We start from the raw sequence: 121896 nt of genomic DNA, 5'->3' as shown, positions 1-121896 counted from the left end.
GATCTCATTGCATCCATTAGCACTGTGATTAAAAGACAGTTAAAAGTTTTATTAATAAAAGAAAAAGTTTCATTAATGGCTGATGAAACAAGTGACGTCGGTCACCATGGACAATTATCTGTTGTAATTAGATATTTTGATAAATTTAAAAACAGACCAATAGAACAGTTTATATGCATGAAGAGAATGATGATAGTTGATGCCACAAGTATATTTAATGCTTTAAATGAGATAGTTGAAGAGTATGAAATAAAATGGGAAAATGTTATTTCTACTTGTTTTGATGGTTCTGCAACTAGGAGTCCAGACAAAGTTCAAGGAGAAAAATCCCAAATCTTTTTTTGTACATTGCTATGGCCATTGCTTAAATCTAATATTAGTTGATTCTATTGGCAAAGACAATAAAGTGACATTTAACTTTTTCGGGTGCATCCAAATGATATATAACTTTATTGAAGGAAGTTGTACCAGGCATGCAGTTTTTGAAAATGTATCAACGTTGATAAATATTAAATTGAAGACTTTAAAATCATTATCAACCACTAGATGGGCATGTCGGTCTGAAGCAGTCAATGCCGTAAATAATAATTATTCTGATTTGTTGATTGCCATTAAACAAATTACAGATGATACTAAGCAATCAGAAGGGCTAAAGGACTCAGTATCATTAACCAAATGGAAAGTTTTGAGTTTATTTTTGCTATGCAAATGCTAGATCCAATTTTAAATTTAATTTTACATGTAAGTACAGTTTTACAGTCATCGGACACTCGTAAATTTATTAACAGCTATTGACCTTGTTAGGTCATTAAAAAAATCATTAGAATCTATGAGAAATTATGGAAATGATTTTAAAAATATTTACAATAACACAGAACAATTGTGTGAAAAAAACTGTATCACTATTCCTGCTGTTGAAAAAAAGAAAAATATCATCTAAAATAGATATCACGACCAACCAACATTTTATGTTAAGTAAAAAATATGAAATGAGAGTAAATGTATATTATCAAACACTAGATCAGTTGATAGCTGGATTAAATTTAAGATTTAACCAAGAAACGATAAAGATGATAGAAAGTATGGGTCGTTTATTGAAATTAGAAACCAGTAGTGATGATATTTTTCTTCTTTCATCTGTATTCGATTTAGATGCTGCTAACTTAGAAACCCAAATTCGTCTACTTAAACAATCAACAGACTTATCAGAAAGTAACGATTATATTACTGTAATTTTTTTAAACTTTATTATTTTCTTTCGTTAGATTATATTATCTTCAGTTTTTTTAATTCAATTAATATTTTTTAAACAAATTATATTTTTATATCAACCAATATTTTTTAAATTTAATTATTTATTTTTAATTAAATTACATTTTTTATATCAACCAATATTTTTTAATTAAATACTTTTTTGGTAACCAAATTATATTTTTTTCATCAACAGATATATTTATTCAATACAACATGTTTTTTAGTTGGATTATATTTTTTATACTCGGTTTTTTAATTCAATTAATATTTTTTAAACAAATTATATTTTTTAATCTAACCCATCAATATTTTGCGAACGGTTTACTCACAAATCCTGAAATCGGACTCGCAAATTAGAGGCTATCATTTGATACCAATTTCAAAGTTTTAGGACAACATGGGTGGGCTCCGTGAATTTGGCCCACCCATTTTTATTTTGCTTGCTGCTCATAAACGGCTGACTCGCAAATTCTAAAAGTGAACTCGCAAATAACTTGCAAAATATTGGTGAAGATTTTAAGTCGCTATTCCAAAGTGGGTGGGCCAACTTCACGCACGTCCAAGAGGTCCACAATATATGTTTCATCGACTCCAATAAATTTTCAACAAAACGTAACACCAGAGTATACTTCAATGAGTAATACATCAGAAACTCAGTTTATCTTTTTTTTCAAACTATGGTTTAAATGATTAAACTTTTTAACTACTCATTATTTTGATTAAAAGTATTTACTTATAAATATATAATATAAAACTGAAAGTTATTGTTTTTTTTTTTTTCAATTGATTTTGATTGTTTAATATAAAAATATAATACATTTTAAATGACGTTATGTTGACTGTTATTTAATAAATATTTAATTAGTTGTTTCATACTTTATAGTTATAACCAACATCTCTTTTGATGGCACGCACAAACGTAATTGCGTATCTTGACGGCGAATGAGATCTGCTATTTGGTCCAATAATAAGTTGAATGTTCCAAAACTCATGCGAAAATAGTTGAAGAACTTAATTTCGTCTTCTAATAATTTGTTAAAAGTTGTATAAAATGCACCTTCCACATATCTAACTTCTAACATGGGATGAACCCAATACCTCCTTGTTGAGGATTGTTTATTTAATTTACGTTTTTTTCGAAGACGCAACAATGCAAGCAGTGCTAACCTTTTTTTATTGTTATTCATTTTAATTAATTTAAAAGGATACGCATTCAAGTTAGGTACTTAGGTAATAGGAACTACAAACTAGTATTTTAGAGACAGTGTACACGAACGATTTAAGTACGAAAATCAGTGATCAGGTGATATCGTTCCTCACCGCCGACGATAATATCGGTCATAATGTACAAGCAATATCGTCATACACCACCTACGACAATATCGGTCGTAATGTACAAGCAATATCGTCATACACCACCTACGACAATATCGGTCGATAATATCGGCGAGTGTGAATACGCTCTAACACCCACGAGAATGATCGTTACCTATGTAGAAATTCTACTGTAATTATTTTGTTCTTGAACTCACAATTCCAGTTTAGTGCCTAGCAACTAATGACATGTACCATATATACGTTGTTAGTAAACAATATTGGAATTCATTTTCACAGTGTACGTTACGTATTAACATATAATTAACATTCACCATGAAAGAGGATTCGTCAGAAATACATTCTCTTGAACCGAAATACTTCTTTGGGTTAACCATTGGCTTGTCTAACAATTGTTTATTCATAAACGACGAAAAACTCGTTTACCATGCATCCGGCGTTATTGTCATACACGATTACTCAAATAATTCTCAGAAGTTTGTGTACTTGAACGAACCACAAAAAGTCATCACAACAATGGATATTAACAATAACAAGTACACAATTGCACATAAGTCATACAGTATCTACGTTTTTAGTTCTTACCTACCTACCTATATCATTCCTGTGATGTAACATATAACATGTATAGGGATCACAAATGCTAAAAATAGTCAATTTGAGACTATAATAGGTACAGTAGACGTAAAAATAATAAAAAAGAATTAAATATTAAAAAAATATCATTCTTTTTTTCTGGCATGAGCTTATACGCCATTAAAGCCACTCTAGCCACAGCTCTGTCAAATCCCTGGCTAACCATAAAATCTATACTTAGATTTATTAGATTACCCAATAAAGTTTGAGAGATTTTTTCTCCCGTTAAACTAGTTACAGAGACAAATTTAAAAAAAGCTTCACATAATTTCTACATAGCAAACACATTAAAGCTCGGGACACACTATTCACACGCCACGTGTTAACATGCCTTTACACGCCACGCGATAACACGCCGATAATTTTAAATCAGGTGTTACACAGGTTATTTTTAAATATTATTTGTTTATGTGATCATATTTATAACACGCAACGTGTTCCCACTCGATTCCACGCCATGCGTTTCAAACAATTTTGAAAAACGTGTAACGTGTGATAGTATCGTATTATTTAAAATACCATCATTCTACTCCAGACATCGGGTGACGCTGTTTGTTAATCATTTATTTTCAGTTAGTTTCTTAATTAGAATAAATTTATATTTTATAATGTCTTCATTTGAAGAGTCATTAATTGAAAATGTCCGCGAACACAAGTCTTTATACGATGTTTTTTGCGCTGAATATAAAGATCAGAACATTCGTAAAGAGGCATGGGAAGAGATTGGTACAAATTTACAAATGTCAGGTAAGATATTAACTCTTTTTAAAGATTGAATCAATAATCAATAATAATATGTAATACATACTTGTATTTGTATATTGACACATATTGAATTATTGATATATTATAGGTACACGTTATACTTATTTATACTAATTATGCAGTTGTGTATCATATTAAAAATAAATTAATAAGTATTAAATGTTTATTATATTTTTATTTTTTGTATACAAAATATAAAGAATAATTTTTAATTTTACGAGTAAATAATTTTAACAAGGTATACATTTTCTTGATTCTCGTTGATCAAATATTAATTCGTCCTCTCCGAACCATCTCGTACTGCCATGATACTGCCCCAACAGACGATAAAAAAAAAATCTTTATACTTCTCACGTATTTGAAATGATCTCTGGGTGCTATTCCCTCTTAACGGTTCCATATTTCCAAGAACTTCGGTACTTTCATAGCTATTTATTTCTTCCAACTGAAAATCATGACTTTGGCATAACATATTATGAAGACAACATGCAGCAAGTACTATTTTGTCTACGGATTTTGGTTGTACTTGAATATTTGTTCTGAACACTCTCCAACGATTTGAAAGTATTCCAAACGCGTTTTCCACTACACGTCTAGCGCGAGAAAATCGGTAGTTAAAAATTTTGTTTCCTTCATTTCCACCTAAGGTTACCCTGCTATATGGTCGCATAAGATATGATTTCAAGGGAAATGCCTCATCTGCAACAACTACGTATGTCATTGGGTCTCCATTTTCTTCTATCGGTGTATCAGGTGGAACATCTAATGTATCATTTTCTAACGCTTTTTCTAACGCAGATTTAGCAAATACATTTCCATCAGAATTCCGACCATATGAACCCACATCAATAGTTATAAATCTATAGTGTGCATCTACTAAAGCAAGTAAGACGATCGAATTTACCCCTTTATAATTAAAATATGCCGATCCACTATTTATAGGACATTGAATATTAATGTGTTTGCCGTCAAGAGATCCAATACAATTCGGTAAAATTCCATATTTCCTTATATTCCTTGCTAATTTTTTGCCAATCTTCTTTGGTGGGTTTCGGCATGTAGATGGGTCTTAATGTTTTCCAGATAACCTCACAGACCTCTTCAACAATTTCTCTGGTTGTGCTAAATCCCAGACGAAAACTAAAGGCTAAAGACCTATAAGATTCCCCAGTGGCCAAAAATCTGTAAATATTTAAATATCTATAAGTTAAAATAAGAATGTTATACTTAAAATGTAATATTAAAATAATGGGTAATTTATTATAAGATATTTTTTTACCCTAAAAAATTATATACAAAAAAGCGGGTAAGTGAATGTCGCTCTGCTGTACATGGGTATAAGTACATAAGTCGATTACTGTAATGAATGGTATTAATTTGAATTCAATGATATAATATCATTGTATACGAAAAACGATTCTGAGTGGAGACGGTTTGTCAGTCTAGAATATGTTATACTATATTAATTATATTGTTATTATTTTAAAAAAAAATGTAGATACCTATAAAATAAATTCCAAATTAATCAAAGTCATTCATAGTAGGCAAATGTCTATAAATAACTTAAAAAATTTTGAAATATGTTGAACATTTTATCAATTATAGGAATTGTGAAAATAAATATTTGGTGTAAATTTCAAGTTTCTACAATTATTCGTTATTAAATAATAACAAAATAAAAATATCGGTACCTAAAACAGAAATTGAGTGAAAATATCCAATATTGTAATTCAAATGCTCATAAAAATTTAATTTGACTTTCCGGCAGAAATTTTTTATTTGATAAAAGTAGACAAACTCATGAAGATCTTGTATTGAATTTCTAAACCTTAGATTTAAAATGAAAACATTTTATGAATTTCTAACTCAAAATAAATTGCGAATTTTCGTTATTTTTACGTATATTGTCGAAATTCGAACTTTAAATGCTTATTAAAAAAAAATTGTGATTATGTATTTTTATATTTTTTAACAGTCGTTGTAACAATGTATTAGGAATCTTGTATTCAATTTTGAAGCTTTTTTACCCAATGAATAAAATTCTACCGTCATTTATAAAAAAAAAAACTAAAAAGATAATTTTAAAACGAAGAAGAAAATTTCAAATGTCTATAAATAACTTAAAAGGATTCGAAATATTATGAAAATTCATATATATTTAAATATCTAGTGAAAATTTCATGTGCCTATCGTAATTTGTTTTAGAGTTACACAAATATCAAAATTCGATTTTCTCAAAAATTGATTTTGCGTAAAAATTTCCATTTTCCTTATTTTTTTTTTTTTTTTTGTTGTTTCCTGTTATTTTGAAAACTATTGCAAATTTCCAAAAATTACCTTTTCAACGCATCAACTAAATTCACTTTCCAACCGGAAAAGCTACTGAAGTTGTAAATCGAAGCATTATTTCAACAACCTATCGTGCACACACACACACACACACACACAAATCAATACATTCATTGCTCCGCTCAGAATCTAAAATATACTTAAAAAATTTTAACTACCCACGAATACCACGAATAATACTTTTAATTCTTTTAAATTACAAGAAAATAAATTAAATCATTATTTTTGGTTATTTAATATGTAATTTCGTCCAAATTCAAACTTAAAAATCAAGTATGGGAATTTATATGATGTACATAATATAATACAAATTTCAAGTATTTCCAGTTCATAGACAGTTCATAAATCATCAAACAAGTAAAAAAATATTTTTTATAATAGCTGAAAAGTGCAAGTTTGAATGGACTAAATTGCGAAACTGTTTTCTAAATGCTACCAGAAGACGTAGAAATAAGACAAGTGGTCAAGCAGCCAAGAATATTCCACCTTGGAGGTTTTCCCAACAAATGGAATTTATATTGCCCTTTTTGGAAAACCGAGAGTAATATAATATATTATAATAGATAAATATAACATATAGATGTTGTAATACTGTATACTGTATAGGAACACTTGACAAATTAAATAACTTTTTTTCAAATCAATATATCTTAATTTGTTTTGCACCACGCATATAATATACATACTTCGCAATTTTTTTTTTTTTAATACGAGAAATAAAAATTTAAATCTGATATGAAATTGCCAGTTTGTAAATTTTATCTTTAGAAAAATGTTGATTGTAAAAAATATTTATTTAAGCTTATTGTAGTTTGTGGTTTAAATTTTTTTAAATTTTTTTAAAATTTCTTTATTTTTGTTGAGTAAAGTAAAACATACAGTTTTAAATTCAAAAAGTATAAACTTTTTGAAAATATTTTATGAGATTTTTTCAAGTACCTACCTATATATTATCTTTAAACAAATCTTTTTTAGATATCTGTTTTTCTTTCTTTCTTCTTTTAAAGAAAATAAATACTTTACAAATTAATAAGTTACTTCAAAAAAATTAAAGTTTTAAAAACTAACCACTTTACTTGGATAGGTAAAAAATTTTACAGTCAAAAGTTTTTTTAAATCCAAATTTATTTTAATTGCTAATTGGCTATTTAAAAATATCGGAAACATTGTACAATAGATTAAAAAAATAGAAAATTTTATAATGAACCTTGTATTACATTTTCCGGGTTTTTAACCGTGCTAAAAAATTGTTATCAACATAAGCTTAAAAAACGAATAAAAATCGAAAACTTCTGATACCATTAAATAGGACGTAAAAATATTAAAAATATTTTCAAATGTTATGGTACAATAATGCTACCTATATAGAAAATTTAAATATGAAGATTCAGTGTATATTGCATAAAATATAGATACTATAATATACTAGTATAGACTACTAGTCGTATACAGACTATACAGTCATGAAAAAAAAATAATTTCATCCATTCTGAGCTATACGTAATGCACGAGTCAATAAATAATAATAAATATATTTTTTATTATAACTAAAGTAATTTAATTTGTCAGGTCTTCGTGTTTTGCTCTGCATAACAATAGATAAATAAGCATAAAACAGTTTAATATTATTTTATTTTGTTTAAATTTTATTTTATAGAGTACATAGTAATGAAACTGGTTCCTCCCCGAGTAATATTCAGAGACCAAATGATGATGATTTTTCCGAAACAACTGCAGGTAATACTTCCTATAATTTAAGTGCTGAATCACAACCAGAAATGATAAATTCAGATGTAGACAAGAGTTTTGAAAACAAAAAAGAAATTGGCATGAAAAGAAAAAAACCAAATCACGCTGGAGAGTTGGTGGATATATTGAGGGAAACTGCATCTTTAAGAAAAGAAAGATTAGAAAAATAGCAATTTTCTGGGCATGACGATGTAGAGCTTTTTTATTTAAGTATGGCTAAAATAGCAAAGCGACTAGGTACCGAAGGCAAAGGAGGCTAAACTTCGTATGGATGTATGCAATAAGGTTTCGGAAGCAGAATTGGCTCATTTAGTTGAGATTGAAAGAGTCAATCAACCAAACACAATATTAAACCGTCAAACCAATCCAGTATTTTATGGCACTCAACATTTACAACCTCAAAATTTGAGTTTGCAAGAACAAAGTGAAGGTAGTTGGTCTACCTCGTCATCGACACATTCAAACAGCCAGGCTTACGGTTATGACAAGCAAAACTACTGTCGTCCAATCCTCGACGCCAACTTACGTCTTAATAACCAACAGCCTTTCGCGTACATATCAGAAGAAAGTTCTTCTAATCAATACGAGTCCCTTAATTAAGATATATTATTAATAAAATAACACGTTTCATAAAATCTTTTTGTTTTCCCAAGTTAAAATTTTTTTTTCATATAAATGACAATATTTATTGTTATATTTGTTTTACATTCATTTTAAAATCAAGTTAATTTATATAACTACAATTCTTTTATTTTTGAGTGAAGCAATTTCGCTATTCTCTTTTTTATATTATATGAACACACTATTTGTTTCCTTATAATTATTATTTTGAATTTGTTTAAAACATAATTTATTAAAAAATGTATTTTAAATATTTTAATTTATATATTTGCAAATAGATAGTCTTTAGTTTATTACGATACACATTATAAATGCAGGCTGTTGTCAAATTTTTTTTTACGTTCATTTTTAACTTACTGTTTTTATTAAAAGTATGTAAGCAATTTAATGATAAAATACTTAATTTAATGTTCAATTGTTTTGCAAACTTCTTTGTGAAAAATTATTACGTCTTCTTTGCTTAATATTTATATTATATTATATTAGTACCTATACAAACGAAAAAAATATTAAATTGTATTAATTAATTACCTTAAGCAGACAGCTAATCTCTGTTCAGATGGTACTGGTGCTCGAAATTGTGTATTTTGCTTTTTAATATCGTCCTTTATCAAATTATGCAAATAAGTGAATTGATCATACGACATACGAAAGTATCGATGAAACTTTTCCTGGTCATTTATTAACTGAGGAAATAAGTTAACAAATACGCCTTTTTCATTCCTTTCCATGTTGATAGGGTGTACCCATAATCTGCGGTTCTTAACTGTTTGATTTAAAATATATGTTGCTACAACCGTTTCTTCTATTTCTTCTATCCAATCGCTGTCAGAGGAACTTGATGAATAATCCATAATGCGTTGACAAAGTTTACCTTACTTCTTTCGACAACAAAATGGCACTGACTGACAAAAATTTGCTTGTAAAGTGTGTTACCTAATTGTTTTAGTATACGATTCTATCACACGCGTTTTATTAATGTGTACAGTGCCGTATCACACGTCTTACCACGGGGTGGTATGTAAAGGCATGTTAACACGTGGCGTGTGAATAGTGTGTCCCGAGCTTAAGAGACGCTTTTTGAAATACCTATTAATTGTTAAAATATTAAAAATAGTGAATAATTTATACTACAAAAGTTTTTTTTTTATTTAGAAACATCTATTATGAGTTCACAATTGTATAATTGTTAACACCATTTTGGGAATTTTAGGGGGTCAACTTTAGAAATTCAAATGGAAACCTATACTTTTTTTTGCAAACATAATGCGGGGGAATTTTTTTAATACATTTTAGTTGAATGAACTTTATTTTAATAAACGCAAAACTCTATGCTGGAGACCTATTTACAAATTTAAGAAATTGTAATAAATTGACCCCACGCTGATGAGTAGCCAGTGCTTGAATTGGAAATATAAAGAAAGGGGTGCTAAAAGACTTAAGAAATTATTTTTGAATTAATTGGATTAACCATTATGATGTACATATATTGTCTTTAAATTTGTAACAAAATTTAAATTCTTAATCGTAATGAATCACGAAAATTGACGTCATTTCCAATTGGTTCTTTAAAATAATTTAGAAACTCTGTGGCCCGATAACTAATTTTCTATCTCCAACAAAATATTATAGTTTCAATTATGGGAGACAATTTTGAACGATTATCTTACAGTTTTAAAGCAGAATCTAGTTGCAAATCGATCGAAATTTTGTTGTTTTTTTCAGTACTTAGTTACTAATTTAATCTGAGCATGAAGAACAGCCATTATATAATATCTTCTCAGTTATTTAATGATTGCGAAAAATTCATGCAACATCTTTCAATGTTGAAAAATTAATTTTGACGAGAACACTTCCTTCACCAACATGGTGCAAATAAAAAAAAATTATATTTACAATAATCTCGGACTGTTATTTTCGAATAAACTAACTACTTCCATCGAGAAAACAAGTTTAACTTAAATTTTTTAATTTCGTTTTCCTGTAGTGGAAAATTTATACGATTTATTTAGATACTATAGTGTTATAAACATAGATAAATTTTACTAAACTGACATATGATTTATTTTATAATAATTACTAGGGCTTGGACTAAAAACTACTGGTAATATTCATGCATTTATCCACTAAAAAATTACAAAATATGCATTGTTGGCCTATAAAAACACAAAAATATGCACAACTAATTATTATAATTTATAAAATATAAATATTTTATTTTTATTTATTATTTTGTTTTTTGTAGCTTCTATAGCCCATTTAGGGCCTTCACTGCTTCTACTATTTGACGCCATCTATCTCTATCCACACACTCTTCTAATTTTAATCCTGGAGCACATTTATCAAGATCTGATTTGACTAAGTCCATCCACCTCTGTCTTGGACGCCTTCTGGGTCTTTTCCCGTTCATAGTGCCAATCAATACATCTGTTATTATCTTAGTAGATCTCCAGGCATGTCCCGCCCATTCAAGCTGTTTGCCTCTTATAAAGGATTTAATGTTGTGCTTTGAGTATATTTGGTAGACTTCTCTATTGGTTCTTCTACTGTATTCATCATTTTCTATGATAGGGCCATAAATACGTCTCAGTACTTCCCCTTCAAAAGTCAGAAGTTTCTCTTCATCTCCCTTAGTGACCGACCACGTTTCGCATCCATAAGATAGTACTGGACGTAGATAGCTTGAGTAAAGGGTGGAATTTGATTTTATAGATAATAACTTTGATTTGAACAGTTTGTCCAGTGCAAAGTAACCTTTGTTAGCCGCAGCAACTTTTAGCTTTATCTCGTTGTGCATATTATTTGCATTATTTATATTGGTTCCTAAATATTTAAAGTCGATTACGGCCTGAAAAGTGTAATTGCTAACTATAAAGTCCCGTGTATTTCCAGAATTTCTGACTATGACCATGTACTTGGTTTTATCTTGGCTAATTTCGAGTCCCATTGGTTTAGCTGCCGCGATGAGGTCAGCCATTTTAGTAAAAATTTCTTCAAGTGAACACCCAATCACTATGATGTCATCCGCATAAGCAAGTATCGTTTTGTTTTCAAGTAATTCCATTCCCTGATAAGCTGATATAGATTTTATTACTTTCTCTAGAGCAACACAAGGTTGGTGACAGTGCACCACCTTGGCTAAGTCCTGTACCTACTTCAAAACTTTCTGATATTTTTTCCCCAAATTTAACTTTGCAACAACTGTTAGCTACATTCTTTCACCAGTTAAATTAATTTAGCCGATACTTCAAATTATTTTGTTTTAATACAATTTAAAGTACATTCGACCGACACAACAATTGAAGAACTCAGTGGAATAACCGGGCAAGTCCATTTAATCAAATTGTTCAAAAAAAAAAACGTTAAAAAAAAATTTTAAAAATTGTTTCATCAATAAAAGTTATTTTATTTTAAAGTATTTCAGAGAGTAACTTTAATAAAATAATGTCAATAATTTATTAAATTTATTAAAATGCCAATTTTATTTAAGCATAATGTAATAAAAATAAGGACTTGCCCTTATTTTTGTTAATGAGATTTTATTTAATTAATTTAAAATAAATTGTTTATTCTATACATGAATTAATATAATAAATACCAATAATAGTTATATTATTACCAAGTGTCACCAGAGAGTATACCTTTTAAAGACAGCGCTTTGAATATTTTAATCTTAGTAAATTATAATTTAAGTGAAGTATAAAAGATAATGTGCATACCACTTTTTTTCTAATAATATTTTTTTTTAAGTTTTTAATAATAATATAAGTAATATAATATGTTTATAGAATATAAGAATATTAATAATTGACATAACAAATAAAACAAAATATTGAAAATATTAAAAGCATAACCATTTTCAGTCTTTGAAAATCTATAATAATATACCTAAATAGCAACAGTAATAAATTAATATTATTTAAATAAAATATATTAAATGAACCTAGTCATATATAGCTGTAGTATTTTTATTTTCTATCTTTAAATTTAAATAGAATCATTGATGTTCTTTTGGAACATATCTGGTAGCTGCTTTCATCAATTTTTTTTTTTTAATTTTTATTGGTTCTTTATACAATTTTGGAATGTCATTCCCCAAAGCTAGCTTTTGTCCATTTTTTTCTAATATATAATGTTATTTTGATATGTCATTTGCTGAAACACTGCAAAAAAGTCTTGTATCTCTGTATTCAAAATAATGATAAACCATCACTGTAAATTTTATTTTATTTGTATTTTTTATTACGTTTTTGCATAGTGGTGATAAATAAGCATTTAAGCTATATATCACGTCTTGAGTGACTTGTATGATGTCAAAGCTGCTGTTGGTATTTTTTACAAGGTCTTCATATTCTTGAGGTAAATATACTCTTTCAACCTACGCCTTTTTTTTCAATGTGTCCAAAACAACGGTGACATGGTAAATAACTGTGTCTTGGTTCTAGATACATATGTTTTATGTTTATTAATTTATTAGTTGGTGTACTCATTACAGCTGAAAGATATTGAAATAAGACTATTTTCGTTTTGTGCACTACAGTTATCTGAGAATAAATATAATTGTGTGATAGACTTGCTTAGTTTATTATTAATAAAATAATTCAATAAGCTGATGACTTAATTTTGATATTTTTTTGCATCAGTTTCGTCATACACAAAATAGTAAGACTTACCAGTTTTTGATGAGTATATTTAGAAGTTATATAACCACAATCACCTTTTATAAAACACCTCACCCGCTGGGATAATTTTGCTGGTAATCAAATGAGATTACTTCAACAGTATCATTGGTTTTAGCCTCTGCAGTTAATTTTTTTAAATCTGTATAAAATACCTCAACCTTTCGAATATGTATATCTCGTTCTAATTGAATTTGGTTTTTTCTTCATTTAATTTAGCATCAATAACATTTTTTAGTTTGTCCCAAATTTGGCATTTATCAAATCTTGGGTTAGCAAGAGAAATTTTAAAATATGTAGCAAAGTAATTAGCAAAATAACAATACTTGACTATTGATTTTGACATTCCGGCTTCATCCTTAGAGTAAGCTGCCCAATAATAGGCTCATATTTTTGTAAACATAATCTGTACTGCAATGATGATAGATATTTAGAATCCCCATTTTTAAGTCTACCGTAATGTAATTGTCTAGCAAAGATGTGAGTGTAAATTTCAGAGCGAATCAATTATGAATGTACATTTGAAGGGTTATTGTGTTTCCCTTTACCATCCTCAGGACTAAGATCATTGTTTTTTACTTGCTGAACAATTTTATCAGTAACATGTTTACTTACACACAAATTGGAATTGCCTGGTTGTTCCACTAAGCGCTTCAATTTAAGTCGTATCTACTAATATGTTGTCCAGTCGTTGCCGTATACACAATAATTCTATTATTGCTATTTACGTTCCTTAGGTATCTAATAAAGTACCACAGTCCCAAACAAACACAATGAAACATTTATATTTTACGTCAATGCACAGAGGATCGTAGTTACCATCTATTAAGCTTATATAGATATAATATATACAAATTGTGGAATTAATTTTATAATTTAAATTGTCTTAGAAAAAATGAATTTAAATATGAATTTTTATTTTTAAAATCTCAAAATATGCAGTTAACACGTTGAACACCAACATCGATTCGACGTGTGCGCGTCCGTCGCCGCCGTCGATCGACATGTGGGTGCCTGTAGCCGCGCGTATAAATATTATAATTTGCGCGTGTCAACACCACGATGACACCGGCCATGGGCGCCCGTTTTCAGTCATTTATGAAAATAAGCTATTTCTAATTTTTTTTTTTTTCAAATAACTACTAATCAAACTTATAATTTATAATTATATGTTATTATCATACTTTAAAATTGTTAAAAAAATAAAACAAAACATATCTTTTAGTTTGAAATTATACACTTTGTAAAACACTGTATACATAAATATAAAATAACAAAACTATAAAAATATTTAAAAAATTAAAAAAAAAACATCTTTTACTTTGTATAATAATAAAGACGAATACGTAAAATAATAATGAAACTTATTATGTTTTATAAAATAAATCAAAACTAACTAGATTATGCGTGATAAATTTCAAAACTGTTTTCTAGACATAAACCAGGTTGACAACTGGAACAGTAGAATATTGTTGTTTTTCATATGCCTTTTGAATGGCACACCTTGCATCTTTTTCTATAAACATTTTTTTTTTCGTTTTTTTGCCACTTTTGCAGGAAAGTGCGAGTTTGTTATTTTTGGAAGAAGAGCAGGAGGAACATTTATGTTTATTTGACTTTTTACTAATGCTGTAATTACAGAGAGTCTAAAATCATATAGGCTACATTTTTTTACGTTTTCTAGTAGGAATTTAGCAACAATAATTGAAAAAAATGAATTCCAATTTGTTTGTACCACCTTAATATTTTCGTCTCGCATGGATTGTATGATAACATCTGGTCTTGTCTATCAATTCCCGACATATATTTATTGTACATAGAAATTGACATCGGTTTCAATTTTTGTTCACCTCTTCTGTTAGTTACTTCAACTAAATCATTTGTGTGTTCAGAGCTTATTGCTAAAACTTCTCGTCTGTCTCAGGTACGTCGTCGTGGCTCCCGTAAATCGTCAAAACCTCCCCCAACATATCTCATTTTTTTGTACCCGATTTGTATCCATTTGTACCCTCCTTAAAAAAATTTGTACCCCTCTCCTTTAAACTCAAAACCAAATTCCCTTTCCGGGTGCTGAAACGACATCGTCCTGGCACCCGGAACCACCAGGAGTCAACCGATCGTTTTCGAATTTATCTCATTTTTTTGTACCCGATTTGTATCCATTTGTACCCTCCTTAAAAAAATTTGTATCCCTCTCCTTTTAACCCAAAACCAAATCTCCCGTCCGGGTGCTGTAATAACGTCATACTGGCATACAACGTCTTTATTGAATACGCAGACACGCAGTGCTCGGTGTTTGTAAAAACTTTGTTTTTCAGATTACCTAAATGTAATAACTCATCGATGGTAGTAATCATGTTATATTTCTGTTGTATATACAAGTACATTTTTATTTGAAAAAATCACTCTGTTGTATTTTACTAAATACAATTTTAAATTCTCAAGTTTTCAAACAAAACCATGCTTTTGATATAGCAACATCCGCTTATTGAACTCGATAGAGCTATAATTTTACTAAAACTACTGACCAAATATGAACATAAGTTCAAGTTATTTTATTATTTTTGTCTGTCATCAATTCCACCAAAATAAAATGATATGGTTTTGATACCAACAAAATTAACAATAACGTCTTCAAACGAATCAAACGTATACGTAGGTTATGTAAGTGGAATCGATTAGAGTATGTTATTCACTGATAAAGAACAATGTCTCTGTTTCACATTAATTTGAATAGAAGTTTAATTGATGTACTTTTTTCAAAATACAAAATTAGTTTTTTAATTTATGATTTTGGTTCATTTTTTGGTAGATAGATTCCTTAGAATAAGAATTAGTTAGTAATAATCCTGTGATCAAATTAATTAGTTTACAAACAAGTATCGTTGATTTCTAAAAAATACGGAAAAATCCAAATTTGGTCAATAGTTTGTTCTACCTATGTGCTAACATGACGTATTCACGTTAGATATTGTGTACATTGTACAACTTACAGTTTATTTAAACTATTTTATAACTAATATAACTTATACTGTAATAATAAATTAATAATTAAATTAAATTTTCGAATTTGCTTATGACTCATGAGTGAAATGTCGATTACTAATTCAATAATTCAGTATAATATTACAATTTATAATTTGAAGAAATATTGTGTATAATAATAAAATCATAAAAATAAATATTTTTTTGTCTATATTTTGTTATCAATTTTGAATACCGGTATTGTATTGTATTGTATTTTTGCGGTTTCGATTTCGATATTAATAACCGGTATTATTTTTTTTCGATTTTGTTTTTAATTTTGAATAAAGCAAGAGCCGTGATTTTGTTTTTAACAGTATACAATTGTTTAGAAATACAGCTTTGGGGGGGGGGGGTGAGGCTAGAGCCACCCCTGATAGTTCAACGGATAACGGTCTGTAGGGTTTGGTCAGCGTAGACAAATTCCCTACTATGACACAACAGTGGGAATAAGTTTGTGCAGTCAGAAAAAATCATTAAAAAAAACCCTGATAGGTAAATACTTTTTTTTCGATATTATTTTATTTCCTATACATTTTATTTATGCTGAATTATATTTTATGCTAAGTTCAATTACCTGTAGTCTGGCGGGTACCTAAGAAAAGCTTCTCATTTTTAATAATAATGTAACATTAGTCTTCTAGAGAACCATACCTACATTTATTGGCTTACATATTATATGTGTTTAAGCCATAATATAAATGTACCACTAATTTAAAAGATATAAATAAATAACACTCAATTTCTGAAAAAATTATTTTTATTATCAATCACGTATACTAATTTTTTATATTGTATATATTAAAAATTCAACATTTATCAAACTTTAAAAAAAGTTTTTTCACTAACTTTTATAATTTTTTCTTTAGTATCATAATATACATCCCAATCACCATTTGATCTGTGAGCATATCCTATGTAATGCCCAGAGCTTATCCTAGGACTACTTTTTTCTGGAGTGTTAAATGCTATTACTCCTCGAAGAATGAAATCATGGTTACTTAAACATACATTTTTTGGCAAATTTTTATTCGGGTTCAAAATTATATCATGGATTTCTTCATAATGAGCACTAGTAATACAGTTGTTTTCAATACTATAATTTGAATCTTCATTGATATGTTCATTATTTGCTACATTGACAGATTCTGGATTCTGAGAGGTTTCATGTACATCATTCGTCTTTTGGGACATCATTTGATGTAATAAATTATCAGCTCTATAATAGATTAGTATTTCTTGCATAAAACTGTCCACTCTTATTGGCATAACTTGTTGTTTGAAAAGTCTATTTTTCAACTGGTTAAAATTACTTTCAACTCTGGAACTAGAAACAATTAGATCCCCATAACCGAACGATGAAACCATAATTGACCACCAACAAGGAAAGAGCTTCATTGCATTGACTATGTATGTTTCAAGTTCAATTTCAAATTGAGCGTTGTCACCAATACCTTGAATGCCTCCAATGTTTATTTTACATCTATTTGATATTGACTTTGTCCATTCCTTGAATGATCTGATACAGTTTAATTCTTCAATTTCCTTTTCATAAATACCAATATCAAATGTATTTAATCGTTCAATATTTTTTTCATTTAACTGACTATTGAATAATGCCTTCCAATAATCTTCCAATCGATTGAGTCGTATAGATCCTGTATGAAATAGTAAACCTATAAACAGTTTCATTTCTTGTATATTTGTATCTTTCCACGCAGTAATTCGAGATGATGAACTACCAGATCCAGATAAAAAAACTTGAACTGCATTTTTATTGGTTTCATTAACTATTAACTCGAAAAGTCTGTAGTCGAATAATAGATTAAAATAATCAATCGGCTCATTCCTTGTGGAAAAACCTTCAATCCTTCGGATTTTGAAAAAGGGATACGTGTCACTATAGGTTATTACTCCATGTACCTGATGTATGAATAATAGGTACATCTGATATTATCTGATTATCCTCTTCGGGTTTTACTATTGGAAGTGACCATTCTGGATCGGCATCATCATCGCCAGAATCACCTTCCCCTAAATCAGTACCAGAACTTAAGCCGAAATCATCATCTGAATTTTCCAACATACGTAATAATTCTTGGTCGGTCATTGAGTTGCCCATTTTTCTTTAAAAAAAATATTCATAATTTATTTATAAATAAAAAAAAAGTTAGATAATATTTTACATTTTATGTAACTAATACGTAAAATATGTAATTATTTACGTAACTATACGACTAAAGAAGATCATAAGTATTTATCGATAATATATAATTATTTATTATTGTAAATAGACTCCAAAAATTGCGAAAAATTAATTTTTTTAAAAATATATATAAATTTGTATATAATATTATAGCTGGTGGCCACACTGATAACCACCACTGCCGGTTCTCCAGTACACGACCCTGACTCGGTACGCCTGCCTCTTTCTGTTTTATCGCGACTGCGGTGCGCGACGTGAGTGTTCCGCCAACGGCGTAAACTGCCGCTATTCGTTAATGTTTTACTGTTGTAAGTTGTATTATTAAATAAACGCCCTTAGATTACCAAAAGCCAATGTACTGATAATTGTTAATTATCTAATATCCTGATATCGAGACGCTAACAATATTATGATTTATGATTATATATATCTATTGTATGAAGATTATTATAATATAACTATCCAAATGTGAAAATAATGTATGAACTTATATAAAATAAAAATAAAACTTACCTTTTATTCATTTTTATTTCATATAACAGTATAAATTGTAAATAAAATATAAAAATGACGAAAAATTGAAACCGCGTAATAAACAACACGCTATTGAATGGCCGACCAAAATTTCAAATGTGTACGGATATAGCCTGCTTCACAAAGTTACAATAACGGACAGGTTACCACGTGTCAATGACGTATTGACGTTGGCGTTCAACGTGTTTTAAAATACAAAACCATTAAATATACAAAAATAGTATTATTTGATTCAGTTGAACATGAATTAAATTTGTTCCTAGGTTAGCATTAAATTGAATAAATAGAAAAAAATATGCAATTTTATAAACATCCGAGCCCTAATAATTATCTACCATTATAATTTATACTTACTAAACTGGGCTTTCTTTTTTATTGTTTTTGACGGGTGTTAAAACTTGAAGTATTAGATTCGTCATCGTCTTCATTAACCTTTTTTTTTTTTTTTGAAAAATATGTTAGAGTAGGGCTTTTTAATTTTTTTTCCGATCACTCATATTGAATAAAAATTAATTATGTTTCAAATAATATATCATTTTATAGATAAAAAAAATTTTATAATAAGAGTTCAAAAAAAAAAAAATGAAATTGAGTAGGTAATCACTTTGATTAGTCGATTAGTAATCGTTGTTCGGTTATTACTTATTAGTAGATTATCTGGTATCTATATAATATTATAACAGTGGTTATTCAAAACCAATATTTACTTACTAACGATAAAATACGATCGTATTATTAAAATTTTAAAACTTATTTTTATCATTTTAGATCTTAATAACATAGTATTTATTCATGTGGCTATATAGGTAACATTTATTTTTATATTGAATCGCATTATTCAAATTAGATAGCAACGATATTATTATTACGTCCCTATTATACACGCACACGCAAATCTGAGTATAAAGTTTGTAATTTACCCGTATGTCATATACAAGCATGTAATAAAATGTAACATAAATTATTTTTGTGCATAAATGATTATTACTTTTACTATGTAATATTCCATAAAACAAATCATTATATATGTTTTAATTATGACGAAGATAAACGGTAAACGCCTACCCTCCCGCCAATAGTATGCCACTGATACACTACTTGTACTTTACACTGACACGTAGTTTATGGTTGCCAACTCTCATTTACGAATAAGCGGGACTCGACATAAAAAAGCGGGACATACCAAAAAATTATGAAAAATAGTGCGTACTAGCTACACAGTGACACGGCGACACAGCAATTTGCGCGAGCCTCGAGACAATGAAAAAATAAAATGATAAAAATGTCTTATTATTCCACTCGGCTCGAACAAAACACGTATTACACACGCGTCGCCACTTAATGTTTCTCCTTCTGAGTGGATATTCAGTATAGTAAACGTTTGATCATAATATTATTAAGATAACGCACCAAAAATAATATTGATTGTATGTACAAATATCGATAAGTGTCCGACATAAATATTGTTGGAAATGAATCTATAAATACTACTGATATTTGACAAAACCGGCACGCAAAATAAGAACGTAATAGTTATTTTTAATAGGACTATGACAGGTTTACCAAGAAGCGGGACAGTCAGCGTCCCGCGAACACGTATCGCGGGACACATTATTTGAGCCCTGGATACGGGACGTCCCGCCTCACGCGGGACGGTTGGCAACCCTAGTCGTAGTTTATCGAAAGTGGCTTATTCGGAACACTCTTGAAATAATTATTTTGTTTTTTATTCTGATCCGCCGGGTAGGTATACTACATTACTAAACAGGACTTCATACGATCAGTTTGATGCTTTCAGTTCCATTAATATTTTTACAGTACCTATATTATATACTAGTTGTACTTTAATTAGACGTCAACAATAAATTAGAAGCTATTATAAGCTAGAAATCAAAAGTTCACTTAAAACACCTCAAAAATAATTATGCAATTATGAACCACGACGCTAGGATTTAAATAAGTCGTTTATTATTATCGTTAGTTAGGTTATTATTATTGTTGTAACATGGCATTATTGTATGCAAATTACAAATTATATTGCACTTTTAAATGTTTAAAGACCCGGGGCAAATTGCACAATTGCAGGTGTATTATTACTAATGTAACTCTCGTAATTAATTGCAAAGTTTATTACACACATCATTGCATCAAAGACCAAACATAATACACACATATGGATGCATCTCATATTGTACCCATTAGAATCGATATAATATGAATGAACTGTGTACTACTAATTTATTGTATTATAATGTTTAAAATATAGAAATATTTTGGCCGTAGCCGAGAAGGGCAAAAAACCGTCAATTAGCTTATATGATTTAGACAAATTCAAGCATTTAAGGCAGCTGACCATACCATATGAATCGAAATCCAACAGTTTCATTAAAATTAAATTTTCATATGATGACGTATATGTGGCTGCGCTTTCAGGAGATCCCGATTACATAATGTATTATTACAATTGGAGACAATCAAAAGTTGAAAGTCACTTGCAAGTCGTAACCTCTGCGAACTCCGCTGGACCTGTATCAGATGTAATTAATAAAGAATCGATTATTAGATAATTAGTTATCAGATAATAAGCTAGGTAATACAATCCAGTGATGAACATAACTTGCTAACTTATGACACAGACTATCTATTAAAAAAACAACTGACCAATAAATAACTAATACAATAGTTAACATTTTTTTCTGAAATTAATTTAAGAAAGAGGAACAGGCAATATTTTTCTTTTTGAGTTAAAGGTAAAAAGGTTTAAGCACAAATGTAGCACTACCGAATGCCATTTGTTTAAATCTAAAATTCGGAAATTAAAGTACAAAGGAAATGCACCTATTAAAATATAGACATATAGGGAATTTCTTAAGTGCGTATCTATTGTGAAAATGTAGTAGATGATCATTAAGGGTGTGTTTTCAAGTGTAAAAGAAATAGAACAGTTCCCCCATACGTACATTGTATACATTTTAACAATTCATCGTAGTAATTATTGTGTCGTTTTGAAGCATGAATATTTCTCAGTTAAGTTGACTAACTTAGTAATTCAATAAAATATATAAATTAAATTTTAAATATGTTATCGTGGTACTTGAAAACGACTTTTAAATGTTTTTATATTAGGTTTGTTAAGTAAAATATTATTAACATTTTAAATCACTTTGTATTAGTACAGCGTTTTACCTCGAAGTGTTAATACGTCAATTGTGTTTATCAGGGCCGTTCATAGGGGGGGGGGGGCAACGGGGCCATTTTGCCCCAGGCCCCATTGTTGTAATATTTTTAGGGAGCCCCCAAAAAGTCTTGATGTATAATAATTAAAAACAAAGAACTATCACCGACCACCGTTATTGAGACAAAAATTATCTGCTTTGCGTCATCCACATAATATTAATACTTAAAATATAATTTAACACTTATACAATCATACAATGCGCGAGTCCAGTCACGTAGTCAAAACAATTTCCTCCACTGTACCGCTTGTCTATGACGCCGTTTCTACTTAAGTGGACGTCGCACCCTCATGTGTTGTTTCCGTCTTACACACGTACGAAATAGGAAATGTTCGTTCGCTAGTTTCAATAGGGTATTGTCAGTTTTGATATTAGTGTGAATCCACCTATTATCAAACTTTTAGGTAGTAACATTATCTGTGTTCTCTCGTTGGTTTTTTACGATATTTAAATTTTAAGTGAGTTATGGGTATGTAAATTATGAATATTTTAAAATGTTCATAACTCACTTAAAAATTTAAATATCGTAAAAAACCAACGAAAGAACACAGATAATAATATTGCAAACCTAAAAGTTTGACAATAGGTGGATTCACTTTAATATCAAAACTGACAATACCCTATTGAAACTAGCAAACGATAATTTGCTAGGTCGTACGTGTGTAAGACGGAGACAACACATGCGGGTTAGACGTTGGGACGGCCCTGGTGTTTATAGTGTAAAAATGTAAATAAAAGTGTCTACTATTAATTATAGGTAAATTATTGAAACTGTAAACTAAGATCTAAGAAGCAAAAATCAAATGTATTTGATATAAATTTACATCCCTAGTTATAAATATTGAGTAATAACTTAAAAATTAAATTTTCGTGATAATAATAACTATAAGGTATTAATAAGCAGGTACTTTTTAGATGGCGTTGAATCCCGTCAATAGCGGTTTGTGCTGTTTTGTTGGCAGAGGATTATTCCGTTCAATGGCCATGGGAGAATTGGTCTGGAAACAGTATGGATTTCATAAAGCCAACAAATTTAATTTTACTACTGTATGTTGGTTAAACAGCGAGAGGTAGGTGTTGATATTGCTGATTGTTGTATGTTCAAAAACATTTTTTTGTCACAAAAATCTTTTCAAAAATTATAAATATGTATGATTATAGGTGAATACAAGATTTAATTGCACTATCATAACGATAATTGCGTAATGACATTCGAAATGCACAAAAAATTATAGACCTAGCGAGTGCATATTTAACATACCAATATAATTTTTCTAAAATATCCATAAGTTGCAATTATTACTGTGCATGCGAATTTTTCATTTATCTTTAATACATATTTGAGAATGCAATTTCATTAACCTTGGGTACATACATAGAAGTTATCTCATAAAGCAGTTATGAGTTAATTATTGGACTTTGAAACTTTTTACGACACCAAAAGTGTTTACCTACGAGAAGTTATTTTGTGAAGTGTAAAAAAAAGTCCTATATGCTGTATCACAATGACCTTAAAATTACCAACTAGATTCAATTTTCCATAAGAAACCACTCTATATATTTTGATAATCAGAGCATTTTTTTAAAAGAAAATGTGTCTTCAGGAAATAATCAATATTACTATTTAGTATTTATAAAGAAGAAAAATAGTCCAATTTTTCAGGGAAGTCTCTGGAATTACTTAACCGTTTTAAAATTGCTTTTTCTATGAAAGTTAAACTATCCCTAGGATCTGTAAGTTATGTAGCGTCCCAGCATACAGGAGGATGAACGACTGGTGTTGAGGTAGATAATATATTGAGCGAAATAAGTTTAACAACTTGATTTTTGATTAATTATTATATATTTATTTGATTGCGATGTGAATAAAACACTATTATTGAATAAGAATGATTTAATTGAAAAATATTCTAAGTCCAAATGATTAATTTAAAATTGACTGGCGTGAAGGTTCTTGCACTGACTGGTGGCTCACGTCTGATTTGGGTCTAATCGGGGCTCTTCTATATAGTCCTACTCTCTGCGTTTCCTCTCCTATCGATAATATAAATATGTATCCATGGTGGAGTCGCGCAAAAGCGTACGCGTGTATTATATGATATCGCAGCTTCCCACGGTCGTGCGACCGGTGACATCCTGATTATTCGCGATACGTAATTTCAATAACCCGATGACATTAATCATCTCTCTAGGTATGCCTGTCAATACCACGATTTTCGAAACGGTAGTCGAAAATTAAGGCGGTTAAAGGAGAAAAAACATACAATTTCACGATTTCACTATTTTATAATATTTATTTATTATATATTTTACGCCAATTGGCAGTTAACAATAACTATTACATATTATGTAGGTAATAACAATTAAATAAAAAAATTAACAGTCATAAATAGGGCCCGGATTTAAATGCACTTAAAACCATACACTGATATGCTCTAAAAAATAGCCAAAAATGCCCTTAAAAATGCATTTTACCTCAAAAATGACCTTAAAAATGCCATATATATTTTTTTATACAAATTGTAATTTATAAATGAGACATAATTATTATTTTATTAAAAAAAAAACTGAAAATTTGAAATATTGACTGATATGATGCTGACTTACTAAATTTTGAGCATTGCATTGAACAATAATATAATGTTTAATATTTTCAAACACCAATGATCTTCTATTGTCCGAAAGAATATTTTTGTAAGTGGAAAAGCTCCTTTCGATGTCCACGGATGTAATAGGAGCAAATTTCATGTGACAAATATTGTCTGAAGTTAATTCTTCTGATATTTTTGTACGAGAAGTTTCTTTGCCTTCTAAAATGTTTGCAATTATTTCCATTGTAGTATAACCACCATTTTTTTCTAAAACGGTTTCAAATTTTTTCTTTATTGCTTTGCCTTGACTACTTGTATTTGTATTATTTAAAATATAAGTTTTCGCATTATTTACAATACCAATTGCCTCAGTTAAGGATATTCCTGATGCTTCAAGGCGTGTTATACTACTTGGTATATTTCCATAGTTTGGTTTTATAAATATCAAGTTTGTTTCAATTTCTTTGTCTGCTATTAAACGTTGTGCTTTTTTGATAGCTATGGCATCGTTTTCTTCAACTGCATCAATGACTGTTTTAATGAATTGAAAATAGTCACAGTAGTATACTGAAGCTTCTATCCAAGTACCCCAACGTGTCAGTATTGGTTGAGGTGGTAAAGGAATAGTCGGGCCCATGCATTTAAACTTTAAAACTCTTGAAGGTGCTTTAAAAAAAAAAAATTTTACATTTGATATCAGCTCATCTACTTAAGGAAAATGTTCACGCACTTCTTCAGCTACTCTACGTAGACCATGTGCGAGACAAGTGACGTGTTCCATTTTCGAGTATAAAGCTTTTATGTTCTTACCTGCTTTAACTATGTACGGAGCTGCATCACTGACGAACAATAAAACATTATCGTGTTTCACTTCGTTTGGCCATACAATAGCCATCGATCTGTCAAATAATTTCGTAATAGTGCTATTATTAGCTTTTTCCAGTACTTCGCAATTTAATAAAAAAGATTTTCCTGGTTTAGATATTTCCAATGTACCGACTATTACATTGGCGACATAACGGCCTTCGACGTCAGAGGTCTCATCAATACTGACCCATAGTTTTTTATTTTCAATGTACTTTCGAATAGAATCAATAGTTTCATTAAAAAAACATCGACCCACGGAATTCTTTCGTAATGCAGACTCATCTGGTATATTTTTGGCTGTATATTTTTCTAAAAAGTTGCAAAATAATTTGTTCTTCAATTTATTGAATGGAATATTCGCAGATAGCATAGCCATACAAAGATATTTATTAAACGAATAATTATCATTGCTTAACACATCACTTAAAAGTTGTTGTGGTTTTTCATTTTTTTATTTTTCATCGACGTTAATGCATTAATATGTTTTTCTCTTGATATAGGTTGCTGAATTGAAAATTTTTTTTCAGCCGCGACTTTAATATTGCAAATTTTACAAAGTAAAATAGTCCCATCTGTTGTAAAGACGTCCCTTCCGAATTCGTTCACGTAGTCACGCAAGCGAGAAGAAGTAGATGATTTTATTTTGGGCATTATTGAACACACTATTTAACACATTAAAATCACAAACACACGTAATACGAGCAACGACTGCGATATAACACGAACTGACTGATTATTTGTTATTTGACCGAATACGGGTGACGATCTACAGTCAATAATAAAGTAAGATAAGATAAAAACTAAATCGAAAAAAAAATGACAATTTGTATGGAAAAATCCGATAAACCTTCTTAAGTATCAAGAAAATAATTTATCTTTAGATCATTTTTTGAATAGTCCAAGTTTTATATCTATATTGAACAAATATGCATTAAAAACCAATAAAATGACCCAATAATGCTAAAAATGCTCTAAAAATGAAAAAACGTCGAAATATGCAAAAAAATGCAAAATAAAATTTGTAGCTTTCAAACCCTCGTTACATGAAACGAATTATGTACTTAGAAAGCATTGTATAATCTGATCAACCAATCAACCAAAAAAATATGCACTTTGCATTGAAATCCGGGCTCTAGTAATTAAGTATAAGAACTCTATAACAAAAACTAGAGCGTACAAATAACAAAAGTAGCCTGAGAGCGCAAACAAAACAACTAGGGAACATTTAGATTAGTAACTCTGAGCATTCTGTGAAGTGGATGATTGTAACCATAGGCAATAGAGTGATGGGGAACATAAAACTGGTCTAGGTTTCGTATTCCATGGGTAGGAACTTTGAATGGAATTACAGGAAGTAAATTAGGAGTGTCTAAAGTACCATTTAGAAAGGAAGTTAAAAAGTGTACATCTATATCGTTGCGGCGAGAAGAAAGAGATGGGATATTAAACGTATTACGTAGTTGGTCATAGTCACGGGGGGGGACACGTCAGTTTTACTCGCAAATGCTAAGTAGCTTAGTAATCGATTTTGTACCTGATCTAGCTTATGCTGGTGTCGTGCAAGGTATGGGTGTCATACCACAACTCCATACTCGAGAATTGATCGTACCAACGTAATGTAGAGGGAACGAAGACAGTTCACTGATGTGAAATGTTTTGTGTTGCGTTTAATAGATCTGAGAACTTTAAGAGCACGTGCTACTATGGTATCAATATGTTGGTTAAATGATAGATAGGTACGATGTATAGAAGATACCGAGGTCTTTAATTTGGAATACTTGTTTAAGTGGAAAGCCATTGATGGAATATGTTCCATTTGTAGACGAACGTGATTTAGTGAAGGTAATTGAGTAACATTTGTCAAGATTAAGTACCAGTCCAAGACAATCTACTCAGATAGAAAATAAATTAAGCTCACTCTGTGAACAGCCTAATCAGCCGTAGAGTCAACTTTCAAAAATAGTTTGATGTCATCAGCAAAGAGAAGACACTTAGCCCAGTTAAAGTGTGGGACAGAGAATTTATAAAAAGAGAGAACAGCAGCGGACTTAAGTGCCCCCCTTGAGGGACACTTGACGGAATATTGATTTCGCAGGATGATACCCCAGCCACTCTTACAAATTGCTTCCTACCTGTAATGTAAGATTTGAACCATCCAAGCAGCTGGTATCCAAGGCCTAGACTAATTCGTAAATAAGCTGTTCATGGTGGACCGTATCGAATGCTTTTTTGAAATCAGTGATTATGACGTCTATTTGAGAACCAGAATCAATATTCTCAATAATGTATGATAGAAAGGAAACACCATTTGTACAAGTAGGTTTACTTGGCCTGAAACCATGCTGTTCATCAATTAATATATAATTAAGGCTACGTTTAATACAATGATAAACAACAGATTCAAATACCTTGGCAATATGTGAGATTATTGATATTGGTCTGTAATTAGTGACGTCCGAAGCATCACCAGATTTCAAAACAGGAGTTGCAGAACAGATTTTCCAGATATTAGGGAACGTACATTCATCCAGAGACCTTCTAAACAAAAGGAACAACGGAATATAGATAGACAAACGACAATTGAAAAGAAAAATGGCCGGAATTACATCCGGATCTGTGGAGGTTTTATTGCACAGGGTAGATAGCGTTGAAAAAATATTCTCCGGTGAGAATTTGAAATCTGATAGGAGATCAAATGGCAGGCTATAAGGGCTATTTGAATGGGACTGGTTTGGGGTAGAAGTACCAAAGAATGATTTAAAGTAGTCAGAGAAAAGGTTAGCAGATTCGGAAGGATTGTTTGACGAATGATTGCCAAAGCATTCTGAAACTGGAATTTCAGGATGCTGTTTAAGATCACGTGCATATTTCCAGAAACTATGTGGATAGCTGGACAATGCTTTTTCAATATACGCGTGGTAAATCGACTTCGAGAGATACTTACAATTTGCCTGTAGTTCAGAGAAAACATTATAGTCTAACATTATAGACCTGATTTTTTTAAAGTAAGATGGGCTCGCTTTTTTTGAAAAATTAATATTTTAAGTTCAAGGGATACCCAGAGAGGAAATTTATGTTCGTGAAATGTTTTGAAAGGTATGATAAAATAAATATATGATAATATAAAGGCCTCCGATAGCTTACTATTAAAGAAAGAGACAGCGTCGTTGGCGCTACGGTTAGAAAGTTCTGATACCCAGTCTGTACGTAATAAATATTCATTTATAGGTTCATAGTCTACATTCTTAAAATTCCGAAACGTTCTAGGTGTATCGATACCCCACGGAGGTTCTAACATTCTAACTATTGACAAATAATATTATCATATCAGAAATTGTTAATTACGAGTTAGGGCATTCTTGCTTTTGAATAAAGTACTAAAAGTTTATACCAATTAATTTAATCATTAATTGTTTCATTCCATCTGTTGGTTAAAATTACATAGGAAAACATATATTATATTTAAATAATTAGAATGTACAAGGTGTTTTAATCTTATGGAAATACAAAATACAAAAATGCGTTTTTCTCAAAATCGTTCTCCGGTGACTAACGGCGTTTTCGTTTATGACGGCAGTACAAATAAAAATAAAATTTCACATTTTCAATTAAATAAAATTGATGTTTTTTTTTATGCCATAAGTAATCTGAACAAATCGCTTATCCGAACGACCCCTTTCCCCAATCTCGTTCGGATTATCGAGACCCTACTGTATTGAAAAAACAGTAGAAATATTTGGACTAGTTGATGTAATTTTTTTAGGTCAAATATTTGAAGAGCTTACACTTATCAAGCTTTCTTTATCTGTTGTTAGCTTTAATTAAATTTATAATGTATGTAAAATGCTTATAAATTCTGAGATTAAAAAAAATTGGAATATTATTAGAATTTTTTTAAAGTATACCACGATCTGATTCTCAAGTTGAGATGGTTTTTTCGTAAATGAAACTAAAATGGACTGATTTTAAAAACTCTTGTTCAGTAGACTTGATAAAAAGTAAATTAATAATAACATTAAATATAACGCCTTCTAACAGTAGTTCCCCACGTGGCAGCGAGCGAACGCAAAACAGTGCGTGGGGCTCGATCACCATGAAATAAAATTAGTGTAACAAAATAAGCATACAACAGCCGGCAGCACGTCCTAAGGCTTGTACCCAACAGTTCGTTGCTGGTCATCATTGGAGGAGATAAGCTGCCTCTCGAATATTCTGCATCCGATGCGCTGCTGGTAATATGGAAGCTTCTATGGAAGCTTCGGGGACGCAAAAACGCTCCCGTGTTCGAACAATTTCTTTATTAATTATTTGATAAGTATAAAATAACAATATTAGAATATCTATTTTTTAGTAGCATATATGCAATACTTAAACTGACAAAACCATACAAAAAAAAACTTTCAATAAATAAATACGGGTGTCATCCTTAGTCAATAGATTGTTTCTGTTATCATAATTTCGTAGCAAAGAGGGATCACATTGCCAATATCATCAAATTACAGATACGGTTCCAACTTTTAGAGTTCAACACTTCATACTCTAATGTCCAATTAGCTAATCGAGTATCGATTCTGTATTGTTTTAAGTTTTCATAGGCCCAAAATCAGACTACGAAATATTGATATAGTTAAGACTAGCTAAGTTAAGAACTATTTAACAATTAGCCATCTGCCCAATAAAAAAAAAAATAATAATTCTGATTGCAAACTGAATTGACATTTTTAACGCATAATGAATTGCAAGTTATCAGCTAGATATAGAAATACGTATATAAAAATATAGATGTAAACAGATTATCAGAGCTCTTTACATTAACTTAATTCTAATTTTGTAAGCTATCCACATTCATCGTTGTAATTTTAACAGGGTTTTAGCGGGTACCATCGACGGGCGATTGTTTTTGATTGAAAATGGTGAATTGAAGTCCGTCTACAATATTCAGACTCTCTCAGAGTTCGACCCGAATGTGACAGGCCCAAATCCGTTGTACGTACGGCCAATATTAGATGGCCAGGACGTGAAAATTCAATATTTTACGCCAGTTAAAAATGGACTAATGTTTGTAGTGAACGGTTACCAAGTTTACTACTACAAAATGAAGGCGAATCGGTAGTCTGTGTAGCTAAATTAAACCATGAATTTTCGTATTTTCTTTATGCGTTTCATTATGGGCTTAGATACAAGCAAAGCATCGTATTTCATGTACCCAGGAACAGCGAACGTCAAGTAAATATCGGTGAAGGCAGTGATAATGCTTATGGTAACAGTAACGGTGATGGTGATGGTGATGGTGATACCGATGATGGTGACTGTGGTGATGGTAGAGAGTCAGATACTATAAATACATTGAGCGTTAGCCCAAAAAACAAGAGACTTGTGTGCGTCACTGGCAATTCTCGGTTGTATTGGTCGTCGACGGAAGGGAAATCCGGAATGATGGACGTGAGCATTTCGGGTGATATTGGGTGAATAGTCGTCAATTCCTCAGTCGGTTGATGGATATAGAGGATGTGTCATCCAGACCTAGACACGGATAAACTAGGAGATGGGGCTAAAGATTTTTTGCTCAGTCATCAAATTGATTTTAATTGTCATACTTGTTATTACCTGGGAACTGTTCTATTTTTGTCAATCTATTATAAGATTAATTACATTTTTTAACTGGTATGTTACTCAATCAACTTGAAATTAATATTTTAATAGGTAATTTGTTTCAAACTCTGTTCTTTTAAAAATTACAAAAATGCTTTATTGTTTCAATATAATGACTTACGAGAAATGAGATATATTTTTTTCATACTAAAACAACTTAATTTGATATAAGAGTGAATATGTTTTTACGTATTACATAATACATAATTTTTTTTCTACTGGAAGATTTTGAAGGGTTTACATTTAAAACACAGGGCGTACCTTATTTCAAAAAAAAAAAAAATTATTTACATCTGCCACTTTGAGTTGTTACCTATAAATATATGCTTTTTTTTCTGACGACAGGTAGAGCTTGAACCATTTGGTGAGACGTTGCACCGTGGTGGTGTTTTGGGTCTGTCGGTAAGTGACTGGAAACCCATCTTTATGACTTGCGGCAAGATTGACCGGACAGTGAAATTGTGGGACTACATGAGACGTACGTTGGTGCTGTCTCAGTGCTACGACGAGGATGTGCACGACGTGTCGTTGCACCCAACGGGGTCTTACGCTATAGTAGCTTTTCAGGATCGAGTCATGTTCAACGTTATATATGACTCGGTTGCGTTAAAACCACGCCAGGAGTTCGTCGCAGCCAATTGCCATTTAGTGCGGTTCAGCTTATCCGGTCACATGTTTGCGGTCGTCAACGACCTGATCATTGACATATATTGTTCGGTGACATTCCATAGACGTTTTACGTTAATTGGTCACAAAAACAAGGTAAGTAGCCGAGTAAGTTTAGAAGTATAGGAATCATGACCGATGACATACTTATTAAGATATGGAATATGCATAGAGAGAAAAATAGTTTTATCATTGACTGAAAGAGAAAGACTATTTGATTAATTATTGCATACGAGGTGTGGCAATAAAATAACGAGACTTTTTTAATAAGTTATTTATTTTTAAAATTACAAAATTTTATAATTTAATGATTATCACCTCCAAAGTACCTTCCCTCAGCATCAAAACACTGTTGTATACGTCGCGTTGCTGCCATTCTTGAAAACAGTGTTGCCAATCGCATTCATTCATGTCATATATATTTTATTCTATAGCACATAATTATATTATTCTTGTGGTAAAACTTATGGCTAAATATATATATATATTTAGCCATGGTAAAACTAATTTTATAGATTGTGTACTTATTAATCGGAAAAAAATATCTTCTATATATTTCCTGTGTATCTTAATTCGTGGTAAAAATTGAATTCTCATATTCAAGTTCAAATTTGATAAGAATGTTCGTATTAAACCGTAGCTACGCGTAGTACCGTACGAATGTTCGCTGTCATTTATATTTTATATTGCGTAGTACGTACCCGTGCGTTCTTTTAGAAAAATGTAGTATGGGAACGCTAATTAAAATCAAAAGCTAGTATAGGAGCTCAGTTCCCATGCGTTCCCGCCCAAGTCGATCCTACCGTAGGACGTCCAGAACGATCATCATCTTCGACGTTCTCTCTTCCACCACAAAACCGTTTGTGCCATTCAAAAACACGAGCTCTTGGTGAACATTCTTCACCATAAGCTTCGCATAACATACAAAACGATTCAGCGGCAGTATTTTTTAATTTAACACAAGAAATTTAATGTTAACACGTTGTTCGATTTTTATATCTAACATTTTTCGGCAGTACCTATAGTCGAACAGTATTTATATCAAGGCTACTAACGTATAAGAAAATAAATGGATTTCATCAGAGTTAATAGTCATTTTAGATTAGTGTTTTCTAATCATATTTCAATAAATGGTTTATATAATATAACGTTAATAGTTTAGATTATATTTAGAAAGTCTCATTATTTTATTGTCACACCTCGCATTTAAAAAATTCTTTGATGAGTAATTAATGTAAATAATTTTCATAACACGATTGCTGTTATACTTTACTCCGATAGCCATATCATGTAAATCATTATAACTAAGGGTTTGAACTACGGTGATTTCAAATGTTACTTAATAGATCTTAATATTAGATCACGGATCTAGTTTGGGCCAACAACGACTGGAAGTTAGTGTCGTGTGACATCGATGCTCGAGTGTGTATCTTTAATTTGTACACAAATGAACACGTGATAGATATCAAATTTTGGAATAAGACGTTTGTAAGTCTGGCTGTATCAAACGATATGAAAAAGATTTATACAGCCGCGCCAGATGGAAGGGTCAGGGAGTTGTATCATCGAACGGTATGTACTTAATATTCACATTACAATATTTTATTTATGGGCAAATAATTTAAGTACCTACTATCCGATGTTATTAAATTCACGTTTTCGTTATTTTTCCAATTATCTGATGATATTCGTTATTTAAAGCATAAATAGTGATATAACTTAATTTTTTTGATAACAAAAAATATTAACTGTTATGTCTTTATTTATTTATTTAAAACATTATGGGCAGAGCCCAACATATTTTATGAGTACATTAATTATTCATTTACATTTAAATAGATCGATTTCTAATCTAATAGACAAAAAAAAAAAATAAATAACAATAAGATTAAGATCAATATGTTCAAACAAGAAATGATGGTGTTTATTAGCTATGCACATCAAAAGAAATATTGGATTATAACGAGCATATTTTTTTGAACGATTCTGTATTTATAAGGTTGTATGAGATCGGAGGAAACGCTGTGGTGCTTTAAATTTGATATTGAAAAGAAGAGTAGAGGCGTTTATTGAACCATCCAAGAGTTAATGTAAAAAAGATAAATTTACAGTTGATCATCTATCGAAGAGTGAAGTTAGGTTTAGTTTTCTGAACACAAGGAAATAGTTGTGGAGGGGTATTACCAATCTTTAGTACATAGGCAACCAAAGACAAAAAACAAAAAAACGCCCCTCTCTAGTTTGAGGGAGCTATAAACTGTATGAGGTCCCATATGACGAAGCCATATTCTACAATAGATCGAACTAAGAGAATAGCTAACATATTCAATCTAAAAAACTCGCCCAGGTTCTTTTATTGTGCTCTAGTATCAACCCGAACTTGATTATGACTCAACTGTTTGAGATTTGTATGGTTTTAGACCACAGCCATCAACTCGAATGACCTTAAAGAAAGTATATAGGTACGTTTTAAAAACCATAAATGAAAAATTAACTTTTATCCCCCTACCATCTCCTAATACTTAATAAATTTGTGATAACCAACAATATTGATAATTTGAAAGGATATCGATATCGTGGGTATTTTCTTAGAAACATCGATATCGATATCTAAAAATAATTATTGGAAATATCGTGATATCAGAACAATTAAGTTCACGGATTTACACTTTAATTATAATATACACTTTAATTACTTACTTCTGTTGACTAAATCAAATATTGCATATTAAGAGGACGCCACACCGAAAGTATAACGTATGCAACGGCCGATAGAACGCGCTTTTAGGTGTTTTCGCGATCCGCAAGCGCGCGACGTTTAAGCCACGCCCACTAGTAGTAGCCGGCGGTCGGCCGACAATTGTGTTCATACGAGAGCGACGTTTATTATTATCTAAACCTTTGTCTCTGACGGATCGCGTAAATATACACGTAAAATGTAAATGCAACTGTATTATATTTAATATCCGCGGGTACATATACGATTTGTATTTATTACATTATTAGATACTTCATAAAATATTTTTAATACAGTAAATAATTTATAACAATAACCAAAACTAATATTACCCTTATCAAAGTATTAGTTTTTTAGTAGGTGAATATATTGCGTACATTTTACGTTATACTTTTATACGCGTACCTACTAACACTTATATATTTTAGGTAATTCAAAAAAAAATAGAATATTGAGCATAATAACCTGACCCTACTTAACACACTTAAGAATATACAATTAAATCATTTTATAATCTAATGTTTAATTATAAAAAATATTTAAAAAAAAATTATTTCTTTTTCGTTTTAAATAAAACCTAAAAAAAAAAATATGATTTTATAAACACTTCAGCATCGGTAATTTTTAAATGTCGTTGAACTTATATGCTTATAATTTTAATTAGTTTTCCATTTTATTGTTCCAAAATAATTCGTCATATTTTATAGTCAAATGCGAGTCCATGATTCAGTGTGAAATGTGAATGATAAAATAACATACATTTTTACTTACTAACACGCGGCGCGATCTGTTTTAACGCAAGTTACCACCATTTCTTTATTAAAGTCCTGTTTATTTAAATATTTAAGTATATTTATAATATACCTATTTTATAATGATAAGCGAAAAATTATGATTTTTCGTAAATTATACTATTAAATAAAAATGCCTACCGCTGTTTTATGATTTTCCATAAAACCAAATCTAAATATTATAGTTGAAACAAAAAACAATAGTTGGTTAATCATGTAGTTATTAAAAATTCTTTTAAAATTCAATAAATCACGTATTCACGTGACTTACAAGTTTATTTTGCACTGCTTTAGTGGCGCTCAATGTATCTTTAGCCACGAATGGACATTTAATTTCCAAAATACCGTCTTCACCAACAAGACCATCTAAAAGTAAAAATAAAAATTGTAATTAATATATTAGGTAGAAATGCAGGTCCCTAGATTATAACCAATAATAAATTATAATTTATAATGTATTACCAGGACTTGCTGCTAAATAAGGAAATTCGTTGTCTGTAAAGAGTCCACAAAACTGCACTGTTTTACTAGTTAATTCTTCAAATTAATTTCTTGCTAAAGATTCCATCTCAACTCCGTGCATCATTTCTTTTGATAAAAAGTTTGGTCTGTATAATAACGAGTATACTTTTTTCCGACAACTCGTATTTGCTCTCATTTTGCAAATGTCACCAAAATTAGATGCCGTCAGTCTTTTTTTTCTTTCATTATGCCATTATTGGTTATGGCTTTGTTCTACAGTACGTAGTTGTAACTCATTTCTATCAACTTTGCTTAATTTTTTCAAAAATTCAGTTTTTTTTTCATTTAAATCATCCAAATCGTCTTCAATTGGCTCTGCCATTCCATAATCCTCGTCGGGTCAATTAAAACGATTTACATTGGGTTTACTTCATCTTATGCCATTTTCAAAAAGTTTTCTTCGTCGCATTATTGTTTTTTTTCGTATTCTATTCAAATTATTAGAATATCGTTTAGCTTGCATACCTAAAATTAAAAAGATAACAATTTGTAATACGAGATTTGTGAATATTATGCATTAAAATAATATTCACATTTCACGTGCAGTAATTTAAATGCATTAAAGTAAGTATTATATTTACCTGGACTAGAGGATATAATTTGTTTTTGTATTGTCCGTAAATAATTGTTGGAGTTGAAAACTACTACTGCAGCCTCAACTCTAGTCTTATAATTATTTTTTTGAATGAAGTTTATTCTTTTCCCCCCTACATGCTTATTTATCGAACTATTAAATTGCTCGCAAGGGTTGTTATCTGCATTTTCAATAAGACTGTCAGCGTTTACAATCAACCGATATATTACATTGTTAATTTCTACCATCATCCCACTTTTTTCAGCTTCGAGAACCAAATTTCGTTCTTCTGTTTTAGGTCCAAAAATAGGTAGCGCAGTTATTATGCTAACCCAATCTATGATACGGACAATTTACTATATCTTTTATCAAATCTAAAAATAAAAATATGTTTACAATAAATTATACAATTTAATTGTAATTCAATAAAATAAAATTACCTTTCACTTTTTGCTCAACGGATGAATTATTTTTTAAATGATATTTAATCGCTTTAGTAATGTCGGATCAAAAACGTAAAATATCGGTAGTTATAAACATTCTTATAGATATGGGATAGTCTGTTCGTTTAGCAAATGCTGTCAATTTGTGCAAAAGTTGTCAGTAGATGGTTTCTGCATTCGATTTTTTTAATAATGAAATCGTTACCATATGGTTGAACATCATTTAATCGTCTTGACACACTACTGTCACCATCGCCTTTTGTATATATATTTATTAATATGCAGCGCCGGATAAGGAATGAAAATATATACATAATATATAAGTACAGATATTATTTTAATAATGATTTGGTCTTATTACCGATTAATTTATTGTATTTTAAACCATGCATGTATAAACTACTAGAAAATCCTTCCACGACAGCATCGGCCTCCATGGCAGTCGAAGTTTTCTTCCAGTTTAAAAAACACCTGTGGGTAGATGGATTTTGTTTTTTTGTGAATGATTGCTGACACACTGAACAATATATATTCCTAATCCCAATGAATAAAACTTTTTTTGTATTTTTCCCTATAATTGTAGTCTACAGAATACATAAAATATAAAACAATTTTACACATACGACATACAAAAATATTCTTTTTTATTAGAATATCAAAAAATAAAATTTATGTTACATACAACTCCAGAAAATGCATTAAACATGGTTTTATAGGACCGTTTTGACCACTGCCCGTCTGCGATTACTGTATACATAGGTACTCCATCTTTATCCACATTGTCGTTTTCTAATGCTATCATTCGTTCTTCGTCGCCGGCTTTTGCCATTTCAATTGACTCATTTTTAACCCATAAGCTATGTGCCATAACACTTGATATATTATTTTTATTTAAAAAACTAGAGTCACTAATTACTCTAGCTTGTGTACTATGTGCAATTAACAGCAAATTACCATCAAAACATGTGCTATTTAAATTATTTAAACTCAAATCCGAGTTCATATCATTCAAATTATTTTCATTCGTCAAAATGTCATTATTATCAATGGTATTAATATTTAAATTAACATTTATAGACGGCTGATAATTATCATGTTCAGATAAATTAGTTTCCAAATTGTTCACATGAGTTCCAGAACTAAAAATGAAAAATAAGTCAGCTATAAGCAGTACCTAAAAATGTGTCGATAAAAAATTTTTGGGTGCTCAAAAAAACTTGAGAATTTAATACAAGGCTTCACATAAGTCGTTTTAATTTTAGTTAAAAAAAAAATAAAAATCACATTTTTTTTATAAGCGTTCAAAGTTCAAATTTTTACGAAATAGTCAAAATCACGAAAATGTACAAGTAATTTTGAAGTTGAAAATTAATAAAAATGTTTGTATATTTAAGGTTGAAAAATTAAACTCTATGTATTCATTAAGTTTTCCTTCAAATATCTATAGAGAAAATTCGAAGTGTCATTATAGGAAAAATGTTATGAGCGCTTGAATTTGAAATTAAGAAATCAAGTAACGATAACGATTTATCCTCAAATGATTTTCAATGATTGATATTATTCAAAAAGTGTAATTTGTAGATACTACAATTTCACCTGTTTTTAGATTTGCATTTTATAAACATGATTTAATTTTCAAAATAATTCGCTTATTTTAAGGCTATTTATTGGCATTTAAAATATTCGTTTTTGTTTAGTATTTTTTTTATAAATATAGATGAAATTTTTTTGATTGGAGTCAAAATATTTGAAAATGTAATACGAAGTTTCTTATAAGTTAGTTTTATAATTATTCAAAAATTATAAGAATAGGTACATAGGGACAATATTTTTTTATTAGCGTTTGAAGTTCAAATATTGATAAAACCATGAATATTTGCAAATTATTTTGTAGTTAAAATGTATAAAAAAGGTTTTATAAGTAGCTATAAGAGTTGAAAATGTAATACAAGATTTTCCATAAGTTTGGTTTACAATTATTATATTAGTGTCTTCTTACATTATTTTCATTATTATAATGAATAAGTCCAAGTCCATGAAATAATGTATTTTTATTTTGAAGCTAATATTTATTTTAAAAGTACTTATCTCACATTCTTGCGAACCCCGTTACGAACTTCTTTCAATTTTTTTTTTTTTAAAGAAGTCTTACCCGATCGGATTCCTTTCTTTGCGACGGCGCGAATTTTTTTTTTGGTGACATATTGATAAAACAATTTTGTCACAAAAAAAAATAGATATGGTTATGTTCAAGAGTATACAAATTAAATAGGTACAATGTATTTATGTATAAAATAGAAAGGCCACTCTGATCTTGATTAATTAAAATTAGGTATAAATTAGACAAGTATCGTAATATGTAGTTATAGATAAGTATACAAGTATGTAGTAATCCCACAGCGTATCCTGTCATAAGGTGACCAAGATGAGACTGTCGATTGCACCAAGTGTAGCTTATAAAGTTGTAAAATATAAATAGTTAATTTGTAATAGCCATTGATTATGTATACTATATTATAGACTATAGCATGCTAGTAGGCGATAGTCTATATTCATTATTCAAGATAATAATATTATGTCAATCGAATTTTGATTATCGGAATTTTTATTTCTGTGTTCTGTCACAATAATTCGTCAAGACGCCAGACGGTCGTCCGGTGCGGGCCGATAACGAAAAACGCGAGTGCTTGAATGGAGTAGGGGAAGCCGCGTTGTGCCGTTTTACACCACCATCCCTATAAAGAAGAAATTTATCTGTGTCGTAGCGTCGTTATTTTTTTGATAACACTACTCAATAATTTTTAATAATTAATTGAAAAATACAAAAAAAACCTAATGTTCTCAAACCAATAACTTTAATCGTATTTATGTTATCCAAAAAATAAAAACGCTACGACATATACTCTATTCCAAATAAGAACAGGCTTCGGCGGTGACCAGTTTTCGTCGTGCGGCGGTCAGGCTCCGCCTATTTTATTCCCCACTAAATCAACCACCTGTTAGTCTACCGGTGGTGACGGCGACAGCGGCCGATGTTCGGCGGAGGCGACCAATGTTTGATGCCGCCGGTATGTGTGTGTGACGTGTACATGTCTGCATCATAACGCGAGTATACAATGCACATGATTAACTAACTAGGTATGACAGCAACTCAGTGATACGCATCATACTTACGTCATCTGCCAAGGATTTCTTATCAGTATTTAAGAATTGCTTATCAAGAATACACAATAATAGTATAATAATACAATATGAATTATTTACACTTACAAATCCACATAATAATTAATTACTTTACATATGTAAAATGTATTTAACTATTTAATTCTATAATAGTAGTAAGTACTTACCTATTTTAGTTGTTAGTATTTTACTATTCTCGTTAACTATGAAATAAATATACTAATTTTACCTATCTATTTTCAGTGTACTAAAAATCTATTTAAATAGTCAAACTTAGTTATTTTTTAAGACATTAATTTCTTCAAAATTTTGAAGTTTCTATTTGCCTTAGTCAGTAACTTGTCTATTTGCATCTATTTTAATTGGCCTATTACCTATAAATAAGAAAATAAGCAGACAATAAAAAAAAAAAAAAATTATGTGAGGAAATATTGAAGATTCCCAAGGAGGTGTGCTAACTACTAATGAAAATAAATATATTTGATTAATTCAATGCATAGGTAATTAATATCAATATCTAAAAATTACAAAACAAATTTTTTAATTTTGCTTTTTGTAGAAATAACTTTGTCCATTAGTTGTTTATTCATACCATTTAACCGTATGAATGTCCTCGTGCGTACCATATATATTCTAAGACTTCTACTGGAATCTCAATTATGTTATGCAACTTACTTAGTAAAAATAACTAATAAACAGGCTGTTTGATACAGCCAATTCATATTGTGTTATGAAAATACACCCACAATAGTACATAGCTCTCTTAATTCTTGTTTATTTTGTCAATTTGGTTATTTATAGGATAAAGAAATAAAAACAAATGTGTTTTGATAATTTATTATACATATATATATATTACATATTTTACATTAGCTGTGTTTGTATGTGTGTTTTATACAACAGTTCAGTTTTTAAGTAAGTTATGAGTATTTTTAATTCACACGGTATTATATAATATGTATAATTGCTAAAAAATGAACTATTGTAAAAAACAGATTACGTAATTGTAAGACAGAGAAAACAAATACCAGTGTTACGTCCAGTGCAATTTATTTAAATATAAATAGGTTTTAAATCATCTGATGTGGATTCAATAACATATAACCATATAAGTATATTCCAGACTTCCGCCAAAAGTTTTGAAAAAATCCTTGGCAGCTGACGTCACATTCCATTAGAATAATCAAGTTCTTACTGTTTCTTCCATGGCTGCGCGTATTAATACTAGAATCGGTAAAGTTGCTGACATACCTAGTTAGTTAATCATGACAATGCATTTTAAGTTATTAGTTCAGGTCACTGGTCTATGATAGACTAATTACGTCGCTCCCGTCGTCGCGCGACAGCGGCAGTGTTAGAAGTCCGTACTTGTAGTGAAGCCACGCCCATGCGTAAAAGTTGGCCGCCGAAGCCTGTTCTTATTTGGAATAGAGTATAGATACAATTCTTCTCTATGTGTTGTAAAATGTTGGTTATTCTGTTATAGTTATGATGCGAGAAAAGTTGTCCCGCGTGAAACAGTTATACAACCGAATTACGAGTGGTGTGGCGTCCTCTTAAGACTTAAGATATATTTTGAAGAGATATTTCACTAAACCAAACAATTTAATATTAATTCAGTTTCGATTGTTTACTCATGGTGAGAGGTCAAAATCATTTCATATAATTTCGTGAATTTTCAATTAGTAGTGTTGACTGGAGCTAGAACTAATGCATATTTGATTTTAAAATTAACAAAAATTGAATAACATAAAATAAAATAAAAGTTTTTTTGTTAAATGATCAAATCTGTTTAAAGTGGAAATACGACTAATCTCAAATATTACTTTTTCAGTTATACTGAAGTATAAAATCAAGTATGTCAAACAGTTTAATTTCATAATTTAATCAAATTCCTTCCAAATTGTCTAATAAGACACCTTAATATAAAATCAAAATTTATTGATATACAATTTTATGTAATCGAAACTACAATATCTTAATCATGGGTATTCTCAAATATTTCTTAGATGCATAGGCGTGCACACGCTCAGTGAGTTCAGCTTTAAAATAGATACTTTAATAAAAAATGAAATAATACTTTTTAAGTTATGATTTTTTTCAAACCCGTGGTCACACGATGAGTGCTACTAGTGCTTATATGAAGGTACGAATAAACATTTTACGAAACACCATTAAAATCGACAATCGTTTTCTGTTATCGAAGTGTTTTAGTCGATAGATTGTAGCTATATACACGTCATCTTGAATTATAATTTAAAATTATTATTAATATAGGTAACTAGCATTAACATTAACATTGACTTTTAAGAGAAATACAATTATTAAAATTATTATTATTTTTTTTTTTTTAAATTAATCCTGGCCTGACTTGTTATGTGGCTAGGTAACATACTAAAATGTGCATTCTGTTTGTACTATGCACCCTCAGCAAATATGTTCTACGTACGCCTATGATTAGATCTATTTACTTATATGCATGTTCCTATAATTATGCTATTCAATCGACTTTGATATAAATTATTTATGTGTATGTATATATATATTTATACATTATACATAAGTACTAATTAGCGAGACTATAGTATTGTAAAAGGTAAAGGTTTTCTTGAATTTATGGAAATAGCCTTACCTCAGATTAATAGAAATCAATATTTGGAATTCCTGACTCCCGTACTTCAATAAATACCTATCGTCAATAATTTAAAATCTACACTCAAATGTAGGAACATACAAATATAGTTTGAAAAGTTATATGCAATAACTCTGCAAATATGGTCAAAGCTTTTAATTCCACGGACCAAATATATTTAGTTGGATGTAGGTACCACTCACTGTATAGTAATGCAGGGATCCAAAATATAGAGTAAAAGAAACACTAAATAAGTTTTAAAAAACTTAAAATAGTAAGATTGCGTACTTGTTGGAACTATAAGCGTGATATGATCGATAGTTTTCTTAAAAAATAAAAATCCAACTCATAATATTAATTCTAAAACCAAAAAAAAATATGAAATTATATATCAAAGATGTATTACGTAGTAGTAAGTGGAATCAAAAATCCAATTTCTCTGGATACAGCCTTCGTCAACGAACCAAAATTTCAATAACATTTTTTCGATAACCTTTGTTTTAAAATCATGTCGTGCTATTTATTTTGATCTCAAATCAATTAATTAATCTCTAACGGGTATAAATCAAAACGAAAAAAGGATTTCATAACTAAATTTCTGTTTTTGAAAACTTAGAATTGTAAAAATGTTCAAAAATTTGAATTTGTATAGAACTGGACAAATAATTGTTATTGTTATCTTGAGAAAATTATCGAATATCATACAGAAATATGATCAACCATTCGTGTATACAATAATAATAGTTAATTAATGCACATTTAATAAAGTTCACTTTTACAATTTACGTCGTATATTATAAATGCACAGTCTCTACTTTAAAGGTTCATAAAATAATATTATTATTTATTTCAAACAATTTTTGTTTTTTTTTAAGGGGTTATTTCAAATAAAATTCTAACCAATCCGTGGACCCTCGGTTAAGAACCTTTGCTGTATAAAAAATGTACTAAAATAAGTTATAAAACGTATACATATGTCAAATGTTGTTTCCTAGCTATTCCTTGCATAAATCATAAGTAATATTGTTGTGTTTTAATATTTGGCTTTGCGATACCCGGTAATTCGTGATATATATGTTGAAGAATTATTACAAATAATTTGATTCAACTTTTTATTTTTTAGAAATCAATACAACGAACAAATATTATTGTTTTTCTGCATATTGTTTTTAGATTATTTTAATATAATAAATATTTTTAGGTGATTCGTGATAAAAATTTAGACCATGGTCCGTTAAACACCATAGTGCTATCCAAATCAGATTTAATGTTATTCGTGGCGTGTCAATTCGGCGTCATATTGTCGCTGGCATTGCCTATCAAATCTCAAATCAAATACAAAGAATTTTGCATCCACAACAAAACTATATCAAAGGTGTGTAGTCTCATTTGATAAATAATTACATGAACAATTTAATGATTACAGATGCGACTGACAATAAATGACTCAACATTGATCACGTGTTCTGTAGATGGTAGTATTTGTATATGGCATGTGAAAAATTCCAAAGGAAAGATTACCCACGCTACACCAAAATTTTCAGAAGACATTCTTGTTTCTTCTAACTATTTGAAGAATAAATTCGAGACAGTTTCTATTTTAAATTTAAGGTTAATAGAATTAGAAAGAAACAGTGAAAATGATATTGTTCAACTAGAAAAATCTCACGAAAAACAGTTGCGAGGAATAAAAAATCAACATTTTATGAAAATGAAACTATTAAAACAAAAACAAAACGTAAGATTGACTTAACTTAAGTAATAAATGAATCAGTCTCTCCGTTCTATGACAGTGTAAGACTGACTAATTTTAGGACAGTCATTGTTAATGGAACATAAACAAAATCTCGATTTTTAAACTTCTATAAAATTAAAAGAAATCATTGCCATTATATTTGTTTTAAGAACTGGTGAAAGTTTAACTTCAGTGACCATACATAACTGTCATATCTAGAGCCCATGACTTGATGTTAGATCTTTAAAAATTAGTAAAAAGAAAGAAAGAGCTGGTTTAGAATTTTCCAATAGGTAGTAAAAAATATAAATTTTTTTGTTCACTCTTAAAATTTTGTTAGTTCTTATCCTTTGCACGCCATTAATATAATACGTTGACAGAAAATCATTTAAAAAAAAAAATTGTGTTATCTTACAGTAAAATTACACATAAAAAAGGTATTGGGAAAATATTTCTAATAGTAAAGATGTTGATTTCTTTAAATATTATCTCAAACATTTTAATATCCATTAAAGTTAATAACATTTTATTTTTAAAGTTTAATGTAAATCAATTAATAATAGAATAAAAAATGATAAGTATAACCCTAAAAATATGTATTATTTATAATTTTTGTTTAAGGTGATTTTAATCTTAGATCATGGGAAAATCATAAACATCTTTCTTCCGTCTAAGCGATTTACTCACTCAGATCAATGGTCTATGCGATAAAATAAACATTTCCGAGATATTCTAAGTTTTAATAGCTTTCAATGCGTATATATCATGACAAAATAAATAGGTATGTCCAGGACCGTATTTAGGGGGGAGCTACAGGGTTGCCCCGGGGGGTTGAGTAGGAGAGGACTGCTAATTTTTTTATAATTTAAATTTGTATTTCGTATAATGATTAATGAGGCGTATTTTATTTTTGTTGCCCCTAGGTGTCAAATTCCTAAAACGGTCCTGGGTATGTCAGCAATATGCTAGTTTGCAACTATTTCCGCGCAAATATGGCTGCCGACGTTTGCCTCTTCTCATTTGACTAAATACTACTTGTGATAACGTAATAGCGCGATACTTTCGTACTGATACCATAGACCTTATACTCATAGACGGAGCATCACATATTGGCGGGGTTGGGTGGTGCGGTCACAGCTATCCTCTTAGCAGTGTTGTCATTTTTGACGACATAAAATATGTTTATTTATTTATTTTATTATAGTAATGTTATAACATAATTATTAGGGCTCGGGACTATGCATTTGAAATTTTAAAATAATGAAATTTAAAGAAACAAACCATTTTGATATTTTATTTTAAAATATATACAAAGTGAATAGTGATACAAATTTATTTTACAACTTACAAGTGAACGTAATATAAATAATTATTGCACTAAAGTCAATGCCTATTACTAATATTAATATATTGCATAGGTATATTGGTAAAAATAAAAATACAATTATTAGCAAGTACATACATTATAAAATTGCTCATTACGCCATAATATCATTTTTGTATATTTTTTTTAACATAATCATAAATCATTGACAAAACAAAGAATACTTACGCATGAAATTTTATTTCGCTCTCAGGTTCATATTTCACACCACACACTATACACTTTCTAACCATTTTTGAAAAAAAGATGATTGTAAAAAAAAGACAAAAAGACTGTAAAATTACTAATTATCGTAAATTCGCGTATATTTTGACTGTTGAGTGTTGATGTTTTAAATAATTGTTATCAGTCAACAGTTATTATCATACAATAAATTTTTAAAACACACAACCTGGAACTCTACTGCGCATGTGCACCGGGTCTCTTGAGCAGCGCAGCCTGGCAAGACCACACGAACTACACTCTTGCTCCGTCTATTAGTATAAGGTCTATGATATAGATGTATATGCATGAGATCACATGATTTGATGTGATTATGACTGATACAATAATAATTGATAATAGGCGAACGACGTACGCCATTTTGTGCGTATCACTAAGTTGCTGACATACCTATTTATTTTGTCATGGTATATATAATACTTTTAGCCTTCTGGTCTAGTAAATGAAACAAGGATCAACTTTTACTTTACCCGTTGATATTAGTGGTATTTACACTTCAAAGTATAATATACTTCATATACTATACTATCTTATGGCCGATGACGATTACGTGTCGTTATGTTTCGTAAATTTCATAAAAACTAATAAAATATTATACAATATTATAATAATACTTTATTCACTTTTAAAATATTTTATTATATAAAAACAACTATCTCCGAAACTTTGAAAACTTTAATAATATAATAATAACACAATAGTATTGTAATTTCAATACATAAAAAATAAAAAATCTTTCAAAAAAAAAAATCATAATAATAATTAAAATATTAAAGAAATAATTAAAACAATTGAACAAATAAACTTAAATTGACTTGTGAAAATCTTCAAAACAACTATCTAAACATAATCCAGGCTGGTCTTGACACTCATTGAAAAAATAGATTGTATCCTTTCGAATTCCCTGTAAATAACAATATTTGCACCTTTTGTACATATACCTAACTTTTTTTATTATTTTTTGGAACTTTTTTTGGTAAATGAGTTTCAGAATTTCCTTTTTTAGTATTTATTTGAACATTTTGTTGTTTAGGTAATAGCCCTTGTATAACTGAAAGCCTGTAGTCATACAATTATGTTTGTTATACAAAAAATATGAGTTTATCAGTTTATAAGTGCATAAAATGTAAATCAATTTTCTTATACCATCTTAATGTTTTTCTCTAAAAGGATAATATGCGGACATTTGATCTTGCCTATCTATGCCGGACATGTTTTCGTTATATTTTTTTACTGAAATAGGCCTTTATCTTTACTTCTTTTTTTTTTTTGTAGTAATTTCATTCATTTCATGTGGAAACTCTGAACTTATCATTAATACGTCTTGTTTGTCCCTCCATTTCGCTACACAAATACCATCATTTGTATATCTACATAAACTTTCACCTTTTTTTAGTTTTTTTCAATGACATCTTTAAGATTATTTTTTCGATTGGACCGTAAAGTCCTATTACGTATATTTTCTTAGTCAATAATTTCCTAGATAATTACACACTATTATAAAAGTTGTCCATGAATAATGATCTACCTTTATACAATAAGCCATCCATAAGTTTTTCTACCTCAACAATTATGATTTATTTCATAGAAAAATAACAATTGTCTATCAGTTTTATCATATCATATTGATAACACGTTTTATAAGCATAAAAATGCCGGGAAACCGAAACCCCAGCTGTTTGTTGTTGCTCTAATACTTATACTGAATGACTGTGCTAAATATAATAATCGTTCGCCATCAGCCGACGATTTTATAGGAGACACAGAAATAATTGTGATCTGACGACTACGGGTCGTCATCGGCTGGGCGCGCCCAACATCGTATGATGTCTGTCGTCACCGGCGTTGTACGTGTTAAAATATACTTAAGAACTCAAGGAAAAAATTATAATACAAAATAAAAACTAAATTTAATTGGTTTTAATGATTTAATTGTAGGAAAATTATTTTGAAGAATTTACTTGTATTAATTGTATACTATTTATAAATGTTTAAGGAAATGTTTGCGTTTCATGTTTGTGATAGAAAACGTTTAGAAAATAAAACCACTGATATAAAAGAACAGCAAGAGACCAATATGCAAATTTTGAAAGAAAGTTACAAAGAACAACTGAAATATGAAGATGAGAAATATGTTAGGACAGAAAAAGATTTATTTAATATAAATAATGATTTAAAAACGTGAATATTAATATTTAAAAATATATTAAGAAATTAATTGATGCTAATTACGATTTAGACGAACAGAAATAATTTTAATGACACATGAGAAAAATATGCAGGAATTAGCCAGAAAATTCAAAAAAGATCTGAAAGAAGAAGAGTACATATTCCAAAAAGTATGTTATGTTAAAAATAAACACCACCACAGGACTAGTTTATCATATTACAAATACTATTAATAGTTCAAAGATGAGTTGAGCAAAGAAATGAATCGGTATGATATAGAGATAGATGAATTTGACTATCAAGGAGATCGGGAAGTTTATGGGTTATTTAACAATACTGTACCTGAATATCAAAAGTTGTCAAGGCAAATTAAAAAAATAAAAGAAGAAGTTAGTGTTCTAAAGGTTAGGATTAAAAAGTAAGTGTCTCTTAAATGATATGATTAAAGAATGGTAAAACATATTTAACTTTATAGTGCTAAAAAAGAAGAAGAGGATCTAAAGTTTTTAATCGATAAATTTGAAGAGGACATTGGGAAAATGATAGCAAATGAGAAAACGTTAGAAGAAAAAATCGAAGTGATGGAAAAAACCATGCAGGAGTGCAATGCGATTATACAAGGCAAAGATAAATGGATGGACAATGAGAAATTGAGTATGAAAGACGTGGAAATACAAATATTAGTTTTGAGGTTTAATAAAGAAGAACAAATTAAAGTTATCAATCCATTGAAAATGAAACTTGATGATTTAAAAGCATTCGAAGAATCAGTGAGTACATTGGAAAAATAAATTAAATTTTTTTTATACCTATTTTTACGGTTAAAACAATATTTACCGTAGATGTTGTTTTATGCATACGAAATTATTAACTCAATGAAATCTATGCACTTGAAATGTGATACGCTAAAACAAAAGATAAAATCTAAAAGAAAAGAAACAAAACAAATTGTCGCAGGGATCAGTATTCAAGAAGCGTTTATTAAATCCATACAATTTGAAGCATACTACATCTATATGAACGTGGATGACGGAGTCAAATTAAGAGATTCCATTAGAGTAAATTAAACATTAAAATACCTATACTGTTTTGACTAAACAGGCACAGATGATTCATACCTATTAGATTTCTAATGCTGGGATAGTTGTACAGTTTTAGATATGATTAATGTTTTTGATATTTTAATGTGTTTATTTCAGAATTTACATCTTAAATTTACAAATATAAATTGGTTGGAAGGAACGAAATCAAATGATTTGTTAAGGCAGAGACAGTTTCTAGAAAGAGCCGTGTTTAACCTCGAACGCCGCAAAACTGCAGCTGCTGAACGACAGAACCCTTTGCAATTCAATATTATTGAAGAAAATCAATCTCTTCTACTAATAGTAAACAAGTTGAGGAAAGAAACAAAGACGAACCAGTCTAAGTACAAAGAGTTACAGTGTACAAAAGAGAAAAAATATCCATCAGTATTGGTCGAAAATGTCAATGAGGAAGATGATTCATTTAAAAAACTATGAACAATGGTTGTTTATACAACAAAAATAAAATCTGTATCACATATTGATTGAATAAAACCTTTAGCCTTAGATGTAGTCATGCATGATTTCTTCTATTTAGTAATTTCAGTAAGTAAAATAACCAGCTGTGGAACTATTTTTTTAAATTGTAATATACCATCATGAATTTAAACCCGTCTTGTTGACTTAGGCCAATTTTATGGCCGATTTTATGAATTATTAATTAATGTTTTTTGGCAAATATTTTATGTTGAAAAGATCAATAATAGCTTTTAAAATACCAATTGTGTTTCTTATAGGTAGTATAGTTGAAGCCTGAGCCAATGAATTATTTAGAGCATGATTGAAACAATGTGATTTTTACATTCAACTTTTTTCTTTTTGTATTTCCGATACTGTACCACAAGATTCTGACACTCTTGAATCAGTTTCACCAAACTGATCTCCTTCAGACTCTACTACTATGTCATCAGTATTGTAATATTCTTCCTGGTTCTCACTACTAGAACTAGTAGAACTACAAGCCTGATAACTACAGGAAGGCTCATCATCGTCATTGTTAACGGTTAAAGATTCTTGGTTTGTTTGTACACTTTTTACCGGTTTTGACACTTCCAGGTCTCGATTATTTATATGTTCATAAATAAATAGTAACTTTTTGGCTGTTAAATTTGTGAGGCGATTTCTCCTTTTAGTATGGATGAGTGAATAAGAGCTAAAAGAACGCTCTGTAGCTGCTGAGGATGCAGGCAAGGAAAGAATAGCAGATGCTACTTTTGATAGACTTGTGTTTGAACCAGGGCTTGGAACCTTTATGATTTTTTCGGTTTCGGTTCCAATTCGGTTCTTCAAAAAAATAAAAATTCGGTACCGGTTTCGGTTCCGGTTCTTAAAATTACAGAATTAAGGTTTCGGTTCTGGTACCGGTTAATACCGGTATTTAGAGGTTAATTTTTTTTTTCAAAAAGTAAAAAAAACCAAGTATAAACTTAATTCATATACCCATATGCGCAAACTAGGGGGAGGGGGCTACAGCCCCCCCAAAATCCTATGACATACAATTTTAAAATGCTATATTGCAATGGTCAGCTTGCCTTTAATATATTCAGCCCCCCAAGTCAAAAGTTGAAATTGTGCCTACGCATTTAGGTATAATTATCGAAAATGATAAAATCAAATTATAGTAGGCTTATTGGGTTAAAACTTAAAGGACTTAGTAAGTTTACTATTTTGTTTTAAAAACATCCAAAATAAATTTTAAAAATAGGGTTGACTCATGTTGTAAGAAGTGGAAGTCAGTTAATTGAATAATTTGATACAGTCATGAATCAAACACTCAATGGTCTCTGTAAAAAGTGTTTTCATTTAAATAATACCCTAGCATTTTGTATGATATTCATGTGGCCAAGCCTAACAATACATTTACAATACAAACAGTTATAATGTTATGTACTAATATATTGTATACTAATTAGTAATTACAAATAAAACATAATATAAATTTTTATCATTTTCTTTTCTGTTTTTTAGACAACACAACATTTTGTTGTTCTTGTTCTTGTTCCAGTTCAACTATTCTATCTCTAACTATAAACGAATTTTGAATACTTGTTTTTCTGTAAAAAATGTATTTTACAATTTTAAATTACTAGGATATACCAAATGGCAAATACATAAAAATATTTATACATACTCATTTTTATTTTGAAACAGCCTGTTAGTCCTAACCAGTAACTGATCTTCCAAATTTTTAGATGACACACTGGTTCGATAAGGAGACAATATGAATTTGAGTCCAGAAAACAATCTCTCCACACTTACTTGTGTAGAAGGAACGGAATAAATTGTTTTTGCTAATTCAGCAAGCTCTGGGTATGAGGTTTCCATTTGCTTCCAAAACTTCAAAATATCTAATTTATGGCTCAGCCTTTTCTGATCAACGTAATACGATTTAAGAACTGCTTCCATTCTAGTAGCTATGGAACCTTGAGATGGCGAGTTGAAGCTTAAAGAGGACTCATTATCTTTTTCTTGAAGAAAAGTTTCAAGTTCATCTGAATCATCCATTGAAGTCAAATTATTATCATTGCCTTCTATAGTTTGACTTTTCGTAGAACCAACAAACTCAATTTCTTTTTGTTCTAATTCTTTTATATGAACCCAGACATTAATTAAGTGCTCAATAGCAATAGTGGACTGTTCTTGAGTCAACATATTTTTAAAACGGGGATCCAGATATATAGCGGATAATAAAACTTTGTTGTTCATTATATGTTGTTCTCTTATAATTAAACACTGCGCTAAGTTATTTGAAAAATTTGTATTTAATGATTGTGTTTGAATTTTACAAGTTAGCCACGCTCCATAAAAATCTGTTAATATCAACTTTTCAGATTGCAACTTTTTTGTACATATCTTGGCAGGTAGTAAAGCTTTGCACAAGGCATCTACTTGTTGCCATTCAAAATTACTCATGCACAATTTGTTCAATTTCGAATCATTAGCTGACATGTTTAAAATAAAAGGTTTTAAATATTGTACTCTTTCAAGCATGTCCAAGGTAGAATGCCATCTAGTCAAGCAGTCCAGAACTGGTGACTTTAATTTTTCTTTTTTAATAAGATATAAGTAAGTTTGGTTTCTTAGCTTCTTAACTAAGATTCTCACCTTGTTTAATAGTTTTTCAACAGTACTACCTTTGAGACTATCAATTACTGCTAATTGAAGCGTATGAGCTACACAGCGTATACCTGCAATAAAATGATAAAACATAAAACTATTAATTCTAAATATTCTATAATGGATAAATATTATAAAACAAATATCAATATTCATGTAAACTTATATTTATAACAATCCATTTGCAAATATACCAACTTAGTAAATAGGTATAGGGGAAATGTTCACACAGTATAATAACAAAGAGAAAATAATATGAGCTACAGCCTCACTATAAAAAATTTTTGTCTAGTTGTGCTTATGCAACATATCACAAGAGATATTAAAATATAATAATATTATTTATTTATTTAATTTAAATATTTTTAAATGAGCTAAAATATGTGTTTGTAATTATGTATAAACTATGAATTATATTTAATGAATTATTTGTGAGTTTCAATAACTATAGTTAACATTTAAAAAGTTACTGCTATTATTTTATTTATAGCCTCTGAAGAGTAATCTATTAACAGACTTACCAGTAAAAATCTCACCACCAATATTTTGGGCAACAATATCAGTTACAATTTTTTCTGTTTTTTCATATTGTTCATCAACATCATCAAAGTTTTCATTTAATAAATCAGATATTTCTCCATCATCAAGACCCGGGTTAAAGGTTGACACATTTTCAAGATCACTAAAAAAAATGTATCATATTTTTTATAATTTTGTTCAAAACATATGAGTAAAAGTATTACCTGTTATTATCATTATTGTCATCTGATGTAGATGACAATAACTACTCTCACTATCATCATTTATTAACTCATATACAGGTTCATCGACTTCTAATTCTAAGTCATTATTTTTAGAAATCTGTGTTTCACACTCATTTTCAAATAAATCAATAGCTTTAAGCATATTTGCTCCGTTATCTGATGTAATAGTATATACTTGATTTATGTCAATTTTAAATTTTTTTAAGATATTTAAAATTGTATCTTTCAAATATATACCTAAAAGAAAAAATGTAAAGCGTTTGAAATTAATTTTGAAAAACTGAAAATAATCCATTACCAACGTCCAAAACTAAATGTATACTTTACCTGTATGTGACTCGGTAAGTTCTATTAAGCCAATCGTCTTCAGTATAATACTATCATCGACAATGTATTGAATGTTTATTCCTAAGAAAGCTCTGTTCAGCCTCGTAACTGCATCTAATTTTAAGCTTATCAGCTTAAAATGTATGTCTTTCATTATTGTTTTTTTTATCTGATCACATTCTTCGTGTAAATATTTTCTATGAAATAAGGACAGAATTTAAAATTATTAGAAGTTAAAAAATATTTACTGAGTTACAATGTTCTTACCTAATGGACTCTGAATTTATAACAACACTATTTTTTACACCATTCAAAACTGGATCCAATATCCTGCGCAGTCCCGAATCATTCAACATACTAAATGGACGCCCATTTACCGTGACAAGTTCAACACAAGCATCTATTATATCTTTCATAGTACGTTTGGTTTTGAAAAGTTAAAAAGTCTATGATGTGCTTCACTTTTCAAATTGGGCTTTAACTTGTTTTTTTGAAGGCTTTTTTCTGATTCTAGTTGTTTGAACTTTTCAAACAAATCAACATGTATACTCAAATGCTTTTTTAAATTGGTCCCATGCTTTCCCTATTAATTTTAAATTTGAATTATTATCAATATAATGTAATGTAGGTAGTAGGTACTATGTAATCAATCAAATAAACAAAATTTTAACATTTAAGATTAAAAAGTACCTACATTTTAACTTTCTAATCAAATGAGTAGCAGTAAGTACAGAACATTTTTTCAACAAAATATAGGTATTAGGTAGATACTAGATAGGTAGGTACTTTTCAAACTTCAAACAATCATTTTTTTAAATTTAAACGGCCACAACACTATAAGATGAAATAGATAAAGTATATTATACTATATTATAATATTATATACTTCGATAGTTAAAAGATGAAATTGAAGGTAGTAAGGTAGCATAACCGTATAATGTACTTATGTATTAATGACTACCTACCAAAAAAATGACAAATTAATAAACTTACTTTTACTTTTCCACTGCAGTCTTTACATACAGATAATTTACTGTTTTTATCGTATGAAAAATACTCATAAATTGTCGATTCTGATAACCGACCCATTTCACAGGTTTCAGTTCTCACTTCTCACGTTGTACTGACGTCTGACCGCAACTGCATATACTAGTCAGTAGTCACAAATCACAATTCACAACACAAATAGAAAATTGTATAACTTATGTCAACAACCAACAATTAATTACTAGATAGAAGCAGTCTGTGGCCTGTGCTCAACATTACACTATTACCACATTAATTGATTGGTTGTTACTTTGTTTTGTATGATAGGTACTATGATATGCTATTTTTAGTGGTGGACACTGCCAAATAACGACTATCGAATAATTCGATAGTGTTATTCGAATGGTCAATAAAAATAAAGGTATTCAAAATTCAAATATTCAATTGTACACTTTAATCGATAGCTTATAATAATTAATAAGAATAAACGAACATTGCATATTGCGATATTAAAAATTATTGGTTATCCGCCCATCAGTCCTATTTTATTATTATAAGAAACTGTTAAGAAATTATATTTAATATGTATGTACCTATATTCCATTATATAATATTAATATTAGTCCTTGTCACAATCTGATAACAATTTATACGGGTGTGTATTTTGATCGTTTTAATAATCATTTTATATTTTTAGACATCATTCATCAACTTACATTACAAGAAATTGTATACAAAACTATTTATAAGTTATAAAATATATGGAAATAATCATAACTACATGGTTTACAAACCAACGGGCAAATAACAATATTAATTATATATTTATTTTAGTAAATGCTCATATTTTATTATTTCCTGAAACTGTTAGATTATAGAAATGTACAATTATAATTACCCGTATACCCGTATAAAGTATAACCAAATTTTAAGAATCAACTATTATTTAATAATGTATTGTATTACCTGCCTAAATATATTAAATAATTAAATAAAACTAGAACCGAAATTATCCGAAAAATTCTCTTCCGATTAATATCGGTTCCGGTTCCAGTTTAGGTTCCTAGGAAAATCGAAAAAGGGTTCCGGTAAGGTTCCGGTTCCAATATTTTCAATGGGTTCCGGTTAAAATACCGGTATTTTTAATTTCGGTTCCAAGCCCTGGTTTGAACAAAGGCCATTCCACCAGATACGTGCTTCAATATCATCAATATTGTTCCATAGAATATCTTTGGCCCATAATCCTTCGTGTGAACGATACTCGGCTAGTTCAATTATTATCTGTGAAATAAAATGAAAATTAAATACACAAAAAACCAATCCAAAAATATTAAATTTACAAACAGTTAATTTTTAGTCAAAACAATAGGTTACAATTCAATAATATTTTAATATGATCTCATTGATAGTACCCATTAATTGTATAATTTATTTAACAAAGTAATATTATTATTTAATAAAACACTGACAAGTATGAAATAAGTAGTTATTTGATGAAAAAACATAATACAGAAATATTTATAAGAATTGTATATTTACCTTGTTATATTCATTTGGTGTTAATAATTTATCAGCAACTTTTTGTATATAAACAATTCCCTCTACATCACATCCTTGAGGTAAATCTTTCCCTTGATATTTTGGGTCTAAGACGTTTGCTGCATAATGAATCGGATGAATAGCCATATCATAACGTTTATCAAATGCTTCATTTAAAATATTTTGTTTTTCTAAGAGTAAAGGAGAAGTAGACATTTGCAACATAACATTGTTTTTTATATCATTCAAAGCAGCCGGAACATCAGACAACCTTGGTATATCAGACTCTAATTTTGTTATCCAAAGAGTGATTGGACTAATTAGAGTAATAATACTTTCAACAAGCTCCCAGAATTCATCTGATAAAATGCTTTGTTTTACACTTTTGTCAAGTCTTTCAATTACCTACAAAATAATTTGATCAATAATATTTCTTGTTAGTTTTTGTTTTTATCATTTATTGAATATATTATGTAAATATTATAACATTTATATAGGTATATCTAAATATCACTTACACTTAAATCTTCAGAGACAGCTAGCTGTTGTAGTACATTTTTATTTTTACGAAGACTCTTTAAGCATATACAAAGTGAACCCCATCTTGTTGTAACTGGTAGTTTTAAGGAACAGTCAATTTTTTTTGTTTTTTGAATGTTCGTAAAGTTGGCTATTAAAAAGTCATACAATAATACATTACTATATCAGGTACAGTGTATTATTTTAAATAGCTACTATAATATAATTATATATTATATTATATATAATTTATTGTTAAATACATTACCTTTAAGAATATGACTGCTAATTATATTTTTGACTATGTTTTTAGATTTTTTTTCAATTTCCATACATGATTTTAATTTAATTATATCAGCTATCAAAAGATTTAAAGTGTGGCAAATACATGAATAAAATGCAATTGGTAAATTTTTGTAACGGTCATCTTTTTGTAAAAGTATCCATGCTTTTTTCATGGATGATGCATTATCTGTAACAACTCCAAGACTAGGGGTGCGCGATTATGACAATCGATTATATCTAAAAATTATAAATAATCGATTAATCGCAAGATCGATAAATCGTAAAAAAATATCGATTAATCGATTAATTGTTTCGATTAATCGATTAATCAGCCAATCGATTAACAATTAAAAAATCGATTGTTGTATGGTATCACAGATTAATGAAACACCATAGATATTAAACATGTTTATAGTGAAACACGATAAAATATCTGTTATCATAATAAAACATTGGAAAACGTTGACTATTGAGCTATTTATATCTTCTGTAGATACAAAATTTGTTACATTTATTAATAACGTCATTACAATTATTATTATAAGTTATAATAACCATTCTATTTCCATACTATTCTTTAATCTATGATTATAACGTCATTATTAAAGTAACATTTAGTTTACGATTTACGAATTTTCAATTACCTATTACCTCAATTTACATCATGAGTGAAGTGTGGCAAGTTTTTATTAAAACTGACTGTGGTTTACGTGCCCAATGTCAAATCTGTAAAAAGACGTACGCCAATTCAGGTACAAATACAACGAATTTATGGAATCACCTTCAGTCCAAGCACAAGCCAAAATTTAAAGAGTTGGATGATCAGCGCAAAGGCCTTTCAGGATCGCCATCCTCGTTGTTAGTTAACATTGATGAATGTGATGATGAGTAAGTTTTATTTATATGTATTATTTGTAACAAATATTGTCCATCTATGGACTATGATATTATATTAAGAAGTAATCTATTAAGTATTAATTATTTAAGTAGGGTAAAGTTGGGTACCGACTACTGAGTACTGACAACTGGGTACTGCATACTGAATACTGATTAGTGATAGGTCGATTGTTAACGTAATAATGTCACATCTATAACACAAATAATAATAAACTACCTATTGGGACTTGGGACATTAAATAAGAATAAATAATGATTGACAATGTTTTATTCATTTTTTCATAATCTATAACTATTTTTTTAAGTTTTATGTTAAGTAATAAGTTTAAGTTTTTTATTCAATATAAATATCGGTAGGTACCTATACAAAAATGTTTATATGTAAGGTACTAAGGTATAGGTGCCAACGACTAGCGAGTAGCGGCTACTAGCTAGTATGACATTCCTACTCTAATATATTGTTTAAATTTATTAACTATCCAATATTATAAATAAACAATAGTACAATATTAAATATAATATTCAAGAGTTCAAGACTGAGTAACTATTTTCATTATAACTAGCAATAGATATAACTAAAAGTTTTGTTTTTATAATTATTTAATTAATATTTTTAAAGAATAGGACCTAGCCACCTAGCCACCTAGGTACTTTGTTCATTTTCATATTCGTGTTGCATTTTTTAACTACCTATCCTTAAAGGAATTAACTAAATATAGCCATATATAAATATGAATACCTACTTTTTTACTTTTTAAAATTAAAATTTTTAAATAACTGATTTTCAACAAATTATTAGTAGGTACCTACCTATTATATATATTAGATAAGTTGGATCATACAATTTTTATTTATATTATAGGCTAACACTTAAATTTTTAAAATATAATACACAAACGTTTAGGTTAGGTAAATTATAATTTAGTTTAATAATGTCAAAAATGTTTACTGTAATAATTTACTTATAAATATAATGTGAACTTAAATTGGTTTAATGTCTCAAGTTTTATTTTTAGGGGTTCATTTTCATCAACAGCAACAACAATTCCATGTTCAGTAAACAGTACCAGCTCAAAAATGAAAAATGAAAAAAAAATGAACCAATTACCAATTACATCCTATACACTTACTGCAACTGCTCAGGCAAGAATTGACAATGTGCTAGCTTATTTCATTTCTACAGATATGATGCTGTATAGTATTGTCACAAAAGATGGATTTAAAATGTATACAAATGCCCTTAATGCTAGCTATAAAATTCCAAGCCGCAAAACAATGACTGAATCAAGGATACCTTATCTCTACAAGGTGACTAAGGACAATGTTGAAACTATCGCAAAAAATACATTGTTCATGTCATTCACTACTGACTGTTGGACATCAGTAGCAAATCAGCCATTTATGGCTTTGACAGGTCATTATATTGACAATGATTTTAATTTAGGTATGTACAAAAACCAAAATACTCCCTCATTATTTTAATCATAGTTTAAAAATTTCGTTAAATATTTTATCAGTTTTTTTTATTTAATTTTGTTGTCGTTGAAGAAAAAAAAAATAATAATCAAACATTCAATGTAATTTTTATATCTGTAGCCTCTATGTCATTAATTTATTGCCCTAATATTATTAACTGATTTAAATTATTTAATTTTAACTTTACAGGTTGTATATGTTTGGGATGTATTGAACTTATTGAAGATCATACTGGTGACAATATAGCTGATGCATTGATTATGTTACTCTTGGAATATAATATTGAAATTCCAAGCAAAAAAATATGTTCATTTACAACTGACCATGGATCTAATGTATTAAAAGCAGTTAAAAATTTGAATATTACTCATACTCCATGTTTTGGGCATGCTTTTTACATAGCTGTCGGAAGAATATTTCTTCTTCAACAAGTGAATGTAATTGTCGTAAAAGTAAAAAAAATTCAAAATATTTTTGCACATAGCTGGCATAAAAGACGATTTTAGGCGGCCAAAAGTATTATTTTTAAAACTAAAAAATTATTGTTTTTTTTTATCAATAATTTATCTTTACAATATTCTGTGGTTAAATATAAAATTTCAAATTAATTAATTAACATACACCCGACTTATAGTACTGTTTGTATAAAATATATACATTTTTTGATTGACATTTTATAACTTTCACATATTTCATATTATTTTATTCTCTCACTTAAAACGATAAACAATATTTTTTTTTTTATGTAGTTATTATGTTGTCTTAAATGCTATAATAACAGATTTTTATTTTTTTATATTATTTTTTTTTTTTTGGTATTTGCTTATTATTGTGTTGAAATATTGAGTATTTTAATGGTTTTTTAACTTCGGCGTAATGGTACTTAAATTTACGCACTTTTACCAATTATTCACTATATACATATTGTATAGAAAATTGATAGCTATTTAGAAGTATAAACATTTTTTGCATTCAGTTGCAACAGTAATTTACAAAAATGGATTTCTTTAAATAAATATGATATACCTACTATTGTAAAAACCATGATTTTAGTACTTAATCAACTTTTAATGTTAAATTAAATGTTTTTGCTATAAATATAGGTATACATTTTAAGAAATAAAAAAAGTAATGAACTAAATTAACCATCAAATTTAAATAATTGTGTATAATATAATCTTCCGAGATAAATCACTGATTAATCAGTCAGCGTGATTTCTGAAAAAGATTGATTTATGTCACTTTCTTCGTCTTCATCTGATTCTGGTATTATCAATAATTTTTTCACATCATCTGATAACTCATGTTCATATTGTTTTGACACATTTCGAATGGACGAAATATACGGGTCTGACGAAATCAACAATATATGTAACAAATCCTCGTTTGTATTTAGCCTAGAGTTTTTACGAGTATTATGCTCTCTGTATTGTTTGTAGTCTTTGTTTCAACTCTCCTGCGCTTCTTCAGATAGTTTACCTAAAATGTATAATATTAATTTTTTATAAAACTTACTCTTAAATGAATATTACCAATAGGAAGTGGTGCAAATCTTATAACATCTGCACCGTGTAATAACACTTTATGCACACTCGCGGGCATGTAGTACCATGGATATAACGTGACAAACATCTTTGCTGTTTTTAAACAATACTCTTCAAAGTAATCTATATTAATTGTCATTCCGCTGGCCATAGCTGATAAAATATTTCCACATTGCTGGATCAATTCCACATTTAAGCCTGTACAATTTGCAGATATTTCAGCGTTTCTAAAAAATTTTCGTGCTGTATTACCATCATTTGTAGTGACATGTCCTGAGTTTTTAAAAAAATCGTTAGTATAAATATATATATTATATATAGTTGTGTTTACCTTGTAATACCACGTCGACTAAAAGTCCCAGTTCAGATCGAATTTTATTTTGTATTAATTGTTTTCTATCATTAAATGCTTTTTTGTTGATAGCTCTGACCTGTACAATTTTAATAATATATATAAATATTAATTTAACTTAATTATGAAAATAATTTTAATATTTAAGTTGTTTACCTGCCAAGTTTTGAACTCTAAACTTTATGCCAAATGTAAACAATATTCAAAAAACCGTATCCACGCGTGTAGAGTAGATAATCCAAATCTATAATTTTCAGTTTTATTTGGCATGTTTTTAACGCTATCGATGTCATTAAAACGTTTCGGCTTACACCCACAAATGTAACACGTTTGGCTAGATGTTCCAGTCATAGAATTGCAAACCTAAAGTAAATTTAATTATAATCATAATTTTGGAGTTAAATTTTACTAATATATACGTACCTTTCCATCGACCATTGAAAATATGAGAGTATGTTTGACATGAACGATTGATTCGTTAAAAATTACATCTGTGTTTACAAGCTTAAGTATTTGTGTTTCAATATCTTTAACTTCTTCTTTAGTACTCTCGATAGTTTCTTTTTTAAATATATATTTGATTGGACGACAAAATTTAGTGGATGACGGAGAAGGATTAGTCCAAATAACTTCATAATTATTTTCGACATCATTAACTTCAGAATGAGATCGAAGTTCTAGCGGCACAATTGAAAACATAAACATTGTTTCATCAGTTATCAAAGAATCATCATTAAAATTTTGCCTATATTGAGACTGACCACTACTGCCATCACACCCCCATTTATACAACATTTCAAGTTTTGTCGAATTTAAACTAATTTTACATACTTCTGGTACTTGAAATATTCTATTAGTAGTGTGATCTAATAGATCTTGAAGTGGTATTTTGCAACTTGATTCCCCTATGTCCATATTATTAGGATAACAGTTTGTTTTAGCTATAATTATATTTTCATACGCTGGGTATATATTACAATTTCTTTTTTTTGAACCCAGACGAATATTTATGTACTGTTGTTTCGTGAGTTTATTATCTATAATAAACGCTAAAGCTTCATCGGCTGTATAGGGAATTGGATAGTTCGAATAATTATATTTAGTTTTAATTTTTTTAGCTCTACTTGGAGATGCTTGCGTTTTCTCAAATAAGTGAGCAGCAGTTCTTTGGCCAGACAAAACCATTTTATTTTTTGCAGCGCATAAAATTTCCGGCGAGTTCATATTTGAATTTGAAATTGCTATTTTTATTTTTTGTCTCTGTGTTCTTTTAGAACACAATGCAAATGGAATAACTGGTCGACCAGGAATAGAGAAATTTGATTTTTTATTCGAAGGCATTTTGAATTTAGTGTTAAGCCATTCGGTGTTAGTTTTTGTAAATTTCTTATAATTTCTATTAACTTTAGACCACTTCCTAGAAGTTGTCAAACTAAATTTCAAAATTTCTTTTTCTAACAATTCTTTATACGAACTAGAACAGTTTGAAATATTTGAATATGTAGCTTGAATAAATTCATATAAAAATGTTCTACATCCAATACTAGTTATACATTGCATAAATCCTTTTTGAAATATAACTTCAATCAAATCGCGATAATATAGTATATTATTTGCATTTCGAGAGATAGAATTAACTGAAAAAAAATATCTATACGTACATTTTTTGTGTAGATAATAACGAAAAATATCAAGTGATAGTACCTAACTAGGTACCGAAACATCAGTAAATAAGACGTAATTAAAACGAAAAATTATAATCCTAATTAAATAAATATAAACGTAAATAGAAGATACTTACCAATTATTTGATTATCCATGCTTCAAAATGAATAATTTTTAAATTTAAAAACAAAGACGTATTATAAACAAAAAAAAATAACGATTTAAAGTAAATAGCGCACTTGTCTTACCAACAGTCGATAGGTAATATGAGCCTGTGAAAATAATTAATTGAACAAATTTTTCACTAGTGCAATATTTTATAATGGTGTTCATATCTTATCTTTACAACCGTCAGTAATAAATTATTTGATTGTATTGATTGTATACCTTTTGTTACATTTATACGTTAAAAGTTAATAAAGTACCAAAATCATGGTTTTTACAATAGTATATCATATTTATTTAAAGAAATCCATTTTTGTAAATTACTGTTGCAACTGAATGCAAAAAATGTTTATACTTCTAAATAGCTATCAATTTTCTATACAATATGTATATAGTGAATAATTGGTAAAAGTGCGAAAATTTAAGTACCATTACGCCGAAGTTAAAAAACCATTAAAATACTCAATATTTCAACACAATAATAAGCAAATACCAAAAAAAAAAAAATAATATAAAAAAATAAAAAATCTGTTATTATAGCATTTAAGACAACATAATAACTACATAAAAAAAAAAATATTGTTTATCGTTTTAAGTGAGAGAGTAAAATAATATGAAATATGTGAAAGTTATAAAATGTCAATCAAAAAATGTATATATTTTATACAAACAGTACTATAAGTCGGGTGTATGTTAATTAATTAATTTGAAATTTTATATTTAACCACAGAATATTGTAAAGATAAATTATTGATAAAAAAAAACAATAATTTTTTAGTTTTAAAAATAATACTTTTGGCCGCCTAAAATCGTCTTTTATACCACTGTGAGGCAGTAAGACATTTAAAAACTGAACAAGAACGATTTTGTTTAAAATGTATAAAGTTTCCGTCATATTCAAAAACCAGATGGTGGTCTCTTCTTGATTTAATTAAAGTTGTTATTACCCAAGAATTAGCTTTATCAAGTTTTTTACGTACCTACAAAAAAGGAGAATATAAAAAATGTATAATAAATGATGAAGAGTTTGAAGTCTTAAAATGTATTGAAATGGTTTTAAGTCTTGTTAGAGAAATTGCAGATAATTTAGCAGGGGAAACCTATGTTACTGCTTCTGCTATCTACCCAGTAATTAATAACATAAAAAATAAAATTAATGAGGTATCCACAAATGAAAATACAGCTGAATTAAAAAAACGAAATGTATAACACAATTTCGGATTTGCTTGATAATCGTTATAATGACAATGATGCACTAAAAATTACTATGGTACTGGATCCTCGATTTAAGATAAAATATATAAATGATACTGATCAACTATCTGTAAAATATGCCATGAAAACTGAATGTCTCAGTGCTTGGATGGTTTGGAATGAAATGCATAATGGTAAAGAAGATGGAACTGATAATTCATCAATGGACTATAGTTCTCCATCTAAAAAAGCTAAACAATCTGGCTTGCTTGCAATATTCAGAGAAACAAATGTTCCTAATGATCGATCTTCAAATCAAGTAAGACTATAAAACCTAGTTAAACCATTCTGATCAGTGCTACTAGCTATTACATATTATTTGTATTTTGTTTTATTTAGGAAAATGATACTACACTGCATAAAATAGAGAAAAAAATTGAGTTTTATACAGGATTACCTACAATATCATTTTGTCAAAATCCTCTAAAGTGATGGAATTTAAATTCATCGGTGTACCCTTTTTTAACTATTCTTGCAAGAAAATTTCTTACCATTCAAGCTACTAGTGTGGCGTCTGAGAGAGTGTTTAGCAAAGGAGGTCTTATAGTCACAGATCATAGAGCTACACTTACTAATGATCATGCTAGCCAACTTGTTTTTCTATCTGCAAATAAGGCCCATGTTCCAATTCCTATTTAATAAATACAATTATTTTACTATTGTAAATTTATGTTATCAGTTTATGCCAAAAAGTAATTTTTAATTTTTTAAAACTTCAGTTGACTAGAAGGTTATGTTTTTAATGTTTAAATTCAAATTATTTTAAAAAAAAAGGTTTTACATTTTTATTTTATATTTTTAACTACTTATATAATTTGTTAAATACCTACTTGTGGAGAATTTGAGATTATTATTTAATATTAAAACAACAAGTGACAAGAGTACAAGACTACAAGTAAATGTTATTTTATAATTATTTAAATAAAATAAGTATTATAACTTTGTTAATTAAAATATCTATTCTAATTATCTAAGTATCTAACCTTTTAACTTATATCTATATGAATATGAGGCATGTGACTAAACGCATTGATATATTTTATTAGCATACATTATGTTGTAGAAGTTTAAGTTTAAAAATTCACCTAATACTCTACAAGTATTTTAAATTTATATCTTATATTTTATTAGTAAACGAGAAATTCTCATTACTATATAACAAAAACAGTTGGTTAAACATGTTGTATGAGGCATAAGCCCATAGAACATAAGTGCATAGGGAGTAAACATTTTGTATATAATTATTTTTCCTTACCTATAACAAAGTTAACAGTTTGACAACATAAATAATTAATTTGATAACATAAACAACATATTAAGTTGTAATAATAATATCGGTCTGAGTAGTCTGACACTCTGTCCACCTGCACCACAGTCCACAATGTCTAGCTGATAACATATTTATATATTAGGTACGATTAGGTACGTTTAATGTTTATCATTTCCACTATAACGATCCTATATTCCTATCTGCTGAATTCTTGAATTGATAAATTGTAAATAGCTACATAAATTAATTAAGTGACATATCGATTAATCTACTCACGATTGATCGATTAATCTACTCACGATTGATCGATTAATCTACTCACGATTGATCGATTAATCGACTCGCAATTGATCGGTTAATCGACTCACGTATGTTTGATTAACAATTATAATATAAAATCAATAATAATCGATTAATCGATTATTATAAAGTATTTAAAAAACAATCGATTATTTAAGAAAAAAAACAATCGCGCACCCCTATCCAAGACATTTATTTCTATCCAAATCATCAATCACTTTACCCAAATCAGTAGCAATATATTCCCCTGTATGACGCTCTGTGTTACAATCTATTGTTTTAAATACAAATGGTTTTGGAGTAGTAACTATGATATTCATTATGGACTCATTTCTTAAATATTTATATGATTATTATTTTAAATTGTATATTATACAAGATAATAATATACATGAAAGCTAATAAGTAATAATATAACAATGTGTTTAAATAAAGAAATATGTAAAAAAAAAATATGTACCTAAAGTTATTACCACTTATTAGGTACCTATTGAAATTAGTTTAAATAAATAATTAATTTTTAATTTAACATTAAAATCTTTTGAACATTGTGGCAAACTATAAACTAAAATTATTTTAGCTATTTACCAAGTTAAATTAGGTTAAAATAATGTAGATGAATAATAAAATTATAACTAACTTTAACATAAATCAAAATATTGATGCTACAGTTTTACTATGATACAGTTTTTTGATGCTAACTAACCTTATATTACTCCAACCATCAATTTGAATTCCATAAACTTTACTGTTTTTAATCTTATTGTTGACTTCACAATTAATTCTTTCATACTCATTATTTAAAAGTCTTTTGGATAAGACATAACGTGAAGGAGGTGTGTAACTTGGCCTTAGAGCCTTAAAAAAATTAATCCAATGAGTGTTTTCTACAATTGAAAATGGTACAGTAGAAGAAAATATAGCTCTTGCCATTTACTCATCCAGACGCAACTAAAATAATTTCAAATTTCTAACATTATTTCATACATTAAATTTATAAATTAGATATTGTCATATTTATATAAGAAATACATTGTATTCCCACAAATTAATTTAATTATTTGATTTTAAATATAATATAATTCCTATCATAAAAATAACAAATTTGAAGTACTTTTATCTATATAATATTATGTTTTAAGTCACAAATAGTATTATTGTAATAGTATTAATAATAGTAGTGTGTAATGAGAACTTATCAAATTATATTTCCATTTAAAATGTATAATATGATTTTTTACAGATATAAATACAAATAATTAACTATTTTACCTTTTCTTCATTGCTCATAGTATCAACAAAGTTCAATACACTTTGTTGGCAAGACACTTTTGAGTTTTTGGTTTCAACTTCAGGTGGTGTCGAATTGGTCAAATTACTGCAGCTATTTTCATCATTAGGTTTTTCAACATAAGTACCTAATAAATATAAAAAAGATAATATTTTAAGAATAGTTCAAAAGGTTTTTATAAATTATTTATTATTAGGTATGTGAAACTGATGAGCTACTTACGTGAATACGAGTACTTTGATGAAAAGTTGTCCAATATATGTTTTGGTACTTTTGTACATTCTTTTTTAATATGTAGAGCCATTCTCGTAACATTTTCCTTGTAACTTTTTTCACAATATTTACACAAATACTTGTCACCATGTTTAATATAGCATTTGGTTTTTATCATTTTTGGTTTCATTTTTTAAGTAGGTACTTATTAGTTATTTTGAAATAATTTTCATAAAATATAATATAACTTACATTTACGTCGTTAATCTTTAAGTTCATACGTTTAACATTTATGATAATCGTAATCAGGAACATAAAATAGTAATTAATAATATTATAATAATCATAATTAGTAATAAATGATAACAAATAACACCGATAACCGTCAGCTAATTTTAAAACTTGGAAATAAACAACGATAAAATGTATCATGCTTATTTGCGCAATCGCGCATGTTATTAATACACAGGGTACCTAGTACAAACTACTACACTGTCAATGTTTACTTTTTAAATAAATCTAAATATAGTCATAAACTCATATAGATAATAAACTAAAATACAGAAATACCAACTAAATAAACGTATTCCACTTGTAAAAACATTTAAAATAAGGGGTCACTCAATTTTTTTCAATGGTAAAAAAAAATTACCGGGTAAAAAAAAGCTCGTTTACGTAAATTTACTTTTACCCGTAAATTTTACCGTGTAAATTTACCGAATTCACATCACTACGCATGTGTCTCGCACGACATTTAGTTTACGTATGCTGTTTCTACAATAAACACGTCATAATCATTCATACCTATATACTGTAGTTATACTGATTAACATTTAATTGCTGCACTTATATTAATGCAACGATCCAACAAATTGGCGACGAAGAAAATTTTTAAACTCACCTCGTATTAAATTAAAATATTTATAAAATGGGCGAGGATAACAAAAATATAACTCAATTCCATAATATAATAGGTTCACCGGGAATATTTGAATCTGGAAACGACATAACAATATTTGAATCAAGACTTACAAATTTTTTTGTTGCAAATGGAATAAGTAACGAAGTCCAGAAGAGAGCTATACTACTATCTTCAATTAGTGAGGAAGTTCACAAAATATTATTCAGTTTATGCGTTCCAGCCAAACCAGACGTTCAGACATATGACACACTATTAGGTTTGTTAAACAATTATTACAAGCCAGTGAAATCATACTTCGCATCAAGACACACATTTTACAATGCAAAGCAGAGACCAGACGAAACTGTAGCTGAATGGGGAGCAAAAGTAAAGAATCTGGCATCAAAATGTAATTTTTCAACGGATTTACAAATTGTAATCCGTGACATTTTTGTTGTGGGTATGAACGCGGGACCAATTCAAGATCGATTACTAGAGGAAGATGCTTCAAAAATAAGCATCACGTAATCGCACCTTATGGAAATTTCTGCTGCAAAAGAATCTACAATCAACAATAAAGCCGGATGGATAAAGGAAGAAGCCGACTTCAAATATCAAAAACAAAGTCAGCAAGCAAAATCAGCCAAGCAGTCAATCACGGAAAAATCAAAATGTGGAACATGCGGTCGATCAAACCACACACAAAAAGAATGCCGATACAAAGGCTACAGTTGTAATATTTGCAATATCAAAGGTCATTTTGCACTTATGTGTAAAAGTAAGAATAATAAACCAAAATATGATAACCGCTCACACAATAAATTCTTATCCGAAAATGTAGGTAATAGCCCGAATGAAAATATTCATGATGACGCAATCGCGTACAATTTATCTAACACTTTTTTCAATATGATTGAAAATAACTTTCAAAATAAAGTAAAACCGTACATTATCAATTTATTAATTGAAAACAAATATATAAAATTCGAAATATATACGGGGGCTGTACATAGTGTAATGTCAAAACAATTATATGATAAAAGTTTTAATAATTTAACTTTATTACCAAACGATATTTCACTACGCGATTACGTCGGAAATGACATAAGCCCAATAGGAAAAATAATAGTAAATGCTAAATATTTGAAAAAGTCTTTTAAAATGTGTATTTACGTAATAAAAAACGGAGTACCGCCATTAATTGGTAGAAATGATTTAAAAATAATAAACTATTCTCCCATTTATAACACTGTAAATGTAGACGAAAATATAGAGAGCATATAAAAAAATTTAGAGCATTTGTTCAAAAATGAAATTGGCACATTTAATAAATACCAAATATCGCTAAACATTAAAAAGGGGGCAATACCCAAGTTTTTCAAGCACTAAAATCTAAGGTAGAGTCGGAAATTGATCGTTTAATAGATAATAATATTTTAACTCCCGTGAACTACAGCGAATGGGCCACTCCAATTGTTCCAATTTTTAAGCCCGACGGTACAGTTAGAATTTGTGGAGATTTCAAAATTACATTCAACCCCGTATTGGAAGGAACTGAGTATCCTTTACCAAAAATAGAACATCTTTATGCGAATATAAGTGGCTCAAAATATTTTTCTAAAATAGATCTCAATGATGCATATCAACAAATGGTAATTAAAGAGAGTGATCGCAAATACACTACAATAAATTCTCACAAAAGCCTGTTTAGTTATACTCGAAATCCGTTCGGAATAAAAAGCTCAGCTGGGGAATTCCAAAAAGCCATGGAAATATCAACCACAGGCTTAGAAGGGATTGGTATATTTCAAGATGACATAATAGTTGCGGGAAAAACGGTAGACGAACACTATAATAGATTAATAAAATTACTTAACGTTTTATCCGAAGTTGGTTTAAGGGTTAAACAAAACAAATGTAGTTTTCTCAAAAATTCAATTGAATATTTAGGCCATAAAATTGATGAGCATGGCTTGCACACTTTAACTAAGCACATAAATGCAATACAATCTGCCCTGGTTCCAGAAAATAAAACTATGTTAAAATCATTTTTAGGTTTAGTAACATATTACATTAAATTTGAGCAACGGACATTCTTAAACCATTATACTCATTACTGAGACAAGAAAAAAATGGCTATGGTCACTAGAATGTGATCAAGCATATAAAAACATAAAAAAATTCTTATCTCAAGTCCCGTGTTAGCCACATTATGACCAAAAACTTCCCATAAAACTGACGGTTGATTCTTCGTCATATGCACTAGTTGCAATCATATCGCACACTTATCCTGACCACTCAGAAAGACCAATTGCATATGCATCACGAGTATTATCAGACAGTGAATGCAAATTTCCACAAATCGAAAAAGGTCTAGCCATAATTTTTGGCATACAAAAATTTTACGATTATTTATACGGTAGAAAATTTACATTAGTTACTGATCACAAACCGTTTATCCACATATTTGGAGAAAAAAAAGGAATACCAATTTATGCGGAAAATCGCTTACAACGTTGGGCATACGTTCTTTCTTCATTTGGTTTTGAAATTAAGTATATTAAATCATATGGAAATACTGCTGATGTTTTATCACGCATTAAAATAAACCAATGTAGCAATAATATTAAAGAATATGATGACACCCACATTAATTTTATTCACGAACAGTCACCATTTCCGTTAGATTGCACAAAATTAAAATTGAAACGAAAAGAGATCCAATTACCTCTAGAGTATTACACGCTACAAAAACAGGTTCATGGAGTAATGACTTTTCAATAAATTCCGAATTAAACTCATATAATACACTCAAAATCGAAATTACAGCTGAACAAGATTGTTTATTTTGGGGCTATAGAATAATCATACCAACCAAATTTCGTAAGTCAATTCTAACTGAACTGCATTCTTGTCATATTGGCATGTCGAGTATGAAAAGCATTGCGCTATCGTATTTCTGGTGGCCTCGTATAGATAAAGAAATTGAGGATATGGCCCGAAACTGTAATGATTGCATAAATGCAAGACCTAACCCTCCTAAGTCAGTACTAACTCCGTGGAAATGGCCACAAAGACAATAGACGAGAATGCATTGCGATTTCTTAGGTCCGTACAAAAACAAAACATTCTCAATTATTGTCGATGCAACCACAACATGGTTAGAAGTTTTTCAAGTAAATTCGATGACAGCACAAACGGTCATAACAAAACTGTCTGAGTTAATTGCACGTTTTGGCATTCCCAGAACAATAACAATTTACAATGCAAAATGTTTTAATGGCAATGAATGCCAGTCATATTGCAAAACACTAGGTATCAGGCATTTGACAGGGGCACCTTTCCACCCAGCCTCAAGTGGATTTGCCGAATCTGGAGTAAAAATAGTTAGGCAATTTTTTAATAAATGTTCAACATCATTACACCATTTGAATAAATTTTTATTGATGTATAGAAATACTGTACACTCAACCGCAAATGAAACGCCAGCAAAACTTATATTTGGCCGCTCAACACGTACTTTTTTTGATTTATAAATCCCAAATACGAATGAAGTAGTTATTAATAACCAAATTTTTATTAATAAAAAATTCCGGAAAAAGAGATATTAATGTAAAAGAGAGGGTGATTTGGTATTGGTTAAGGATTATCGAAATAAAAATGAAAATTGGCAAAAAGGAAAAATAACAGAAAACATTAGTCAAAACTAGAGGTAACGATTTTAGACGTGTTTTTAAAATAGATGTGTACACGAAGTTCGTGTATTTTAAATACACGTGTAATTGATTCGTGTATTTTAAATACACGTGTAATTGGTTCGTGTAATTAATATTCCATGAATAAAAATTATATTTATTAAAAAATATTACGCTTCATAATTTATTAGTATTTATAACTATTTATTCAGTACTAACAACAATAATAACATTTGAAACAATATTAATACCATTGATTATAGAATAGACAGATAGACCATGCTATAGGGATTTTCGGCGACTACAATTTTAATTATGATAGCTGCCGGTAGGTAGCGTTGTATGAATTAATTTTATATTATTACTACTGACGGCGAATAACATATTCCTAGACCGGTTTGAGGTAGTGACAGAAAAAGCGATAAGCCTATTAATGACTTTATCATGGATAAACCTATATTTATTATTTTCTGAGCATTGCGCTATGATTGCCACTATCGCTAAATAGTATATTCACAAAATTGTTAATTTTTATGCCGAATTCTACTACAGAAAGCAATAATTAATTAATTTCATTACGAAAGATCAATTTTGTTTGGATGTTTGGAATGTTACGATTCAGTAAAATCTGCTTTGGGCGGAAATATTTAATTGAACATTACATACTATACTAGATTTACCAAGTTTTAAAAATAAAGCAAATCTTTAACCATATTGTAATTTTTAATTTTATTGTATTTTCATACTTTATAAAATACATTGTTTTGTATTTTTGTGTTCAAATTTTAAAATGAATAAAAACTCAATAACAACATAAATAATATACATAATTAAATTATTAATATAATTTATAAATAAAATAATAGTTGTGTTTTGTTATTATAAGTACATACTGAATGTGTTAAGTTTAGAAACCAACTATAAGTCTATATAATATGATGAAAAACGATTCTGAGTGAAGATATACCAAGATTGCTAAACTGGATTAGAAATAAAATACTAGGTTTAAAGAATAAAAAAATTGTCTTTATTATTAAAAAAACACAAAATAAGGGTAAAATACATTTATACATTTATATTGAAGCATAATTATTAGAATAAAAGTAAATTGTGATGTTTGTTGGTTCTGAAAAGAACCGTTTAATAAAATTGAAACAAATAGTCTTAAAAAAGACTATTTAAAAATTTAATGCTAAGTCCTGAAAACAACTGTTTAATATAATAAAAATCAATGCTTAATCCTGAAAAGAACTGTTTAATGTAGTTGATGTGAATTGTCCTAAAAAAGACAGTTTAATGTAATTGATACAAATAGTCCTGAAAAGAACTATTTAAAAATCAAAGCAAAGTCCTGAAAAGAACTATTTAATGTAGTTGATGTGAATTGTCCTAAAAAGGACAGTTAAGACTGCTTCTATATTGTTTTATGCAAATAGGTACAAGGTCAGAACAAGAAAAAATGTATTTAATTTATTTAAATATGGTTTAATATTTTTAATTTAGAAAGTTTTGCTAATTTTGAGGTAGGTAGTTGAAAATAATTTTGTTTTATTAAATATTTTACAAATTAAAAGTTGTTCAATTATGTACATTTTATGATCTATGTAGTTTGTCAATGATTCATCAAGCCATTTTTTAATTGTATTATTATTTTTTAAGCGCTCAGTTAGTTGAAATTTTCTTTTCTTTTTATGCAAATAGTTTTTATAATTGCTTTCAAAAATATTTAAAATTTTATTTACTACATTATTTAAGCTATTTGATGGTGCTTTAAGTCCACTTTCATTATCAATTGAAGTATAATTTTTATTAAGAAGATGCAACTGCTTTTTATCATTTAAGTTTTTATCAACAAATAGTTCAAGTTGACATTGGTTACAATTAAATTTTTTCATACATTTATAGCCCAAATATCCTGCGAAATATGTTACAGAACAGTCTTCTAAAGTGACATCAATATTACTATCAGTATTATTTGAGTCCTCGTCAGATGAAAAAAAAACAGAGAGATAAATTAGAATTACATTCTGTGTCGGAATCAGATGATAATTTTGAACTGTTAAAATTTATTTTATTTAGTGAACTAACTGGGTCAATTATAATTGGATTATCATCTTCTTGGGTTTCCTCACAATTTGTCGCTTTTGATGTATATAAAGAAAAAATACAATTACTTCTTATGGAAGTTCTGATTGTTCTAGCTGTTGGGTTTTTGTTATAACCACCATTTTGTCGAAAAATACTAAAGAGGTTTTCTAAAACATCCTGATTTAAACGATTAGTCATTAAAAATACAATATCATTAGATTTCTCTGCTTCAAAAAATTGCAATACACCTTTAATGGTCTGTGTAAGCCCTTTAAAACAGGGAGGTTGAGATAATTTTCCTTTTTTTAATTTTTGTAAATTTGTGAAGTATTGTGAAGCTTCTATTAAAAAAATTTTTACAGTACCTAGATCAGTTAATGCACAGAGGTATGGATTATGACTATATAAAGATTTACTATTTAAACAATCAAATAAATTATTAATAAACTCAATAAAATCTGCAGTATTCGATGAAGTGTTACTTTGAAGTTGTCCTGTTTGTATACAAGTTCGGATTGCTGCGGCCATGGAATTGCTTAATAATTGTACTGCTAATTTAACACGCATTTTTTGAAAAGAATTAGGGTAAATATGTGCATCTGTTATTTTGATGAGAGACTTACTTTTATGATTTTGTTTGTCCAACTCATATGTTTTTTTTATATCATCAAATGAGATTATTTTATTATCTTTTATATAACAGACATTAATTAAATTATTTCTAATACTTTTAAGTAAATGAGGAACATCAAACAAAGAAAAAATTTTATCGTTGTTGATAAAAAAAAATGGATTATCTTCTGAAATATTTAATGATTTTAAAGTGCTTTGGTTGTTTGTGCCTTGATCGCAAACTATAATTTTGGGACACAACCCAACCTCAAATAACTTTTGTAAAACATCAATTATTAAATTTTTTTAAATTGTTTTGTTAACTCCAGAATGAACAAGAAAATATGCAATTGGAAATTTCCATGTAGAGTAAATACCTCGAGCCATAAATACTAAAACACAGTTAGCACTTTTATTGGTCCTCCCATAATGACCTAAATCTTCAAAACCTTCAATTAAATCAAATTCTTTGGAATATTCTATAAATTCTTTTATATACATTTCATCAAAACAAACAGTGCAAGCTTTTTCTTTATATTCAGATGACTCAAATTTTTTTTGTATATGACTGAAAAATAATTTACTAAAACCTGGTAAGAATTTTGATTGACCAATCCAACGACGAATAGTTGATGGCCCAGGTAAATTAACTTTTTGTGAACGTATATGCTGTTGGTGATTTATAATATAAGTTTAAAGCTAAATTTTTTTCATTTAATGTCCACGGACGACTCCTATCTTTTAATTGCATCGTTACCATTGCCTTAGAATTAATTGATGGAAAGTTATGCATATTTATTGAATTCTTAGCATTATTATGTGTTCTAAAAGTTTTAACTCTTTTTTTTAATTTTGAAATTTGAGTTATTTTATTATGAATTAATTTGTTTTTTAGTTTTAATTTTTGTTTTAAATTGATTTTTCTAGGTGTATCTATTTCTATCAAATCAGATTTCCTTTTTAAATTTGGGCTAGGCATGTCAATTATATTTGTTATTTTAATTTTTTGTATGTGTGTAGAAAAAGTTGAAGGGGGGCTCGGAAAAACTAACTCTACCATATCTGGTTTTGAGTGTGTATATGTTTTAGTTGGGGTTGACATTATATTATACTCCTGCTGAGATTCATCATTCTGGTTAATGCCTGATGATGTAGATGGCTGTGTTTTAGATTGATAATTATAGGGAATAGCAGTATCTATCAAACGATTTTGAGTAAAATTTTGTACAAAGCTTTCGGGTGGGAAATATTCTTGACAAATGTACCTATTGTGGAGTTTATCTGGATCAACAGAAAACAAACTTGTGTTTCCTGTGTAGATATAAAAAAATATGTGTAAAAAAAATTATAAATATTCGCAATGGTACAGAAAAATTAAAATTTAAAATTAATTACTCACCTGAATGTATTATCCATACTTCTTTTCTATCATCTTTTGGAAAACGATACATTTTTAAATTTGGAAACATTTTCTTTGATTTTCCACAATTTAAATATTGGCATTTATTTCCAGACATGTTTAAGAATTTTTAATTGTAAATGCAACTTAAAACTCAAAAAACAAGAAAATTCGGAAGGCGGTTGTTCCACAATGAACAAGATAGTAATAAATGTTAATATAATAAAATTATTATTTCCAATCATTTCAGTATATCTTCAGTTTCTTATTATTACTCTATTTTTAGATCGGCACTTCGCGATAAGCCACCTCTTCCCTTCCCCGCATATCCATGGCAAACATCTATGATGGGGGTACCACCTCCTTGCATCCCAACTACACTAGCGCTCCATAGTGGTTGCATCCTACGCATGGTCACCAAATATTAACATTGCAAGGGCTATCTGTCTATTCTATAATCAATGTTAATACTAATAATAATAATTTAACAAAAAATGAATACAGGAAAACAACAAAAAGTTCCTATTTAGTACCTAAAAAAATATTTAATTATAATCCAGTTAATATTAAATAATAATAAATAAATAATTTTAATATATCATACTTTAATTGATAGTTTTAATTTTAAATCATCAGCTGTTTATTCTGATGCAAAAATACAAGTAAATTTACATTTTCTGGTGATAAGGAAGCTCTTTTTCGGGTGACTATATTACCAGCAGTTGAAAAACAACGTTCAGCACTCACTGATGTTGCAGTAATTGCCATATACTTTTTAGCAAGTTTACCTATTGTCGGATATTTTGAATATCGTGTTTTCCACCACTCTAAGGGATCTAATGTAAATCTCAAATGCGGTTCTGCTAAATAGTTTTGAAATTCTTTTGTTAGATCAATTTCTTCATTGTTGATCCCAAATATATATTCAAGATCACTTCTATGTTTATTTTGTTGTTCTTGAGAAGCTGTAGTTATTTCATTGAGCTCGAAATAATTATTTTGGTTGATTATTTGTTTTATTTTAGAGCGGATTGCCTCATGATTAGATAATACTTCGTGGTCTAAGTCTTTAAATCTAGGATCCAAGAATGAAGCAATTTGTTCTAATAATACAGATTCAGTTGAATCCCATTCAAGCGAAAAGCGGCGTTTAATTTCTGAAGCTAATGTTTGTTTCAATGTTTGTACAATGGTATCTTCATTTTCATGACATTGCATTAAATGTTTTTCAATAATTTGTTTTAATAATGGTCTAATCATTGATATTGACGAATTATTTTCCGTACAAAAAATGTTTGTAGTAACATATATCGGTTTAAGAAATTGTATAAGCGACTCGATAAATAACCATTCATGTTCTTTAATTTCGAGTTTTTGAGCCATAAATTGAGGTGTTATAGTTCGATCTGCTAAAACATTGAATATTGCACATCTATTCAAAACGAGACGTTCCATCATAAGGTATATAGAATTCCACCTTGTCTTACAACTCTGAAGTAAAGTTGTTTTTGTTAAGCCAAGTAATTCTTGTTTTTCTTCAAGTGATGTTTTAGCTAATGTTGAATGTTTAAAGTGCCCTACAATTTTATTGCATTGTTTTATTATATTAACTATATTTTCATTTTTTAAGACACAATTAACGGCAAGTTGTAGACTATGTGCTGCACATTTAACACTATAAATTTCGGGACTTATTAAAGGAATGGCGTTAGTTATATTTTTCGCATTATCAGTTACTATTTCAAAATTTAACATTACATTTTTAATAATCTTTGTTAAGTGTCTCTTTGTAGATTTCACGACAGACTCCCATAGTCCACCAAAATGTGGAGCAGATGGAGGATGAAGTGCCAATGGATTTCATGCTCGGTGAAATCATAAATAGAATCCTATAACTATGCAAAATGTGACTTTAGTATACGGTTGGTGCCAACAAAATTGGTACCATTTTAACTGTACAAATGACTACATTGCCCACGACGGGACATAAATCTTGATAGTGCAGCCATGAATGCTTCAGCCGTGAGGTCTGAAACTAATTCTAAATGAATTGCATAAGTGGACATGCATACGAGCACTACAGAGTCTACTTGATTTGGTCACTGTGAAATTTTCTCTTTGAGCAAGATCCAACCATTCTTTTTTCCTACAGTCGTCATCAGGAAATCTTGAACACATAATTTTAGGTCAAATAAGGGATAGGTATAATAAATAATTTTACACATTATACCGGAATAACTTAATGTTTTTGGCAAGACCATCCCGATTATTTCAACTATAGGCACAACACTTGTAAGGCATAATTAAAATAAATTAATTCACAAAATTGTCAAAATTGTAGAAAACTAGAAAGTGAAAGACAAAACAAAATATGATTTTGGCGCCAAAATAAATTTATTTATTAACAATATTAAATACGTGTGATAAGACCCATTGGCCTCTTTTTAAATGGCGGATGGTAACTTCAAGTCTTATCACAGTTCTTAATCTAATTTATTCTATATATCTGTGTATTAAGTACTAAACATTTTATTTTTATTTTATTATTGTTCCATTTTGTCCAGCTAAAATTGAATTTCTGACCACTGTACCCCGCTCTAATGTACCAACTATATAGATGAATTTTCCATTTCAAAGAGAGGCCGATGTAAAAAATCAAAGTATTATTTCTTTTCCAAAACGTGATGACAGACAAACAAAAAAAGAAAATAAATAACATTATTGTAAAATCAATCATTATTCAGAATCTAAAATAAAATAAATGTAATGCATAATTATATTTTTAGTGTTTTTATATTGCTAAGCAATTTAAAATGCAGTTAAATTTATATTGAGAGCATATTTATTTTATCATTGTTGACATACAAAATAGTATAATTTTATTAAATCAATAACCATAATATGAAAAAAGTAATTCATTATTTTTAAGACAACATTGGTGTTAACTCATTAATAACGATACATGCATATAACAGGTTACTGAACAATTCCCGAAACAGAAAACAAATATTCGAAAAAATTCTATGATAATGCCAAAAGTCCAATTAAAAACGAACACAAACTTATTAAAAAATGAAAATATTCCAAATAAATGTGTTTCAGATATGGATGAAGGTTAACGTTGGTATTCTGTGGTCATAGATTAAATATTAACTTATAAATATTACATTACAGCTATATTGCGATGGGATAAACTGAAGTCAAAAATTAAGGTGCCCGGTGACGGCCAGGAAGTCATCAACGCCGAGGTAATTATCATTAAGTATAACATTATAATTAACTACGTGTATTAATATGTCTTAGAATATATGCGATGCACCGATGTGTTTAGAAAAGCTACAAAAATCAATTGAAGACAATGGAAAATCAAAAATATTACCGATTAAAAATACACAGAATTTAAAAACGAAGGTTTACAGTTTCAAAAATGAAACAATTAAGCAAGGTTTCAATAATCATGTAAAATAAACAGTACATTTTGTAGTTTATATAATATTATTAGTGACATACATGTTATGCATTACAGAGTAAAATTAATAATCACAACAACGCTATGAAGTCAGATTTAAATAATAAAGGCGTTAAAAATGTTAATTTATCGAATACTAACGTCTTTGAGCCATTTAGAACCGAAATGGAAAATATGTACAATTATGTGGAACAGTTAAATGAAAAATTAAAAACAGTTACGGCAAAGTTAACAAATGAGAAAAGTAATATTGTGTTAATCAATTCGGTTACAGCGGCTTTGGCTTTGGATAACTTAACCCATCAGAATCTCCAATTAGAACAGAAGATACTAGAAGGATTTTCCTACAAAGAAAAGCTAGATTCAACATCTATGGAATTAGCAAATGTTATCATTGAAAAAACTGATCTTCAAAGACGGTACCTACGTAAAAAATATACAATAATATGATGATGGATAAAAATTAGTTTTTTATAATAAATTCTTGTTATTAGTTTGAAAGATTCGGAGGCTGCGTTAGTTAGTGCAAGTGAAAAGATTCACGCCCTATCAGAAAAATCTGATGATAGCAAATATGCAGAACAAATTAAAGAAATAGAAGATGAGTAAATATAGTAAAATTAACTGTCATGAATAGATTAGCTTTATATATATTTTTTTTTAGGCGATTAGAATGGAATGTATATCAAATACAACTGGAAAATCAAATCGCGGAAGATCATAAAGCTTTAAGTCGCAAAGAACAGTACATCAAACACCAAGATTACATAATCGAAAATTTGACGCAAGATAAACTGAATCTTGAAATACAGTTGAACAAGCCTTTGTTAGAATTACAATCGCATCAATCCGAAGAAATAGAAAATTATCAAAACGAAATCAAACGACTTTCTACAATCATAACAGACACGAAGAAGACGTTAGTAGCTAACAAAGAATCGCATATGACAGAAATGTCGGAAATGAGGTACTTACACATTTACATAACACTGTAAATCGCTATATTAATATCTCAATAGATATGAGTATGTGTACATCATATATTCATATTTGTATTGTTTGTATTAATTAATTTCATAATAAGACAATATACGCAAAATAATGTATAAGTGTGTGGTTTACAGAGATCGCATTAGAGAACTGGAGAAGTTAGTAGATACAAAAACCGATTTAATTCACCAGCAAAACATGACAATAAACTTGATGAGAGAAATAACTCCGGCAACTAACGATAATTCAATAATGAAACACAGATGGCAATAAGAAACTAATGATGACTATTAAGAACCATAATAACTCAAATCACCTAAATTTTTATTGTTGGTTACCAAATATATTGATGAAATGCGAACAGGGATTATTTTGTCTACATAATAGTAATAGGTATTGTATTAGAAAAATACAACACCAATATTTTCCATGACACAAAATATCACGCGTAATTATAATTTCAAAATCGTAATCTTCATTATAAAAGATATATTAATATTAAACAGTACAATAATTATTGTTAATATTTATAAAATTATTTAAATAAATATTGAAAAATTGATCGTGTCAAAAATTAGAAAGAAAAATTAATAATGCATTAACGTATAGTTATTAATTGACATTACATAATGACATGATATTTTTACTGTAATACCAAATAATAAAAACAAAACTATACATTTTTGAATTGAAATCAAGGTGCCCGTCCTTTTAAAAAATTCAGTGATTGCATATTTAACGAAAACAACAACTTTTCACCTGCAAGACGACATCATAATAGGCAAAACTGGAGGAGATTAGAGTATTCAGTACACCGTCACTTCATCGTGATCTTATTTGTTGTGCTTCACTCCATCGCTGACTGTTCATCGTTCTAAACGCCTTCGCAAACATTTCATCGTGTAACAGTGTATCGAATACATTTCATCGTACATGACACATCATTGCAATGCTCATTAATCATTATCGTATAAAGACATATTTTTCATTTGTATGGTGAAATAAATAATTTAGATGTTATTATAAAACGTGTAATTTACTAGCTTCATTAGTTTTATTATGAAAATATTTCAAATATTATAATTTAAAAATAAAAATAATATACAATTCTAAAAAATATTATAAAAATCACCGAAAATCAATTTTAAAATAAATAAAAGTTTTTTTAGCTAATGATTTATTTTTTTAATGTTTTTTGACATCGATTTTGAAAGCCAATCTCTTTAAATAGATCCAAATTGGCTTGTTTCCGTATTCATCTACAATTCTTATAATTCTTTCTGCAGTATCACGATAAGTTTTTTGTCCAATTTGTGGAAGTCGGCCAGTAATCAACTGGATTTGTGTCATTTCCATTAAACTTTGGGATTCCTTTATTTTGTCCAAAAATTTCCAAATGTAATAAATAAAGACACTGGGACTGTTGTAGTCTCAACAACCCGAACGGTATCAAACTTCTATCTTTTATTGACAACACTTCTTACACAATATCTGCACCAAATGACCCTACCTACTTTCCTACGGTCATTAATAGTCTTCCAGATATATTAGATGTTTTATTAATAAAATCATTTCCGTTTATATGCACTCAAGAAACTCTCAGAGCATGACTCTGACCGTATACCGATAAAAATCACAATTAACTCGTCTCACTATCTATCAGTCCAACTAGTCCTTAATTGAAGGTAAACCTAACTGGAACATATTCTCTAGCCATGTAAATTCAAATTTAGTAAAACCAAAAGCTATTCCAACGATCCAAGTGGCTGACCAAATGGCCGAACACCTTACTACAGTTATTGTGGAAGCCGCACGAGCGTGCTCTAAGCCCACGCAACATAACACAGTAAACATTGGTGTTTTATTACAACACATTCTTTCTTAATTCAAAGTAAACACTATGCTAGACGCATTAGGCAAACCCAAAGAAGTGAGGAAAATAAAAGGTCATTAAAGAAACTCACTAAAGATGTGCAAACGGCTCTATAAAATTACCGTGTGTCGTCACACACGACAACTGCTTGTCAAATATGCATCCGGGTGATCCAAATCTATGGAAATCGACCAAAAGATTATTGAATAAAAAAAATAGACGTTATTCTCCCTCTCCGTGTAGCAAATAAACTAGTGTCATCTGATATAGACAAATGCTACGTTTTTTTCGGAATTGTTACACAACACATTTTATACTAATCAAATTACTGATACATATATGAACGACGGGTCCAAAATTTATTGAATTTACCTTATTACTTTGTCCAAGAATGTATGAACTAATATGTTACTCCAAATGAAACCAAACTTATCGTCAAAAAAATGCTGATTAAAAAAGCTTCAGGTCTCGATCACATTACTAACCTTATGTTAAAAAAACTTCCCGCCAAAGGACTCGTCTTTATGACCTCATTATTCAATGTTTTACTACGCACTGGACTTTCCACTCAGTTGGAAGAAAGCAACAGTAATTTTAGTAAAAAAACCAGGAAAGGATAAAATAAACCCTAACAACTATAGACCGATAAGCCTGTTAACCTCCTTATCAAAAATATTTGAAAAAGTCATACACACTAAGCTAGGAAACTATCTGCATAGCGCAGATCTTATTCCGAAATTCCAATTCGGGTTAAGATCCAACCACTCGACACTACAAAAAAATTTTCGCATAACGGAGCTGTTTTTATCGACGTCTCTAAAGCGTTCGACAAAGTGTGGCACGAAGGCCTATTATACAAATTAAAATTATTCAGTACGCCAATATACTTATTTAATATTATTAAATCCTTTTTATCCAACAGACAGTTCTTAGTCAAAAAAAATGACTCTAACCCTAACCTTCAGCCTATCTCTGCAGGTGTATCCTAAGGCTCAAATCTGGGTCCTATCTTATTCAATATCTTCATATCTGATATACCCGAGTCAAAAAAAATTGTGTTTAAATTTAAAAAAAAGGTAGGTAAGTGGATATCGGTCTACTGTACAATAGGTTTCAAGTGGGTCACTGTTTAATGAATAGTATTAAATTTGAACTCTATGATATGATATCATTGAATACGAAAAGCGATTCTGAGCTGAGACGGTTTGTCAAGTGAATATTTTATATTATACTTATTATTCATGTATATATAGTAATTCGTTTATGAATTAAAATAAAATAAGAAAATCACCACATGAGACATCGACTGAATATCCAATTTTTTTTAAAAATTTGTCTACATACTTAGCATACTATCATAGCATACTTATGAAGAATCTAGTATTACATTTTAAAATTTAAGATTCAAAAAGAAAAATTTATATGAATTTCTAATTCAAATTAATTTGCTAATTTCGTGTTTTTTAGTATTTTTTCAAGATTTGAACTTTAAATGTTTATTAAAAAAACTGAGACTAAGCATTTTTAATCATTTTTAAATTTCATTGTAACAATATAGTATGAGCTTTGTCATTAATTTTCAAGCTTTTTTACCTAACAAATAAAGTTTTATTGACATTCATAGACAAAAAAAAACCTAAAAAAGTTGAAAACTAAGTATATCCGTACACAGCTCAAAACAAATTAAAATATTTTCATAAATTTTTCATGTACAGAAAAGCAAATATAAACATTTAGTAAAAAAGTAAAAATGTCATGTATTTACGGGCATTTGTTTTAGAGTTACATCAAAAATCAAAATAGATTTTGCGCAAAAATTCCCGTTTTCCCTTAACATTTAGTTTGTTTTTCCTGGAGCTTTTAATAACTTTTGGAAATTTTTAATTTTTACCCCCCAAAGTACCAACTAGATTCACTTTCCTATCAGGAAATATAATATTGAAGAAAATCTAAACATTTTTACAGTCCTAAAACGTGATGACAGACAAAAAAACAAATCAAATTAAAAATTAAAAAAAAAACACACATCATTGTAAAATCGATACATTCATCGCTCCGCTCAGAATCTAAAAATGCATTGTTAGAAGATGCCTTATGATTAAATGACTAAGTATAAGTATGAAGTACTCTGATATTGAATATTAGAGAGGAAAGGTCTGGTCATTTTTTTTTCATTTTTATAATTTAAAGTGCCTTTAATTCATTAATGAATGAGGAGAGTTGAGCAGCGACATTTTGGTTTTGGGAAGAGTTGTGATCTTGAGCATGCATCTCATGCATATGCATTCTGTAATTTATATATTATGAGTGTACAAAGTAGGTAACTATATACTACCAAAGTATTGTTCACATATCGCTGTGGAACGGAGGGTCTGCAATCCACAGGTGGATCGCCTAACTGATTAGCTGTAGCACATCCGACAAAATCGAATTGCCTACCTAGGAGGCTTAATTGAATGTTAATGGATTATCACTTGAGGGGACTAACTTGCTACACAATGAAACATGGATTTCTGATGGACTCCGATTGGAGTTAAAGTTCTCGTTACGAAAAGTGGCGGCCGTCCGTGAGTTGTGGCATACTGTTTTCTTTGCAATATAGTGTGTTCACTGTTGATGTGTGCACGTCGGTTTGCGTTTGTAGTAATACGATGTAAAATATATATTCGTTTTTTAAAAACCTAGTGTTTCATATATTTATTTTTTTTTTTACATTAAAATATAATTTAAAGATAACAATCTACATAGCCAAAGTAAAAAAATAATTTATAGTATATATTTATTTTATTTTTAATTATCGGAATCGAAAGAAATTGACGCTAATTTTTTTCGAAAAACGCATGATATCACTGCCAAGGCTTGCGGAATATCGAAACGTTCCATTCATCGTATTTTCTCAGAAGCAAAGAAAAATTATGAATTACCTGAGACGGGCCTTTCTTTTTCGTCTCCACGTAAGTCATACAAGCGGGCAAAATATGTCTCAGAGTTTGATGATTCCGACAGTGATGTGGTTAGGACAGTTCATGAATTTTACTACAGGGGTGAGTATCCTACATCAGAATTAATACTCAATGCCAATTTATACTCAAGAGCAAAAATAATTACCCAGAAAGTCTAAGTTCAATTCAAAGACTCTTTAGAAAGTTAAAATTTGCTTATAAAAAATGTAGCGATGGTCATAAATTTTTGATGGAACGTAACGATATTGTTGCGCTTAAATGTAAATTTTTAAGACAAATTTGTACAATGCGCCAAAATAAAGATACTCGACCAATTGTATAATCTGCAAACTTTGAGAAATTATAATATAAAGATGTGTAGTAACATATTAAATATAGGTATAAATAAGAATAACATAAAAAATATAATTAAAATAGTAACGATTCTTGTATAGAATAATAAATATCAGAACAAACAATGAGATATTATAATATAAAGATGTGTAGTAACATAGTTATAAAACTTATTAAACGAGGTATAAATAAAAATAACATTAAAAAACATAATTTTGTCTGCTATTGTTGGCAGCATCATATCACGGTGAATTTCGTTGTTTCTTTCGAACCGGTAAGCTGCAGTGATGGTCTGAAGGGCTGCAATGTTTTGACAGCGATGTATTACATCGATGTTAGACTTACTGGTACAACCCCACAATTGAATGCCATATATCCAAATCGGTTTTATAATTGCTACATACAGCAGACATTTGTTTTCGATGGTTAACTCGGAGTAAGGTCCGACCAACCAATAAAGTTTTCGCATTTTTTCTTTAATCTGATTTTTTTTTTTGACGGACGTGGTGTTTCTAGTTTATTCGAGAGTCAAGGTGCATTCCAAGATATTTTGATGAATCTTTTTGCGGGATTGGTGATTGATTCAGTACTATTTGGATGTTTTCTGTTTTACGTAATGTATGGTTAATGTGCACCAATTTATCATCATTGGATTATCTTAATTTTCCAACGTTTTGTCCAGGCAAAGATATTGACAATTGACCTCTGTAAGTCATCAGTTGCATTACGTGTTGACAAAATATCCGTATCATTAGCAAACATAGCTAATGTTATGTTATCATCGTTTGGTATATCAGCCGTATAGAGTAAGTAGAGAATAGGTCCTAAAACACTATCTTGCGGTACTCAAGCTGATATATCTTTCCATTTGGTTGTCGCTTCTTCCTGTATGACTCGAAATTGACGGTCGGTCAAGTATGATTCAAAAAGTGCACACCAGGTATGTGGCAGCTGATCACGCAGTTTGATAAAGAATCCTTTGTGCCAGACTTTATCAAAAGCCTGGGCGACGTCCACAGCAGTACTTTTTTTCTTCAAGAGCTTTACTAATCACATTAGTAACTGAATGAACTTGATCGATTGTTGAATATTTGTTGCGAAACCCAAACTGATGTTCTGGTATAAGATTTTTTTCCTCCATAATCGGTTTTAGGCGTTTGAGCAGAAGTTTCTCTAAAAGTTTAGATAAACTTGGAAAGAGTGATATCGGTCGGTATGATGTGACATTTTCAGGTGGTTTTCCTGGTTTGAGCAACATGATAACTTGTGTCCGTTGCCATTGTTCTGGAATGTATTCCAAGCGCAAAATAGCGTTGTATATGTGTGTAAGATGAATGATAACCTTCTTTGGAAGTTCTTTCAGTATTTTTGGACTAATTTCATCATAACCTGCTGATTTTTTTGGGTTTAAGTTGTTATCTATTTCTTTAGCAATTTCTAACGGCGAGAAATATTTGATTTTTTCACGTGCTGCATTAAGAGATTGGCATTGCAAGGTGTCGAGCTCAGAGTCAATAGTATTTGGCATAAATACGTGTTCAAGATGCCGAGCGTATATTTCGGCTTTTTCTTGTTCGCTGCGTGCCCAGGTGCCGTCTTCCTTACGGAGGGTTGGTATCTGTTCACGGGGCCTCTTCATGACTCTTGTGGCTTTCCATAACGAATAATCGGTATTATCCGTCGCAGTGAGACCACTCAAGTATGATTTGAACGTTTCTTTTTTCATTTCTTTGATTTTGTCATGAAGAATTTTGCTAACTCAGTTCCATTCCGTTTTATCAGTTGGGTTCCGTGTACTATAGGTACCATGTTCGTCTCGCTCGACGTTTATGTTGGATTAGTTATCTTATTTCTAGTGGGTAAGTTAACTCATAATTACCATTGATAGCTACCGGAGTTGCTATTCCCGCCGCACTAACAATGTCGTCGGTTATTTTTTTTACTGCAATTTTAATATCTGATATTGTTCTTAATCGAGTTGAAAGTATTATGTTTTCTTCAAGGGTATTTCTGAATGGGAGTTACTCGTTTCCGCCATAGTCCTTTTTCCGCCAAAAACGAAAAAGGTACGATTCCCGTTTCCGCCAAAAAAAGTTTGGAAATCAATGGTCTTAATTTTGAAGCAATATGCATGTTGTGGTATATATAAAATAAAAATAGTAATGTAAAATGTAAGTAATAGCAATGACATTTGTAAATAATTGCGAAATTACGAATAGGTGCAACAATATATACAGCGATAATCTTCGATAATTGTTGACAATCATCGATAATGGAAGGAAGTATACACTGTATCACCTTCTTCTGTAGTCCATCTTCCAAAGCCGAAAGTTTGGTGACCCATAATTTGACGTTGGAAACAATCCCTTTCCAGATCTCACGGTTTTCTGCCGATCGAATGGCCTCCCCCAGTGGATAGCCAGTGATGGCTTTGATCTGGTCTATTCAACGCCTTGGTGTTCTTCCGCGGCTTATTTTTCCTTCCTTTTATTTTTCCTTCGATCACTAGCTTCTCCAGGCTCGATTTATCTCTTCTTATAATGTGGCCAAAGAATCTTAATATCCTCTGCTTACACACCACTGCCAGTCTGAATCGCGGAAAAAAAAGTCCCACACTAGGAAAAAAAAGTCCCGAGGTAAAACGTCCCAACTTTAATATAGATTTGATTTTAACTGATACCTTTTATTTCATTATTTGTGTACCTAATGATTGGCAGTCGAACACTCGAACACATACTGATAATCGTATCGATATAATTGAATATTTATATAATAATAAATATAATAGTAATCGAACAATTTTATCATAGTTATATACATATTGGCTATAATGTATTATTATTTTTACATTTACACATACATACATATTATGTATCATTACCTATATATTTTGATCTTATATTTGGTAAACTGAAAAATTCCCTAATGCCAAACAGGTATAAGAAACTGTTGCCAGTCTGTTGGATTACATCGAAAGAGTACCTACACGTTTATACGTTTGTTTTCATCTAGTTTGATTTTTTTGGCATTTAACAATGGAATTAATTAATTCGAACAAAAAATACCCTCAGGTTGCGTACTTGGGATTTTTGTTTAATTTACACAAAGAATGTTCAAAGAATGTTCTACTTTTATTCGTTGGAGGTGTTCGAAAAATAGCTCTATGAAGTGTCCGTGTTTTTTAAAAACTAGTTTAAACATAAATAATCCAATTTTTATCTCAGTAAATAATGATCATGTGCATCAAGGAAATGAACATTTTATTTCTGCGACAAAAATAAAAAATTTAATTGTGGAAAAAGCTAAATTAACAAGTGTTTCGCCAGCTCAAATTTTCGCGGAAGTAGTATCTAACATTCCCCAAAGTGTACTCGCTGAATTGCCAAGAGAGGAATATCTAAAAAGAACAATTCGAAACCACAGGGCATTCAATGACCCACCTAAACCTACTAGTGCAAAAGAACTAATTATTGAAGGTAAATAAAAAAATAATATAATAATAAAATAATAAAATAACCTAGGTACCATTGACGCAAATAGCTCAAGCCCTAAGGAGTTTTTTTTTTAAAATTATAATATGTTAGTATAGTGTATATATTAGTACAAGTACATATTTTTAAAGATACCTGTATTTCTTCTCTCTTCAGTTCTGACTTAATAAGTATCTAGTTAAGTATATTATACATAGAACACGTCGTACATAACATAAGTACTAATTAATATTATAGTATTACAAATTTATAAAAAAAACCGATTTATTTCATTAACAATAATAATAATAATGTGTAATTAAATTATAACTATACAATTATTTAGAACTACTATCTATAGACCTATAGTATAGTATAGTCTATTATTAATATTGTTTATAAGGCATATCCCCCTATTTGTGCCACTACTAGGTGCTCTTCAGGTGATAATTTTATCAAAAACTATAGGTATATTTTATTCACTATAGGAGAGTATCGGGAATATGGAAATGAAAGATTTTTGCTGTATGACAATAGCCCAAATTCCAATAATAGAATTTTAATGTTTGCCACTGATAATTATTTTTCGTTATTGTCCAAATCTGATACCTGGTTTGTCGACGGAAATTTTGGCCTCGCGTCTGAATTTTTCAAGCAATTGTACGTCATTCGTGTACAAATAAATTCTGTAATTGTCACAGCAGTATATTGCATTCTGCAGAAAAAAAATCAATCTAAATATGAAGAGATATTTAGAGTTATATTAAAAGAATGTGAGACTCGTGATTTATACTCAGATTCGTTATATTTACATTTAGATTTTGAAATAGCTGTCATAAATGCTGCAAAAAAATATTTTTGGATCCCATATTACAAATAATGGATGTTTTTATCACTTGTGTCAATCAACACATAGGAAAATTCAAAAACTTGGTTTATCAGAAATTTATAAAAAAGATGGTAATTTTCGAAAATTTTGCGGTATGCTTGATGGATTAGCTTTCCTACCACAGGATAAAGTACTGGACGGAATGGCATGTTTAAAAGAAATAATGCCACCTGATGCTGAAGACCTATTAACTTATTTCGATTCATATTATGTAAATGGTTCCTATAGGCGTGTAGGTTCAGCTTCTACCTTACATTTTAGAAAAATTCCACCTATATTTTCACCTTCAACGTGGAATGTACATAATACGACATTAGTAGGTGGACATCGAACCAATAATATGGCTGAAGGATGGAATAACCGTTTTGCAAAACTCTGTGGACATAAGCATCCGACGATATGGAAATTAACTCGAAAAATAAAAATGGAAATTTCTGCAGATGATGCGAAATTAGCTCTAGATGCTATAGGAGATTCAAGAACTATTAGAAAACTTGGAAAAACTCGGACAATAGAAACACGTCTAAAAAACTTATGTATACAAATACAAGCGGACAAAATCAGTGTGTTAGATTTTTTAACAGCCGTAAGTCACAATATCAGAAAGAGGTGCGATTAGTATATTGTGTACTTATTGTATTATTATAATAATTTTATATTTATGTATTTTATATTTTATATTTATTTATATATTATTGACTATTGTATATGTTATTTCATTATAACATTATAATTATTGTAACATTTTATCATTATACCGATTAGGTATTATATTGATATGATTATCAGTATGTTTTCGACGGCCAATCATTTAGGTGCACAAATAAAAGGTATCATTTAAAATCAAGTCTATATTATTAAAGGTGGAACGTTTTACGTCGGGACTTTTTTTTCCGTTTACCGCTAGTCTAGTTTCTATATTTAGCATGGCCAAAATTGAGAATTTGGTTCTTCTTTCCATCCAAGAAATTCTCAACATCCATCTGTAGGCCCACATCTCAAAGGCGTTTATGCACTTTACGTCTTCTGCTTTGGGAGTCCATGTTTCAGATCCATAGAACATCACTGAGAATATGAGTGTCTTGAGCAGTCGTAACTTGCTATTCCTGGAGATATGATTATCCTTCCAAATAGGTGTTAATCTGCTAACTGCTTCTCTCCCATGTGTAACGCGATGTTTGTCCACATTGTGAAGTGGGTTTCTGAAATTAAAGCTATGTCAATTTTTTCATCATTCATAAGATGTTCAAGTTCTTTTTTTCGTTGTATAAGCCCGTTAGTGTTCCATGTTATGATTCGAAGCGTTCTACTCATTTCTTTTTCTTTTGCGCTTTGGTTTTCAAGCCTGTCCAATCTTTCATTTAATTTCGTTAATGCTGCCATAACGTCAGATAGCAATATTAGATTTTTTTTTTTTTTGTGTATGGGTTTGAATCAACAAACCCTTTTGATTTTCGTTTAAAGAACAGAAATAATATAAGACACAAACTTGATAAGAAGTGGATAAACTGGAGAACCTTCACAGTTTGTTAAATTGTTAACAGCGTTCCAAAAAGTATAGATTTAGTATACATTAATTCTTTACTAATATCAAAAATTTTTAATTGCCTAAACTCTCTATCTAAATCATTTAAATTTAAATCAAACTTTCTCTCAAAATAGGAAGCAACAACAGCAATGGATTTAATATTATGTATATTTTTTAGCTAACCAAAAAAATGTCGATTTTTCGCCATTCGAAAATTCAGCTGAACTTAGACTGAATGTTAAAGCGTTAATACTATTTGAAAAAAAATATGATTCGGATGTATTTGCATTGGAAATGGGCCACGAAGTTATTTGACTTTCATCGTATCATTGCCAATACGATCCAATTGAGTTGATATGGGCCCAGGTGAAAAATCAAGTGGTGACAAACAATAAAACTTTTAAAATGGTCGATATAGAAAAGCTGACTCACTCATTGGATTCGGTTACTAAACATGATTGGGAGAAATACGTGAGACATGCAGAAGCATTGCAAGATCAAGACAACGATAAAGAAATCATGAGAGACACTATGTTGGAGACAATCATTTTGCCTTTGTTATCTGATGACAGCGATTGTGAGTCCAGCATAGGTCCTAACGTAACCTAACCTGTTTTTTTTTTTTTTTTTTAGTTTTGAATCATGAACCGGGAGGGAAATATGGATTTCCATTGCTGCCTCCCTGTCCACATCGTTTATTAGACAAAAAAAAAAACTCAATAAACATTACAAATAACATAGTAGCATTATATAAAATAACAAGTATTGGGGGCCTCTAACCACCCTGGAAGCGGCCTTCAGCCTTCATGATGCAAACTTAACTAAGGTGAGAAATAAGAAAATTAATGAATTGCTTCAATTTTCTGCCTTCCCCTCTCCAGTGCCTGTTTTTCGGTCAATATCGCCTCAACCATCTAGATTCTAGATGAACTTTTTGGATATCGTCGAAAACCTCTCGAGGACTCTTCTCTTTAGACCCGTATCTGGTAAGTTCTTCCTCATATGGACTACATAGGAAATCCTGGACATCTTTCGGTTCAGGCCTTCTGCCAAGTGAACGCGTCAGCTCAGCTCTGTCTTCCTCTCAGAAAAGACACTGGAAAATGGTGTGCTCTGGGCTGTCCATTTCGGCGATGCAGTGTACACATGAGGATGTCTGGGCTCTGCGGCGATTGTAAACTGCGCCCAACGCACAGGTAAACACGAAATCATACATGTAAACTGCGCCCGAGTTCTTATCGTGTGTAAAAAGGTGATATGTAAACTGCGCTCGAGTTTTATCAAATGTAAAAAGGTGACATATGTTACATAATATGTAAACTGCGCCCGGCTAAACTTTTAAAAATTGAATAGCTATATTTTTGCCAAATTAAACAAAATTACAGAATTACTTATCAATTACAATCTTTAATATATTTAATTCGTTACATCCATAATATAGCATCAATAATAAATAGAATAAAATTAAAAATTAAAAAATGTATAGTCTTAAAAAGTACAATATTAGGACAAAAAAAAAACATATTGTTCATACATATTCATCAATTGGAGTTTGACCACTATTATATTTATTAATTAAATGTTGTAACGTTTTGCGTTTATTTTTTGTCTTAGAATTTTGGTATTTAAAGGGTACATTTATACTATTTAGTTTAATATATGTTTCTATTTGAACTTCATTTAACTTTTCTAAGAACATGAAAATATTTGGATGAGTAGTATAAAAGCTAGAATTAAAGTGAGAATGAAATGACTCGCACGCATTACTGCAATAACTATTCGATAACGTGTTGGTATTTTTAGACAACACTATAATTTCTGTGATATAATTGCAAAAGTACACAATCATAGTGACTTTAATAATTCAAAAGTTTTATATATTTTTTACAAACGGCGCACAGCTGAAGTTGTAAGTACCTTTTAACATAGATACACATTTGGGCGCAGTTTACATTATACCTTTTTAATATGGATAAAAACTCGGGCGCAGTTTACATTATACCTTTTTAACATAGTTAAAAATTCGGGCGCAGCTTACAAAAAAAAAGGTCATTTGGGCGCAGTTTACGTATGCCCGGGCTCTGCGTTTGTTCCACAGGTATTTCTCAAAGCACCCGTGCCCCGTTAGTGCCTGTGCCATGTTGAAGGTCGCTTCTTTCGGGCCATGATACCACCATCTGATTACGTCCGGAATGAGGACCTTTGTCCAAGACGCTTTTGTAGTTGTAGATTCCCAAACCTATTGCCACTGTCGGATCGTCTCTCTCCGTTGTTCGGCCCTCGAGTACGCGACTCCACTACGCTTAAGCTCCGATATCCTCTTCCGCTTCAACGCCAGCAGGTGCGCAGGAGGCATTCTACCCAAGACCAGTGCAGCCATATCTGACACCGTTCTAAAACACCTGGCTACCCGGAAGCGGCACACCTCTGCAACTGTGTGATTAGCGACTCCGCTTTCTTGGTTCCGATTATGCTGTTAGACCAAATCCCGGCGCCGTTCAGCAACCTGCTGTGGACCACACTTATCAACAGCTGCCTCTTGCTTTGAGACTGGCCACCAACATTCGGCATCAGTCTGCCCATGGCGGATGCAGCCTTTTTCGCTCCCACCGCTACAATCTCGGCGTGTTTCACAAATGACATCCTTGTGTCAAGGTATACACCAAGGTACCGGATTACACGATTAATGGGTATCGGGCATCCGTTAACATAAAACGTGGGGTTTCGGTAGCTACGCTTCCCCGTAAGAACGACGCATTCGTATTTTTCTGGTGCCAGAGTTAAGCCATTTTCTGACGTCCAGTTCGCAATAGCTTCCAAGATCGGGTTAACTAATTCCTCCAAGAGTTCGGCATTGTGAGCTACCGCGACTATAGCTAAGTCGTTGGCGAAAGTCAACAGATTTACATATCTGGGAACCGGTATGCGTAGTATTCAGTCATAAAACAAGTTCCAAAGGGTTGGTCCCAAAGCTGACCCTTGGGGGACACCACACATGACGGGAATGCTAGGACTGTCCGAGGTGTCGTTGATCAGAATTCTTCGATTGCTCATATACGACCTTATTATGTTGACCAGGTATGACGTACGTTTCCCCAGCCCCCCCCCCCCACTTTTATATTATAACAATTTTTTTATGCAATTATTTAGCACGTAATTAGCACGAATTTGCACGACTAGACCCGGAATTCGCACGTCACTCCCCCGCCCTACAAATCGAATTTTCTTTTTTGCGCATTTCCCCAGCCCCCCACAAAACTTAAATAATGTGATTTTCAAACTTTTTCTTGTCCCAATATTTAGCACGTAATTAGCACGAATTTGCACGACTAGACCCGGAATTCGCACGTCACTCCCCCGCCCAACAAATCGTATTTTCCCAGAGTATCAAATCATAATTATATAATATAATTATATAATGTGTATTTTTTTTTGTATGTGTATTAAATTCATCATTTATGATGCTACATGTTTTACGTTGCTTTTTGAAGTATGATAAGAATTTATATTATTTTAGAAATAGCTATTAATTCTACTATAGGGCAAAATTGTATAGTTCAATTAGTGATATCTAATTAAACAAAAATAATAATATTAGTACAGTGACGAAATAGCTGTCACATTAAAAAACTCCAATGAAATGTGATTCTTGTAGAATAAAATATTAAATAAGTAATAATTATATAAGTAAAATAGTATAGTTATAATTTGAATTAACTATATGAGGTTATAGTAACTTGTACATCATTTTATTGTATAATATTTTTTTTTTTTTGTATCTATCTTATGAACATTTTTAAAATATTAATGTAAGTCTAAAATAAATTACCGTAGATACTTGAAATGTTGACTGAATGTTTAAATAGCCATTTTATATATTTGATAAAATTTTCAAAATATTTAGATTTGTTTTGAGCTGTTTACTGACATTTTAATTTTTCAACTTTTTTAGTTTTTTTTTCTTTAAATATCGATAAAAATGTATTTGTTCGGTAGAAAAGCATGAAAATTTAATACAAGGCTTCTAACATATTTTAACAACTGCAGTTAAAAAATATTAAAAATTCGTAGGCACGATTTTTTTTTATAAGCATTCAAAGTTTGAATTTTGACAACATACGTATAAATCACGGAAATTCGCAAATTATTTTATGCTAGAAATTCGTAAAAAATTTTCTTTTTAAATCTAAGATTTGAAAATATTTAATAATCTATAATATATCCTAGACAGATAAATCCCTTTTCCGTTCAGAACCGTTTTTCGTATACAATGATATAATATCATTGAATTCAAATTTCATTCCATCCATTAGGCTCATTTCACACAGGACGGTTTCGTCCGTGCGGATTTTATTCGTACGATTTTTCTCCGCACGGACGTTGTTTTCACACAAGACGGTTTTTACCCCGTGAATCGTCTACGTTTAGTTATATTTTATCTGTTTTAACTCAGTTGGATTTCAACATGAGTCGAAAACGCATCATTGCCATGTGGCTTTTGTACCGTCGTTTGCAATTACGTAGAAAACAACGTGTTCGTAAGTACTGGGTGCACCCAATTAATGAACGAAGAAATGTCATGGGCACATTTAACTCGCTATTTGAAGATTTACTTGCAGATGAAAATAAATTTTTCAACTATTTCCGCATGTCTATTTCATCCTTTGACGAACTCCATAACCGGCTGAAATGTAGTATTCAGCGGCAGAATACTAAAATGAGGGACTGTATTCAACCTAAGGAAATGTTAGCTGTGACACTGAGGTAAGTCAAAATGTTTTTTGTTACAACTCGTTTATTGAATAAAAATAAAATAATAACATTTACAATAAAAAAACATATTAGTAAAAAATAACAAAAAATGAAATATTTCCTAATACAACTCATTTAAAAATAACTTAATAACTTTCCTGTGTAAAAACCATTTTATTAAGAAATAAAAATAATGTTTTAAGCTTCTTGCTTAGGTCAAATTTTAAAACTTTAAAACTTTAAAAATTTAAACGTAAAACATAGATTAAGTCTGGCTGTAATTGGTTGAAAAATCTATTTCACTATAACAGGAAGAACTTGACTGGGCTGGAGATATACTTTGAAATGGTCGATTTAGCGGTGTAATAGTATTTGAATTGGAGGGTTGACCATAGTTTGGGGAACACTGGGTGGCAGTTTGTGGAGATTGATAACTAACAGGCATCATGTAATGGTATGGTTGAGAAGTTGACACATGTTGTTGAGGAAATGAAGGTAGAGAAACTCTTTGTTTTTCATCGTTGATTTGCGAAATGAGTCGTAAAACCCCCATTTGGAACTTCAAAACCTCGTTTTCGTCAAATTTGTCCAATGCTGGCAAAACTCCACGAAAGAAAGACAGATGTCTGTTTGGATTAACATCATTTTCTATAGCTTTCAGCATCTTCATCTCGATTTCATCAGGCTTACGTTTTTTTGAGCGAGAACCCAAATCTTGACTAGCACGTCTAGTGGGAGTGGCTTGAGTTGAAACTTCATCATCCAAAGTTTTCGACTGTTTGTTAATATCAGTATCAATATCAATATTATTCAGGGTGTCATTGTTATCGTTTTCGAAGTTTTCAACTACATCTCGTTCTATATATAATTTTTTTAAAAACAACAGTTGATCATTGTAAACGTATTTTTTGTGTTTGAATGCACCAGAACCGGATTTTTTATTTTCTGTAACGTCACAGAATTTTAGCCTCTACAATATCATTATTCAATTGAACCCACCTTTCCCTTTAATCAATATATCACCATACCTATCGGTCTGCGACCATTACTTTAATTGTATTTATCTAATCACCATAGCGCGTTGCGATTAAGACGAACAATAGTCCTATTACATAATTATTATTGCCCCCCGCCCCCTCCTCAAGGCAGTGTCCGGCGGTCTGTCTCGGCAGCTGTTACCACCTGCCGCCGTCGGCGATACGATCGCGTCCGCCAGTACCTGCTGACAAGACGTTATGAAGCCCAATAATATTGTCTTTCCCCGCAAAAAGCGACACTGCTTCCCCACTCTTTCAAGATTTCGTCAACGGTCACCGACAAGCCAAGCTGTCCGTTGATGCCTCGACACTTTTTTCACGATCGCTGGTTCGAGTCCACGTACGTGTTGTTCTTTGTTCCTGTGTTCCTGTGTTCAATCTGCCGACGATCCGGTCCGGTCAACCCACGCGGTCAACATCGCCATTCTTTTTTTCAATTTTTCATCTGTTGCCGTCGACGACATGATGGGCTGAGTTCAGATCTGGGGCCGAGGATGGCTCGGCGACCAACATATTCAATCGTCATCATTGTAACCGGTGCAGATGGGCCATGTCGCTCACGAGTTGAGGTGTCGACGGCCCACGAGGCCAGCCTATCGCAGCCACCGGTTACCAACGTCTCAAGGCATCAGCTGCAGTCGTAAAATATCTTTTTCCCCCTACTTCCCCTGGTTTTTTTTATTATATATCACTATAATGTTTTTTTTTTTATATATTTTTTCTTTCATTTTGTCCGCAATGCCCCGGTAACCGTTTTGCGGAGCCGTGGGTCCTTTCTCTCTGATGTTTATATAATGGTATGTCGTCTGACATACCATTCCCTTGCCGGTAACCGCTTGTCGGAGCCGTAACATTGGTATTCCATCTTTTCATATTTTTTTCCCCTGTTTTCTTATGCATTGCCATGTGCTTAATTATTATATATTTTTTCCCCTGTTTTCTTATGCATTGCCATGTGCTTAATTATTATATATTTTTTCCCCTGTTTTCTTATGCATTGCCATGTGCTTAATTATTATATATTTTTTCCCCTGTTTTCTTATGCATTGCCATGTGCCTAATTATTATATATTTTTTCCCCTGTTTTCTTATGCATTGCCATGTGCTTAATTATTATATATTTTTTTGTGTTATGTGCACTCTGCCATGTGCCTAACTAGTATATATATATATATTGTTTCTAAATAGTAATTGCCATGCAAAATACACTATTATAATTACCTTCAACTTTGCCACGTTTTCTTATTTATTAATATTATTTTATTTACTTTTTCCCTTTTAAATAGATCTTTGGGATTCAGTTCCCATTGCGTGTACAAAAGCCCATAGATTCTACCGACGTGTCCAAAGGACACCACGCGGTTCGGTCTATGGGTCATCACATAAGTGTTCCCCTTGTGTGATGGGTGATCAGTAAGCCCCTAAAAAGGCCGAAAGTTCACATATGGCGACCGTGACAGGACGCATGTCCAAAAAATCCCCAATATAACAATAACTATTATTTTTTTTCTTTTTCTTCTGTCTTGCCCCTTAATAAAATTGTAATAAAATGTAAAATCTTTAAAATATAAAAATCTCTATTATAAAATATATGACGTCCCGTTATGGCAAGCACATGGCATGGCAAAAAAATTTCTTATCCATTTCCATCTTAAAAAACTATTATTCTCCTACAACATAAACACAGTGCAATCAAATCCCTTAACTTTCTTAATATTATAACTCCCCAAACCTCTCCAAGTTTTTTTTTTATAATGTATTTAAATATGTTTTTTACTTAAACTATTATTCAAGTTATATTATTAATTATTTACTTTTGGTATAAAAAAAAAATACTGTTATACTTAAATATTATGTTACACTACCAAGGTAAATATCAACTTAATATTATTTTTATGTTCCCCCCATATATACATTTGTTATCCAGTAAATTATTTCAGAAATGCTCCTGTCAGTGTGTGCTGGTTGGAGGCGGTTTGTGGCGTTTCGATGGTGACGGTGTGGGCTGACAGCTGCGGCGACAAGACAACCGGACACTACAAACGACCCGTCTCTCCCTTGGTATGATTGGTTTATTTTCCCCTATGTATCCCCCCTTTATTATTATGTTCCCTAGACCCGTAACTCCACCCTGGTATAACATTGCTGTAGGCTTGTTCGTTTTTTTTGCTGCGATAACTTGTATTTTTTCCCCAGGCCACATGGTCAAATTAGTATATTATACCCTGTATGTATAAAAAAAAAAAAACTGATCTTTTCTCTTCATCTGTAAAATCCATTTCATTCTTATTCCCCTCTGGCAAGAGATCTACCCATTATAACTTAAATATGTACAAAATAAATTTTTCCCTGTCCCGTTATGACCCCTAAGATATGTTTCCCTGAATAGAAATTTTGACGACTACTGCTATAGTGCTGAGGCAATATTATAAGACTGTTGTGTTTTAGGTTGCTTTGCTCCACCCAGGGCCCCATTGTTATTATATTATCATTTAAATTAAAATATTCCTTGTGACTTTGGTTTAAACCCGTTACATTATTTTATTACATAGTAAATTCAATTTCCATATTATTTCTTGGTCACGTACAACGTAGTTAATTTTTATTGTTATATTATTAATTCTGTCTGAGGACAAAATTCCCATCAATTACCATTTAAAGTTATATATAAAATATTAAATTAGTACAATACCCTGTTACATAATAGGCATCAGGGAAAGCCACTGTGTTGTTAGTTCTATACTGTTGGTTACATAACCTGGTTTTCCCATATAGATGAAGGTTAACATTATTATCGATTATTTATTTTAGTTCCATTTGGATGATTATTATTATTTATAGTCGCTCAATATTCTGGTATTTCACAACTGATTTAAAACGCTTAGTTATTTCAATTAATAAGGAGTGATATTCTTTTATTAACTTTATTATTTTCACTAAGTGATTTTTATCTTCATATTATATAATATTATTATCTATTACATTTACTAGGGTTCCTACGGTGTTCCAAAACACTCAGAATCATTAGTATTATTAACTTTAGTTATCTTCGTTATACACATTGTATGTGGTAGTAAAGTTAATCTTCTATTTCATCGCTTCATTATTATTATTCAATTTAAATTTAATTTTTTTTCTTTTATTAGAATTCGACTTAAGTATTGTTTTCATTCATGTCATATCTATGCTCTGATGTTTCCTAATTAATATTATAAATTATAATCCTCTCTTTTCTATCTCTTTTCTGAGAATCAAAATATTTTATTAAAACTGTCAACTGTGTAACTGGTTCCATCCTCGGCCCCACATCCACTTGTCCCCAATAACTGTCGCATGCTTAACATTTTTATTGTTTCCCCTTTCACACGGTAACAATTACTAGTTTTTTTTTGTGTTTATTAAAATATTATCTTTATCTTAATATCCTGCTCTTAAACTGTATTATTTAATTTTTGCCAACCAACTTTTTCTATTTTCTAACTATTTTTTAAACTATTTTCTATTTTAATGCACGGTGCGGGTAAACGAATTACACGACCGCCCGTTAGGTTCGACCCCTCTATTCAGTATCCCTCCCCTATACTTCCTGCCACTGATTTTGATCTCACCATGTCAGGTGTCGAAGATGCCGACCAATCCCTCGCAGAAAACCCTTCCCTTTCCATAGAGTCATTAGCCCGGTTAGTTTCTAACATATCCGACACTTTCAACAGTCAACTCGATAATATCTCCCGGAAGTTCAGCGAACTAGACACACGACTGGATGAGTTGTGTACGCGTATCGACGACAATGACTCTGAAGTCAACATTAAATTTGCGCAGTTCCAATCCTCTGTCAACAAAGACCTTATTGCCATTCGAAACGAAAATTCCCAACAACAACAGCGGACACAAGAATCCCAGAAATGTATAACCAACTCCCAACGCGCACTTAGCGACACCATCAGAGCCCTCGGAGATAGGACCAGCCTTGTAGAAGGTCAAAGTGCCAGGCTAGCTGCTCTGGAAAACAAGTTTCAAAACTCTGTCCCTTTAGTTCCCCTAGCTCCCACAGGTGCTCAATCAATGCCCCAAGTTTCATTCAATAGTATCTTAACCTCCACCACTCTCGCCAATCCCATTCAGACCCAACCCACTGCCCCATTAAATATCTCTAGTTTTTCCGTCCCTAATTATAGTAATTCACTTCCCAGTCACAACACACCCACACTTAACAGCAATACCCTGTCCAACACTTCTGGTTTTAGTTTAGACTCCACTAAGCTCTCTCCCTACGACGGCAAATTAGTCCCCATACACCCTGAAGAATTTATCGAACAAGCTGAACAGTATTTCATGACCCAACCCCCGATCCCGGATAATGTTAAAATTAATTATATCAAGTCAAAATTTGTGGAAAGTGCCCGTCTCTGGTACACCACTCTCCTTCCCCCCCCAACAAATTATCAAGATTTTCTATCATTATTCCGAAACCATTTCTGGTCCACTAGCCAACAACGCGCAATTCGCAATGAATTATATCGCCCCTATTTTCACAGAGATTCAACATCTCTGCAAGAACATGCCATGGATTGGATAAGCAAGGCCCGGTTCTTACAACCACCTATCGATCAGGCTGAAATGGTTGACCAAATCACTTCCCATTTCACATTTAATATTTCCATTGCTCTCAGAGGTCTCCGCATCACCACCACAAATGAACTTGTTCAACAACTCTCCCACATTCAACAAGCCCATCCCCCTCAAAATAATCAAACTACCCCCTCTTATCAAAATCAAAATAATCAAAATCGAAATTCATTTAACAATTCTTCTGGCCCCAATCAACAACATAGGTATCCCCCTCGTCAAAATAACTATCAACGCCCTCAATATAATTCTAGTAATCAATCCGCCCCAACTCCCCCTACCACTACCCCTCCTCCGGAAAACTAGGTGTGACCATGCCCGCGAGGATGTGCACTGTGTCCCCCTCTAATATCAATCCTCATAATATGTCAATACTCACCCACCCATTAGCTTCTCCCCCCAATTTCGAACAAACACCCCCTCCAAATTACCGCCCCGAAATTCCCATCACTCTCTTTAATAAATCTCACCACGCCCTCTTAGATTCTGGCGCAACCGTTTCTGCTATCTCTGAAGACCTTTTTAAAATATTAAATCAAAATTCTGACCCAAACACAATTCCCCTCTTTCCCCTTACAGGCATTCTCTTGACCACGGCACTCAGTCACAAAACAATTAAAATAAAATCTCAAATCTATTTAAATTTTTATGTTCAAGGTTATGAAACACACGCTATATTTCTAATTGTTCCCCAATTGTCCACACCCTTAATTCTAGGTACCGACTGGTTACTTGAAAACGGGGTGACCATAGATTACAAGAACAAGGAAATCTCTCTCCCCTACATCAAAGATAACATCCCCTTTAAATTAATTCAAGATAGTGATCCCAATAGCTTAGTTAATTCATTAAAAAATATTAGTGTCACTAATAATCCTTTCACCATGAATGAAGGTCCCTCCCACTCAATAAATCAAACCTATCCATTCGAAACAGAAAAAAATATTGCCCTCAATGACATCCCCCTTAATGATTCTCAACATCAATTAATGACCTCCCTCCTTCAAAAATATGATCACATTTTTAAAGACAAACCCGGCCTTCACACTTTTTTCTCTTATAAATTTAATATTAAACCTCATGACCCCTACAAAATTAAACCGTACCCTGTACCCTTCTCTCGTCGTCCCGCCGTGCAAAAAGAAATTGACAAGATGATTAAGTGGGGGGTGATCGAAAGATCAGATTCCCCGTACAACAATCCCCTCGTTACTGTCATAAAAGCTGACGGAACACTACGTTTATGTTTGGATGCTCGCAAATTAAATACCATTATTCTTCCCACTCGAGATGCTTCCCCCCCAATCGATGATATTCTAGCAAAATTCAATAACAAGTCTTTTTTCTCTTCTCTTGATTTTTCCTCTGGCTATTGGCAAATCCCACTCGACCCCTCGGTTCGTCAGTACACCAGTTTCCTCTACGACGGAAGGTCCTACCAATTTTGTGTAGTTCCTTTTGGGTTAAATATTTCCAATGCAGCCTTTGGGAAAGGATTAGAAGCCGCCCTAAATAATTATAATAGCCCCTGTCCCTCCCCTAATGACATTCATACCTACGTCGACGACATATTAGTATCCTCCCCTTCGTTCGAAACCCACCTTGAGACTCTGGAATGGATTTTTTATAAAATCTCTGAGGCAGGCCTCACCCTAAAATTTAAAAAATGTCACTTCAACAAACAGCAAATTAAATTTCTTGGTCACTTCATATCCCCTGCTGGTATGATCATGGACCCCGATAAAGTCAACGCCCTTCAAAATTTTCCCGAACCACGCAATAAAAAAGACCTACAATCATTTTTCGGCTTTTGCAACTTCTACCGTAAATTTTCCCAAAATCATGCTTCTCTATTACACCCTCTTTCCCATCTCATTTGCAAAGACTCCCCCTGGATATTCACTGAACAAAATAAAATAGATTTCCAAAAAATAAAAACTGCTTTCTCCCAACAAATATCATTAACTCACCCTGATTTTAATACTCCCTTCTGTATCCAAACCGATGCCTCATACATAGGACTTGGAGCAGAACTCTTCCAAATCGACGCTGCGGGCCAACGTAACACCCTGTCCTTCGCAAGTAGGTCACTGTGTGGTGCCGAAAGGAACTACACAGTGACTGAACTGGAGCTGCTGGGTATTCTGTTTGCCTGTCAGAAATTCAAAATATATATTCTCGGCCACCCAATCAATTTATATACTGACCACAAAGCCTTAACATTTCTTTTCTCTTGTAAATTAAAAAACTCCCGTCTCACCCGTTGGACTCTTGCACTCCAAGAGTTTGACCTCAAAATTATTCACTGTCCTGGGAAAGACAATCCCATAGATACCCTGTCAAGACACCCCCTCGGTCGCGACGACCAACCCCCCAAAGACTCCCCCGCCATCTTACATTATACACTCCCACCACCTATTCCCCCTGACATTGTTCCCCTTTTTAATAATATTGCATCCGAACAACAAAAAGAACCCAAAATGAAATTAATTATCTCCCAACTTAAAGGTCAAAAGCAACCTCCCTGGCACAGCTTTTATATTTTAAAAAATGATATTCTCTTTACCCGACGTTCTCAACACAATCCCCACTGGTCCCTTTATATCCCTAATCATTTAGTCAAACAAATAGTAGTATTATTCCATGAGTATTATGCTCACACTGGTCCCCTTAAAACTGCTCACGCTCTCCGAAATATATGTTATTTCCCCTCATTTAATAAAACCGTTCGTTGTATCGTGCAGGCATGTGAGTTGTGTCAGAAGTGCAAGCCGAAGACCACTCGCATAGCCGGTCCGTTACAACCCATTCTCTCAAATAAGCCCCTTGATAAATTATTAGTCGATTTTTATGGTCCCCTCCCTACCGGTATTTTTCAATTTTCCTATATATTCGTCATTGTAGATAACTTCACCCGTTTTGTAAAATTATATCCCCTCCGACGCGCCAACGCAAAAATATGTATTAAAAAGTTAACCACGGATTATTTCCCCAATTACGGCGTCCCAAAAAATATAGTATCCGATCATGGTAGGCAATTCATAAGCAAATATTGGCAGACCTCCCTTCAAAAATATAATATCCAAGTTTCCCACACTAGTATTTACCATCCACAATCAAACCCCGCAGAAAGAGTCATGAGAGAGCTAGGTAGGATGTTCCGGACATACTGTCACCAAAAACACTCTACATGGCCCCAGTATGTACCATATATTGAATGGACACTCAACAACGTACGTCATGAGTCCACCCACCAAACTCCCTCTACTCTGTTTCTACAACATTCAAAATACAATCCCTTAACTCAATTCATACAATTTCCACATCAAGACCCCCCTGTCGATTTCCATAAGCAACTGACCCTAGCCCAAGAAGTTCAACTAACAAAAGCAGAATCCCGTAAGAAAAGTCAAATGTCCAAATTAAACCCCACTCACTTTAAAGTAAATGATCTCGTCCTTGTCAAAACCCACAAACTTAGTAATCAAATAGATAAAAAAATATCAAAATTCTTTTTATTATACGAGGGACCATATAAGGTTAAAAGCATCAAAACTACAAATGCCTATGAGTTGGTCCATCCGGATAATGATACTCCTCAAGGTACCCACAATATCATACACTTGAGACCTTATATACCTCCCATCAAATAACAATAAATAAATACAGACCCATATATCTTTTATTACAATAGTATAATTTTGTTTTCAATGTCAAACGTCATAATCCCTAAATTAAAATAACCATGTCTGTCGAAACAGATACCAGTGTATTAGTATACCCTGGGGGTCAACCATAAATGGGGGGTCAATACACGGTGTGTTCTGCCTAACACGGGACCACCACTGTGTAGGAGCCGTGCTCCACGCCATAGCGTGCTACCCGTTCTGGTTGTGTGGGATGTGCTCTGCTTAACACGGGGCCATCACCGTACGATAGCTCTATGCAATACTCAGGTGTTGCACAAATGGTTGTGGCAACAATCATCCCGGGTCATTTAATTCGTAACTTTCCGCGTTGTCCCCCCTCGTCCCCTTTTACTCCGCCTATTTTCTGTCTCTAGTACTTTCTTTAAATTCGTTGGCCCCCCCTTCACCCCAGCTCGGTAGGACCCCCGTCTGGCAGAGAGGGACTCTCTGCACGACAAAGAGTCTGCGACACTCTTCTCGTAAAAAAAACCGGTGTTGTAGTGACATCCTGAACCAGGGAGGACACGACCTTGGACCGATCAGGTGCGGCAGCCTTCGGGTCTCAGCGGTTCGCGTCTACCCATGTCCGGGGCGGTTGGTGTAAAAGCTGGCTTCCCTGGAGGTGTTTGTGTAGGCGCGACCGGGTCGATCACTCTGCGGTTCACTGTGTCGTGTATATCTATGATCTGGAGGGACGACTCCCTCTGGGAGTAAAGGGGCCACCAGACTCCGCTCTTGACCGCCCTTTCACTACAACATGCAGGAACTTTCTTGTTAGCCCCCCTAATCCCCCGGTAGGTCCCACCATGACTTGTCATGTGTGTAAAAATAATGTCCAGAGTAACTTATGCAGTGTAAGGTCATTTCCCACCTTGCCTGTACACAATAGTATTTATTTTTATTTTTTTTGTCTTGTCCCTTCTACACTAAGCTCCCATAGTGTAGTCGTACCTATTTCTGTCGTGACCCCAGTAAAGGCATAGACAGATCTAGAGTCCCTATTTCCCTGTTAGGTTTCCCCGTTAGGATATTTATTTGGTTCTGTGGTATCATCATCACTCCCCGGACTAGTCAGGATAGTAAAAGTTGTAGGTTTTCCATTATTAAAAGTTGTAGGTTTTTTATTATTATAACGTGCCCCGTACACTGATGTGTAGGATTTTTATCAAAGTATATCATTTTTTTTTTAGTATTATGACATTGATCATTTTGCATTTGTATTATACTGTGCTGGGTTTTATTATTCTATACTGTGTGCGCACAGATGTGTAGGTTTTTATTATATTATTATTATGATGCTAGTACCCTTACCACTTATACTCCCTAACCCAATTTTATTATTAACTTATGGTTGCAAATTAAATTTTATTATTATGTATTTGATATTATTATGATGTCCTAATTAAAATGTTATATTCCCTCAAATTGCTAGTCTATGGTCATTCCCAAAAAATTCTGCTCTCTTACTCTACAACAAGTGGTTTTCAGTTCTGACTTATGTACAACTTCAACAACTTGTTGGGGGGGTTATGTAACGTCACAGAATTTTAGCCTCTACAATATCATTATTCAATTGAACCCACCTTTCCCTTTAATCAATATATCACCATACCTATCGGTCTGCGACCATTACTTTAATTGTATTTATCTAATCACCATAGCGCGTTGCGATTAAGACGAACAATAGTCCTATTACATAATTATTATTGCCCCCCGCCCCCTCCTCAAGGCAGTGTCCGGCGGTCTGTCTCGGCAGCTGTTACCACCTGCCGCCGTCGGCGATACGATCGCGTCCGCCAGTACCTGCTGACAAGACGTTATGAAGCCCAATAATATTGTCTTTCCCCGCAAAAAGCGACACTGCTTCCCCACTCTTTCAAGATTTCGTCAACGGTCACCGACAAGCCAAGCTGTCCGTTGATGCCTCGACACTTTTTTCACGATCGCTGGTTCGAGTCCACGTACGTGTTGTTCTTTGTTCCTGTGTTCCTGTGTTCAATCTGCCGACGATCCGGTCCGGTCAACCCACGCGGTCAACATCGCCATTCTTTTTTTCAATTTTTCATCTGTTGCCGTCGACGACATGATGGGCTGAGTTCAGATCTGGGGCCGAGGATGGCTCGGCGACCAACATATTCAATCGTCATCATTGTAACCGGTGCAGATGGGCCATGTCGCTCACGAGTTGAGGTGTCGACGGCCCACGAGGCCAGCCTATCGCAGCCACCGGTTACCAACGTCTCAAGGCATCAGCTGCAGTCGTAAAATATCTTTTCCCCCCTACTTCCCCTGGTTTTTTTTATTATATATCACTATAATGTTTTTTTTTTTATATATTTTTTCTTTCATTTTGTCCGCAATGCCCCGGTAACCGTTTTGCGGAGCCGTGGGTCCTTTCTCTCTGATGTTTATATAATGGTATGTCGTCTGACATACCATTCCCTTGCCGGTAACCGCTTGTCGGAGCCGTAACATTGGTATTCCATCTTTTCATATTTTTTTCCCCTGTTTTCTTATGCATTGCCATGTGCTTAATTATTATATATTTTTTCCCCTGTTTTCTTATGCATTGCCATGTGCTTAATTATTATATATTTTTTCCCCTGTTTTCTTATGCATTGCCATGTGCTTAATTATTATATATTTTTTCCCCTGTTTTCTTATGCATTGCCATGTGCCTAATTATTATATATTTTTTCCCCTGTTTTCTTATGCATTGCCATGTGCTTAATTATTATATATTTTTTTGTGTTATGTGCACTCTGCCATGTGCCTAACTAGTATATATATATATATATTGTTTCTAAATAGTAATTGCCATGCAAAATACACTATTATAATTACCTTCAACTTTGCCACGTTTTCTTATTTATTAATATTATTTTATTTACTTTTTCCCTTTTAAATAGATCTTTGGGATTCAGTTCCCATTGCGTGTACAAAAGCCCATAGATTCTACCGACGTGTCCAAAGGACACCACGCGGTTCGGTCTATGGGTCATCACATAAGTGTTCCCCTTGTGTGATGGGTGATCAGTAAGCCCCTAAAAAGGCCGAAAGTTCACATTTCTTTTTCTTTTTTTGCAAAACTTTGCAAAGGCATCCCGTACATTAGTCCATCTTCTAATTACTTATTTACCTATATAATTATAGAAAAACATTTATTAAAAAGGTGGATAAGTGGATGTCGCTTTGCTGTACTGTAGGTTACAAGTGGGTCACTGTATAATGGATGGTATTAAATTTGAATTCAATGATATAATATTATGTTATAATTTTCATCTACTAATTATTTTTAAGGATGGTTTACCAGCAATAATAACATTTACTAATGCCCATAACCACACATTGACATCAGGTGAGGCATTGTCATTTTTGAGGCCTACTGATGATATCCGTTGTATGTTTAATGGATACTTTACTAGTGGTCTAACCTGAAATTTAAAAACTAAATAATACCTATATTATGTACTTTACATAGGTATTATTATTTATTACAAGTACAAAGTGAAATAATTATTTTACAATGGGGTGATTATATCTCATACTTGTATACACCTATGTGAGAAATTGTATAGGGTGTCTCAAAAAGAACGCCGGATTTGAAAAGGCCGCCATTTTTGTTTTTTTTGTTGGCTGCGCTGGTTTTGATAGTTTTGTTATCTGTTATCATTGAGGTTTTGTGTTGAAAAGGGGTTTTGTGGTTCTTAGACTCTTAGCCATTGTTTATGTTGTATCGCAATGGAAAGGTACAGTAAAGCACAGCGTATTTTAATAGTGAAAACTCACTACCAGACCAAAGCTACCCACCTCGATCTTGCGACTTGACGCCGTGTGATTTTTTCTTATGGGGATACACTAAGTCACGAGTTTACCAGAACAAAGTCCGAAACGTCTTGGAACTTAAGCAAGAAATTAGTCGTGTCCTCAATGAACTTGATGGGGCAATGTGTGATCGAGTGATGGTAAATTTTATGGAAAGAATAATCGCCTGTAGGGCTAGTAGGGGGGGGGGGTTATATGCCCTATGTTGTTTTTCACTGTTAAACCATAAATTTATTCTGAAGAGAATGATATATTTGTAATGTTTTTTTAAGAAAAATAAATTTAATGTATAGCAGATTTAAATCCGGCGTTCTTTTTGAGACACCCTATAGTATACAATAAATGGATTTTAATAGGGATTAGTGAATCTATAAAGATTCACGAAGAAAAAGTAGAGCTGAAATATGGTATAAATTCAACAGAGTTGGCTAATGCTCATATAAATCCAAAATATAGAACAGTAAGATATTGGTATGACGAATGGAAAAAAATACACCTTGGGCCACAGAATGGCGATGGGGTATTTCAGGTGAGTATATGGAATAACACGTTTATTTACTATTAATTTATTTAGCCGAGTAAATAAATATTATTATTGTTATCATTATTATATTACCTACATAAGTGATGTTTATTATATGTAGTTTTGCCACATACCTAATAAACTAATGTATAGGTATCTAATTGATGATTAGCATATACTTAACATTCATTTATAATCAATATTTAATGGGCATACCTAGCTAAGGAATTGGGAAGGGTTGACTAATGCTTATCGTATAAGTTATAACAAAACTCATATTACTATTTACATTAAAAATCATTAATTAGGTAAAGAGAAAAATATATTAAAAATGCATCATATTTTGATATTTTTAAATGCTTAAGTTACTGATAAGTTAAATAATATTAACAATTGTTTATTTTTTTTAACCAAATATAACATAACATATCAAAACATATCAAACAAAATTAAATTAACTATGGTAACACATCATATTGTTATAGTTTGTAAGGTGATTTTGAGTTCACAAGAAATATAAATTTAATAAATAATACATTTAGAATATTATATTAGTAGGTAATTAAATAATATAGTAGGTACCTAGCTATGCAATAAAATAAAAATAACAGTTTCATGTATAATAATATAATATTTAGAATGAAATATAATATTTATATACAGGATGATTCACCAAGCATATTTTATCTTAAATGTTTTATTGTTACTTTTTTCCAGTATAGCATTTAAACTTAACGCTCATGACTCATCGTCAAATCTAATTCTCTGTTATACAAATTGGTTTTGAATCCTGATATAATATATTTTATATGTTTTGTATTTTATACAAATTACAATATCAACAGTGGTTTTGTAGTTTTGTGTTTGTCAAAGTAAATGTAAATTTTTCTAAATATATATAACACCGACATTGATATATAATATTTTTTATGGTACTTTTTATGAACTTAAAAAAATTAAAACTCAATATAGGAACCCATTTTTATTTAGAAATATAAATACAATTGTTAATGTAATGAAATATGAAATGCCTACATTGTCATAATATAAAATATATTAAAATACATTTCCAAATCATCTAAAATACTTATTTGTAATTGTTTAGGCTAAAAATGTAATTAAGTAGTACCTACTATCCTAAAATAAAATTGTATGGTATGTTATTTTAACAAATAAGTTAATTTGAATTTAAAGTAAAAGATTTTTCAAAAAATATATAAATATAAGATATTAATATGATATAAAATACCTCCTAAAAACACATTTTACTAATTAAGTACCCATGTAAGTATAAATATTTGATGTAGAATAATGTAAAAATATGTGCACTTAATTATGCTACACAAATTAGATTGCATGCCTACTAATAAATTATTGTGCTTAACCATTAACAGCTTATTTGTAGTATTAATTTGAAGCTTACAAACCAATTGAATACTAATATTAATTACCAATAGACAAATATTCTTAATTTTCAGAAATTGGAAGAAAAAATATTAGAATATACAAAAAATGGTATTATTGTAAGGTATAAACAATACCCATTTGCTATAGTATTAATTACTCCAATAATGCAACGTGCTCACGGATTGCCATTTGCTAAGGATATTGCTTTTGTGGATAGTACTGCATCCTGTGATGCCAATGGGCATTCTGTAACAATTATGCTTACGGCTTGTGGGATAGGAGCTGTACCATTAGCTCTTATGATCACTAAAGGACAGTCAACTGAAGATTACATTGCTGCCTTTACACTATTGAAAGAGTCTGTACCATTCGCATTTTCTTCCCAAGGATATCCCAAACAGTTCATGACCGATGATAGTGAAGCTGAAAGACAAGCTCTTAAGCATGTTTGGCCATCATCAAAATCGCTTCTATGTCGTTTTCATGTTTGTCAATCGGTATGGCGTTGGCTTTTTGAAAAAAAACATGACATTTTAAAGGATGATAGAAAAGCATTATACAAAGCATTTCAAAATTGTTTAGTATCATCAGATATAGAAGAAGCTGAAAAATCATTTAAAATTATGGCAGGAATATGTTCTAATGATGAAAAAACAGTATTTAATAAATACCCACAATGGATATCATATGTTACCAATTATTGGAAGCGAAAAGAAATTTGGTGTCTTGCATTCAGAGATGCATCAATGCATGGACACCATACAAATAACTTCAGTGAAGTAAATGTTAGAATTTTCAAAGATATTGTGCTATCACGTAACAAGGCATACAACGCTATAGCTCTTGTCGATTTTATTTGTACAAGTATGGAAGAGTATTATACAACACGCTTAAGAAACTTTGTCAATGGAAGATCTGATAAATCAAGACTGCTGTTTCAGGACCAGTTAAACCGTGCAGCACATATAACTAAAGATTGGATAGAGGCTATGGATGATGATTTATACAAAGTGCAACAAAAAAATTCTCCTGAGTTCTATGAAGTCAATGTGACTGTTGGATACTGTTCATGTCCTGTGGGAAAATATGGTTCATTTTGTAAACATCAAGCTGCTGTTTACAATTTATACCACCATAAAATGCCAAGCTTACCACCTATATGTCATGAAACACGATGTTTGCTAGCTAAATTAGCTTTTGGCAATGAAGCACAAGCAAATGAATTTTATATGCCTTTAGTTCCTAGTCCGACAGAAAGTCATAATCTGATTCAAGAGTCTAATACAATTAATGCAAATAATAGTATGCACTGTGATTTGCTTGATGTTGATGTAGAGAGAAATATTATTGAAAATCAGATAAAAAACAAAGAAACTGAGGTAATTGAAAATGAAACATTAACGGAAGAATATAAAGAACAAATAGTAAGCCTAATGACAGATAATTAAAAAAATAATTAATTAAATTAATTAAAATCGCATGGAAGTAATCACTAACTGTATGTAAATATTATAAATAATAAACAAATGTATTAATAAAATAGTTTTAAATCATATACTGTAATTGTTTGTTAAAATGTAACAGAAAAGGAAGGTAATCACGACATTTTTATTTCATTTAGTAAGACAAAATTGTTAATTAATTCACAGTTAATTTTATTCAATTCTAAATAAAACGGTATTTAATTATTTTATAAGAACCCTAAAATATTATTATGATTAAATTCACAAAATGTTGGTTAAGTAGAACCTAAATCCATGAATACTTATGTTATTAAATATATGCCCATGCAATGCCTATACTTATAATATAACAAATTATTTGCAGGTATAACCACAGTAAAGTTATTGTGGTTGTCAATTAAAACTTGAATTTGATTCACCCGACAACCAAGGATACAAAAAATAAAAAGATTTGTTTATCAGAGTACTGAGTAGGTATTCATTAATCATTTTAACTAATCTAAATTAATTTTAACTAACTAGATAGGTACCTACCATTGTATCAAACATTAAAATTAATCACAATAAACATCTAAATAATATTATATTTGAAGTTAAAATATTTTTAATTTAAAAAGCAAGGCATTGAGGAACTGTTGATAATCATCCTGAGGTTCTGTGTTACATGGAGATTCTGGAGATCTTGAAATTTCTGGAAGTTCTGTATCTTCTGGTTTCTCGATTTCTTCGGAAGATTCTTCAATGATTGCTCGGTCTTCTTTTGTTTTTGCTCTTGTTGTGACGGTTCTAATTCGACTTAACGCATCTGCGTTAGTGTTATTGACTCCTGGTTTATAGTGAATTTCGTATTCGTATTCCTCTAATTTCAGTCGCCACCTAGTGAGTCGGGATCCAGGGTCTTTTATATTGAATAACCAGCTTAATTCTCTGTGATCGGTTATTATATTGAATTTATGTCCAAATAAATAGGGTCTGTATTGTTTCACCCCCCAGACTATAGCACAAAGTTGTTTTTCGGTAGTATTGTAATTTTGCTCAGCTCGGTTTAATGTCCGAGATGCATATTCTATAGGAGGGTCATTGCCAATAGGTCCTTGAGATAAAATACATCCTATGGCGAAATTACTAGCATCGCAAGTAAGGTTGATAGGTCTCTGGAAATCAGGATATTAAAGTAAGGGTTCTTGGGTGAGTATGGTCTTAAGTTCACTTAATGCTGCTTGACAAAGGTCGGTCCATTGAAACGGTACATCTTTTTTTAATAATGATGTAAGTGGTTTGGAAATACGGCCATAGTTTGGCACGAAACGGCGGTAGTATCCCGACAATCCAAGAAATGATTTAATTTCTTTGGCATTGGTAGGAACTGGGAACTTTAAAACGCATTTAATTTTTTCGGGATCTGGTTTTACACCTTTATCCGTAATGATGTGTCCTAAATAAGTTACTTCTTTTCTTATGAAAGAACATTTGGACGGTTGTAATTTAAGGTTGTATGCTCTGAGTCTGCTAAATACTTCGTTTAATTTTTTGGAATGGTCTTTAATACTATTTACATAAATGATTATGTCATCTAAGTGCACGAATGCTTTTAACCCGGTTAATCTGGTTAAAACTGTATTCATTATCCGTTGAAATGTGGCTGGGGCTCCTTTTAATCCAAATAGTACTCTCAAAAACTCGTAATGTATTTTATCAGTCGAGAATGCAGTTTTCTGACGATGCTCGGGATGCATTTGTACCTGGTGATACCCTTGCGCCAAATCTAAAGTCGTGTAATACTTGGACTTACCTAATTGATCCAAAATATCGTTAATATTCGGGAGAGGGTATGCATCTCCTGTAGATATTTGGTTGAGCTTCCTGAAATCAACGCACACGCAATATTTAACAATCCCGTTTCCATCTGGTTTCTTTGGAACTACCAAAAGCGGTGCGTTCCACGGGCTCTTACTAGGGGTAATTATGTTATCCTCTTCAAGTTTCTGTACTTGTTTATCAATCTCCTGTTTATGTTTAAAAGGCAGACGATATGGACGCTCGTTAATGGGTTGTGCCGCTGCACTGGTTATAATCTCATGATATACCTCGTCTGTGCAGGTTAGCTTATCCCCATCTAGATGGAAAATGTCTAAAAAGTTTCTGCATAGATTGAGTAATGATTCTCGTTCTTCTTGGTTTAAATGTTCCGTTTTCATCGTTTCTTCGAGTATTGAAATTCTGTTCAGGACACTAGGAATTTCTGGTGTTTGTTGAATGGCATGTATCTTTGCTTCTTCAAACTTCTCGAATTGTACTGCCTCTACTAAATCACTGTTGATAGTAACAGAGTAATCTGTTGGGTTTATTACCGATAGTAGTATGACTTTGTACTCTATTTATTGTATTGCAGCATATTACTGTCTCCGTAATGTTCTGTGCAGGGTTTAGAAAGGTCTCTCCTCCTTCTTCCTTTCGGAATGGAATGGCAATTAAGGTTTCGGTCCGTGGTTGTAACTCAATGTCAATAGGATCTGTGAAAATCAATTCCTTAGTTTTAAAGTTTAAAATAGTTTCTCTTCCGATGATAAATGGTTTTCCCAATAATCCATCTCGAGGAATCGGAAAAACTGATTGTAATACATGAAATTCTGTAGGGTATATTAAACTACCCATTTTCAACTGGAGTATTGTCGTCCCCAATGCACGCGTTAAATGTTCTGTAATCCCAGCAAGACTGAGAATAGTGTTTTCGTATACCATGGTATCATCTTTCAATGCAGATATTTTGATAATGTTTACCTCACTACCCGTATCAAGCATTAATTTAACTTTATTATTAATTTTCTGAATGCTTGGGCAAATTACATGGTCATAGTCGAGTTTCTTTCTTGTAGCTTCTGGAGATGTGTCTAACACGATCCTTGAAACGAAACAACGGCTGTTTTCACACTCGCTCCCGGGCGCCCGCCGCTGGTGCTCGGTGCTTAGGAGTTTTCCGACTTCTCTGGTTGATTTGAGTCATTTCTTTTCGAATTCACGTACCTTAATTTTCGACATACATCCTTCGTGTGTCCAGGTTTTCGACAATATTGACATGTAATAGCATAAACAGTTTTAGAAGTTCCGGATGACATGATTGTGCTTTTCTGATTGTTATGATAATTAGGTCTCGCGGACCTACAATCGCCAGCCCAGTGTCCAAGTTTATTACATATGTTACAAGACCCAACTGTTTTTTTTCGTTGTCACAGGGTTGGACTTGTAGAGTTTCTTGGATTCTTCTACCGATGATTTAATCCGTTCTTCCTCCCTGGCGGCCTGTATGGCTTTTTCTAAAGTAGGGGGATTCCTAGATTTGATGAAATCCTTTAAGTTTTCTAGCCCTTCCATGAAAACTTGAATCACCTGCCGTTTGATAGACCTTTCCATAGCCTGGGCTACTTCGGATGAAAGATCTACGGTTTCCTGTTCAACTATGAGGTTCTGTAGTGTCTCTACCCTCATAGAGTAAGATAAAATGTCTTCACCACTTCTTTGTTTAGTGGCATACAATTCTAAAAATAGATGTATGGTGGTCCTTTGAGGTTCCAAGCTCGTCTTGAGTGTTTCTCTTAACTCTTCCCACGTGTCAAAGGTTTTGAATTTAGTTATTTGCCGTGCCTTTCCAGTTAGCCTTGTTTGAATCGCATGTAATAATCGCGGTATTGCATTTTCTACCACGCAACACACGACAAATTCACATTTTTCCAAAAAGATTTCTAAATTTTCGGTATCCTTTCCATCGAAAGATTTTGGTAGTAATCTAATGGCATCTTGTAATCCAATTTGGTCATATGCCATTGAATCACTTCGTCTTGGACTAGTATTATCCCTAATACTCATTATTTCTTGAACATTCAGATCGATTAATCGGTTCAATTCTGCAGCGTTTGTGCCTTCCATTATTGGCGGCTGATTGTTGCTACTACCCGCTCCCTGACCTTGGTTGGAATCCATGATTTTTATGGAGTCTTGATTTAAAAACCACCTAATATTTGGGTTTGGTTGCTGCGTCTCGTCACCCGCTGACCAATCCAAGATTTTCTCTTGATTGTCTGAATTTTCAATTTGTTCTGTAGGTGTTGGGATGTTGTTATTTTCTTGAATTTCGGTTAAACTTGTTTCGTGATCTACGCGGCTTAAACTCTGATCTACTTCGGATATTTCTTGAGTAACTTCTACCAGTAAATTATTGGTCGCGATAGCTAAATCAGCTTCCCTAACTAATAAATGGTCAACTGTTATCTCATCTACTAAACGCTCTGTATTAGGTTGGTTAGGATTGGTACCCCTTACTGGCAAACTTACTCTAGGAGGGGGGGTTGGTGAAAGAAGCTTGGCTGTATCAGCACCCCCGAGAATTTGACTCTGGTCCGGATTCTTGCTCATTAATTTTTATTTTATTGAGCAACAAAATGGTCTGTGCTATTCTTTAGAACGTTAAAAAACGTTGGGAAACATGTATTTATAACACTGTTAATTTAATAAGAATACGTAATATATATATTCATATTTATATATATATACTAATACGAAAAATAAATTTTTTTTTTAGTTAGATATTAAAATCGGTTCTTAAATGTTAAGGCAGAAATTGTATTAGGTACTCACGATAACGCTGTTTGACACTTGCCTTTGAAAATGAGGACGTTTGGTAATGATCTGAAGCTTAAATGAATGGACAGCAAGACAGCTACCAAAGTTGTTTGTCCCCTTCGTGGAAATATAATACGCCGATACTCCTTTTCGACTGCTATATGAATTGATACGAAGTTCTACGCCCCGAAACTGCTGGCGCAGGGACCAATAATTAATTATTGGGTTTCACTTCGATGTTCAGATTTAGTAACGTGTAATATAACAGTTTAATGTTAATGTTACACAAACGTCACGGTGCGCGACAATACTCTCGTGTTTGTAAACAAACGACGAAGGCGCGCGGCGGCGTATCACAATTTACGTTGGCTCTGATAATTCGTATTGACGCAGCTGCTGTCTTTCGACAGCTTCACAGCTCGTACGCGCTCGTCAGCAACACGACCATTTGATGAATTGCGTTTGAAGTCCCCGGTCGGGCACACTCGTGCAATCACGGTTTCAGGCGGCACCCGATGACGGTTCGTGCGTCTTCGAAATTATGACGGCGACAGTTGCGACAATCAGTAAGAATTCTACGTATTATGTCGCCTCCAAATACGCTGACCACGCGTATTTGTTTGTTCGTATTGTAGACGTATATAGTTATATATATACGTAATACGGCCAAAACGTAATATAATATATAATTATATAAATTTTATATTATATTCTGCGTGTTTTATTTTTTTTTTTTTTTAAATATAATTGAAATGTAATATTTCGGATTTTAAATATTACCGTAGTTTTTTATGTCCTTGGTAATGATTTTCCGTTTGGAATGATCTGGTTCGATTGTTCGTTTTTCTTTCAATATACCTTTGAAAGTTTCTGCCCGTTTGATGTCTGTAATAGCGAGATACTGGTGTTTGGCGTAGCCCACTGCTGCCACCAAAAATGTTATGGACGATGTTATATCCTGAGATGTCCTCACAAATAAATTCATAAACACTTTAGGACTGATTAACTTTCTGTATTTGTAATTAAGAATAAACGTACAACTATATTAATGAAAAATAAGGCTCTGAATGTTCTGTACAAACGTAATGCTCTGTCTCCAATCCTGGACTGCCGCACTCGCCTTCTATGCGCGAGGCGTCCAGGGGTCCTATTCTCGAAATTTGTCGCATTCGACAAAAATAGAACTCGATCGATTCTGGTTTAATGGTATTCTCGAAATAAGGTGTGACATTACTCGCATGAAAATCGTTCGACATTTTGTCTATTACCTATTTCGACTTCGACATAATTAACTCGAATGATTTTTATTTGCTTGCGCCATAGATTCAATAATTTATTAATCAACATTCAACTGCAGAATAGCCGTTCGTGATTAGTGACTTGTAATTTTTCGTTTACATTAGAATTTATATTCACATTTCGACATCTAGTTACTAGTTAGTTTTTAATAAAAGTTAAATAATTAAATAATAATAAAAATGGCAAACGATTACGAACAAGCTGTAATGTTTGCTATGCTTAACGTTGAGAGACTCGGAGCTCAAAATGTTAGACAACCGTTTTGGGTTAAGGTAAATCCATTCTTAGCATTGTCGGATACAGCATTTGTCAAAGCTTATAGGTTGAGTAAAAACTTGACAAATTATTTAATCGAGTTAGTCACTCCATTTATAGAACCACCAAAGCGTTTGTCGTCGTTGAGTGTTCAAGATAAGGTACATATTATATATAATAAATCTATATAGAACATCGCCACATCGGTACTTTTTTATATGTTACGTTAAAATGTTCTTTAGGTTTTAATCGCATTGCAATTTTTTGGAACTGGGTCTTATCAATTACCTACTGGAAATAGTAGATATAGTGCTGTATCTCAGCCTACTGTATCACGCAGCATTAGTGAAGTAACTAATGCACTTAATCGACCAACTATTTTTAATAGTTGGGTCAAATTTCGTAAAAATATCGAAGAATTAAGAAAGTTACGAAATGAGTATGTATAGGTGTAAATGTATAGAATATAGTTAGGAATGGTATGGAAGTATAGACATAGTTATGGGTAAATTAAAATTGGAAGGTCGGAGCTTATACAGAATATTGCACAATAAATGTGTCAAACTTCATGAGATATTTATAAACCTCAAATGCAATAAAAAGAGCAAGGGCGGATACAAGGGGGACAATTCCTATGCCTCACTATTCCTATTAATTAATTGGTATATTTATAATTAATTAATATTCATGTAATCATATACGTATATATTATAGCCAGATTGCCCCCCCCCCGTTTAGGATTTCTGTATCCGCCCTTGAAGAGTTCTTATGATTTATGACCATTATCGAATTCTCTATAATAATTTACATCATTTTACCAACTTTGCCATCGGTTTTGTACCTACCTATTTTAGTTTAGTACCATAATAGGTATGTTTTTATAAAATAGAATACATAACATTCCAATTTATACTATATCCTCTTTGACTGAGTTCTGCCACTGATTATAATACACAGTTTGTAATACTCTTCACACACTACCTACTAATTAATATTTTTAATTGATTAGATTTTATATGAAAACAGGATTTCCTGGAGTATGTGGGTGCATAGATTGCACTCATATTGCTATTGTAGCTCCATCAGGAAATCTAGGAGCAGAAAATAATTATCCTGAACATATTTATGTAAATAGGAAAAACTATCATTCAATAAATACACAATTAGTAAGACATTTAAATAGCATACATTATATATATATATATATATATATATATATAGGTAATACAATGTGTCCCAGGGGGAAGTGACGCTTATAATAATATATTTTTTAAATTTAGAGTTTAATTGTAAACATATACAATATTATTGGTTGATAGTACAATAGAATAGTTTTAAAAATTAAATTATGTTCATAAGTTGAAAAAAATATAAATTGCTTTTATAAAAAACTTAATAAATAAAAATGTTTGATCCCCTCCCCACATTTCTCTATTATTTTTGGTGTACTTTCATATGTTGTTGGCCGGTCACTTTCCCCAGGATACAATGGATTTTAAAATTTAAATAAATATTGTGATCCAACTATAATATAATTGCTAATTAAAAACAGATTTGTGATGCCAATTTATAAATATTAAGTGTGAATGCACTGTATCCCGGTAGTACACATGACAGCCACATTTGGAACAATTGCAATGTACTACCGATAGTTCAAGAATTAAGCAGACGCAATCAATGTTTCTATCTTTTGGGTATTAGTTCATTGTAAAATATAATAAATCTTGTACAATTTTTATATAGATATTTATATTTTATTACTTTATAAAAAAAATAGAAAATTGTATTGGATCTAAATGAAGGATGGTATATATTATATATAGGTGATTCTGGGTATGCACTTAGACCATGGCTATTAATACCATTCCAAAATCCAGTAAATGAAGAAGAAGAACTCTATAACACCAAACAAATGCGGGCTAGGAGTTTAATAGAAAGGTGCAATGGATTATTAAAGATGAGATTTAGGTATTTATACATCATTTTGTTTTATATGCCTTCATATATAACTATATCATATTTTATCTATATTACATCATTTAATAGGTGCTTATTGAAACACAGAGTGCTCCATTATGCACCTGAAAAAGCTACAGCAATAATAAATGCATGTGTGGTACTGCATAATATGTGCATAACATATAATGAACCTGACCCTGAACATTTGAATGATGGGGTAGAAATAGATTTTGGCATGTACAGACATGACAATGGAATGCCCCAGATAAATGTAAACAATGATTTAAACAACGGAAGAAGAGTGAGAGCAAGTGTTGTACAGCATTTTCAACATATTTAGTAATGTAATTAAATAATTTTTAATTATGAATTAATAATATATATTTATAATTTAATATAATTAATAAGTTAGTCATAAACTATAAATATTAATAGTAATTAATAAGCAGAAATTTTTATTTTTAAGAATTAATTTTGAAATATGATATTAGAAACAGTTAGTATAAGTTAGTATAAGAAAAAGATTTAATAAAAATAAGAATAATATAAAATAAAATTTAAAAAATCTGTTAGCTGTAGATACAACAACAACATTAAACCAAGTTATAGTATAAGAAAAAGAGAATGA

The 121896-nt window shown here is 30.9% G+C and overlaps 7 protein-coding genes and 4 pseudogenes across 7 annotated transcripts; 5 read left to right on the top strand and 6 right to left on the bottom strand.

Moving 5' to 3' along the window:
* The first annotated feature begins 2904 nt into the window (after window positions 1–2904).
* LOC107165893 (cilia- and flagella-associated protein 57-like) lies at window positions 2905–50076 on the top strand. The gene is made up of 15 exons (XM_089215184.1): window positions 2905–3125; window positions 21419–21689; window positions 23304–23458; window positions 30713–30955; window positions 31024–31288; window positions 31844–32260; window positions 33524–33736; window positions 44248–44421; window positions 44473–44784; window positions 48384–48568; window positions 48627–48726; window positions 48793–48974; window positions 49032–49326; window positions 49399–49614; window positions 49756–50076. Exons 1-15 carry the CDS (start codon window positions 2905–2907, stop codon window positions 50074–50076), a joined length of 3570 nt encoding a protein of 1189 aa, XP_089071310.1.
* On the top strand, window positions 3834–6884 carry LOC149062032 (uncharacterized). Its single transcript, XM_089217380.1, has 2 exons — window positions 3834–3972; window positions 6721–6884. Exons 1-2 carry the CDS (start codon window positions 3834–3836, stop codon window positions 6882–6884), a joined length of 303 nt encoding a protein of 100 aa, XP_089073506.1.
* On the bottom strand, window positions 23618–25874 carry LOC149062031 (uncharacterized; annotated as a pseudogene).
* Window positions 50077–51583: 1507 nt separating the features above from the next.
* LOC149062030 (uncharacterized) lies at window positions 51584–54395 on the bottom strand. Its single transcript, XM_089215183.1, has 6 exons — window positions 54114–54395; window positions 53847–54043; window positions 53510–53756; window positions 53277–53404; window positions 51770–52826; window positions 51584–51692 (listed from the first exon to the last, which is right to left on the bottom strand). The coding sequence occupies exons 1-6, from the start codon at window positions 54260–54262 to the stop codon at window positions 51584–51586; spliced, it is 1887 nt and encodes a 628-aa protein (XP_089071309.1). The 5' UTR covers window positions 54263–54395.
* Window positions 54396–55958: 1563 nt separating this feature from the next.
* LOC149062029 (uncharacterized) lies at window positions 55959–57349 on the bottom strand. Its single transcript, XM_089215182.1, has 4 exons — window positions 57280–57349; window positions 56891–57042; window positions 56373–56777; window positions 55959–56114 (listed from the first exon to the last, which is right to left on the bottom strand). Exons 1-4 carry the CDS (start codon window positions 57347–57349, stop codon window positions 55959–55961), a joined length of 783 nt encoding a protein of 260 aa, XP_089071308.1.
* A 491-nt stretch (window positions 57350–57840) lies between these two features.
* On the top strand, window positions 57841–65168 carry LOC149062026 (E3 SUMO-protein ligase ZBED1-like; annotated as a pseudogene).
* On the bottom strand, window positions 60722–61244 carry LOC149062028 (uncharacterized; annotated as a pseudogene).
* Window positions 61626–62240, bottom strand: LOC149062027 (uncharacterized). The gene is made up of 2 exons (XM_089221455.1): window positions 61869–62240; window positions 61626–61808 (listed from the first exon to the last, which is right to left on the bottom strand). The coding sequence occupies exons 1-2, from the start codon at window positions 62238–62240 to the stop codon at window positions 61626–61628; spliced, it is 555 nt and encodes a 184-aa protein (XP_089077581.1).
* Window positions 65169–67751: 2583 nt separating the features above from the next.
* On the top strand, window positions 67752–69032 carry LOC149062025 (uncharacterized). The gene is made up of 2 exons (XM_089215181.1): window positions 67752–67770; window positions 68578–69032. Exons 1-2 carry the CDS (start codon window positions 67752–67754, stop codon window positions 69030–69032), a joined length of 474 nt encoding a protein of 157 aa, XP_089071307.1.
* A 7890-nt stretch (window positions 69033–76922) lies between these two features.
* Window positions 76923–78053, bottom strand: LOC107171402 (E3 SUMO-protein ligase ZBED1-like). The gene has a single exon (XM_015521643.2). It carries the CDS (start codon window positions 78051–78053, stop codon window positions 76923–76925), a length of 1131 nt encoding a protein of 376 aa, XP_015377129.2.
* Window positions 78054–88961: 10908 nt separating this feature from the next.
* Window positions 88962–90929, top strand: LOC149062024 (uncharacterized; annotated as a pseudogene).
* Window positions 90930–121896: the final 30967 nt, after the last annotated feature.

The sequence above is a fragment of the Diuraphis noxia genome, unplaced genomic scaffold (genome assembly GCF_037042655.1).
Source record: "Diuraphis noxia isolate RWA-SAM2 unplaced genomic scaffold, SU_Dnox_SAM2 contig0001, whole genome shotgun sequence".
NCBI classification, from domain to species: domain Eukaryota; kingdom Metazoa; phylum Arthropoda; class Insecta; order Hemiptera; family Aphididae; genus Diuraphis; species Diuraphis noxia.
Note: the sequence above shows the minus strand (reverse complement) of the source record. Positions and strands in the feature narration are given on the sequence as shown.

Excerpts from the sequence above, each read along its gene's own strand:
- LOC107171402 (XM_015521643.2), bottom strand. The coding sequence starts at position 78,053 with ATGTTAAATTTTGAAATAGTAACTGATAATGCGAAAAATATAACTAAC.
- LOC149062027 (XM_089221455.1), bottom strand. The coding sequence starts at position 62,240 with ATGTTGTATAAATGGGGGTGTGATGGCAGTAGTGGTCAGTCTCAATAT. Across the intron at positions 61,809-61,868 it reads TTTCAATGGTCGATGGAAAG|GTTTGCAATTCTATGACTGG; the intron begins GTACGTATATAT and ends AATTTACTTTAG.
- LOC107165893 (XM_089215184.1), top strand. The coding sequence starts at position 2,905 with ATGAAAGAGGATTCGTCAGAAATACATTCTCTTGAACCGAAATACTTC. Across the intron at positions 21,690-23,303 it reads CCGCTGGACCTGTATCAGAT|ATGGCGTTGAATCCCGTCAA; the intron begins GTAATTAATAAA and ends GGTACTTTTTAG. Across the intron at positions 33,737-44,247 it reads GGGAGTTGTATCATCGAACG|GTGATTCGTGATAAAAATTT; the intron begins GTATGTACTTAA and ends AAATATTTTTAG.
- LOC149062030 (XM_089215183.1), bottom strand. The coding sequence starts at position 54,262 with ATGAAAGATATAATAGATGCTTGTGTTGAACTTGTCACGGTAAATGGG. Across the intron at positions 53,757-53,846 it reads ACTTACCGAGTCACATACAG|GTATATATTTGAAAGATACA; the intron begins GTAAAGTATACA and ends TTTTTCTTTTAG. Across the intron at positions 51,693-51,769 it reads CTGTTTCAAAATAAAAATGA|AAAAACAAGTATTCAAAATT; the intron begins GTATGTATAAAT and ends CATTTTTTACAG.
- LOC149062029 (XM_089215182.1), bottom strand. The coding sequence starts at position 57,349 with ATGAAAAAAGCATGGATACTTTTACAAAAAGATGACCGTTACAAAAAT. Across the intron at positions 57,043-57,279 it reads ACCAATTGCATTTTATTCAT|CCAACTTTACGAACATTCAA; the intron begins GTATTTGCCACA and ends ACTTTTTAATAG. Across the intron at positions 56,115-56,372 it reads CACCAAATGAATATAACAAG|ATAATAATTGAACTAGCCGA; the intron begins GTAAATATACAA and ends TTTATTTCACAG.
- LOC149062032 (XM_089217380.1), top strand. The coding sequence starts at position 3,834 with ATGTCTTCATTTGAAGAGTCATTAATTGAAAATGTCCGCGAACACAAG. Across the intron at positions 3,973-6,720 it reads TACAAATTTACAAATGTCAG|CTGAAAAGTGCAAGTTTGAA; the intron begins GTAAGATATTAA and ends TTTTTATAATAG.